This window comes from Phlebotomus papatasi, chromosome 3, assembly GCF_024763615.1.
Source record: "Phlebotomus papatasi isolate M1 chromosome 3, Ppap_2.1, whole genome shotgun sequence".
Lineage (NCBI taxonomy): Eukaryota > Metazoa > Arthropoda > Insecta > Diptera > Psychodidae > Phlebotomus > Phlebotomus papatasi.
In genome coordinates, this window is record NC_077224.1 from 32,327,349 (window position 1) to 32,456,338 (window position 128,990).

Here is a 128,990-nt window from a genome sequence, read left to right on the forward strand (position 1 = left end):
CTGTAAAACATGTCAAAAATGAAAAATTGTAAGACGCGTTTTGGGCCAATCCCTAAAAATGTGATTTTAGATAGGAAAGGGAGACGTGGGGGAAAAATGAAGAGCGTCTTAATCGTCCCGGGGGTTGCCAAACGGACAAATGAACAGATGGCCGAACTGAACACACAGACGAACAAACGGGCACAGATGGACAGACGGACAAACAACGTGACATAATTTCTCAGAAATCGTCTGAAATGCGAAGATATTTTGAGAAAATTGGTCCTCGGAGGTTAAAGGGTGAAAATTTCGGGAGGTGAAAAAAATCGAAAGATTATATCGCTCTTTGGAAATTATAAAAGACTGACTCAGTTTTTTGCGATTTTGAAATTTTAATTCACTTAGAAAGAGAATTTAATTAATTTGCAGATGATAATAAGCAATTTCGTTATTAGAAATACATATTTTTCAAAATTTTACTCTTTTTGATTGCTTGCGTAATTTTGCTTGAAGTTAAGGGGCATGAAATAGATTAATCGTTCAATTTTTTGCGAAATAAGGGATTAAGCAAATTCATGCCTTGTCATTGTTATATCAAGAAAATTTGCCTATCACTTATAATGACAAGGAACCAACTTATTAGAAAAAAACAAATTTTGAACGAAAATAATATGAAAATTTCGATATTTATATTAATGCTCAGTTCGATAAAAAAAAAGAAATAAACTATTTTTGTCCAGTATTTAAATTAAGGTAAATATTTACACCAAATTAAATCTTTCATGTTATCTTTTTATTTAATATAAAAAAAAAACATTTTATTTTTACAATTAACAAATGTGGTGAGACAAATTTTCATTTTAGTAAATTAGAAGTGTATAAATTCTCTATTTCGTATGAGTAAAATTTCTAAACTATGTTTGCACTTTGTCCTGATTCTTCTAGTTTGCTCCTGACACTCATGACAATTTTTGAATATTTTTTATCGCACATAAAACCTGTCGATTGAACAATTTTGAGGCTTCTGAATAATTTTCATCAAAATGAAACATCATGTTAACAAACCACCCCAAACACCATCAATGGTTGATATCGTTGAGATGAACCAGGGCAAAACTAAGGCACAAGAGAGAGGATATGGGAAAATTGTGGAAATGTTCAGAATATATTTTTAATACGTGGAAAATTCAAATCAATGTGTCGACGTCACTACTTCGAGACCAATCAACGAACAGATCCATTCAAAAACAGCGAAAAGGACATGTACTTCCTGCCCCTCCGACACTCTTCGGCTACATCCACGATACCCAGAGTCCCTGAGAGAAGGAAAATCTCTCTCACGTACAAAGAGACGATTTGGCTGAAAACACGAGCGCCTGTTTAGCAGGCAACTCCACAATCAGTTATGTTTCACGTGCAGAGCAGGCAAGACAAGCCTCCGAGGAACACTTTCGAACTATCAAAATCTTCTATTTTTTAATTCTTTTAACAAGATGGGATTCATCATTTAATTGCATAGTGATTGAGATGGCATGTTCTATCAGGTCACTTGTGATAACTCTAATGTGGCAATTATTAAGAGAAAAGTGCCAAATTTATTGCAGTTATTATCCTGTTATCCTTTAAGTTCAGTGATCAGTGCATGAAGATTTGAGAGAACGTCAGGTAATTTAAAAAAAAGAAGTTGCACAATTAATTGTATTGCTCACACCACTTATCATCTTCTGAATAATTAGACGCACTGATTGTAAAAGAGTGTTCAGCAAAAAAAAATCTAAGCAAATTTTCTATTCCATAAATAAATGGCCATCAGCATATATGATACTACATATTGTTGTGCCTATGTTTGCTGGTATACTCTATACAGAACAAGCACTAACTCAGCGACGAGGTCGCAGTGACGTCATTCCCGTTTTATGATCATCCCCATCATGTTCCATTTTTGGGGTAAAACGCTGTATTTAGATTGTCACGATGGTGAAATTGAAATCCAGAAGTGGATTTTTTTTCTTATTTAATTCTCAATAAAAGTTTGACAAAGAGAAAAACAATATTTACATCATAATCATATTTCCTTCACCATTTAGAAATACCCTGAAGTTCAATGAATCTATATCAAATTTTAGGACAAGACACAGCAAAAAAAATGTAACAATTTCATCAATTTGCTCTCATATAGATTTAACAATATTGTTGACATTCAAAATCTCCTACACATTCTCAGTAGGGGAGACCGGGACAGATTAGCCAACAAATGAAATATTTCATTGCGTATAATTTATAAGAAAAATGTTTGTAACAGATGATGAATATTTCAATGAATAGGAAGGGATGTGTTTTCTTCGAATAAAGAGTGATTTCTTCAATATTCCTTCTACGCCAAGCTGTAACATCCCACTGTCTATTACCATGCGTAGCTAATCTGCCTCGGTCTCCCTTATTTCAGATTTTATTTTCACCCAAGTTGGGGGATAACCTTTTTTATGTGAGGTTAAATGACGAATTAGAAGGAATGATTTCATGATGTTCATGGATTTTCGCTGAGTTCTCCATTTAAGAATTCAAAGCTCTTGCTACCGGGCTAAAAGTTTTTGAACTGAAAAAAGAAAAGTTAAGCATTCTAGATGTCAAGGGGTCAAGTAATAGAGTACTTGCTGTACGATGAATGTGTCTCGAGTTCGTATTCTCTTAAGTTCACTATAAATTTTTCTTTCATCGAATATGCTCGACTTTACTGTACCTCACTGCATTTCATTCCACGGGACATTAGACTGATTATCCAATTTATATAAGAAAAAAATAATATGTTGAGAAATTCTCGAATGGAGAAGGTCTCGTTCCTTAAAAGTTAGAATACGATTGAATGAACCATGTGTCTAGTTTTTTTTAGGTTTATACAGTAGACTCTCGCTCAATCGGCTCTTTCTTAATCGGGCGACAAATTTTGTTGACAATTTTCACGTTTAATTATGGAGCTAATTCGATCAAATTCGCTGTAGTTTTTCCTATTTTATCGTGATTCTTTATAATTGAGCGCTTTTTGTGGAATTTATAAAGGCTTTGACGCTCAATTCTATCACTAAACTGGATGATATTTTGCCCCATATTCACGATTGAGAGAGAGTCTACTGTAATAAATTTTATAGTTTGTCAAATTCAACTTATTATTTTTAATAATTACTATCAGCAGATTCTCTTGAAAGCAAAAATATATTAAAAAAAAATAATTTGTTTAAAATCAATATTTTCGTCCATCGCTGTCTTAACGTTATGGCCTCTAGTAGCCATATGCTAGAAATGATCTTTCTTTCGTTATACATGTCATAATTTCAAAACTGACATTTTATTGAAAAGAAAAAAAAAGCTATGTCGCCGTTTAATTGTGAATGATATTTAGGTATCATCACTTACGTATCATGAAGTATCCACAATTGTAATCAGGAGTGGATAGCGTATCAATTATACGACAATTGCCTACCCGGTCAACAGTCCCTACCAGTCCTAATCTTGTATACGATACCAATGGCTGTATAGCCAAAAATCTGAAGTCGCAACTGTAGAAAGTTGTCGGGACTTTTATAGTAATTTAATATATATTAATATAGTAAAATTATGTCATACGTCACTGAATAGACATCTATCACCGTAATTATTTCTGAGTTTGATACACTAAAAAATTAAAGTTGCAAGAGGGATTAGGCGTTTTCATTTGTCGATGCAGAGGTAGGGGGTGAATTGTATGTCGCCATTTTTATACAAATAGTGGAAAACTCTACTTTAATATCTCATCCTATTCTGTCATAAAAAATAGTTGCATAACGGAAGGACTGATATTTTTATCATAATTGCAATTTTTATGATCTAGATTCTAGAAGAATTTAATTGCACTATTCCCTATTGTTCCATGGTCCTATAATGGCATTCATATTTTCTATCAATTTCAATAGATGAGATATAGGAATTTTATCCAAAATATATATTTCTACGCGTGATTATGGAAAACAATGATCTGGTGTACTAGCACTATTTAACAAATTCCCAATAGGCCTAGGCTAATATAAGAATCACAAATTCCATGAAGATTTAAAATACCTCTTGATGGGCTTTCGCATGAATATGAATTGATATTTGGCGCATGGTGAGACAAGAACGCGAGAGAAAAGTATGTAGAGCAATATACACAATGGGGCAGTAACCCGAACGACGTCATACTTGCTCCAACATAACCGCGCATAGGATGCTATATGTCCTCCCAGTGCCCCACTAACCTACAACCTCCCTCCGGCATCACTTCAGTGCCTTTCGCTCTGTCTCACTTCCACCCTCTGAGGTGTTTGTACGCCGAAGTGTATGCAAGTTGAGTGTGAGCAAGACCAAGAGATCAGGCTCTAAAATCGTCACACCGAGGACATCGCTCTATGCTCAAGAACCACCTCCCCCTTACCAACCCGCATCTCAAGCGTTCCAAAAATAGAACATCCCGTCGTTTGTGGAACTCATACATTCAATTATATCGCAAGTACGTGAATCTCTCCCGTGCTCCCTTTTTTCTCTCGCTCGCACCAACAGGAATATCTAGGGATGCGAGAGCCACTTTAGGTTCACTGGGAGCTTTTCGGGAAATGCATGACGTCACTAGTGACGTACATCGGGAAGCTGAAAAAGGGAATAATCGCAAAATCATCATTCATTTAATATTTCATCTTCTGTACACTCAATTTCTAAAATGAGTTCATCAAATTTTTTTTTTTATATGTATAATGATTTCTGTATAATTGATAAATTTTCAAAGTTAATTAAAAATAAATCTGTAAAAGGAAATTTGAGTTGCATCGAGAGTATTAGGAGATAGAATTTCGATTAGACAATTTTCATACTGGTGCCAATACAATTTTTTTTCAAATAAAATAAGAAAAACGACAAAACATCATTCATCAATAAGAATAGAAGAGGATTGAGCAGTTGTAGTTGTATCATTCAGAATTTTCAAACATAAAGAAATTGTTATAATAATTTAATGCACAATGTGATATTTATTTTCAAATAGGCAATACCCATGAGAAAGTAGCTAGTGAGTGAACTTGAATAATACTGTATAAATTATTAACAAATAAAAATCTGAAAAAAATTTCTGATTAATTACATCAGTATATCAGTAGGTACAGAAACGTGCTTTAACTATGTGATAGTTTTTATTTTTTAATAAACTAAATTAAAGAAAAACCTTTGGAAAATCCTAAAACGGAAAAATAAATCATATTGAACAAATCCAAATTATTTCAAAAAACACTCACTGCACTCACTATAGTAGGGTGAAGTGGGGCAGCTTTGAATTGGAGTATCTTTGAAAATTGACTATTTCTCCTATTTTTAAAATGAATTAAGGCTTATCATTGTGTAATTTAGCTTCTCAATGGGTTTTGTAAAGTTTAGTAATATCTCGGTAAGTTCCAGTTCCGTTTAAAAACAGTAGGAGAAAAACCATTTTTAAATTTGCCCTATTTCAAAGATGCCTCTATTCGCTCTCCAACAATTTTGAAAAAAAAATATCTTAAGTGTTTTTTACAAAGAAAATATTTCGAGAAGTTGACTTGAATTTCGATATTTTTGTCATATTCTTTGCTAGGGTCTCTAAGGACTTTAGACATTGAAAGAGGTTCATAAAGACTACCTACAAAAATTGAGTGATCTCATTTATTTTGGAAGAAACGGTATTTTGAAGTTTCCAACTTGTTACATTTTTTAACCCCACATTACCCTACTTTTGAATTTATTCAACTAATTTTAGTGGAATATTTTATAAAGGAGAAAAAATACAATTTTCAAATTTTCCCTATCAAAAATGTTTTAGGAGAAATCGTCTCGCAATGAATTGTCGCCAAAAGGTCTACTTTTTCTTCTTCACTTATTCTAAAAATAGAACTTTCGGCTTTTAGTTTCATTATAATTCTTTCCGCATTCATAAATCCAACGAGATTCACGAGATAAAGAGAGAGTGAGAGAAATTTGCCAAAAAAAATAAGAGCAAAAGGGGAATGATACTGGGGGAGCACGAAAGGACTTGTAGAGGTTTCTTTATTAATGAAAATTCTGAAAAATCTCCCCTATATTGAGAGGAGTAATAGAAATTGATGAGAGAATAAGCTTTTTCAAGAGAGAACCTGAGAGAGATGCTGCAAGAAGATATTTACTAGCGCAGAGAGGATTCGACGTTATGTGTGTGTGTGTGTCATTGATCATCTGAAACTCTTAGCTGTGTTGAATATATATGTTAGTAGGTCACATGGAACCGCCCACATTTATGAATGACTCTAGGAGTCATTCATATCCGCGATATTTCCAACCAGCATCAGAAGATTCCTCACTTTTTCAGGCTATCGCACCAATCTCCCTCCGCATTCACCTTATGCATAAGATTCCATTGAAACTCTGAACTACCATCATAGAGCCAGCTTGAAAATAAATTTATCTTATGTCTCTAATTAGATCACTACTGAAGAAAAATCCGTAATTCAATGGAGAAGCCTGGTGAGGACAACTACCAGGCACCTCCATTTGCACCCCTTACACTTACACCTATAAACTATTAAGATTTTATATGACCGATTCTCAATCGAAAAATATCCATCCCACGCAGATTGTCGCTGAGTTCATCGACTTTCTAGCAGGCAAATATATCATTTGGTAATTGAATACTTCACTTGTGCACCGAGTTAAATGACATTCTTTCTTCCTGGAGGTGAATTTTGGACGAGTTAACTCTAAATGGCTTCCCCATTCGTCTCCAATTTACTTCATCATCTAACAGTAAACGTAATATGCTTATGTAAGATCCTTCGGCAACTAATACGGCTTTATCGTCATGTTCAAATGCAATTACGTTCCCTGCAACTCCAGGTTATTGTACAAATAAAAGTCCTTTGGTCCCTTTGACTTAAGAAGATTTAAACAAATAATTTGTAAAATTGCACTTTCTTATTACATTTTAGATCAATCGTATTGTTCACATATTTATGTGATTTTTAACCTGATATTTTTTTTATTTTAATAAAGACTACAAAAAACTCAAACTTATGGGCTTAATGCTTACGCTTAACCAGGCCTAAGACCATTTTGGTTTTGATATGTACAATTTTTATTAAAAGAAAAATTCCAATAAGGAATTTAACTATTCTACGTATCAAGATTTCTTTGACAATTATGTTCTCAAAACCGGTTCTCTACAGGACACCTCGGAGAACTTACAAATTCGAGTTTGAGCCTTTAGGGACAGAAAATCGCGTCGAGGAATAAAGTAATATCGATGGTAGGAATGGATAAGATGGATTAAACGTATTTTTATCTTCAAAATTCTATTCCCAATAACAAAAAATTAACACTTAGAATATTTTCTAAAAGACATTGTTACGTTATTTCATCATCTTTTAAAATAAGATTTTATTAAAAAAAAATTAAAAACTGAGAAAGGACAAGAGATTTGTACGAATTGTGATAACAACGTAGAGCTCGTAAACTTACCGATTATATCGGCGGATTCATTCAATATTAAGCTATCTGATTCTGCTAATGACGCTTTTTTATTAAAATTTTAATTCAATTCATGTTAATTGTCTCTAGAATGAGTGTTCTAAGGTGTGATTTCTGTCTTTGAATCACTTAATAATATATTTAGAAACTGATCTATTTATGAATAAAATGGTAGACTGCCCAAATACTAGGTTTCCATTGACCTTAAACTTCAACCAACATGGTTTCATATTAAAAACTGAATCGCTTTAATTTTTCGAATTATCACAGTAAAGTTTACTTTAAATTTAAATTACTCCTTAGAACGGTCATCAGAAATTTATTAGACATTTAGTTATTATGTGTGATAATACAGGCAACTCTCTGGAAAATCCATTTGAATTTGGCAAATTCTTATGCGGTCCGTGCTATTTTTTCAATTTTTTTTTATATCTCGTCCAAATTTCAATCAATTGTCAAGGTCAATCCAAGGAATAACATATCTCTCAGATCAGAGTAATAATAAAGTTCCCGATATAGTCTTGGAGCAGTTGCTGCTTCTTTATTTTTAAATAATACATTAATTAAAATGACTATTACCTAGGTCAGGCAATATACAAAAATACTTTTTCAAACTTACTTTTATTATTAAAGCCTCATTCACATGATGAAAAATTGCATAAGAAAAAATACATAAACCGAAATAGAGCAATCTGATTGGCTGAAGCTTACGCACTTTTGCATAGAAATTTTTCATAAAGATAATTTTATTTCTAAATTTAATTCCCAACTATTTCCAATTTCAAATCAAATGCGCACGCGATAAAAATTAACTGTCAAATTTTCGCAGTTAACAAACAGTAAACGTAATTTCTTACTTGTTACAACTGGTGAGAGATTTTCCCCGAGATTCTGCGGCTCACTCCGGATGCGATGCTGACACCACACAAGCTTCCTTCAAAATCAATTCCGGACATTTCAATTCTTGAGTTCTCGTGGAAAAACAGCACTTCTATTGTTGGAGTGGTTCTTCCATGTTTTGGTGATGGTCCTGTCCTGACACATCTCAAACCTGAGTCTTTCTGTACAAATGCACACACATTTCACCAAGATATCACACACGAGGGCAATGCTTGGAATACTCTCTGCCCAAATATTCTGTATTTTTCTCTCCGTGAATTTTTACTCACGAAACAAACAAATTTGCTTCACGCGCACCGCACAATTGATTTGACAGCTGATTTTTGTCGAGCGCGCATTTGATTTGAAATTGGGAACAGTTGTGAATTAAATTGAGAATTACAAAGTAAAATTTCTCATACAAATTTTCATCATGTGAATCCAGCTTACAGTAAAAATGCCGGATAGGGAAGAGTGAGGCAAATTAGGAAACTGATTTTTTTCAATACTTATTTTACTAAACATTTATGAGCTATATTTAGTTTAACGTTCAACAAATTTCTTAAAAGGTTGGGCTTTTACAACCCCTTCAGGGTTACACTCCATCCGATTGATATCCTTTTTTTCACATAGCAATTTCATTACTTTTCTTCATGCAGAACTACAAAAAGTGTAGAATTTCTATACACTCAGATTTTATGATCTCATTTTTTGATCGTGCCGCATTATGCTAAAAAACCATGCGACATGTTTATGGCCGTTTAGCTGAATTACCCAAAAAACTTTTAGCCGGATCGCCTAAATAGGTCAAGCATATTCCAAATGCGGAAGTAGAATTTATATGAAATCTTGAGGGATTTGTGGAAATTATGAAACAGAGAAAAAAGATGTCACATGTTCAATATGATCTGTAAAATAAGATAATACTAATAATAATAATAATAATAATAATGCTAGCACAACATTCCATGAAGATACATGGCCTTCCCGCGAGGGGATTTATAGACATGTATTATTTTTTTTCTTGTACGGGATGAGGTTGTCAGTCCCATGCCCGTGGAATCAAGTGCAGTGAAACTCACTGGATGCAATCCGAACACCTTTAATGCCAGAAAGATTCCTGGTGACCTAAAGGGGATTCGAACCCGGGATACTTTCATCATAGAGCGAGTGCTCTACCACTTGGCCCATTGAGTGCCTTATTCTATATTTTAGATTAATTAAATAAAGAGTTTGATCTATACAGAGAGAAAATAATCGGATACAGAATTATGAAAAATAAGTAAAATAAGATGCGCAGTTATAAAAATGGGAATTGTAGTAAAAGAATTGTTCAGTTAGGTGGAGAAGTTCGGACTGTATAAGTGAAATAGTCTTTAATAAATAAATAAATAAATATAGAAATAAATAAAAATGTGAAATGAAAAGTGGTTAACCTGGTCAACCCTAGTGAAAATGTATTTACTGAAGGATATGTCAAAGTCTCATGATTATTGTGTTCCTGCTGGACTAAAGGTGTTCTCTATAGCCGCCGTGATACTGTAGTGTCGCCGGGTCACAACAGTGCTATTGAAAAATATATACAGTAAACTCTCTCAAATTTGGGCATATAGGACCGAAATGTCAGCCGAATTAGACAGAAATTCGGGCGACAAACTTTTTGAAATGCAACGATTTTTATTCATGTGCATATAGATATTAAGTTTACACACTCATATATAATTCGTAAATTGCATGAAAATCCCTCAATAATGCAAAATCACATCAAAACTAAGACAAACCATGCCAAATTTGAGCATATTTCATTCATTTGATAATCATAATCAAACTTGAAAAATGACAACAAACTTTTTTCAAATGTAACCGCTGCCCGAATTTAAAAGTAGCCCGATCTTAAAAGAGCCGAATTTGCGAGATTCTAGTACAATATAGCTCCCTATCAATCTGACTCGACATTCTTCAACTTTGACTATACTGAATTAGAAAAGTTCATATTTTTATATTTCGGGAAAGACATGAAATCATAATATGCTGCCCCACCCTACCCTATTCACAAATTTGCCTAAAAATTCGCGCACTGCGTCTTGTATTCAGCTCCAAATCAGATTTTTCAATGTTTCGAGGTGATTTCAATAACTCACCTACAATAACCTGATCCAGACATCACCGGCTTCAACTTAAATCGATTGATAAAAGTGAGCAATAAAATCAAAGTACAAAATGGGCTTAGGTCAGGATTCTACCATCTAACTTCAATTACTTTTGCATTCAACGAGTGAGAAATGATACCCCTAAGTTAGGCGCCTTCTTTGAGACAGAAGACTACGAAAGACAATCTGGCACAAGTGTGCAAAAGGGGGCGAGATTTAATATTTGATACGACTAGAAGCCATATAAAAGTACATTCTTTTCCAGACTTAATTTTTTCTCCAAAGTAAACCGAACTGCCACTTAAATTCCATTCTAATTTTCAATTTATGACTTTATTATTATTATTTGGAATATCATTTTTTAAAATCAAGAATAGAATAATCATATAGTTTACTAGTGTTTCTTTTCTAATAATCTTCTTTTCAGTTATTTTAAAAATATTTTTGATAAGTTATGTAAGGCGTTTCGTAAAATTCAGCTTTTCTTGACTTGCGCGAATAAAGATGGCACAATGAGTAAAAAGATGCAAAGGTTACAATTCCAATGAGGACTCCTTTCAAGTGCAAAATACTTCTGTTCGTACATTTTCATTGGCTTCCACAGCCAGAAAAATACATTTTCACTCACTCACTACTCAAAAACCATAATTTTTTAATGTGATAAAATTATTGTTAAGGGTTTTATTGAAGACTTATTTATTTGTCTCATATGTTTCTGATATCTAATAGATCATTATAATAATAACTTTGTAATGTATCGAGACATTTGATGAGTTTTAGGTGGATTTCCTCCTGTGGGAGGAAAACCCTACTCGTAGGGTGCATATTTTGAGGAAGAGAAACAACCATACAAGTATTTAAATCCCATCGATCCTTGCGCACCGTCCACCCAGACAAACGGTGTCTGTCACAGTGTTATAGCAAGTCATATGATACGACGACTTTCAGTAAAGGTAAGAGCCGAAATGTCTTCAATTCTTTAACAATATAGTCGATCTATTTTTTATCTGAAAACCAGAAGTTATACACTATAAAAAATTCTTATATTATTTCTCGTGTTTGCATTTCAATGATAATTTCCTTGTTATGTTTTATTTATTCAATTAAAAAAATAAATTTCGAGAAATAGCCAGCTTATAATTTTTTTGGGTAATTTGTGAAAAATACATGTTATACATGTATAACAGACTGATAAAAATTTTCAATTAATGAGGGGGGAGGTGTTTACTCTAAATAAAGTAGTTTCCTCAATATTTCTTCTAAGGCAAAATATATTATCCCACTACTGGCTAACTCTACCTCTGACTAATTTGACCCCGGTTTCCCCTACAGACCAAATTTGATTTTTAAGGGAAACCGAGGCAGAATTAGTCGGGATTAGACAGCGGAATGTTACAATATCCCTTGGAAAGAATATTAAGCAAACGACTGTTGATTGTGATCTTCACTACTGATCATTTTCTATCAAAAATTTTGATGCAGGCGTCATGCATTCTTAATATGAAACATTAGGGGGAAGTGAGTCACTTAAGAAATTAGTTTTTTTCCTATTTTTAAACTGAACTGGACCTTACCATGATATAATTTAGCTCCACAAACCAATTGCGAATAAGGCTGAACCTCATTTAAAAATAGGTGGAAAAAAGTCCAATTTCAAAAGTGATCCAATTCAAAGGTGCCCTACTTCCTCCTAAGAATAGTTTTCAGATGGCTAACAACTTTCTCAAGCTTAACGTTAGAGTAACACTGAATGTGCTATTTTAATGTATTTTGTAATGAGAAAACAATTGTGGTCAGTTAAATATTCCATTTTGGTTAGTAGAAAACGTCAAATCAATCTGAATTAGCTTTAAACTGTATCTGGGATGTTAAAATGATTAATATATTTTTAATTTTTCCTTTTTACTGTTCGAACTCCAAGGAGAGAGCAGTAATCCCTCGATTTTGAGTTATATATATATATATTTCGACTCCTTACCCCACAAGGGATCGTATTTTGGTAGAATTTTGGAAATCTGAAGTTTCGAGTTTTTTGGCGTCACGCTGTTTGTCCGTCTGTCTGCTGTCCGTCCGGCTATCGCCAGCTCTAGAGGCCAAACGGTTAGAGATAGCGACTTAGGATCTAAGGGACACCCCCCCCCCCCATAAGTCGACCCAAGGATCGTTAACATGCCCATTATTTTCCCCCCGCCCCTTCCCTTCCCCTCCAAACCATGTTTTTTGGAATTGCTCGAATACGCATAGTGGGATTTTTTTCATTTTTGGATATGTTTTGGAGATTACCTAGGCGGACATTTCGTTCTTAGACGAAAATACTGTTGAATCATTCCTATTAACGGTTTTTCAAGGTCATAAGTTAAAAAGACACTGGAGAGCGCATTTTTCAACAGAATGGTATCGTATTTGGGCTCGTTGGAAAGGTCTTGGAATTTCCTATAAAACTAAACCAGTTCTAATCGGTTCTGAACCGGTAATGAACCGATTCCTAGCCGATAACTAATTTTTATCTGAAAATTAATTCTATTACTTTTAAAACTATTCTGGGGATATTTTGAGTGATGAATCGGTTCAAATCAGTTGAAAACCGGTAAATGATGTGAAAATACTCTTGAGGTATAGCATCTAAATCTCGAGTTCGAGCATTTCGCAAAGTCTTTAAAAATTTAAATATTTTATTGTTTACTTTAGATCAATTAAAATATTAAATTTTAATGCATAGTTTATATACTTTTATTTTCTTAGTTAAAGAATTTATGTATTAAAGTTGAATTGATATAAATATTCAAGAAAGATTAATTATTAATATATATATTTTAAAATGGTTTGAAGAAATATTAGAAGAAATCTTTGTTTATTTTTGATCAAAATAATATAATTTACACTATGAATTTAATTATATATATTACTGTTCAAAGTAGTTTTTGGGACTGAAATGTTGATTTACTGATTAAGATGAGCAAAACGCCCAATAGGCTCTCAACTCTTCCAACACCACCCCCTTAAGAGGAACTCTTTAGCACCACTAGCGGGTGGTTTAGTGTCACTTGTCGATGTTCCCATTATAAAAGCCTTCAGCCTGTACTCAATCTTCTCAGTTTCGTTTCTTTTGCTCCCCCTGATGGTTCTGTCGCTCCTAACCACTTTTACCTTATGGACACCCTCCCCCAAAAGTGGAGGGCATAATTTTGAGTCAGGAAATTTGTGATTTCTCACAGTTTAAGTATCCTACCAGTCAATTACGGAAGGGATGTGGCGGAGAATTATTTTTGTGTGCTAGAAAATATTCAAATTGTCACAATGCCTAATGCATAATTTAGAAGAATTGAAAGATAGTCGTGGTGGAACTGTAGAAAACTTTCAAAAAATTGGATCAGCACTATCGGCCACCTTCCAATATTTCCCAGATAGAACTTCTCCAAGTTACAATCATATGTGTGAATTTTTAATGAGACAGTCGTCGTGCTCCAAGAATTGTGTGAGAAATGAAACGATTCACCATATGTGGAGGGTGGCGTGCATTATTCAAAAGCAGACATAGGCAATTAATAATTTAAACATCGCCTCTGCCTTCAACTCCAGTTTTTAGAGGAATATGCAAGAAAATTATGCGTATTCACCACGTGCTACCCAGATTTCCGAGAGGACATTATCTATAACATAATGAAGCTTACTGGCGAAAAGTTCTTAGTAAGTGTTTTGACAATATTGAATAAAATATTATAAGTATGTTGTAGATTTATTTTTGAAACATATAAAATTTTATAAAATCTCTTATTGATCACACAGAGTGAGAGAGAATCTAAATGCTATAAATATCTATTTCTCACCTCCGTTTTATATGAGAAGTAATTTTTATTAATTTAACAATATTCTTCTTATAGATTGAAAATAAACATATAGTTTTTTTTCTTATCACTTTCATGATTTTATTTGTTACACAGTTTTAAGACAATTTTCTTCATAATAGACAAATTTAAGTGTCATAATAATAAATAATATTATCACTATTATTGGGAAAAGGTCCTTATAGCGGCCTTGCACATTATCTTTTCTAATGTAAAGGATTTTTAAGCGTTATGACAAATACCTAATACCCAAGAGAAACTTGCTGAATTCCGCTAGATGAAAAATAGTTCACAAACATTTCCTAAACAGAAACTTTACCTACCTGAGGCACTCCACCCTTTCCTAGAGAAAAATTTATGTTACTATCGGGAAAGATTTGATATATAGCGTAATAACAAGATATATTATTTGTGTTTCTTACATATATTTTAATTCAATTTTGAAAAATATTTTAAAATTTTATAATACAAATAAAATATAAAGGGAAAGTGCCCATGCTTCGTACGATCCTAAGCTTCGTAATGACTAAATTTTTATTTTATTTCATTTTTATTTAATTTTTAAATTTTTAACTAAGCCACAAATTTATAGTTTTCTCTGTATAAAAGTATTCTTCTTAGTAATTCATCCTTTACTTCTATAACTTTTATACTGCAAAGTGAATAATAAAATTAAAAATAAATAAATCTGAGAATGATAAGAAGAAAACAATTTAGGCTACAAAATAATTCTTTACAATAAAGTAGTGGCTAAGTGCAAATTGTTTCACGCTGTGTTTGAGTTATATCCAATTATCATCTGGATGTAAAATTTGAGTGAATACTTAAAGGCAGGACAGTTCCAAGAAATTAAAATTTTCTTTTAATATTCAAATTATGTTAAGTAATTAGCATTTTGGTAAGACCAGCTAGCTTTCCTAAGGTATTAATCGTATTGGCCATTTGAAAATATCAAGGTTAATTTTCATACATACCTGAACGACCCCACCCTCCCCAATAACATTGTTATCTTATAAAGTTAAGCCTCGTACATAAAACTTTGAAAATTTCACCAAGCTTTTTTCCATTGTCACTTTTCTTCTGATCTTCATTTTAAAAAGCTGGCAAAATATCTTAGAATTATTATAATTAGAAGTGGATTTCGCAAAAAAAAGACTGCAGCTAGTGCATACTTTTTCAAAAGAAAACGAATTTTATTAGATATAGATTAATGCATTTGTACGCTTTACGGAGTTATTTTAACACTGACTTTGGAATTAACTAAGTAATAATTAATTAGGATAATAACATGTTTCTTAAATATTTGGAGAGTGGTGGGTGGAAAATAAGTCTTGTGTAATGACTCCATTGTCGACTTAGACGAGGAATTCTTCACAAATCCTTCGTAATATTTTTTAACCGTTCCGCGCCTACCTCTTCATATAACCATGATGGTTGAAAATTTCCTATAAAAAACAAAAAATTAAGGGATTCTTATTTGAAAAAAAAAAGAAACGAAAGATATATCACAATCAAGAAATTTTGTCAGAAACTTTGGTAATCGTCTAATCTAAAATAGATTAATTTTAAATCAAATTGATTGAGCCTTTCATAGTTAAATTTATTTTATTTCTTACGTTTATTTATCTAGCGAATTTTTATTTAATAGTCTTGAAGATCAGAGAACAATTTCTTAAATTGCGTTACCTACATACCTCAAGTCAAATTAAGGTGTATAATATTGAGTATTGTATTTAGGGGCAACTGGCGCACCACCAAACACGGGATACCACCAAACACTAATTTTTATTTCTAAACTACTTGGACTATCTCGACCGTTCCTTCAGTGGACAAGCATCCCTATAGTGCCTATAAATTCCTATCGGTCTTATCCTCTGATATCCAATATCCGATTAAAAAATCGCAGTATATGGTGGTACCACGTGTTTGGTGGTGCCCCAGTTTCCCCTAAATTAAGAATATGATATCTTTCAAGAAAAATCCAAAATTAATTCTCATATTATAACATAGCTTAGATTAGTGTAAATGTAAATTAATAATGCATACATCGTCGATATTCTATTCTATATTTAATACATTTAACTTTCATAATTGCATTTTTTATTTTTCAATTTTTTTTTTATTTGAGGCTTGGATTGGACATAGTCCGAACCATTTAGTTCGGAAATATTGCGAAAGGTTATCTAGTAGGGGAAGATTGTGAAGGTTCGTACTAAAAAAGGAGTCCAAGATTTAATATTTTTTACTGAATGCCACACACACCGAATCAATTATATCACTATATCAAAAAAATCTCTTACTTATTGGGTTCATAATTCTGCCTCACAAAATTTCTGGAAGTCCTTGGATTTTCCTCTACAGGAAAATGAAAATGTAGCTGCATTTTTTACGAATGTGTCCGCTTTAACTCTGCTTCGTACCATATTTTCCAACCTCTGTAGGCCTCATTTTCTCCGGAAACATTACACCGGACACAAAAAATTGGGCATCACTACTTAGATGGAACTTTCATCTACTTGTTTTCACCATTTGTAGGAAGTATCACGCATTAAAAAATGAATTTTAAGCTATTTTTCTAACACATGTTTTTTGACACTCGGAAAACCATTTTTGTGCTTCATTCTGACAGCCAGTTAAGTGTGATTCTCTCATAATCACACCTATTGTAATCCTCGGATTTTCTCTAACACTTCCAATTGGTCTTACGGAACATATTTCGGGCATAACTGATTTCGAAAATTAGCAGCCACCAATTTAAAGTGAAATGTGGGAAATTCCATTTTAAAACAAGGAAATTTGAATAAGAAATGCACAAAATGTACCGAAGTGGTAATTAATGAATCACATCTATCATAAGCATATTTAGGCTTACTGTTTGATATGTCATTGATTGACACATTTGACATTAGCAAAACAAAAAAACATCTTGAAAAGTCCTAATTTTTTGGGAAAGAGTGTGTTTTTCTTGAAAAATGATGAATATTTTACTAATTTTTGTAAATTGTTCTAAGGAATTCTTGGATTGGATGAGTCAAATATCCTAGAGTGGCTTACAGGATTTGAGGTGTGGCTCAAAACATTGTGGTAGCCTCAGCGCCAGAGTCGGTAATCGGAATCTCGCTTATTTCCTCTCGATCCAACATTAGAAACAACTTCTCCTGGGATAAGAGATAATGAGAAAGGACAGAAAAATGAAAGATTGCTGGTAGGAAAAGGGTTTTCTTAAAGGTTTGCAATCCAGCGTGGTGTGTGATCATTGCATTGTGATTCTCAGATTCCATGATCAAAGATAACATCCTGAACTTCAAAGAGCTGTTGTAAACTAAACCCTGAAAGTTAGGAGAAAAATACTGAATTGGAGGAACCAAAAGTATTAATGATTATTGAACCGAAAGTAACCTCGTAGAAGAGATTGAAAATACAGTTGGATAAACTACATTCACGAATCGATCTTTCCCAATGCTTTACATCTAAACTTAACCAACATCCTGAAATCTTCATGAAACATCTTCCTGAACATCATGAAATATTTTCACATAAAAATGATATTCAACATTATTTTTATTGAGAAAAAGTGTTCGCTGTGATAACAATCCATTTTACATCCAATTCTGTAACTCAAAATAAGTAAATACAAACCCAAATTTGAGATAATATTGAATAATATACTTTTACAGCTTGTAAGTATTAGCATCTAGGATATTTTTACTTTGAAATTTCTCCCAGAGGTACTTTACGAGGTCGTCCTCGTTTCTTCTGTGGGACTACTGGCAACTCCGTATCAGGCATAATCGTCCTTTTGACACCTCTTGCAGTGCCTTTTTTCTGAATCTTCTTTTGGTCATTTATTTCCTTCTTTTCGTCCTTGATCCGTTTCCTCATAGCCATCTGCTTCTTTCTTTGAAGTTCCGGTGATCCAGTGGCTATAACAGACTGCATTGTTTTATTACGTGTAGATTGGTTTGACTTGCTGGGAGGGGCTGGAAGTGGCCGGAGCACTTCCAAGCCTCCAAATGTAAGCTCAGAATGTTGAGGAACCACATTTAAATTGGATGATTTAGAAAGATCGAATGGACCATCAGCTATAGGGAAAATCTTCTTAGGACCAACTGTTAGCATTTTACAGTCATATGCTTCTTGGCGTGGAGTAGATAAATCTAGAATTTGATCATCGAATGAGATCGACTCCTGCTGTGACACAAAGCTCTGGACGGGAATCATTTTTTCGTTATGCTCTCTATGATGAGGAGGTTCAGGAAAGACCTCTTCCTGGAAGTCTTGAGGGAATCTATCTTGCTCATTGTACTCTGCATATTCTTCACGATGATGAAATTTAGGAATACTTTCTTCATTAATGATTTCAGGAGGAATTCTTACTTGAGTAGTGGCCTCGTGAGAAAATGCGATTTTTGGAATAATTGCTGTTGAAGCCGTTGAAAATGATGAAGTTGATATATTTCCAAGGTTGTCTCCTGACACGCTGCGACAAACTTCCGTCGACGTGGACTCGTACTTAGTTGGCTCAAAGGATGAAAGCAACTTAGCGCTGTTCAAGGGATAAATTCCACTCTTCAAAAACCCTGCCTTGATATTCTTGGATGTCATGCTTTTTCGGAGTGGTTCTGCAGAGAGTCTGGCAATATTACGTAGATTTACTCGATTGCCACCTCCTGCTGATATCCAAGAATCGAAAGCGCTCGCACAGTAGGCCTTAAATGGGCCGAAGACACTGAGATCTAACGGTTGTGTTCGGTGGCTAGTGTGCGGTGGAAGAGTCAGCATGTGTATCCCACTGTCTCTGCAAAATTTTATTGCATCCAGAGACAAGTGGGATGCATGATTGTCAAGAATAAGCAAGATTTCATTATTTGTCGATGCAAAAGTATGATTTTTGAAATGATCAAGGACTTTAAGAAACGTGGGCGAATCCATATATCCTCTATCATTGTAGAATGCGATAGACCCCTCCAGACTACCTTCCATATACTCTGGATGGGTTTTCTTTCTAGGGAAAAGGTAGACTGGAGGAATACTTTCACCAGCCGCATTAACAAATGCGCAAATTGTTATGGATTCCCCTCGTTCTGTCGTGACGCATTTCCCCACTTGTTTAGCTTTTTTATCTGCCAAAACCTTTGGAGGTTGAAGTACAGTACTGAGTCCTGTTTCATCCATATTAAATATTCTGGCAGGCTCAAATTCGTGTTGCTTCATGATTTCTTCCAGATTTTTAAAGAAAATTTCCACATTCGCTCGTGTAAAGCTCGAGTTCCTTGCAATGGAAGTTGCTTCTGGTTTTCGTAGAGAAATTTCGCTAGAAACAAGAAATTCAAATTTTAAGACGAGAATAATGCATTTAAACAAGTTACTAATTCCACCTGTGTCTCTTCAGAAACCAATAGGCCCATGCCTGTCCAGCCTTCTTGTTTATCTCCCAACTTTCCGGAACCTTCTGACCAACGCTGATTGCATATTGGTATGCCAGCTCTCGGGTTGCTTGTAGTGTAAGCCCAAAATTGAGCTTGCAGGCGGCCAATAGATAAGCCACAAGGTTCTTTTCCTGGGTCATGGTGAAAATTTGCCGTGACGCAAATTTGTTTATCATGTCCTTCTTCTTTAACCCCATCATCAGAGACACCTCCTGCGACTCCGGCAATTGCTTTTTAACTATTTGCAGCCTGGAATACAAGGTGGTCTTTGGGATTCCGAACATCACGGAAGCATCTTTGATTCTCAGCCTGTTTGATACAATCTGCTGTAGAGCAACCTGCATAACTTCCTCATCTCTTTCACCTTTAATTCTGTCGTATTTTGTTCTTGATTTTCCCATATTTTCGAAATCAAAAGATTTTTCACAGACAATTTTTTTCACTAATCCAAAACACAATATCCACTGTCAAAGAAAAAAACAACAACAACAACAAATGTCGTAATGTCAATTTTGACAGATTTTTTTACGAAGCAACAAAATTCAATTTTCTAACCTGCAAAGGTGGTACATTTTGTGAATTTTCCTAAACCTACAAAAACGATCTCCTTCGAGCAAAAGATTTTCACGGTAAATATTAACTCTGATAAACCCTCTACAACGTAGAATAGTTGTTTTTTTGAAAAGACACTTGAAGTATGAAAAAATGCATAAAATATTTGACATCAGAATTACGATTTTAGGCCCATTTTTTACTTTTGCTTCTTGAACCCAGGAAAAAAGTCCTAGGCTCCCAAGTTTGTCAGGAAATGTGAGATGTTGGACTAGCTTTGCGAATATATGACTATGGATGAAAATCATTTAGTAACTTGGAAAAAAATCAACTTTTACGAACCTGCGACGTTACGAAAGTGCAAAACCTTCCCCTACACAGTAAAAAAATTTACAAGGATAATCTCTGGTTTGCTTTTGTACCACGATTATTCTTGTAAAGTTACTCAAATTATGTATCTGAGCAAAACGAGTAATCTGAAAATATGTAATTTAAATTTCGTGTAATCGTAAACTGTGTAACTAATAGGGGAGATCGGGGCAGACTTAGCCAGCAAATGATATTATTGTTTGCGTATAATTTGTTAAAAAAAATGTTTCAATTAGACAGATAAATATTTAATTGAATAATAAGTAAGTTAAATACTCTGAATGAATACATAATAGTTTGTTTAATCTTCATTCTAAGAAAAACTGTAACACTCCACAATCTAATACTATACGTGGCTAATCTGCCCCGGTCTCCCCTAATACAAAAAAGCTTTTTTTTTATTTACTTGTAAACATTACTTTAAAATTAAAGCTTTATGGGCCAAAAGGTAATTCATTTGTAGAACACTTAACCATGATAAAAAAAATCAAGGAGTACCCTACTCAGGGTAGTGAAAGCTCCAAAATTATGACATTTTAGGACCCTAAAAGTACGATTCATGTATGTCTGTTATTTATAATACGGCCAAATAAAAAATGTAAATACGACAAAGATACATTCATTGCTGATTTCAAAACCTTTCCAAAAAATCCAAATTTAATCACATCGGTTGAAAAAATGGCCCTTTGAAGTGGTTAATCTTCTACCTTCAAAGATTCAAGATGGCGATTTTTTTAGGTCATAGGTATTTGTGATTGAAATGTTCAAATACCTATATTTGTGAATCAAATGTTGGGTCGACTTATGGGGGGTACCGTACCCCGAAGACCTGAAGTTTATATATCTTACCGTTTGAGTTCGAGTTAGGCTACAAGTTTACACACAGAAGAATAAGTTTTACGAGTATTTTACCAATCCATTACCGATTGTGACCGATGCATCTGAGTTGGAATCGGAAAAACGGCTCAAATTGATTGAAAAATAAGCCTTCTAGAATCGATAGTTAAACTTTGACTTTCAAAAATTAAAGATGGCAATTTTTATAAGGTCACAGGTATGTTGAGACAAAATGTTCACCTGGACCACCTCCAAAACGGGTCCCGGTCAAAATCTCGAAAACTGAAATCCCGAAAGCCAAAATCCCGAATGGGCCAAAATTCTGAAAGCCAAAATCCCGAATTCTTAAAAGTGTCATAGCTACTCCCACGATTGCACCCGCGCTTGTTGGAGGTAAAGGGAAATTTTCTGTATTTTGGGAAATTATTTTACGCATTATCCTCCATATTTCATCCCTTTAGGGATTTTGAATATTCGGGAATTTGCCTTTCGGTATCTTAGCTTTCGATATTGTGGCTTTCTGGATTTTAGCTGACTCCGATGATATCAAATAACTTGATTTTCTAGAAGATTTTTTAAAATATTTTAAGTCTTGTGGTTTGCAGAGGCTATCAAACTATAAATACTAAATATTTTACAAAAAAATGTATTTTTTTCACAGTTCCAGATGAGCAAGGAGAAGAAAAAGATCAAAAGGAATAGAAACTCTGCACTCATCGAGTTTACGCATCGCGAAAATTTGCATATTTGCAGGGGCTTTCTTTTGAATAAATCGGCCGTAGAACGAATTTCGCGTGGAGTAAAAGTAGTCAGAGCAAACATTAAGCTTTTTAAAAGAAATTCATCAACAAACAGTACTTTTTGGAGAGAGTTCTTCAATAAATTGTTAGAATATTTTAAATTTTCACGTTAATAAAAGAAATTAAAGTTTTATTTTGAAAAAGAAGCACAGTTTTTTCAAATTTTCCACGTCATAATATAATATACATTTAGGCGTATTTTAAAAAAGTTTCATAAATTGACACCTAATGGTAGGCAAATTTGCATAATTGTTTGTGCTTAATTCCGTCAAGTTCATAATCCCGAAGTGCATAATGCCGGGACTTAGTGTACTTCTTCGTGGTCTTTTTGCTATCAAAATTCGATTCTGATAAAAATTACTAAATAGTGAAATCATAGAGAACAATCAGATCAAATCAGACACAGTCTTCTTTTAAAGTATTTTCCTCATTTACCCCACTTTTGTTCATTTCACTTATTTTCCAATTTAAAAATGAATAATTTAATTGGTTTTTACATATTTACATTGAAAACTTTATGTAAATCACAACTATTTTTATTTATTTAATTTATCCACAAATTAATGAAAGTGAATATAATATTTCTTGCAGCTTCTGAGAACCCAATGCAGCTGCTGGCCACTGCACAAGATTAGAACATGAGACTCTTGTGCGTGTGACAGCGGCTATGGTGGGATTATCGCATTCTTCAGATAAAACAGAGATTTTCCATTTTACAGACTGCACAAGAGAAATGAAAAGAAAAGGTAAAGCTTTCAAAGCCGGGAAGGTTGTTATACGGCTCTTTCGAATATTTCTAAATCAAGCTTGTCCTTTTAACCCTTTAAGGACGATTGGAACACCGGTGTCCCGTAAAGAAAATATTTTTTCCTGACTACTTAAAGTTATTTTTTCTTATATTTGTACGTAATTGTAACCCTTTAATTAACCCTTTAATTTTTATTGTTGATTTTCAATCCGTGAAAAGTGTCTCGTCGGTTAAGGGTTACAGTAGACTCTCTCTCAATCGGGAATATGGGGCAAAATGTCATCCGGTTTAGCGATAGAATTGAGCGTCAAAGCCTTTGTAAATTCCACAAAAAGCGCTCAATTATAAAGAATCACGATAAAATAGGAAGAACTACAGCGAATTTGAGCGAATTAGCTTCATAATTAAAAGTGAAAATTGTCAACAATATTTTTCGCCTGATTGATAAAGAGCCAATTGAGTGAGAGTCTACTGTAATTATTTTATACAGATCCACAATTTTTTTATCTATTCAAATATTTATATCTATTATTATATCTTTTTAATACATTCAGTTTTATTTAGAAATATTCGAAAAAATCGTATAACAATATAACCCCACAGCTCAAAGTAGCCTCACCTTCCCCTAATGCAAAAGATGAAAAATGTAAAAGGGTTAATTCGGTAAATTCTTTGCATGACCGTTGAATTTGAAATTCAAAAAATATCGAAAATAATATCGCGATATCAATCGATTTTATTTTGCATTAGTGTGCGTACCAGTGTTGGAATGGAATGGAAAATCCGAAAATAAAGGGATATTTTTGTGAAAATCTGTAAAATAGAGCTGGGAAAATGCTACGGGAAAGTGGTGTACCTGTGTGTCTCCTTGTTCTGAACTTCCTCCTTGTGATATCTGCCACAAATCACTGGTTACTGACGAAGGAGGGCAAAATTCAGGCACAGGTGAGAAGTGAGGTTATGTCTTCTGGCCAAAAAATCCCAATTTCAGAGGTATTTTGCCTTGCAGGTGGATTCTCCATACTTCCTGAGACGTCCCGATGATCTCATAGCCTTCCTCAATCAAAGTAAATATCAACAAATGGTAGACTCGCTGTATGCTGAGCTCCTGCACATAAAGACAGATCTTCGGATGAAGATTAATCATGTGGATTCCTATACTGTGGATTTTATGTATCAGACAAAGTGTATTGTCCAGTACTTTCTGCAGGAGAGTGACCTCATGAACTCTGTGACAACAAAAAGTTATCTCAGTCGGCTGTACAAACCAGATGTCGACTCTTTGACATTTGTCGAGGGAGGAGTGCCAAGATGTGGTGATTTTCTGCAACTTCCCTTCTCTCTCATGTGCTTCGAACACTTGGATGGTATGTATAATCGCAAGAATTTGTCCATGAATGTGGAGCAGACACTGCTACTGCTCGGACTTGAGCTGTCAAATCCTCATTTGGGCAATATGCTAGTGACAAAGCTCAGGCGGGATCCATACGCATGGCGATATCACACCCTGGCTTCACTCTATTGGCGCTCGAAGGGCAATGCCCAGGAGGCCATGGAATGTGCTCGAAGGGGTGTTTACTTGGCTCCTAGACAATTTAAAGACATAGCCCTGTTGAGCATGGGAACCATTCTCCAGCGTTCCCGGAAGCATGCGGATGCCGTGATTGTCCTGTCAGCGGCTGTAGATCATGCATCCAGTGCTGAGAATCACATGGCTCTGGCCAATACTTTGGTATTGGTGTCTGAGTTCAATCGTTCCCTTGTTCACTACGAAGCGGCCAGGGCTCTGGACAATTCCCTGTCGGAGAAGGTGACACACATCAGGAACTCAATGGTGTGCTTCAAGTACATCAAGAAGCGCCTGTTGAAGATAGCAGCCATCCTGGATGAGATGTCTGAGAAGCTGAAGCTCTACGATGAGCGAAAGCGAATGCTGGAGGAATCTGTGGAGAAGCTCCTGTTGGAGCAGACCCCATTGACAGCCAGACGGGAGCAGCAGCATGATGAGGGCAGTGATAGGCACATAAAGGAGCTCCATCAGCGTGGTCAGTACTGTTCCACTCGGTACACAGCCGGCTCTTCGGAGCCCGTGCTGTTTTGTGACTTTGTCTCGGACATCCAGATGAAGCTGGAGACAGGAGATCTCAGTGTGGACCTCATTGTAACGTACCTAGAGCACGCCAATGAGCTCATTCACACACACATGCGTACCATCGGCGTCTTCGAGCAACTCAATGTAGACAACATCGGAGACGATGATATCGAGAGTCTCTTCAATGGCACGGAACTCCTTCCGCCCACGGATTCTCCGGCAGCCACGCCGATCGGGGGTGCCCCCTAAGCACAAACCCTCAAAATGTGCCATTGAGAGCCACCTCGGCGTCTGTACATAAGAATTTTATGCTCATTTGTGAAAGAAACTGTGATGTCTCGCGGATTCACACACATTCTCTATTTAAGTGTCGAGTGATTCCCCAGAGCTGTCATCGCGGAGCCACTGATCAAATTGGGAGCCCCCTGAGAAATTGCCAATTTTAAGAAGGTGTCCACTCAGGTGAGAATCCAAATGGACTGCTAATACGGTGAAAGTAATTAAGCCGTTCATGGTAAAAGACTTTTAATTGCCAATGACAGAGTTGATGCATTCATAGATTATAGATAAGATGTGATATTTTATTTTAATTATTCGATTTATTGCTTTTCCAAATTATGTTTAAATTAACGTTCAAATTTGAAAAAAAATACACTCAGTCCCGGCATTAAGTCCTTCGGGATTATGCACCTGACGGAATTATGCACATACAATTATGCAAGTTTGCCTACCATTGGGAGTCAATTTATGAAATTATTTTTGAAATACGCCTGAATGTATACTATTTTGCAACGCGGGAAATTTGAAAACATTTTGCTACTTTTTCAGAATAAAACTTTAATTTCTTTTATTAAGGTAAATTTTTTAAATATTCTAACCATTTATTGAAGAACTCTGGCCAAAATTACTGTTTGTTAATCTCGTTAATGCATTTTTATTAAACAGTTGAATCTTTTTGTTTGAACTACTTTTACTCCGCGCGAAATTCGTTCTACAGCCGATTTATTCAAAAGAAAGCCCCTGAGGGTATGAAAATTTTCTCGATGCATAATGCCATTTCGCGCGTTTTTTTTCGGTCCCGAAAATGTGCATAATCCCGGGACTGAGTGTATGTTGAGTGTATTTAGGGTAAATGTGCTAATTTAAAACCATTTCCAGACGCTTTAACTTTGACAGAAGGATCAACACATCAAGTTCAATTTTTTTTCTGAAGAAAATTACATAATTTTGCTCCTAGACTCTTCTAGAATGTTACTGTTTAATGAAAATTCTTTAAATATAATTTGAAAACTTCTTTAATACAAGAAGAATACGCGAGTATAATATGCTTCTATTGGAAACAAATTAAGCCAAATGGAGACAAGGGAAAGTTTCTAATTTGAGACAAACAGTGTAAGTGAAACTGCGATGAAAGGCTTCCAAAACCTTGTTGAGTTGCTCTTGAATGCAGGATTTGTTCTTATTCCTGGTCTTTTCTCCTTTCCCATCTAAAACAATAAGAAAACCTCTCCAAAAAAAATCATATTTCCGAGGTTTCCTATTGAATCATTTGCAGACACTTCAGAAAAATCCTTTTTGTTCACGAAATAAGTTACTATTTCATTTGAAAACTTGACGTACCGTTAGCAATAAAGATTAGCACTTAATTTAACTAAAATTAACCATAAATATGACATAAATGTTAAGCAAAACGATTAAACAACAGTCAATTTATTGTGTTTTTCATTGGAAAACATGGTCTATAGTAAAGTGCCAATATTTAAACAAGCAGACTTCAGTGACTTAGACTTTTTATTAACAACTTCTAATGGTGACGATCAGTGTCTAACAGGCACTTCCTCTTTTATTTCGGACTTATATACAAGAATAACCGGAAGTACTATTAGGTTGTCTCTCTCTTATTTGTCAGATGGTACTCTGTACTAAATACACTACATATAAATGAAAAATTCGATAGTGAAAAGGTACACTTTTAATTTTTCTAAGAAATTAACAAATCAAAATTTGTGAATATGAATGGATTTTCGCTTTATTTGTAGCAAAATTAACTAAATAATGAAACTGTGGTATAGAAAATATATAAATATAATAATTTAGTACTGTATTTATCATGAAAACAATGACATTTCCATTTGGAGTAGCGAAAAATTTCAATTTGGAGCAGGTTTTGAATTAGCTTAATTTACCCTAAATTGACGTTCAAATTTGAAAAAAAAGATATGTTGAGTTTATTTAATATCTATACTTTATAGAAGGTCGAAATATAAATAAAGTCTACGCAAAATAAAAAAAACAACGTATACTATATTAATTTACTCATACAAATCGTAAAAAAAGCTAAAAAGGTTAGATTTTTTTGACACTGTACAAATCAGCGGTAATGGCTCAGGCACACCTTTCAAATCAGGGGAAAATTTCATAAAGTCAAAATTCATATCTCCTTCTTCCTTTAAAGTTTTGCATATGTCTGTCTTACTCTCACACTTCTTTTTTTTTACCATTAAGATTTTAAGATTTTTCCAGGGGTCAGTTCTCCATTTCGGATATTCCAATGCATCCAGGCCACCAATTAGGCCCCTTATGCTTCCCCACTCCTATACTATCTTATCCCCAGATACGGGTAGCCGCTTTATATCACAGCTCTGTGAGCAGTCAGTGCCGTTACTATATCACAGCATCCCTTCTCGGTGTGTGTTTGGGATCAGTGACAGCGAATATTTGTATCGACTGAAGTACCACTTTCAAGCCGAAACTCGTTCTCGTACCAGCCTCTATTGTTTAGGCGGTTCACTTTTTTTGCCAATATGCACCATTGACATTACTATTTATTCATTCACTGCACGAATTCAAAGCCGATATGGCATGAGAAATCTTTTTCTGCTGCTGCTCAGCTTTGAACCCTCGCACCCTGAAGACCTCGCACTCATAGAGCTACTACACTATCCACTGACCCACTCGAGGTCCCTACGATCTGCCTTGCTGTTTGCTTATTTTCACTGCTTAGTTTTTTTTTACCCGAATTTTAATTTCTTGAAATTTTACCGATCTAAAAGGTGTATCGGAGCCATAAAAAATAAATTTGAGCAATACTAAATTTAAAACTTCAAAAATTGTGATTCATATTGAAAAAACCCTTGCTAATTGCCCGAAAAAAAACTGCGGAACTCGAGGAACCCAAAAATTGCATCAAAAACCAAAAATCCAAAAAGAAACCAAAAAATTTGTGAGCAAAAATTAAAATGAGTTGCTCCTCGACTTTAGAAGCAGCTTGTAAAACAGTTTTCAATTTTAATTTGCAACTATATTAGATGCTAATAAATCAAAACAAATTTCCACCTAAAATATAATATGTATTTGCTGACAAAATTTATTTTTTTTTACTGCTGATTTGTTTTTGCAGTTTTACTATTGACCACATTGAGGCTGATTCTCTTATTTGTTTAAGAATTATTTTATGATTTTCTGTGTGTCCTAGCTTAAAATATTAGAAATATTACCAGTATATGATTTGAATTTTAGAAAAAAAAAATAACTAAATGGAAGACATATACAACGATATTCTTCCGGGGGTAACTCACATTGAGAGACCCTTGTCCATTATCCGAGAAACGCATCGCGAAGCCTGACAAGCCTAATTTTTGCATCACAAAACCTGTGACCCACTTTTTGCATCGCGAAACCTGAGAAACCCAAAAATTACATCGCGAAATCCGAGAAACCCAAAATTTGTACCGCAATACCTCACTCTTTGCATCGCCCGAATAGGCCAACCCATCGAAACCCGACAAACCCAATTTTTGCATCGCGAGACCCGAGAAACCCAAAATTTGCACCACGAAACTCAAGAACACTAGTCTTTGCATCGCCTAAACACGAGAAACCCACTCTTTGCATACCGAAACCAAAGAAACCAAAAAAATGCATCGCGAAATCTGATAAAATCTATTTTTACATCGCGACACTCGAGAAACTTTCTGTCAGAAAAAATGAGTTACTCCTTGGTTTTCTCTACTTACACATTCGGAGCAATTTTCATGAAAACTTGAAGAATATTGTCTGCAGCGCTGTAGGTTGAAACGTCAAACTTCTGTCAAAAATGGAATTTTTGACAAAAATTACTCCCAATTTGTAGAAGTCTTAAAGCTTAAATTTTTGAGTTTGAAAGTGCAACTAATATATTAAAAATTAGAAATTTAATCGTAACTTTAATTTTTTTTGTTTTGAGTTTACAAGACATGGCTTACGCAGAAAAAGTCTGATAATGCAAAGAAAACATTGGCGAAATTCTGGTATAATAAAAATTCACTAATTATTTTCCTTCCCACTTTTATGGCCTCTACACAATAGAGAAATTTATGTCCATATTGAAGAGTTTTTTCTACACAAACATAGGGAATTTGCTTCAATATGGAAATAAATTTCTCTAGTGTGTAGAGGCCATTAGAGACCGTAGAATTCGCAGAAAACCAATTTAACGACTTAATAAAAAAAAACATCCCAGACTTGGACATTCTTATAGTTTGTTATCATCCACAGAGTCTATTTTTCATCGATTCTAAATAGCCTAAAAAATTATTTTTCGCAGAATATCCATATTTTCATTTGGGTGCAGTTCAAAAAAATGCGAAAGAGCTAGGCAGGGCTACATTTTCCAGTTGTAGCGTGAGCCATCATTAGCGTGAGCCTAATGATGTTTTCTAGTGTTGAATGATATCGACGACTCAGAATATAAATCGAACAACTCGATTTTTTTTTACAAAATTTGTTTTATTCGCTTTTGGATACTTCTTTATACGCTCCACCTTCCCTGCGAATATTATACTTGAAAGATAATTATTTTTAAAGTCATAGAAGTTCAACTCAGCATGTAAAATCTCAGCTTCAAATCGCTCTCCTGTCAAATTTGCCCACTGCGAGTTATTCGTTTCTTATTCTAAGCAATCGATATGCAGGTCAATGATTTTTAAGCTTCAGTCTTTTTTTTTTAAATAAAATTATTGCGATTTATTTTACATTTTTTTAAATTTCGTTCAGCTCGGATTTTAGTTCAGTTAAAAGAAAATACATTTCTGAAAACTTATTATCTTTATCTATCTAAAATTTTGTTAATGATAATCAACTCTGTCGGCAAATCGTTTGATTAATTGCGATTTGTTATTTAAAAAAAAACATTATTTAAAATATTCCAACGTTTGTTTTCACCAATTTCGCTTGACTTTAGGGTCAACGCTTTCGCGGGTGAAGTAGTTTTATGAATAATTGCAATTTCTCAGCCATCATGAAAAATCATTGCTCCCTGAAGGTGAATATCCGGCCAAGCAGCTCTGTCCATTTTTTCATTAATTTTTGCCCATTCATTTATCCCCAAGACAACTGATATTTAATATGAGAGGATTGTTTAGAAATGTTTTAGACGTAATCCACATGTAATAAAGTACAAATATTCTAGCAAATTCAAGTCATTTCTTATTCTTATCTTTTATTCAATCAAATGGTTATCTGTTTCGGTAACTTGCCAGAAGAACGGGCAGAAGTGGCAGTAGCAGTATGATTTGCAGATTGATCGTACTCAATTTGGGGGCAGTGTTGCAGAGGTCTCCCTGGCAGAAGCACATGAAGACTTTCTTGTGATTGTATACTGTGTACGCACAGCGATCTTCTGAATCTGATGGACCTCTCTGAACGCACATCCTCTGCGTGGCGATGTCGTAATCTGTTCAATTATTCACAGATATTTTACATTTGAATGATTCTCAAATGCTAAAGATTGATCTGCTTGGAATAAAATAATTGATTGGATGACTCACCATCATCGCGGAAACTGTTAGCGCCCTCGATCACTTTGCCACACCATCCAGAAGCACAGGGTACAGCTGTGATGCCCCTCTCATCCTCAATTTGGGTGGCATTGAAACGAAAAGGATCTTTACAGCTGCCTAGATCTCCTCGAGATCTACATTGGTAGCAGCGTCGCAGAATTCCTGACCGCGACAACAGCAAAAAAAAAAGAGAAATGTGATCAAATTACAGATGCTGACCTTGCTTCACCCATTCTTAGTCATTTCCCTCCATTTCTGCTCCATTTTCCCAGCAATTTTCCATCACAAATCACCAACTACAATCCACTTGGTGGTATTAGTGACGAAAAATTCAAGAAAACGGTGGGAAAATGCGTGAAAATGGGAACACGACGAAAGACTTCAATGCTCAATTAGAAGACAAACCCAAAATTCTCTTTTAATTAAGAATATCTCACCTTCTGCCACGTGAAAATTGAAAAGAACTATCACAGCACTTGTGGTAAATAAGAAACTGAAGATTTTGCTCCTTGGCATGTCTATAAAATCCTTAAGAAATAAGATAACAAAAATGAAAGTAGAGCCAGAAGCAACTTTGGACTGTCAGTGATTTCACTGAACACTGGAAAATTTCCTCCGTGGTCTCTACCGCTCTAGTCGTTCAGTCAAGTTGGTTTGTCAGTGTCTTCCAGTAACTGCAAGAAAAAAATGTATAGCATTTTGGAGAGAATGACTTTTAAAAAGCGCACATGCCATACTAAAGTGTTACATGTCGAGGTAAGAATAATAAATATTTCAATTAATTAATAAAATATTAAATAATTTTATATTGTTAGATTAGGGACAAAATCAGCATTCCTATGCCATTTTTACACTGTTTTTTCCCAATTTTCCTTTTGCCATTTTATTTTTGATTAAAATTAATATTAAGATGTTGATTTTATAAAGAGCCTTTTCTGTAAAGTGTAAAGTGTGTAGTAAAATAATTTCACAAGACACAGAAAATTTCCTTTTGCCTCCAGCAAACACGGGTGCAATCGTAGGAGTAGCTATATGACATTTTTAAGCATTTGGGATTTTGACTTTCGGGATTATGACTCTCGGGAATTTGACCCATTCGGAATTTAGGCATTCGAGATTTTGGTATTTTTTAACATTTTGACATTTTTAAGAATTTGGGATTTTGGCTTTCAGGATTTTCACCAGGACCCCTTAGGATAGTATTTAAGGAAATTTATTATTTATTTATTATTTCGTTTATTTATTTATTATTTTTATTTATTATTTTTTTTAATTTATTTATTTTTATTTAAAATTAAATTTATTATTAAGGAAAATTATGTGAATAAGTTATGTGAAAATCACAGTGGTTGCTTGATAATTAGAAATTCGAGATCTTCAGGAACTGGGTTTAACTTCTAGTTCAAGTTTGCAGACAACTTTAGTCACTTTTATTCTGTAAAGTGTAAAGCATGTAAGATTTCTCAATTTTATAAAAAAAAAATATGTATATACAAAACCAACGAAATCTAATTTGGTAAGGCAACTATATATCTGTATATATTATTATAACGCGAAATTATAACTTAAAAGATGCCACTGATGCCACCTAAAACTCCTTGGCGGAAAGATGGCTATAAATAAGCCATTTAAGCTTAACGATAAAATTCATGCGAGCAACCGATATATCGGCGGGTGACAATGAAGCGAATTGGAGGCAATAGGCAAATGAACAAGCTGACTTATAGGTCCTATTACCTCACATATTCTCATCCGGCGCTGCTTTAACGTTGAGACCTTTGACTGTCGCACATTTTATCTTTAACCAAGAATCTCCAAATCTAACGAATTTAGACAATTACTATTACACATTATCCTAAACATAATTTCATCCCGTTCAGGACTTTGAACATTCGGGCTTTTGACTTTCGGGATTTTGGCCCTTTCGCGATTTTGGCTGCCTCTGGTCCTAGAGAATGTTAGAAAGAAAATAAAATTTCGTCCGCTCCAGAGTAGACTATCGTAACAGGATTGTAGGGGAAAGTGCCCATGCTTTGCACGGTCCCAAGCTTTACAATGACTAAATTTTTCATATGTTTATGAATAAATACGACTCCGCAATATATTTTAAAAACAGGACACTTTCATCTAGTCTTTAAAATATGAAAGAGATAGTCACATTTATTGAAAAACATACGAAAAATTGAGTCGTTGTAAAGCTTGGGACCGTGTAAAGCATGGGCACTTTCCCCTAAGTCTAAAATTCAATTTTCCAGGAAAGGGTTTTAAAGTTTGATAACTAATATCGATAACTAATTATTTTATTTCACTGCAATTTGTATTACTTTCAATTTTTAAAACTATTTTATCATACTTATGCATTGAATATCTTCGGTTAACACTATTTTTAAACTATATTTACACATTTAAAGTAAAATTGTGGGCAAAAAGTTCGATAATTGTGTTAAGTGATTTTGAGTTTTTATCTCACAACTTTTGCAGGAATAATTTAATAAATGTAAAATTTTTTGGGCATGTTGATTTAACGTTTCTGCATCTAATGAACTATAAGTAGGATAAGTAGACTTACAAGAGTCTTAATCACCAGTCTAAGTACACTTTTGTAAAAGTTCAGCCATCAACTCAATAAGTCAACTATATCTCGAAGTAAGGATTTGCCCGAGGCCATCCACTCCATTCTCTACTAGTAGCCAATCTCTTTGGATTCATCGGATTAACTAAATCTCGCAGGTTGTTCATAATCAGTGGCGCAAGATAAGCGAAGGACTTTCTAAAGGTTTCGCGGATATTCGCGGGTCGCGTATTTTTTCGCGAATTTTCGCAAGGTGCAAATTTTTTCGCGGAATTTCGCGGGTCGCGAATTTTTTCGCTGATTTTTGCGGGGCGCGAATTTTTCGCGGATTATCGCGGGGCGTGAAATTTTTCGCGGATTTTCGCAGGTCGTGTATTTTTTCGCGAATTTACGCGGGTCGCGAATTTTTTCGCTGATTTTTGCGGGGCGCAAATTTTTCGCGGATTATAGCGGGGCGTGTAATTTTTCGTGGAGTTTCGCAGGTCGCGTATTATTTCGCGGGGCGCGAATTTTTTCGCGGATTTTCGCGGGTCGCGAATTTTTTCGCTGATTTTTGCGGGGCGCAAATTTTTCGCGGATTATCGCGGGTCGCATATTTTTTCGCGGGGCGCGAATTTCTCCGCGGATTTTCGCGGAGCGCGAATTTTTTCGCTGATTTTCGCGGGGCGTGAAATTTTTCGCGGATTTTCGCGGGTCGCGTATTTTTCGTAGGTTATGAATATCTTCGCGGATTCTCACGGGTCGGTGACAGAGGTTCTAAACGGACGTAAAGTTTGAGGCCTCTATCTATCATAGTTTCCGAGATAGTCGACTTTAAAGATTTTCAGACACAGTTATGCATTTCTCATTCATTTTTTTTTAAGTGAAATCTTGCACATATCAAGCCTGAAAAAGGCTCTAAAAATGGATGTAAAGTTTGAAGTCTCTATCTCTCATAGTTTCCGAGAAAGTCGACTTTAAAGATTTTTAAACACTTTCATGCATTTCTCATCCAATTTTCCTTATTAATAACGATTAATAATGTTAGATACAGTTTAAAAATTATTAAACGAAATTTGCATTATTTATGTATAAATATCGTTCAAGTTTTCCACAATCCAAATTTGCAATGAAGGAATCGCACCTCTATAAGCTGATCTAGGCTTATCACTGCCTCTTTTTGATTACTGTCCATTCTGCTCTGCTGCATTTTAAACCAGGGCCGCTAGAAATTTATTCGTTAAATTTAGGCTTTTGCAAAATTTTTTCAAGTTGACTAAATCTTTTTAAACCTTTAACGACGAGCCGAAAATCAACAATTTTCACGGACCGAAAATCAACAATAAAAATTTAACCGATAAACAAAATCAATCAAACGTCTAAATCTAAAATCTGACTTTGGAAAATCCAACGGATTCTAATTCGATGTATTTTTTAGCTCTACGAGCGATAGGGACAAAACTAGCCCAAAAATTTAAGTAATTTTTCTGACAATACTAATGAATAATAAATTTTCAATCTAATGAAAAATATTATGTAAGAGTATTGTAGTTTCTTTTTCCAAAACGGTTTTGCTTAAGAAAAATTTGAAAGTATAAAAAATAATTAAAATCATTTTTTCAATATGAGAATTTAAAAATTCGTCATTTTTTAGCATAAAAAATTGCTTTATAGCCAATCGCTGGAGGCTTGCAAAAAATATCCTAGATTCCTCCAACCTTCTACTTTGTAATTACGTACAAACATAATTAAAAAGGAAATTCAGGTCGTCAGGAAAAATTATTTTCTTTATGGGACACCAGTGTTCCAATCGTCCTTAACTCTTTCGCGTCATTAGGGTCATATATGACCCGGGGAAAACACAATTTTTTTCGTCTATTTACATTAACTGAAATCTATCGGTTTGTGCACAACATCATAATAGAAGGATGTAAGATTCTTGGCTAATTTTCTCAAGACTTCAGATATTCAGGAAAAGAAAATATTTGAGATCAAAAATCACTAATTTCGAACTTTGTGAAATGACTTTTCTTTTTCAAAATTTTTTATATTAATTTATTTTTTTTTTCAGCAAAAAGTTCTTTAGAAACACAAAATAGAATATCCAAAGATTGTATATTGCATATTTTGATATAATAAACTACCCTAATTTTCCAGAAAAGCGCGTAGAATTTTCCGGGTCATATATGACCCTATTGTCCCCAAGGGTAACAGTGTTTTCGTCCCAAACCTATAGCGAAATGTAGTTGGGACATTGTTTTTCTTTGTGAAATGCAGGTGGGACATCTTGCTCCTGGACATTTCATCTTTATATCTGAAGAATTATAACATATTTTGCAATATTTTAGAGTATTCTGCAAGCGTCTCATATTGTGCAATTGTATTGTGTGTGAATAAATATGTGGATAAGTTTATTTTTGCCAAATACCACTCAAAATATTGTGACAGTGACTGTTCAAGGGATTACCAGGAAGATTTCTTGAACACCAGGAGTACAGTGTTCATCAAGACAATCCAATTTGCCTTGGTTTTGGCTAAATTAGTAACTTCAAGCAAAAATAAACTCTTAAAAAGCCCGTGATATAGATTTTGAAAATGGTATGTACGTACACTTCCCTTGAGGACAATAGGGTCATATATGACCCGGGGTTTTTCCGAGATTTCAGGCAATGGATTTTTTTTTCCTCTCAGAACTATTATATTTGATCATAAAGCATTAGGAAATACTCAATTTTACATGAATTCACTTGCTGAATAAAAGTGTGATGCGAAAGAGTTAAAGGGTTAAAAAACATTGAACATCCAAATAAAACCAACAAAAGTATGCCTAATCGAATGAGAAAAAAATATTTATTTGCAATCAAAGTTAAAGGAATAACATCTCCAGCTAAAAGGAGAGAGAAAAAATTAATATCTGGAAGATCCCTGTCCAGACTTCATGCGCTTACGAAGAGTCATGCAAGAGGGGCAGACAAATTCGCCTGGTCTGTAGTCAGCCGTGTCATATGCCTGATCGTGACAGATGACGTGGAAGAGATTAGTGCAGAAGTTGCAGGACTTGAGCTGATGCTCCCCTGGTCTGCAGCAGATGACACATGTGGGCGTCGAAGGAGTCGAATCCACTGGGGATGATGTGGAAGAGCGACTCTGTGGTGTAGACGTCACTGATGCCTTCTCCTCATTGCTCAGTCTCTGTGCCTTCCAGTTCAATTGTCGCCTCCCACGGACACTGCCTGTCTTCATGGTCACTAGATCATGGTAGTCATAGTGAAAGTCTGTCCGTGCGGTGCTCTGAACATTTCTCTTACGACGCTCAGGACGGCGATTCTTCAGGATCTCATTGTAGGAGTGCGTGTAGAGGCCAAAGAAGCGCAGGAAGGATTCCTGATTGTATGAATCTGGCTCTGGTGGTTCTGGTGGCAGGCATACATTTGGCATTATGACGTGGTCCTCTTCGGATGGAGCTGCTGAGGATTGGGAATTACTGGGAGAAGATTCAGAGTCACTGTCATTCTTAATGCCTCTCGGAGGCGTCATGTGTTTATCCCTCATGCTCTTGGCATTTTTCAGTGCTGCCAAGAGCTTCATTCGACTCCTCTTGACAGCATTTCCACCCCGGAAGTATTGATTTTTATTGCGTTTTATTTTCTTCCGTTTCACCTTCATCTGAAATGTTTTAACATTTTTATTGAAAAGTTCAAATGAAAGAAGATAGAATTCCAATGAAAACCTACATGAGGAGGACGAGTTCCTCGTGAAGTGCCACTGCTAAAGGACATTCTCTCACTTTTGGGCTTCAACAGAGAAATCTGCATCTTCTGAGGGGACGGAGGAATCGATGAAGAATTCTCCAGTCCATACTTCCTGATCAATTCGCCATCCGTGAACCGCCTCTGGACATTAACGGGCTCAATTGTATTGTAAGTGCTCTCAAAGTGATAATAAAGAATTTTTGAGAGATAAGCATTGTAGAGATTTGTGTCCAAGGGAGTATCACTCATTTCACTAGTTGAATGGTGTTTCTCAATATCCTTCCTTAGGCGCCCAATCAGCTTCCTTTGATCCTTCATCAAATCCCGGATATCATTCTCTAACTGCTTCAGAATCGAAAGACTGCTCCTGCTCTGTTTACGTGGACAAAGAAGTCGTTTTAAATCCCATTCCATCAGTTAATTATTAATATTTTTTCAAAAATATATCTCACCATGGCATTTTTAACCAAACGAATAGCGCAAATCTGAAAGAATCAAATAAAAATTGCAAAATTATCCAGGAAAAAACAAACATTCACAAGAACACTTACCTGATGCACTTTTATATAGCTCCTCAGGACTTTCTGGCAGTACACAATATCATCTTTGAGATCATTGGAGATCTTGAACTCATTCACCACGTCTCTTTCGTAATCCGAAGCCTCTGCAGTAGACATTTTCACTCGGAAATGAAAACCTTGAAGAGATCTCTCTTTCGAGGCTAAAAACACCCTCAATGGCGCTCAAAATGACAGCCCTCCCAATTTATCTTCCCGGTTGCAGGAAGATTGCCAGAAATGTCCTACGACTTGTCAGACTCTTCTGATGTTTTCTCCTTTTCCTCGCCGCTGAAAAATTCAGTTTGGGCAAGCAAGAAAAAAATCATCTTCGCGACTACAGAGACCCCTGCCAGTTCAACAGATAGTGAGCCCCTAAAATTTTTCTAAAGGTGCGGATTTTCTCAAAATAAACCACAAAAAGTGAGTAAATAATATATAAATTACTCTTAAAATGCTTCATCTGTGTATAATCTGCAATGAAACAGAATAATCCTGCTTTCCCACCCATTATTTTACCCAGGAATTAGCAATTTCTCCCACCTAACCTCAAAATAGTTACATAATTCTCCTGTTTTATCCAAACTCACAAAAATTCTGGAATTTGCAGACAATGCCACTGTTTTTGAGAGGTACCCGCATGTTGGCCACCCGAGGGGCCCGCTTCCTGCAATCCCGTGGCTATGCGGATGAGATGAAACTCACATTCGCAGCTGCCAATCAAGTGTTCTACGATGAGCTGGAGGTCCGGCAAATAGATGTTCCCACCTTCAGTGGTCACTTTGGTATTCTGCCCAAGCATGTGCCCACTCTGGCTGTTCTCCAACCAGGAGTGGTGCAGGTTTATGAGAAGGACGGTGCATCGAAAAAATTCTTCGTGTCGAGTGGTACTGTGACTGTGAATAACGATTCCTCCGTGCAAGTTCTCGCCGAAGAGGCTCATCCCGTGGAGAGTCTCGATGCCAGTGCCTGCCGGGAAGTCCTTCAGTCATCCCAGCAGCAATTGGCATCTGCTCAAAATGATGTGGTAATGTTTAGAGCTAACCAAAATGCCCTTCTGTTCCCGGATTGAATTTAAAAAAAAAATATATTTTTCCAGGCGAGGGCGGAAGCCGGAATTGCTGTGGAAGTTGCCGAAGCTCTCGTTAAGGCGGTTCAGTAAATAATTCATCAGGATTGGGAATGACATCTTCTCAGCATGAATAGATTGTGAAAATTATGTAAAGAAAATTGATAAAGTGAAAATCCCAAAAAATTTGTTTTTATTCCCAACAAAATTGAAATAACGCCGAAAGCTAGGCAAAACGTTTTTTGCAAAAAAAGATGCGTAACAGATATTAAATTTTTTATCCCTCGACAAAATTTCTCCAGTTCAGCGGAAAGAGAGATTAGGGATTAAAAACCAGTGAAAATTGTGTGAATAAAAATAATAAATTTGCAAAAAAAAATGTCCCCAGCGATTTCACAGATCGCATAATCATGAATTTCCTTTTTTTTGTGCAAAGGAGAAATGTGTTATATGGAATGGAAGATAAGCAAGAAAGATGCAAAACGGCCCCCGGAAGATGTTTAACCTTTGAAGATTGCTTCATCTTATTCTTCTCTCAGAGAAATTTGGGAGTTTTTTCATTGATGCATTGATCATTGATGCCTTTTGGAGGCATTGCTCCCATAGTTAGTTACAGGCTGCTATGGAAATTGGAAAATCTTGTTTTTTCTTATTGCACGAACCGACTCGAACTCCCCAGAGAGAATCCCTGGATTTTTTCACTTCACAAAATTTTCACCCCCGGGACTAAATTTCTCACCAAATCTTCGCGTTTCCAACGATTTCTGAGAAATGATGACGCCGTTTGTCCGTCTGTCCCGTCTGATGGTTACCACGCCTAGAGGCCAAACAGTTGGAGATAGAGACTTGGGATTTTCGGGGACCCCCCATAAATCAACCCAAAGATTGTTAACACCCATTATTTACCCACCCCCCCATTCTTCCCATTCTCCTCCAAAACCATTTTTTTTTTAAATTACTCGAAAATGCGTTGTACGATTTCTTTTTCATTTTTCTTGTAGAAGTTGCCCTTTCGCCCTTTTCGTGCTTATACAAAAATAGAGAAAATACCATAGAATCATTTTTAGTAACGGCTTTTCCAGGACAAATGTTAAAAAAGGCTCTACACTTAGTCCCGGCATTAAGTCTTTCGGGATTATGCGCACCTGACGGAATTATGCACATACATACAACTACGTAAATTTGCCTACCATTGGGAGTCAATTTATGAAATCATTTTTGAAATACGCCTGAATATATACTATGATGCGATGCGACGCGGAATATTGAAAACATTTTGCTACTTTTTCAGAATAAAACTTTAATTTCTTTTATTAAGGTAAAAATTTTAAATATTATGATAATGTTTGTTCGCAAAACATATGGCACTTTGCCATCCCTTTTCTCAATGAATTTTAGAAAATAAATATTCGAAAAATATTTCTATATACTAAATTTTATTCCTAGTTCCTAGACTAAAACTTCTAGTATTTTAAACTTTTTTTTAGATCAGCTTTATAAATCAGATTTATAAAATTAAAATATCTATTATCACCGGATCTCAGTAGGATGTCAATGGGATTACTGTTAGCTGAAAAAGAAGCGTTTTCTGTATATTTTGATAATTATAATGCCTCATCGCGAATGTCATTTTAAGGCTAGCAGAATTCAGCTGAAAATACACATTAGCTGAATTGAAATCGGTTAGCATTTTATCCTTGCTGGGGATAGACAAGATCGTTGCCTCACTTGACTTACGTTGTACAACTCAACGTCTAAAAAAAATCCTTACACTTGTGATAAATCGTATTAAAAATGCGCAGCCTCTACCAAAAAACTCCAGAAGTACGGAGGAACCGGAGGAACCACCCAGCGGGGAAGGCATTCCTGGGTGGTCTACGATGAACTTGTCAGATTCTTTCGTTATAGATGACGCGATCGCGATCATCAAGACAAATTCAAATTAGATTTGAGTTTGTTTGAAAATTCTGATTTCGCGAAATTTTACTAGGGTAAATGTCCTAATTCAAAACCATTTCCAGATACTTTAACTTTGACAGAAGATTCAACACATTAAGTTCATATTTTTTTCTAAAGAAAACTACATAAATTTGCTCCTTGACTCTTCTAGAATGTTAAACTGTTTAGTGAAAATTCTTTAGATATAATTTGAAAACTTCTTAAATACAAGAAAAATACGCGAATGTAAAATGCTTCTATTGGAAACGAATTAATCCAAATGGAGACAAGGGAAAGTTTCTAATTGGAGACAAACAGTGTAACTGAAATCGCGACGAAAGGCTTCCAAAACCTTGTTGAGTTGCTCTTGAGTGCAGGTTTTGTTCTTATTCCTGGTCTTTTCTCCTTTCCCATCTAAAACAATAAGAAAATCTCTCCAAAAAAATCATATTTCCGGGGTTTCCTATTGAAGCATTTGCAGACACTTCAGAAAAACCCTTTTTGTTCACAAAATAGGTAATTATTTCATTTGAAAACTTCACGTATCATTAACAATAAAGATTAGCACTTAATTTAACTAAAATTAGTCAGAAATATGACATAAATGTTAAACAAAACGAATAAACAACAGTCACCTTTTTGTGTTTTTTATTGAAAAACATGGTCGATATATGAAAAATCAATGGTGAAAGGATACACTTTTAATTTTTCTGAGAAATTAACAAATTAAAATTTGTGAATATGAATAGATTTTCGCTTTATTTGGAGCAAAATTAACTAAATAATGAAACTGTGGTATAGAAAATATATAAATATAATAATTTAGTACTGTATTTATCATGAAAACAGTGACGTTTCCATTTGGAGTAGCGAAAAATTTCCATTTGAAGCAGGTTTTAAATTAGCTTAATTTACCCTAACAAAAGGTGTGAGAGAAGTATTAATTTTGAATATTAATTTTGATATTTTTAGGACTCCCTGTACAATGAAAACTGCATATATTGATTTGAAATAATAAGTAATCAACTGATTTTGAATACAAAAAAATCAATAATTCTTCTTTTGAACATCACACCAAATTAAATTTAGTTCAGTCCAATTTTGAGACTGAAAGAGTGGGAAAGTACTGAAAGTTTTGACTAATTTTGAGAAAAACCGAAAAAAACATGGTTTTTAGAGGATGTTAATTATAGGGGATGTCAAATTAGTCAAAAGTCGGTACTTGGTTCATTACCGATGAAGACCAATGCAGCTGCATTCAAATCAGTTGACAAATAGGCCATCCAAAGTAGTTGACCTTCCATAATTCAAAATGGCGAATTTTCCGATCATGGGTATGTTGGAAGAAATGTTCGCCTAGGCTACCTCTAAAATATATCCCAAAATCATTAAAAAAGCTTGGGCCAATTTTGAGAAAAACAAAAAAAACATGGTTTTGATGGAGTTAGTGGGGGGCTGAGGGAAAAAAACGTTTAGAGATATTGTTTTTTTATTAGGGGTCATCGAAGACTGGAAGTCGATATCTCTTACCGTTTAAGTTCCAGAACGGTGACAAGATGAAAAAAAGACGATTAATATAACTGCTTTCTTTTTGAGTTCGAGCAGCAAAAATGGGAATATAAAAGAATTATAAAAAATCATCAATGCGGTAATTTGAAAATTCGTCACTTTTGAGCACTATATAGTAAATAGTTGGAGATTTGCAAAAAATATTCTAGATTCCTATAACCTTCTACTTTACAATTACATAAAAACATTAGAAAGAAATAACTTTAAGTAATCAGGAAAACTTATTTTCTCTATGGGTCTCGGGTAACCTAATTGTCCTTAAAGGGTTAACTTATCTAATTTTTTAGGAGTAATTCAAGGTATATTAAAAAATCTATGAATAATTAAAGGTAAATGATCCATTAAACTCTGAAAAACCAATAAAATTGGTTGGTATTTACGATTTTGAGACGAACAGAAACTGGAGTAAACCTTTAGTCTGAAGAGTGCTTCAGATTCGATCTTTAAGTTCCTAAATCTAAATAGACGTATACCAATCCCTGAAAATATTTATCTCATAAAATTTGGCAGTAAAGGATGATATAGAGGAAACTAGATGAAATACTCTCGAGGATCAGCCGGGGTCTATTTAGGGCTCAGGGATCAAAAGGGTCTCCACTTCACAAAGCTCACACCTTGAGCATTAAGACACTAACATTATTACACTTGCACATTAAAATTTTAATGTAATTCACATTAATTGTCGCTTGTGAGCGTCCAAATATGTTATTTGTGTCTTTGAGTGACTTAATATTTGGGGTTTTTCTATTTATTGATAAAGAAGTGGACTTGCTCTACAAAAATAAGTTTAAATTTACCTAAAGCATAAATATTTTTCACATTAAAAAATTAAAGAGAAAATCGCATTAATTTTTCGCATTAATGCTATAAATCAATTTATATCAAATTTTGCGGGCCAACTCTACCTTTTTATCAACAAATAGATCAAATTTTGAATATAAAATGTTTCAAACACACAAATTTCACATTTGGACTCTCACCAGCGACAATTAATGTGAATCATATTAAAATTTTAATGTGCAAGTGTGATAACACAGTAACACCCTCTTCTCTTAAATATTGAAAATATTTTTCTTTAATTTATCCATTGACATAAGGAGCGTGACCTAAAATTACATATGAACACAGAGCTGACTCGGAAGGTGAAATGGAGTCAAATAAACTTTTCTATGCTATAAAAAAAGATTTAAAAACTTCCATATTCCTCGATCTACACAATTTTTGCATGCGACGGTAACTTTTATACGTTGAACTTCGAATATGCTTCTTGCATAACTGTCGAAAAGTTTATGCTCAAGAAGATTGCCAAACACAAATGCATGATGGAATTTATGAATTTATCATGTTTCAGATGTATGCCCACATAAGAACACAATGTTTTACCTTTTATTAGAATACACCGCAAAAATCATCGAGATGTTATATAAAGAAGAAAAAAAAAGAAAGTATTGAATTTATTGTTGATGATCCTTTTGTCTGTGGGAGAAGTCATAATATTTTGAGCATATACAAACATGAGAAAAGCGCACAATTAATAATATTTATTTGAATATCTAATGTCAAATTTGTACAAATCGTCGATCACTGATCAATTTTTCTCTAAACACTATTTTTTTTCAAAGTTTGTTCTTATTACACAATTTTATCTCAACAGACAAGAGTGTTATGCATTAGTAAAAATATACATACACAATGTTTTGAAAGAAGCCTAAAACCTGAAATTATATGCAAATAGTTTCGTAATATTTTGGGAGGAAGGCTTATATTTTGAAGCTGGCAAAGAGAGGATGTAATTTAAAAGTCCATGGTTTTGGTGAAAAGAAGACAGTGGCAGAAAAAACTAATTTACTCTTTACGTTAATTTCAATTTTTGCTTACTTTTTCCTTTCGCTCCGAAGGAAAAATCTCCGAATTTTGTAAATCTCACCAATAAATATGCTGTTTGTGAGTGAAAATACTTGAAATATGCCCACTTTTTCACTTCCGAAAGTCAACCACTTGAGCATTCACATTTGTCTACGCAATTGAAGTTATATTGTGCGGACTTTTTTTGTCATCTTCCACTGCGCTCTTGTAAAAATCACAATCCGGAAGATGGTCCAGCTTGTTGAGTGTTTTTGCTTGTACACCGGCTTCAGTGGGCTTCTTCAGCCTACAGCACATTGGGATGATCACCAAAATTTACATTGTTCAATCATACATGCGTACTGTTAAAAAAAAACTAAATGAAAAACACTGAGACTCTTCATCAACGGTCTTTATGAAAACTATGAATGCCAACGCGGATTGCCTCGAAGGTTGTGTTAAAAAGAGGCATAGCGCTTATTAAAATGTTGTTACATTCCTATAAGGAAAAAAACACTAAATGAGCTAACTAGGAAAAGATGGTATTAATATTTCTATACTTTATTGCATCTCTTACTGAAATTTACTTTTTGTATACAGCAGTATTGAATCACTTAAACAGACTCCGCCTAAAATATTTTTAAGCCACGCCTCTACATAGCTTATAATTTGAAATAAACGAGATTTTTTTCTTTTTTTATGCTCAAGTTTACTTGAGAGTTGATTATTTTTAAAGCTAACTGTGAGAAAATAACGCCCACAATTACAGACGTGTGATCAGAAACCGAAATGCTCCCCTTACAATTACTATACTACGCCCTTTGTAGCACTTGCTTCAAAAAAAGATCAGTCAAGTGAAAACCTTTTTGAAGATTGATCGATCTGCTAGCTTTCCGTTAAATAAAGTTGTGTAACATGAAGAAGTCCACAAGGAGAGAGATTAACTCAGTCGCATCTCGCATAATGCTTTCTACTTAATTAGGGAAACTGTGCCAAATATCGGCCAGTTTGCAATTTCGGCCAATTCTTTTGTTCTTCAAATTTGCACACTCTAAGGATTATTCAATGCAAAAAAATATCACGAAATATCGCTCTGACGAACAAGATGATGTGAAAAAGACTTTGGAAGAATTCCGGAAGGGCAAGGAACTATGAGAATCAACGTGGCCAAAATATTACCTAAAGCTATATATGTATATATTTTTTTCATTTTAAAATGTATTAAGAATGATTTTAGAGAAAAGAATACGATAAAATATCTACAAATTTCCAAGAAACACTCCTTAAAATAGTAACAAAAAATCTATTTGATATTACTTAATAGCATGTGTTAAAATAGTGTTAATCGTCGTTTTAATGTTTATAAAATATTTACAATTGATAATTTTAGTTGACTTAAGAGTTACGAGTTATTAAAAATGAATTACTCAAAATTTAAAAACTGTTAATTTAATAAAAGTCATCACTTTGCAACAAATTCGTACGAAATCTTTATCACATAACACGGTAATTACTTTTGAAAGTACCAGTTTCATTCCTAGTGATCCATTTTCTTAACGAATTGATATACATATAGTGGCTCATTTACATCGTAATGGTTTTTATTGTTATGCTAATTATCCTAATTATCCTGATTGTAAGCCCTGATGGGGCTCACTGAAATTATAAAACTTATTAAGGGAAAATGGGGAACTCAAGGTGCCACCCATCTTTCAACTTCCTTGGAGTGAACCGTCCACGGCGACTGATGCTCACTCACTGAAGTGCAGGGACAGCTGACATGAACAAAAGCCCCAGCAACCTTCAGCACCCGCCTAGGGATGTTGGGTGGGGTGTGTCATAGGAATGAAGGATTGGGATTGGTGGGTTTGGCCGTCGACTGGGTTAACAATTGTCGAATGGGCCATACTCTCTACATGATGTCCTTTATTTCCATTACTTGAAGTCTTTCGAGCTCTATCAATCACAAATTCTGTTTATCAAATAAAATGTTTCAGTTTTTGAGATCTGTGATTTTAAGTAAGAACTGAACGTTTTAAAATGAATAATAATAATTTCTTATAGGAGATCAGTTCTAGGAACAATAAAAAATTAAAAAAAACAGCTATTTGAATTTCGTTCACCGTGTGTAACAAAATATTTTAAAAAAATGATATAATAAATGAACTTTGTAAGACTTTCTAAAAGATAAACTCATTTTTTAATTAGTTGTTTTTCTTAATTAAAATTCCTATAAAATTACAGTTTATACTTAATAATATAATAATAATAATAATAATTTTATTCTACTTCGAATAACCTGCTCCTAATAAAGTTTTGGTCCTAAACCTAATAAAGTTTTGGTGAAGAGCTTCCAGAGCTAAACGGCGTTTATATTTTTTACTGACTATAATCATTAATTTTGGAAATCCAAAATATTTTATTTTAAAATTGAATAAAAATTAAAGTTTATTGATAACATTTAACACATTTGTTTAACATATAAATAAAAGATTAAAACTTTCTATGTTTTGAACGTGAAAGAAAGAAAATAAAAATTCTTTAAAATTGAAATATATAAAATAATTAATTTTAATTTGAAAACTGAAGTATTATACATATTTTCCATAAAAAATAATTAAATTGATTACTTAAAATTGAAAATCCCGAAAGAAGAGGGCTACAGAGCCTTTTTGTAATAATTTTATATTAGGGGAGACTGGGGCAAAAAGTCACAAATCGAAAATTTTAAAATTCAATATCTTCCAAGATAAATAAGATAGCGGCTTAAATTTTTTTTCCATAGATAACCCCCATAGGTCTTCTTCAATGTCGTATACGATTCGAACAGGCAATTTAGGAAATAAAAAATATCGACATTTTTAGCCTTATTTTGAAAATATTTTCCGTGGAGAAGATATCAATTATTAGCTACTTATTTTAAATTTGATGCACTGGTGAATATTTCCCAAATTATCTATCTGGATATTCTTTGAATAGGAAACCGCTATCTATTTTAAAATTTTACAAAGATTCTGTTCTCCAGAAATCCTTTTATTAAAAACGACCACTTGGGGTAAAAAGTAACAAAAGGTATGGAGCAAAAAGTAACAATAACCGAAACAATTTCTGATGTCCCACGGTGAAAAGAAACGTCAATGCTATGTGTCGCCGCTTTTTGTTTGCATTGGTCAAACGATTTGCAGTCTTTTGAGTATTTTTTTGTAAAATAGCTTAAAATGCGCTTTTCTCGCTCAGATAGAGAAACGGTGTTTTACAAAAGTGTAGAAGAATAAATTTCCTATGAAAATATGTAATCTCGATATTTTACTTAAATTTACGGAATCCCGTAATAAAACGAATCAAAATGTGATAATATCTTATGCCTGATACTATTTGCCCCAGCATTTTTGAGAATGATCACAAAATTACCCTTTAGAAAACGGCTCGATAAATATATTTGCTTACAAAATAGAGGAAAATGACTTTCCCAGAGTTGTAGAGTGGTAAATTTCCTATAAAACTGTGCTAATTATAAATTTTGGAAGTGCTCGAGTAGCTTATAAAAACATAAAATATCCATTTTGTGACTTTTTGCCCCAGTCTCCCCTATCGATTAACGATTGTATCATAACATCATGTAAAATTTTTCTTTTATAAATGTCTTTAAAAAAAATTGAAAATCTAAATAACTCCGTACCAATTACTATTCAAATAATATTTCTTCCTAAAACAAATCAAGCAAAAATGTATAAAAAAACAAATAAATTGAAATTCTATCAAAATAAATTTTTAAAATAGCAAGACGTTAAACTTGTTTTCTAAGGTAGGCATTTTCGATATTAGCTAACTGACCTGACCAACAACATGAAGATTTTCGTCAAGATATCGCATCAATAAAAAAAAACACATGGACTTGCGCGCTCCCTCTTTGAATCTCCTCTTTTATTGTTTCGCCAATTGCTCTATGAAGTGAATTTCTTATTCACAAAAAAAGCTCTAGCAATTATGGTCACTATTGCTTGTCCACGGTGTGTGATAATGATGTCCAAAGCTGAATGGCATTGGCATTCAAAAAATAAAAGAAATTAAACCGACGAGAAATTGATGGACGTTATATGAGGATGAGATCAAATAAGTGAGTTCCAAGTTGTTTGTCCAGTGCATCGGATCATCAATCACTTACCATCTGTGTGTAATGTGCCAATAATGTCAATAAACTTTTGCATCCAAAAAGCACCAAGTTTTGGTGAAAAATGAAAGTGTGAGATAATAAGCGAATGGTCTAACAGAAAATTCCAACAAATGCATAAAAATGCTAAATTTGACTGCAACTAAGATAGAAGACTTATTGATATAATTTACATATATTTCGTGTTTTAGCAATAAAAATTACTATCTCGAAGTTTTATTATATCAACTTTTTCCAATACATACAAGAAACATTTTTTGCGGCATATATTCAGCAAAAATATGCACAAATATCTAATATTTTCTGCATTCATGTAAATTTAGGGAATAAACAAATTTCTTCACCATATTGTATAAAAATATTTTTGAAAGGTCTCGCTCCAAGGAACTTGTGCTAATTCATAATAAATAACTTCTTGTATTAACTGACGTTGAAATTTGTTGAATTTGGCTGTGATTTATCTTGTTTGAATATAATGATGTATTAATTTTGAAATAAGATTGAATATTAAATGAGCTACATGCTCAATTAATATGTTCATCTTAATCAACATGATAAAAGTCATCAATTTTATTAACACATGTGATAATTAATAGTTCAATTTGCTTATAGTCTCAAAAAATTTGAAAAATGGCATTAAAAAGCAGTAAAATGAGAATGATCCACTCTTGATTTTTTTTCTTATTCTCGTAATCTTTTGCAATATTGGTCTTGTACACAAACTGTTGAAATTAAATTTTTAATCTTATTTTCATCCAAGACGATTTTTTTTAACGACAACCCGTATAAAATAGGCAAGGATTTTTTCTCATGATCCGAGAAACCAAGGTATTTCATCTCATCTTAAAATCATTTACGAAGAAGTAGTAATAAATTGTTTAAATATATCTTGGTAATATTTTTTTTTGGTTCCACCGTCAAACGCTGTGTGAAAATGCAAGAGAAGGCCCTTGAATTCTTTTTTACCATTTTGTACACTCGCTATATTACCAAATTCTTTGTCTAACACTAACAAGTAACGTCAAGCTCGTTAGTGATGTTCATTAGAAATTAATTCATCAAGAGAGTTGATATAGCACGTGTGCCAAATATATTGATTTAAAAAAAAAAACGTGATTGCAAAAAAATAACCAGAAATATGCCTATCTATTGAGATATGGCAATGAGAATAGCGAATATTTGACTTGAGGATATATTGTATATATATAAGCAGTTAACATAAAAATTGTTTTATTATTGTATTAAATCTGAAGTACAGAGTAACAATAATCTAAAAGGGACAGATAATCCTAACCGGCTTATGTAGGTGAGATTCTTAACGTGAGCTAACTCGGAGTGCATGCAAATTCGATTTAGAGCTGAAGTTGGGAGACGCCATTCAGTTATCTTGAATCAAATTCGTGAAATTATGCAAATTTTGTATTTAAACCAAAATATCAAGGATTTGGATGAACTGGCACAAAAGTGATATATGGGTGAAATATAGACCGGAATGTTCTCTATAATTTTCCCATAGAACATGATCTCATCGATTACTCAGAAGCCAAGATAAGCGAGGTTTTTTTGTTTCTGAACTTGTTTTTTCATCCAGAGTGCCCCAAGTAGTCATTTGTTGAACTTCAACTATATCAAAGAATTGTTGTATTTTGTGGTAGGGGAAATGCTTCTAATTTTGTCCAGTTTCTTATTTTGGACACTTTGAGGATAACATTGGACACTAAAAATAAATTGATTAAAATGATGGATTTTTATTCCAATATTTGATGAATAATGAATTCTATCTAAATATTTGTTCTTTTTGGAAGATTTAGACACTAAATACGTTAAATTTTGAATATGATTTGAGTTGAAATTGCTTTGTTGAAAATTCAGTGTGAGCAATTGCTTACGAGAAATATGACAGAACTTCGTGGCTTACTTCAGTCTTATTTAGTTTTGGTGAAGTACTAACAAAGTTTGTTCGCTGTTTTTGAGTGATATTATTGAATATTCATTGAATATTGTGTTGATTCACGTTAGTGGTGATTTGTACATTTGACCTTAAGTGAGATTTGCCTTGTGAATTATATTTTTCGTGTGAAAAATGGGAATTTTTTTAAGACATTCACCAGTGAGGTGATGATTCTTATTTTGGACAGGTGTTTTTCTCACGAAATTTCGTGAAGTTTTAGCTTTTGTGATGACTAGGTTGGACAAATGCCTGGAGAAATGAAGGAGCATCATCTCTACGAAAGAGATGCAGTGAGAAATGCCTTGAAAGGCTCCCGGAAAGGGCAGGGAATGAGCGAATCCGCACGTACTTGGAGTACCGAAGTCAACTCACTTTAATGAATGATATGGAAAGTTTCTGGGCTTCTTGTGACATTCCACGTTTCCCTTACATGACCAGGAAGAGGACTTGATAAGATTGGTTCATAAACTGAAGAACAATGGGCATCCTATTGAGGCGGATTATCTGTCCAAATTTACAGACAAGTTGTAAAAATTAATAACCAAGTTGTCCAAAATAAGAGTCAAATTCACCTCTACATATCAATTCATTTTTAAACGTATTAAAACTAATTTTAGTAAAAAATGAGATGATAAATAGCTTGCCAAGTTTCTAAGCAATCCTTCTGAAAAGAGAGTAACAAGAAAAGTCAATTAGTATTGAAAATATGGCACTTCAAACTTAGGATATCGATGCTTATATGCAGACTGTCCAAAATTATAAGCACTTCCCCTACTTTCCATTTAAAACCATATTTTAAGTGTCTTTGTGGAGTAGAGGCAGACAAATTGGCATCTGAGTGATTTCAAAGCGTTATTATGGGAAAAATCAATTTTTTCACACTTAAACGGCAAAATCGGAGTGATAGCGTAGTCTGAGCGGAAAATGATGTATGGAAGAAATGTAGAGACAAATGTCCTCTACAATTATGTCGAAGTAATCATCAAAATCGGTTCAGCGACAGTCGAGATAATTGAGGTTATGTGATATTGAAATTGGTTTTTCGACTGTGGCGCCCCTGGTGTTGGTCCCACGAAGTTCAAATATTCTAGAAAGTTGTAGCATTTGGTGAGATCTTTCGTTTAAGCCCTCATTCATCAAAATCGGTCACATAGAACCGGAGATATGATTTTTTGAATTTCGTGAACTTTGACCCCTCATATCTCCGGTTCTGTTTTAACCACAGCGCACATACGCACCATTTTGGAAACGTCCTAGACTGGACTACAACATACTAAAATTTCATTAACTTGCACAATGCCGTTTTTGAAAAAAGTGACTTTGAATTTCGATGAATTTTGACGCTATCACAGCGCCACCTGTGGTGACTTTTTGAACTTCCATCTGAAAGTGCTCATCGAGACGAAACCAAAAAGATAAAATTTAGGTAGCTATGTTAGTTAGAACCGGAGATAGAGGCCGGTCAATGTTCGAACTTTGACCCCTTATAGCTCGGGTCAGGGGTTTTAGATCGACTTAAGGTTTTTTTTGTTTGATAGGTATAATCAACGGCTACAACATACTAAAATTTCAGCCCGATGCACAAAGGAATTTTTGAGTTATTTAACTTTTAAGATTTAAAAATTTTCTTTTTAATAATAGCGCCCCTAGCGGTGGTTTTATGAACTTGCGATGTTAGAAGGGGAAGTGGCATTTCACGAGAGCTTTCCAAAAAGCCCTCACTTTTTAAATTCTGATAATTAGAACCGGAGTTATGGCCATTTTAAGAAATTTTTTTTGGACCCTTATAGCTCGGGTCAGGGGGGTCGGGGGACCTTAAGTTTGGTATTGATGGAAAGCTCTAAGGCCCAGCTATAACATACTAAAATTTGAGCCCACTCGATGCCATAGGGGCGGAGCTATTGAGAAAACAAAAAAAGAGGGGTCTTCAAAATGGCGGAAGGAGGGGCGGGGGGTGGGGGGTCAATGCACCAAGTTGCAATTTTCACCCGATATATAACCTTTGCCGAAAACCGCAAGTCGATATCTTTTTTAGTTTAGGAGCTATTAAGCTCCAAAGAGCGGCCGGCCGGCAGGCCGGCCGGCCAGCCGGCCGGCCGGCCGGGAACGTAAAATAGCCACATACATATTCGTGATCAGGAAGTGGCGAAACACATTTTGGCCAAGTTTGAGGTCGATCGGACGACATGAAATTTTGTTAGGATTATAGTAGGTGAGATTGTTAAGAATCTCACCTAATAGATCTAAAATAATCTCAAAGAGAATAGGTTACATTTAATGATTTTTTTTAGTTATCTAAACCCTGAACACCATAGACTAATGTTTTTGTATTACTTTGCAAATTTTAATTATTTTCCAAAACTTTTAATGTTACTTATAAACAAAAGCAATATTAAAATATTCACCATTTTTTAAATTAACACAAATTGTTTAAATATTCTCTAAAATTGGATAATAAAAATAGTAGATGAAATTATGAAATTGGAAACCCGTTTTGACTGTATGACAAAGAATAATCGCTGTAAAATCTAATTTTCGGTTGAAAAATAAACTCTTTGGTGCGCATAATTGTTGTAAATATATCAGGGGAGGATTGGGTAATTTCATGCACGCGTTACTTTCGAAAATAAATATTTTAAGACGAAAAATAATAATTTAGCAAGTGTTCTGCATATTTTCAGATAGTCAAAATTCAATATGTATATATAATGATATATATGGAAAATACTATAAATAGGTACGAAAGTATACTGGCTTTGCATTTTGTACCGTAACTATGGGAATCTATAAGCCCTTCTCTCTTCTAAATTGGATGATGTCCTAAAGACTGTCATAATATATTCCTGATAAATATTCCAATCCAAAAAAAATGTTTCTAATTTTATCCGAATTCTGTAATAGACAATTGAAAATCTAAAACGTATCCAGTTTTTCGAAAAGGTTCTCAAACCATTTTCTTAAAGATGATTTCACAAACTATTCAAAAAAGCTTCGAGAAATATTAACAGACGTCTGGGTAATTTTACGCCCTGATTTTTTGCAAACATTTTTTTCTATCTTAACAAAAAAAGTATTTTTTAAATCATTTTTCGAAAATTGCTTTTGAGAAATAAATCTTCGAGATTAAAGTTTATGGAGAACTCTGTTATACACATATTATGGTTAAGGAATGCAAATTATGCAGCAAGCATTAACTAATGCAAATTTAATAGGGGAGATCTTGCATGTTTAAGACACTTTTTTATGTTTTGACTTAAAGCATTATTTCCAAAACCCACAAAATTATCTTGATATTTTGTATAACACTTAATTCGTATACTAAAGGTATAGACTTTATCTAACTTTTTATAACTGTATATGACTTGATATAACTCGATTAGTGTTTCTGTTACATTTGTTCAAACAATCAAAGAATAATACCCGTGTCTCAAACATGCAAGCTGTCCCCTATGATTTTTATAGTATGTCTTACTCTTATCTCTTAAATATGTTAGAAAGGGTTATGACAAAAATTTAAAGCTTCGATTTCTTTTCAAAGATATGGAATTTTTAAACTTTTAGCTTATTGCATCTGCCCCGGATTTCCCTAATCATTTAATTTATTAGTAAACGTAAATTTATTGTAAAGAAGCTCAACTAAAATTGCTAAAATTTTCCATAACCCCGCATCTTCAATCTCCAGTTAGTCCTTCAATTAAAAAAAAAATTTTTGATTTAAATATGTCATAAATTTTATTTTTTTATCCTTGGAATACCCTCTTGGCCCTTAAAAATTGGTATCAGTGAGAAAATCATATTTATTGCTTTTTTTAATTTTCTAATAAAGTACTCCCACATTAATCATTAGGCCATCAAATTGAATTACCTTATGCAACCAAAATAAGAAGTGAATTTCATATTCATCGTTTACATACATAACAGAAAAGCTTCTTGCTGAGACCGCGAGGAAGGAAAAAAATGAATGTCTCTAATAGTAAACAATCAAATAATAGAAGCTCCGTAAAATTTATCGATGATCTCTCGTGTGGAGGATGACTTTTGACTTTATTTTTCTTAATGCTGTTTGCGTGTGAATTTCTTTGGCGCACTTTCAATTTTTCAACAACTTTTTGGGGGTCATCGTTCCTATAAACAATTTTCATTATGTTCAACATCTCGAATATTCAATAGACTGCATATAAGTGTGTGAATAGAGGACATGAGGAAAAATTGTGAAAAATTGAAATTTTAACTAAAGAAAAAACACTGCTTTCGTTTATTTTGAAAGTATACTTGAAGCGTTTGTATGTGAATTAATTTGGACTTATTTCATTAAATCACTGATTATAATTATTAGGCAGCGCTTCTTTTGTTCACCTTTCTGATTTTTATATCTGTGGTTAATGTCGTAAATACATGTTAGAGGAATATTCCATCAAATTTATTATAAACGGGATTTAAAACCAACAAGCTGTTTCTGAAATAGTTGCTACTAATTAGTTACTAATTTCAAAAAAAAATCTTATGCACAAAGACAATTATTACTTGTAAGAACAATGAAAATATAAATTATGTGAGATGAATCAGATAAAAGATGGGAAGAGATTTCACAAGTCCAGAACACGCCAAGTGATTGATTCAAAACACAACAACTAAAGTATTTTGCAAGTTTACCTTTTTTTGGCCAGAGATAGTCTGTCGGTTGCTCATTGCGAAAACGCCGAATTTAATAATACATGAATTAAGTGTGTTTTTATATCAAAATGTAAAAGAAACAGACACTAAAGTGATCTTGTTTTCTGACATGGGCCAATTTCGATGAATTTTTGCTACCCCATTCACTTTACAACTCTACATTTCAATCAACATTAATTAACTCCGCTCTCCTGGTGCTTAGCAAGTTTCTTCTCCAGTCCAAGACCTAAGAGCCACATGACCTTATAAATTGTTGCAACATTTTTCGAATGCAAGAACATCGTTCTTCTTTTGCGCGCGCACTTATTTTTTCAAAATAATATAAAAAAAAAACAGTGTGATTTTTTTCCATAAATTAAATTTGATACACTTCTTGTGGTTCATTCTCTTGCACTGCTTATTGGCTCTTTTCGCAAGGAAAAGATGACACAAAAATTAATAAATGCCAGCTTATCTGTATGACTCTTCATTCAAAAGCCACCAATTAGGAAGGCGACAATACCCTCGTAGATGACTTTATGAAAGCTCTTCCATTAATTCTCATTTATCTAAAAAATATGTTACCTAACAAAAGAAAACAAAACATAACAGCGAAGAGAAAAATACTTAACCGCATGCTCGAATTCGAGAGCTCGGATCGGAACTTCTATGTAATAAAAGTTATGGCTGCATAACATTGGGCAGGATATTTTCTTATTTTAAAATTTTTTATCTTTTTGTTTCAAATTTTGCCAAAAATCTAAATTTCATAAAAAAACGTAGGGGAAAGTGACCATACTTGATACTGTAAAATGATGTCCAAGGTTTGTGATTTTTTTCTGATTAACACACAAACCGAAGCGATTCCTCCACTATGACAAAAAAATGTCTCACTTATTAGGTTCATAATCCAACCTCAAAAAGTTCCTGGAAATCCTTAGATTTTCCGCAAGAAGAAAATGAAAATTCAGTGACGATTTTTATACAAGTTGGATCCGGGGCCTTCCTGTATAATAATTGATTCGACAAATCGGAGGCCTATTTTCACTGCAAAAATTTCACTGGATACAAAAAATTGCACATCAATATTTAGACGGAACTCTAATCTATCTGCTTAAATCGTTTGTACGACTGGTTATTAGTTTTAAAATCACTTTTATGTAATTTTTCTAAGCCGTGTTTTTATGACATTAGGACACTAGCGAAAACCATTTTTTCACTTTGAGTCCATGAAAATGTCACTCTGCAACCTTAAAATTCAGGCAACAGGGTTGAAGGCTATGTAAATTGTCGATAAAATTGGCGGATTATAATAGGTGTAATTATGAAAGAATTACATCTAATGATAGAGTTGCCACAATTAAATTATCATTCATGGACCCTTTTTAAAATATAGGATGGACACAGGTAGAATTTATGAATTTGTCACCACTCACAAAAACAGTGTCCCCAAGTAAAAATATTTTTACGTAAATATTAATACTGATGAACCCTCTATGTGCCTATGATAATAGTTTTACTGAACAGCGACATTAATTAATAAATACTTATAAAATATCATGTATCAAAATTACAGTTTTGGACCTATTTTTGATTTTTGCTTCGTGAAACTAGGAAAAAAGAGCTAGGATCCTAATTTTTTTAGGAAATGTGAGGCTTAGCACCAGCTATTGAAATATATTGCGATAAGTCATAACTATTGATTAACATAGAAAATAAATAGTTATTATCAAGCTTGGATCGTATCAAGCACGGTCACTTTCCCCTACCATTCAAGTACGAGTTTAACTCATCAGATAAGAGGATCTTTTTAGTTTTTGGATGTCAGATGAATAGAACCTGAGAAATATTGTCCACCGAAAAGTATGTTTTTTTTCCAAAACCGTCTCCAAAAAAATCAGGTCCCTACGGCACAATCTTTTTTTAATTTTGAAATCAAAATTTCAGATAATATAGTTAAAATGCTTAATATATGCTTAATATATATGCTTAAGAGCCCGATTAAATATTTTTCTTATTATGTTTAATAAAGATGTTAAGGAAATATATCGTTTTTTTTTCAATATGTGTGACCCACGTAACCCCTTAATACTTAAAAAGCGTGAAATATTCTTTGTAAAGAAAAAAATTCAAAAGTTTCTCCTTGGCAACTCAAATACGGTTTTAAGTGATTAATGATAAATTTTTATCATTTAATTAAGAAATAGAATTTTTACTGACCAATATATTTCTTCACTCTTTAATTTTAGTTGTGACGCTTTTAAAAAATATACAAGTTCCAAAAACTTATAAAAATATTTTTTTATCTTTTCTTTAGATTTTTTTTTGCTTTATCTGTAATTGGATTAGTTTAGTAAAATATATTTTCTGTACTTCTGGTTATTCATTTGCAGCGAGGGCTGGCATGTTTGAGAGACTTTTATATGTTTTCACTTTAAGGCATTTTTTCCAAAATTCAGAAAATTATCTTGAAATTTTAGCGCTTAGTATACTAATTTCACTAATATACACATTATTAAAACAACTATAGTGTTTTTATCACATTTATTTAAATAATCAAAGAATAATTCACCGCGTTTAAAACTAACTTACATCTCAAACATACAGACTCTCCCCTATTTTGTTAATTTTCTTATAGGGCCTTATAGATAGGAATGAAACTTCTACCGCTATTTCTACTTTTTGAGGATATTTGATATTTTCTGACGATTTATCGGAGTATTTAATTTAAGAAGTTTAGGAAGTGATTGTCTTAATGAAACCTATCTAATTGGATTTTTTTAAATTATCCAGTATCCATACTATTAAAACCAAGTCATGTGAGTTTCAAGATGATTTAATTCTCAGAGATTAGACACTTTCATATCCACTAGTTTTCATCAATACAAATGTGAATTTTGGATTTTTATTTTAACTGCTCGAACTCCACGAGAGAGCAGTTTTCAGATTTTTTTTACTTCTAATTTTCAATTTTTATATTGAAGATATAGGGGAAACTGGGGAAAACTTGTCAAAATGCATATTTAATTCTTTCACGAGCTCTGAGAAAACTTAAACGTTTTGTAATGAGAATTTTCTTATAGGAAATTTTCTAAAAATCGATTTTGTGGAGATTCTCAAAATTGCTGGGGCAAATTTGGTCAGTCTTCGGATAATTTGTGACATTTTAATCTCGCAAACGTTAAAAATATCAAATAGACATATTTTTATAGGAAATTTATTCCTCTACAACTTTGTCGAAGATAATTTTTCTCTATCTTATGGCGTCTACACACTAGAGCAATTTCTGTCCATATTGAAGCAAATTCCCTGTACTTGTGTAGGAAAAACTCTTCAATATGGACATATTTTGCTCTAGTGTGTAGAGGTCATTAACGAGAAATGTGCTTAAATTGAGCTAATCAGTATTGATATTTTCTGTAAGCCAAATATTCCAAAAATAGGGCCCAAAATTTCACTTTTTTATTTTACATAATCCTTCCTCGAATCCCTTGAAACTTTGTAAGTTTAAGAAGGTCCATGAAGGCTATCTATTATAAAAATTTCAAGCCTCGGTCTCTTTTATTTTAGAAAATAGTGAAAATTGAAATTTTCATTTTGACAAATTTTGCCCCAGTCTCCCCTATGGCATTCTCTTATGGTCTTTTCTTTTCATTTTGGTCCAAAAGCTTTTTTTCTAACTGTTTAAAATATTCAGGACTATAAAATATTTGCGTCCAATCGCTTTTTTCTAATTTGGCGAGAGCTTAAACGCAACAAAAACGCTCGAAGCACTAACTAATCAGAGAACGTTATGGAAATAATATATTTTATGGGATAAAATATTTAATTAAGCAGAAGTGGTCTGTCTTTGCATACGGGAGCCTTTGAATGTTTCAATTTTTCTCTTATTTTCCAAAACTAAAATTCCATTTTGTTAATCGAAGTTGATAGAAAATAGTTAATATTAACTATAGTTCACAAAATAGAAATTTTGCTTTGAGAAATAAGAGAAAAACTGTAACATTCAAAGGCTGCCGCATCAAAGGCAGACCACTTTCCTCTTTATAAGCAATGCTTAACCTAAAGTCGAGGATTAATATATTAATATTGCTCTTCCTTCGAATTCGAGCAATAATAGTGATTTTAGTAGAGCAAGAGAGAGATCAATAACATTTAAAAATGAACACGAGGAGAACTTAATGGAAATGTACCGATAAATATTTTGCCGCAAAAGATATCGCTAAGATGCAGATGTTGTGAAATAAAGCTATGAAAGATTGTTTAAAAATTTAATTAAATGAAAGAGATGATCACCTGCCAAACAATCCTATGCATCCATGTGGACGTCCCTGGCCAACAGAGGTGCGTTTAAAATAATCACGAAAAGTGTATAAATTGACTGTTTTCATCAATCTTCCGTACCATGCTCTATAGATAGATTCTCCCTCAACGGTAATTAGTATATAAGAGGTACGAACTAATTGGCAATCAAATAAAATGTGTACAGAAGAGCACTTGCTAGAGATTTATTCAAAGACATAAAATTTACCAGTGTAAGGAATGGCAATGTTTTTTTCAAGAGCGAATAAATAAAAATTATCATAGTTCACAAAATCACGAATTAAGATGAAGATGAAGGCTTCCGTCTTGAAATTCAAAATCTCAGTAAAACTAGGAAACATTAAGGATTATATACTATACTTTATTGATGTAAATCCGTGTTGTCAATCAAGATTTTTGGAGATTGAAAAATGTTTTTGTGAACCTTGAGATTTTCCATGTCTTGCATTGTAGAGGAACATCATCAGAAAAAAGCCCAGATCTTCATACAAATTCAATAAATCTTCAAAAGTCGAATATACACGCAATCAATCAGGTATTTATGTCCCCATAAATAGCACGAAATCAACTGATTTGTCTATTTGTCCTCTCTTTGTCACAGTTTCTAGGCTTATTGCAAAACCTCAAGATACAGTCTTGTAAATACTTAACAAAAAAAAGTGTCGGGCCGTATCTCGAGGAAAAACTACTAGTTAATGAATCATGTTTCCATATTAGCATAACATAGTTAAAAATGATAAAACATAATCATAACTCACTGGATTCTATGAGTGAGCATGAATGAGATGAGCGTGAAACAGGTGGGCAATTCATTGAAGAAATTCCGTCAATTCTTTACCTCTTTCAGCACATACTCAAAGTCATCATCTTCACTGATTTTAAGTGATGAGTCTTCGCATTATAATGCGTCCACATAGACCTTGGTATATTTTAATTGCTGACTTTTTTGCAATTCCAATTGTTATTTTGCCAGGAGGAAAAGTAGCAATATGAGAAACAATCAGATTCTTAATCTATCTCAGATTGTGGCAACTGATGGCAATTGGGGAGGACCTTGATTATTTGACTCCATGATGGAGTTTTAGAGTGGATATGAGGCAAATTCTTCAAAATAAATTACACTCAACCATTATTGTTTTGTAAAGCAATGTTAAAAGTATCTAACAATCTTGAGAGTTCAAGACTTGGAGGTGTCACAATATCCATCTATTAAATAAATCGCGAGCAATTTTTCAAAATATACGATAATTACAATAATTATGGAACTTCCATAATAAATTTTGTGCACAAAAACATGAACTTTATGACAAAATTGAAACATTTTTGTACAATAATTACCATTTTTTCTTATACCATTTTGATCTTTCTTGTGATTAGCACTATAAAGTGAACGGGGGAGCTTTTACTTATGCACTATTTTTTTTCTATTTCATGCTTTATTTCAAAATGAATCCGAAAAAATGTACCAATTTTTTTTGTGACAAGCGAAAATGTCTTGATGATAAATTCATTCAGAAAATGGAGCTTCATGAAATTTTTATGAAATTTATAAGGCCTACAATATTTGTAATAAAACTTTTTGCCTAAATGAAAAATTATAGTTTCGTGAAATAAAATTTCACAGACATCACTGAAAGAAAAGAAATCTGTTTTTGTTTTTTCAGAGAAAAAATAATTTATATTTCTTATCCATATCGTCTAGTACTATTGTAAATGATTTAGCAATATGGTCCTATGACCTAAACAATAAGAAGATGGATAAACATAAAATGGGCATGTGATAAGGGTGTTGAATATTAAAATTCAGTTTTGAAAATTCTTACCAAAAAAAATACTGAATACTCATATAAGTTTTCCGGGGAACGGTTTTGAATTCGTAGAATCCATGCAAAACCCGTGTAATTTAAAGCCTCTACACATTGAAATCAGTTGCATTTTTGACGAGAATTTTAACGTTTGCACCTAGAGTACTTCTGTCAATTTCCTTAAAAAACCAATTTTTGGAAAATATTGTTCCCAATGTGTAGACGTCTTTACAGAATACCAGAGTACGTTTATAGGATCGCTCGCTCTTTAATTATACAGCAATTGTGTCCAATTTCATTCAGTTTGCAATATCGGACATCCCTTAGGTTTCTCAAAATCCCATAATTTTATTTTTATTTTATTTTTTTTTATATCTACAGATTGTATAATACCAAAAATAGGAAAGAATGTTTCCTGTATGACCTCGATCCTGTGGAAAAATCTTTAAAACACTACCGAGAGGACAAGGGACCCCAAGAAACTTGGTGCACATAAAGCAATATCAATTTTTTTCAAATTAATTTTTAAATATATTATAACAAAAATATTTTAGAGAAAAAATAACGAAGTATATTCTTTAAGGGTCCAAACCGTCCAAACTATATTCCTGAAACAGAGTAACAAAAAAAATCATTAAAAAGTAATTTTAAAAGCATTTAAAGTGCTCAAGGCTCTACCTAAAAAGAGAACGTGATGACACTTATGGAACTTATGGGATTTAAGATTTAATTTCTTACATGCAAGTAATGCTTTAATTTCAAAAATTGAACATTCTAAAATACATATCGGGGAGCCAATGTTAAATACTATTTATTTTTGGATACTTTATTTTATTTTTGTCGTAAATAGAAGAAGTTTTTGGTTCAATTGCAGAAATTTTATTGCAGTAATAAATGTTGTGAGATTATGATCGTATGTGACAGTCAATTGTTCTTTAAAATAAGAAAGTAAGACTTTTAATAATATTTTTATGGAAATCTTGAAAAGATCATTTTGTAAGCCCTGATGGGGCTCACTTAAATAAAATTACAAACTTATTGAGGGAAATTGGAGAATTGTAGATGCCACCCATTTTTTACTTTCATGAGAGTGAATCATCCACGGCGACTGATGTTCATTCACTGAAGGCTGAGGATATTTACCTAACAGTAATACGGGCTTCAGAAGGCTTAACTTCTCTAATTTCTTGTCAGTCGAAATTTTTTGGAAAATTTTGGCTTAGACATGGACTATTAAGGGGAATTAATCTATTTGAATCAGAAGAACAAATTAAATTGGTTGTTATTTAGGATTTTGAGACCTTCGGAAACTAATCTAAACCTCTAGTCTGAACACGGTCTAAGAGCCCCATAGCAACCTTTCAGCGCCCATAAGGATGGATGGGGTTAGGCGTGTCAAAGAAATAAATAATCAGGATTGGTGGGCTACAGCCGTCGACTTGGGTTGACATGTATCGAATAGGCGGTACGCTCTACAATTTATACAGTAAATAAGATATTAGACAATCTAGACTTTCAGATTCACAAAATTTGCTTGACACAGACATTGAGAATATTTAATTTTAATCTGATAATAATATGAAAATTTCCAATCACATACAAGCTACAAGTGACTAAAAGTACTTACTCCACTCAATATTTTGATAAAAGCATAAATTTATCACAAAAAAAATGAGCGGTGAAAAGTTTAATTCAGTCAGCAAAAAAATAAAATGGATAATGAGATGGGGTAATTCGGAATCGTCTGTTTTGGAATTTTAAGATTTTCTTACTGTTTCAGATGGTCAAGGATAAAAAGAAAACTACGAAGAAATACAAGACTTTACATTCAAGACTTATTCATTATTTTTCCTTATTACCATCCTTGCCATCTAAAACTGTAAGGAAATCTCAAAGTTCCCAATTAAACAAACATGATTCCAAATAACCCCATCTTTTACCCTAAAAGATGAACTTTGATACACTGAAAAAAAATGTGGTGTGATTAACTTTTTTTCCTCATAATTTTAACACTTTTCAGGTGTAAAAATATATCAACACATTTTAATGTTAATTTTACACCTTTCTAATTGTAAAATTAACATGAAAAAGGGTAAATTTAACCCCTAATACACCTAAAAAGATAAATATTTACACCAATTTCGGATCAATAATGCAGGGTAAAATTAACATTTCGGGAATGTTATTTTAACTTTTTCGGATTTCTCTCAGTGTAGGAAAAATATTAGATTTTAGTCATTAGAAAAACCTATTTTTTTCGTAAAAATGGGTTGTTTAATTTATATGATTAACATATAAGATGCTTGAAGCTAAAATGATAACATTTTTTCCTTACCAAAACATACGTAGAAATTTAAAATTTTTAAGTATTAGATTGAAGTATTATTCTAATTTTATTTTTTGCTGTGTAAATTTAATTTTTTACTGCTCACTTATAGGGTAAAATTTGGAAAATCGGACACGAAACAACTCATTTTCATATATGTATGTTTGTGTGTGTTAAAACCGTTTTGCATAGTCTGACTTTTAGTGTGTCCGACTTTTAACGCTGTCCGACTTTTAGTAAATTAACCTACAATTCCTTTATTTATGCAAGAAAAATTATTTTTACCCTTATGATTTAGATCTCTCTTTAAGGTATCCTACACGTTTGGAGTATTTTCGTCAAAAATTGTGTTTTATATAGAATTTTGACATTTTCCCTCTTACAGCCAGCAGCATATGGGCATATGTTATTTTCTTCAAAAAATCGTATTTCGGGGAAATCAAAAAATATGATCTACTTTCATTTCACATCATTTTACTGTTGAAAAGTAAAATTACTGAAATATTTGAATTTTAATAGTATTTCACGAAGTAATTTTGTTAGACAAGCCTAACTCTAACCATTTCAGTGGGAACTTTAAATCATTGTTGCACTGTTTAGCCATTCCTTTGCGCTACATTTCAGGAAAAAAAATAACTAATTCATTGCATTAATTCAACTTATTTATATGTGTGATTTTTACTATATTTCACATAAAAAAAAGAATATCTCACAATTAATTTATCCATTTTGGAATGAGAAATGGTTCCACTATTTCCGAATTATAAGTAAAGAAGGGAGAGTAAAAACTTTTCCGTTGTTCAACTAATCATTCTCAATTTATGCCAAAGAATCACTCGGCGGGTGAATATGAACTTGTGAAATATTGATATTTCCACAATACTAAATTATTAGAAAGAGAAGAGGTTGTTGGTAAAAAGTGGCGTTAGTTATCGCATTGGTCTATGCGTTGATGAATGAAAAAAAAATAAATACACATATTATGATTCACCGGTCATCCTTGATGAATGCTGTACGATTGCAGAGATGATTGAAGAATGGAACCCAACTGTTTGGGCCAATTGAAAGCAAAAGTACGAAATTTTTCGTCCATCAGCATAGTGACCGCTAAATGCCAGTGGCATGGAATAAAAACTTTTATAATTTATGCACCATCAAATATCCGACGAAAAATATTCTTTATACACTATAATGCTCAAGTATGTGCTTTACTCCCTCTTTTGTTCATCACAAAATTTTTCTTGGGTGTATAACACCTATGAGAGATGCCACAAGATGATGCCGCAAAAAAAACCGTAGAATTCAACATGATGTCCGAGTGCCAAAGACCCCACCACCAATTTCACTTTCAATTCACTGGGTGAACAACGTCTTGAGGCTTTGATATAAAAATGGGACTCCGACACGGATCAGGCATCAGTTGTTCCTCTCCCAGTAAGGCAACTAGAAGTATGAAGGTACGAACATTTTCGCTGACCAATTTGTGGATTATCATCTTATATTAGTGCCCAAAAGTGTTTAATGAACTGTGTTTGGTGGAAGGATGTGCTGTTAAATCTCTGAACTTGATTTCAGGTCTTTGTGTGCCTATTTGCGCTTGTCGCAGCCGCCAATGCTGGCTTCCTAGGAGGTCTAGGAGGTCTAGGAGGTGGTGGCGGTGGAGGCCATGGGGGAGGAGGATGGTCCGGTGGCGGCGGTGGAGGACATGGTGGATGGTCCGGCGGCGGCGGCGGAGGACACGGTGGATGGTCTAGTGGAGGAGGTGGAGGAGGTTGGAAATCCGTTGGAAGCTTCGGCGGTGGTGGTCACGGAGGTGGCCATGGGGGTGGATTTGGCGGTGGCCATGGAGGTGGTGGATATGGCGGCGGTGGTCACGGAGGAGGTAAGATAATTACAGATCTTCATCTTCAAATATCCCCAAATTAGCGCATTTAACACTTGAAGAATTTTTCAAAAATTAAACTCTATTTTCTTAAAATTTATAAAATTATAATCTTAATTTTCGGTTGTAAAATTTAACTATCCAACACTGAGAAAAAAAAGAGGGTGCGATTAACTTTTTTTCCTCGTAATATATCAACATTTTTTAATGTTAATTTCACACCTTTTTAAGGGTAAAATTAACATGAAAAATGGTAAATTTAACACCTAATACACCTAAAAAGGGTAATATTTACACCGATTTCGGATCAATAATGCAGGGTAAAATTAACATTTCCGGAATATTATTTTAACTTTTTCGGATCTCAGTGAAGGATACTATTGCAGAACTCTCCAAAGACTAAACCTAAATTTTACTTTGTCTTTCAGGCCATGGTGGTGGCGGAAAAGTAATCAAAGTCATCAAGATCATCTCTTCCGGAGGTGGTGGACATGGAGGTGGTGGACACGGAGGTGGCGGATATGGAGGTGGAGGACACGGAGGATGGTCCGGCGGTGGTGGTGGCGGACACGGAGGATGGTCTTCCGGTGGTGGTGGAGGACATGGTGGATGGTCTTCCGGTGGCGGTGGAGGCCATGGTGGATGGTCCAGCGGAGGAGGAGGCAGCGGTTGGTCATCTGGCGGAGGTGGTGGTGGATGGTGGTAAATAAACACCAAAATCCAAACCTTGTGATCACCACATCGTAATTCAAAACAAGACACACCACTGCCAAATTCTCATAAGACACACAGTTACCACCCCTCTCAAACTTCAGCAGAAATCTTCATAATTTATTGTTTAACGAGATTTTGTAAATTGTACATATAAAAAAAAAACTGAGTGCGTTTGTGAGCTTTACTTTTGTATGAAAAAAAAGATGTATAAAGATAAAACCAAAAATTTCTCTGTGTCTTCTTTCCCACATTACCCAGCATCTTTGACCATAATTTCTCATAAGCTTAATTTACACTAGTCATTTGTATTTAAAGGCAAAAAAAATGAATCAAACGATTTGCAATTCAAAAGCATATTAGGAATTAAAAAAAAGTTGTGAAAGTGAAGTGAATAAAAAAAACAATAATTTCACTATACACAATACATAATACAATTGCAATTAGCGAAAATTATGCTCAAATTAGAAGATATTATTGGATTACCGGAATTCATCAGATGTTTCCTAAAACACGCATTCAAGAAAATTATGATGATTCACTAAGAGTTACTACTTTAAAACCTTTCGGTGGTGATTGAGATAGATGACCGGCAACATTGATCTTATGAAAGATTATTTTTTAAACAACCTGGAACAGTTCTGAAAGATTGTTTTTTGAAGAAGTTCCACAAATTATCGATAATTTTGCCCATCAGAAAAGGGAATCAGGAATGAAAACTTAGAATTAAAATGAAGTTTCCACTGTACTACCCTCGAGTCATGACTCTTTCTCGTGGTCCTCCCTATCCTTCTTATCTCCTGACTTTAATAATAATAATAATAATAATAATAATAATAATAATAAAGCTGGTACAACATTCAGCACTAGGCCTTGCCGCAAGGGGATTTCTAGAGACGCATTATTATTTTTTCTTATGGCCTCTACACATTGGGAGGATTTTTTGTCAAAAATAGCTTTTTTGAAGGAAATTCCCTGCAGCGTTGTGGGGGGAAACGTCAAATTTCTGTCAAAAACGCAATTTTTGACAAAAATTGCTCCCAATGTGTAGACGCCTTTATACGGGATGAGATTGTCAGTCCCATGCCCGTGAAATCAAGTGCAGCGAAGCTCACTGGATGCAATTCGAACAACTTTAACGTCAAAAAAATTCCTGGTGACCCAAAGGGGATTCGAACCCGGAACACTTGCATCAGTAAAATTGTTTTTTTTTATTTCTAAAGAAAAAAAAATTTACTGAACAAATTTAATATTTTACTACTCATTTGATTTTTTATATTTATAAATGTTTGAGAAGAACCATCCGCGGTTTTGGAAATTCGGGTACAATAGCGCGACTGGTTTTGGCCAAACAAGGATTCTCTTGTTAAGGTTGGTACTCACAGCTTAAGATCAACTGTCTGTTTGTGAGAGCGGTATGTCAAAGAAAGACATGAGTGCTCTCTATCCAAAAACTTATGTCCATTGGGAGGCGAGCTCACTATATGGCGATAAAGATGCACATCCTTTACCTCCTACTCAGAGGGCTAACCCTAAGGACAAGGCACATTGTGTACCCAATCAGTTTTTGGGGATTCAACTAACGGCTGGGCCTTTAGTCGCGGAACCGACACACGTTTTACAAATATGAGTTTTTTTCTTAAATAAATGGGTAACTATTTGACTTTAATTGGATCACTAATACCAATTAGCATACACAAAAATACCAAATAGTGTTTTGGGGTTTATATTTTCAACTAGGGTGAGAGGAACGTCTATTGACACTTTAAGAACTCGTGTCAGCACCTATTGACACCCTACTCTGTACCATTTGGGATATGAAATTTTAACATCTGTGTTTATAGTAAAAGGTGTATTACAGAAAAAACGTTATATTACTTATATTTTACTAGATACATTAAATAATTTTCAACATTTTGACAAAAGTGTCAATAGGGGTTCCCTGTCGAACAGACGTTCCTCCGACCCTAAGTATAAAGTACAATTTCTCTCAATATGCCGATCCATAGTGCTCTCCCCTTATCTCGTTATCCGAAAATCGGATGATCTTAAAACTAATATTACTTATATTGTTCAAAAGTTTAAGAAATAATTGCTCATACTTATATCGATCCTTGATGTAAATGTAAAGCTATACTAAATTGGCGTAGAATATAGTTAAATGGTTGAATGGAAGCCTCAATATACGATTTCGTATAGAAACACCCAACATGATGTTATATTCATACTTTCCTGTCCTTGAAACAATATGTTTGAAGGACATTTCAAGGACGATGATGATCCAGAGAAAGCTATTACATGTTTCTGATTTTCGGATGTCTTATAGGACTTAAATAGGAAGTTCAACGTTTCTATTATTACAACGTACACAAAGTTTAAATATTTTATTCAAATATTGACAGAATTTACCATAGTAAATATTTGCAATCTTATGTTGTCATGCTGATCATTAATTTGTATACACAGTAATATGACAAAAAATGAATTAATGATTTAGATTGAGTAAATCAATGGTTATGCAACAGATCTAGAGGATAGATAAAAGTGAAAAGACGGATGTGCTTCGTTTTAAACACTCAGCAAAAGAAAAAATAAATTTGGAAACTGAATGCCAAAATATTGCCAAAATTTGGCATAATGATTTTCGAAAAAAAATCAAGAAATTAATTTGGCAAATTATCATACATATTTATTATGAGATTATCACATTTTAAAAGCGAGAAATTATTCTTTATTGATATTTTTGTGGTAGAAAATTGATAATTTAATAAGATTGGTAACTTTTAAACTTCACGACGATAGTCTCATTAGAAAACAACAATGAGAGATAAAATTAATAGGAAAATACATATTTAATTGTGTTTATCTACTGTTAATATAGCATTATGACATACATATTTCTTTTGCCTATATTTTTCGATTTTAATAAAATTTACGTTTTAACAGGGCCCCTAAGAAACATATAATTGATCATCCTTCCTTAAATGTAATTTTCTTTAAAATACACGTGATATTAGACATGAAACCGTGTGCATTTTATCGTAATTTTCAATTACAGGAGATTCTCGCTAATTCGGCTCTTTTAAGATCGGGCAACTTTTTAATTCGAGCAGCAGTTAAAATTGAAAAAAGTTTGTTGGCATTTTTCAAATTTGATTATGATTATCGAATGAAGCAAATATACTCAAATTTGCCATGCTTTATCTCAGTTGTGATGTTATTTTGCATTATTAAGGGGTTTTCATTAAATTTACAGTTATATGAGCATGTAAACTTAATATAAGTATGCAGATAAACAAAAAATCGTTGCATTTCACACAATTTGATCCCAGAATTCTCTCTAATTCTGGTGCTCGACTTTGAGAGAGTCTACTGTAGTTTTAAATTGATGTTTTTAATGAAACAAGTATGATTCTTATCTGCAATCCTGTTGCTAAAATGTTCTGAATTTGTCAACAATGTGGAAGATAGAATCACGTCGAAGTGAATGAAGAAGATGAAAAACAAAATTGTGGTTTTTAACTTCTTTTTCGATTTATACAAAAATATCATAATCATCCTTTCACGTAAGTTGTACAATAATACAATTATTCTCATTTTTAGATTATGTTTGAACAAATAAAAGATAAGATACCACAATACCACATGAATCTGAAATAGACTTTCTTTCGATAAGATGCCTCATTCAATTAAACTTACTAGAAATGTAACTCATAGATAGGGAAGAACGGGAACTTTTGGGTGAAATATTTTTGGTAAGCAAATTAGCAAATTTGGTTAGGGGAAACTGGGGCACCACCAAACACGGGGTACTACCAAACAGTAATTTTTATTTCTAAACTACTTGGACTATCTCGACCATTGCTTCAGTGGACAAGCATCCCTATAGTGCCTATAAATTCCTATCGGTCTTATACTCTGATATCCAATATCCGATTAAAAAATCGCAGTGTTTGGTGGTACCCCGTGTTTGGTGGTGCCCCAGTTTCCCCTAGTAAATTTTGTAATTAAAAAATTCAATTTTACTAAGTAAAAAATCCATTTTAGTAAATTAACATATGAAAATGATTCATTAAACTTCTTAATTTTTCCTTTTCAAATAATATTTGATTACTTAGGGGAAACTGGGGCACCACCAAGCACGGGGTAGCACCAAACACTAAGTTTTATTACTAAACTACTTGGACTATTTCGATCATTTCTTTATTGGACAAGCATCCCTATAATGCCTGTAAATTTCTATAAGTCTTGTCCTTTGAAGTGGAATATCCGATTAAAAATTCGCAGTGTTTGGTGGTGCCCCAGTTTCCCCTATACGACTTCTCATTTTTTACATTGTCATTTATTTTGTACTTACCATTTTTACCAAAATATTTATCAATTTACTGCAGCTGGAACCTTTTCAAAACCCAAGGAATTAAAATTCATCATATTACAAAATAAGGGAAAATATATTTTTGGTTAAATAAAAAATGAATTATTAAGTACAAAATCAAATTGGTCAGCAAATAATTCAAAATGGCCAGTTAAAAATAAAATTTTGATAAGAAAATAATTCTTCTATAATAATAATTCTATAATTCTTCTATTCTATAAATTATACTCGAAACACTAAAACACAAACGTTGGAAAACAAGTTTTTGAAAATCACTATGTTAAGTTGGCCTTAGACTCAGAGGTTTAGCCCATAGTAATCAATTTTCTTGGTTTTTCAGAATCTAATAAATTTGCTTTTAACAATCTCTAAAGTCAAATTAAAAAAAAATCTTCACTGAAAAGAAATTAGAGAAGGTAAGCCGTATGGTTAACCCTTTAATGACGAGACACTTTTTACGGACTGAAAATCAACAATAAAAATTAAACTGAGAAATAATCAATGATAAGTCTTACATCTAACCTTGGAAAGTCCAACAGAGTCTGATTCGGTGTATTTTGTGCTTCTATGAACGATAGGGACAAAAATAGCCCAAAAATTTAAGTAATTTTTATGACAATACCAATGAATAATATTTTTCGCTTTAATGAAAAATATTACGTATGAATATTGTAGTTTTTATTTCCAAAAGGGTTTTACTTAAAAAAAATTGTAAGTATAAAAAATAAATAAAATCAATTTTCAATATGGGAATTTAAAAATTCGCCATTTTTAAGCTTAAATATTTATTACATAGCAAATAGCTAGAGACTTGCAAAAACTATTCTAGATTCCTTCGACCTCCTAATTTACAATTATGTACAGACATAAGAAAAAAATTACTTTAGGTAGTCAAAAACAATTATTTTCTGTATGGAACACCGGTTCCAATCGTCCTTAAAGGGTTAAGCCTTTTCAGTCTAAAGCTCGTGTTATATGGCTTCCAGGCCTAAAATTTAGTCATATGACTTATATCTTCAAATTTCTTATCAAGTCAGATTTTAAGCGAATTGTCGGAATTGTGATTTAAAATTGAACATTTAGGATAAATGACTCATTAAATTTTCAAAAATTAGATAAATTCTTTTTTAATTAGAATTTAGGGCCCTCAGAATTTAGACTAAACCTCCAGTCTGACACCCGTGTTACGGTAAGGAAATGTACTTTACTGCTCAAATCCGAAGAAAGAACAGTAAAATTACCCATTTAATGTCATACCCCATTTGATACCACTCTTAATAACTTTAAGTATCTTTTACTGCTCGAACTTTACAGAGAAATCAGTATATTTCCTCGACTTTTTCACGCCCTAAAATGTCCATCTTCCACCCACCCCGGGACACCAGTTTTCTCAACAAATTTTCTTGTTTAAGACAAGGGCGTCACACTATTTGTTCGTCTGATCGTTCGGCTTTCGCCAGCTCTAAACGCAAATGGTAAGTGATAGTGACTTGGGACCTTCGGGGGACCCCGCCCCCATTAACCGAGTCAAAGGTCGTTTATATGCCACTCATTTTCTCCCCACTTCTCCCGTTTCCCACCATAAACACGTTTTTTTTTTAGGAATGAGTCAAGCCATTTTTTGTATGCGTTTTAGAGATAATCCAGGCGGACATTTCATCCTGATACGAAAATACCATTGAATCATTTCTAATAACGGTTTTTAAGGTCAAAGGATAAAAAAGCTCTAGAAGCGCATCTCATCTGAATGGTATCATGTTTTGAAATTCCTGGCAAGCTTGAGCCAATTTCAATCGGTTTTGTATCGGTTTTTAACCGATAATTATTTTTTATCCGAAATTCAATTATATTACGTCTAAGGTATATTGGGCAATGTTTTGAGTGATATATAAATCGGTTCAAATCGGGTGTGAATCGGGAAATGGTTAATGATGCGAAAGCACTTCTGAGGTATAGCATCTAAGTCTGGGTATAGTATCTGGGACGCTTTGCCACTCTTTAATTTTCTAATAGCAAGTCAACCAATCTTCAGGGTTAGATTTTCAACGGAATTGTTTAACTCTTTCGTCACTTTTGGGACTCTGAGTACCCAAAGCAGCATATGAATGTTCTGTGAAAAACAATGTTTTTTAATTATTCAGAAATGATAAAAATCCGATTCTTGTAGATGATTACAAACTATAAGAATGTCCAAATGTAAGATATTTTTTGTAGGACCTCAATTAATTCCTGAGCTTAGATATTTTTGTTTAAAAAATGGTGAAATTGGCTTGCAGCATTATGCTGCGATCCGGAAAGAGTTAATCGTGCATTCGATTATGGATCGGTATATGTGGAGCTCAGAGCAAAAATGGCACATATCCTATGGCTAAAGCATACACTGAGAAAAAAAGAGGGTGCGATTAACATTTTTTCCTCATAATTTTAACACTTTTTAGGTGTCAAAATATATCAACATTTTTTAATGTTAATTTTACACCTTATTAAGGGTAAAATGAACATGAAAAAGGGTAACTTTAACCCCTAATACACCTAAAAAGCATAATATTTACACAGATTTCGGATCAATACTGCAGTCTAAAATTAACATTTCCGGAATGTTATTTAAACTTTTTCGGATTTCTCTCAGTGTACGATATGTACCATTTTCGCTCTGACCTCCACATAATACTAACGAAAATTAATTTGTTTTTTTTTAGCATTGTTTTTTTTTCTTTGAATTTTCAATTTTTCAAATCTATAATTTAAGAGTAAGAGGTATCGACTTCCGGTTTTCTATGACTCTCTTTCAATTGATACTGTTTAGAATTTTTTTCTTTCGTTTTTATTAAAGGACTCAAAATTTGAAATGCTTAATTTCTGATATTCCTTGCTCAAATTGCTTTTAAACTTTTGAAGATTTTATAAGTGCGATTAGAGTTAACGATACTTCCAACTGCTTTCATTAATATTTAAATCTATCGATTGAAGTGGCTGTAGGAAAGTTCAATAATTCCTATTATCAGTACATCAACCCAAATGATAAGGATATAATTCACGACCTTGCTACAATGTAATAAGCTTTTGTCTTACCTTTTAATCACTTCAGTGATCTGAAAGCCATGAAATTTCACAAAGAAAACCACAAAAGTGAATGAAAGTCGAGATAAAGCAATTGAGATTGGGCTGAGTTGAGTAATGGAAAAGAACTTAAAATAAAATTGCAAATGAATTGTATTCATTTTATAAAAATGTACAGTCTTTGTTGTGACATTCTTACAAAACTTATTTGTTCCAAAAGAATCCCAGTATCAATACTCAAGTAAAACCACATTCAAGAGTATCATATCAGAGGCACTAGATCCTCATTTATGGCATCTCTGGCGGATTTTTCACATTTTTCTCCTCTTGTGGCAGAGTCTCTTGAGAATCTTCTATACTCAAATCTGCGGTTTCCTTCTCCTCGATCAATTCCCTTCTGCCACGGTTCAATCTGCAAATTCAGGATAGTGTTAGGAAAAAAAAGTTCGTGGATCTAATTTAGCATGCAAACCAGTCACCTTTCCTTAATTTTGAGTATCAGGAATAGCGCAAAGAGTGGTATAGGTGTCATGATAGCCACAGAAACTGGAACTACCGTTGTGAGATCACCTTCTGGCTGTGGAAGAGTGAATCGCAGAAGAAAGATGGAAATTCCTGTATTCTGTATTCCTGTCTCAACAGCAATAGCAAGGGCATCTGGATTGGCTTGCTTAAACACTTTAGCCAGAATCCATCCAATAAGGAATCCCAGCCATGGAAGTCCCATTCCAGCCACAAAAATTTGCCATGAGAACAACTCAAATAGATAGAGATTTGTCACAATGGCAAATATCACGATGAAAAGGATGAGAAGAGCTGATACAGGCTTGAGAACAAGTACCAAAATCCTCGTGACACGTGGTAAATATCGTTGAATTAGGAGACCCACAAAGAGCGGTATGACCAAACAAATGGCAAACGTTCCCACCCTTTCATAGGGAACAGCAAGATTTCCTTGATCAAAAATAACTTTACCAAGAGTAAAAATCCACATGGGCATCAAGCCAAAGGCAGCAATTGTACTTATTGTAGTCATAAGAACTGACATGTTGATGTTACCATTGAGAACGGCTGTCCACACATTGGAAGCTCCACCAGCCGGAGAGATTCCTGTGAAGAACATTCCCAATTGCATGGCATGAGAGTCGGGAAATAGAAGACGTCCCAGACCAAAACTCAGCAATGGCATCACGACAAACTGCCCAAAAACCCCAATAGCCGGTCCAACGGGGCACAGGACAATCGTTTTGAGTAATTTGAGATCCAGGGCAGCTCCGAAATTGATATAGAGAATTGAGACGAGAATAGCTACGGTATAAGTGAAGACGTGATCAACTACACGATCCTCCCGTATCACTGTAACACTCAATTTCTCATCAGAAGTCTCCTTCTGATTGTTCCCCATCGTAATCTCCACAAAGAGATCAGTTTTACCCAGGAACACTGCTGTCACATTAAAATATCCACTCCATGATCCCCCATTGATCTCACGTCCCGGAATAACTTTGTGCACTTCAGCAACATGATCCGCTGCAACTTTTACCGCAATTTCTGCCACTTCACCATCCTGCAAGCCCGTGAGATCGAGCTTAATCTCCTCCTCACGATGCATCTCAATGGTGACATGGTCAGGTGTAAAAACAGCATTCCAGGAAGCAGCATGGGCAAATAGGAAAATAGGTGCCGCAAAAAGGGCCAGGAGTAGAAAATACTTCATGGGACACATGATGTCTCCACTTTACTGATTTTTAACCTGGTGGAAGTCACACAGTTACTTTGGGTTAGATACGAAAGAGAGCTTATCACACCCGGTACACTACAACGACTTTGCACCGGAGACCTCGAGAGATCACCGACAAGATAGGTAGACAATCAAATACTTTTTTTTAAACTTCTTTTTCTCACTCTGAGAAAGAAATTGCCGAATCAAGTGTGGCTCCTCGGTATATCTCCATCAAAATGATAGAATTTCACAAGTGAGTGGCAATTTTATCCCAACCATCTCCAATACAATTTAATATTAGACAGGAAAAATTCAATAGATGCTCAAATGTCTTTTGATAAGTTTTCTTGAAGTCATTATGCGATAGCAACCAGCATATAATATAAACTAGATTTAATCAGTTACATAAGCCACTATATAATGATATTTTCGTTTAATCACTGTTGTATCCCACGATTTTTTTAATATTCCAGTAAATGTTTATAATCGCCCACTCAAGGTATTGCAAATACTTAGAAAAGTAAGTAAGTATCAAAATGATAAGCATAATTTTAATAAAACATGAAGCATTTATCATTCAAACTATTAAAATTATCGTATTTCTAAATTTTTGTACCCAGATATTTTTTTGATTCTTATTTCAATTAAAATTGTGCTTTTCTATTGATTGAGGTATTTTTTTTTAATTTAAATGTATAATATTTCAAGAAATAAAATTGGGTTCTTGGGTATGATGCGTAAGGGGTAACTCATTGTACTAAAATTACCGTTTAGTTAAGGATTACTTATAGAGAAACGAAAACGCTTCCAAGTAAAACGAAATTATTTTCTATAAAGGCAGTTTGGTAAAGTAGGCGAAAGTGGGTTACCTTTGAAAGTGGGTTACTTTTGAAATTGGGATTTATAAATAAAATTGAGCCTTATCGTAATATAAATTAGTTGCAGAAACAGATTGAGAAACTAAATTACATTATGATATGGCTCAGTTACACTTAAACATAGGAGAGAAATCCCAATTTCAAAAGTGCCCCACTTTCAAAGGTGCCCCACTTTCTCCTACTCTCCCTTCGAACGTTTATACCTTCGAATAATGTGCATTTCTGTTACGTTTCCTAAGAGATTTCCACATGATTGTCACATAATTAACAATAATCAATGACAAGCTAACTAAATTAATAGAAATGTGTAAGTACTTAGGAAAAATATTATTCGGAGGCATGAACGTTGAAAGGGAGAGTACTTTCCCCTAACGTAAAAATATTTCTATAATCACGGAAACGCACACAAGAAAAACATGGTGTTTCTAGAAGCATAGAAACGACTCAAAGAAACACTAAAATATTTCTTCGAAATAGCTTCCAAGAAGCAGAAAAACGTTCCTGGAATCGCGGAAATACATTCAATAAACACAAAAACGTTTCTAGAGTTGTGAAAACGCATACAAAAAAATTGGAATATACTTCTAAAACACAAAAAGGGACAGATAATCCTAACCGGCTTATGTAGGTGAGATTCTTAACGTGAGCTAACTCGGAGTGCATGCAAATTCGATTTGGAGCTGAAGTTGGGAGACGCCATTCAGTTATCTTGAATCAAATTCGTGAAATTATACAAATTTTGTATTTAAACCAAAATATCAAGGATTGGGATGAACTGGCACAAAAGTGATATATGGGTGAAATGTAGACCAGAATATACTCTATAATTTTCCTATAGAACATAATCTCATCGATTACTCAGAAGCCAAGATAAGCGAGGTTTTTTGTTTCTTAACTTGTTTTTTTATCCAGAGTGCCCCAAGTAGTCATTTGTTGAACTTCAACTATATCAAAGAATTGTTGTATTTTATGGGACTTTCCATTTAAACCCCTATTTTAAGTGTCTTGGTGGAGTAGAGGCAGTCAAATTGGCATCTGAGTGGTTTCAAAGCGTTATTATGGGAAAAATCAATTTTTTCACACTTAAACGGCAAAATCGGAGTGATAGCGTAGTCTGAGCGGAAAATGATGTATGGACAAAATGTAGAGACAAATGTGCTCTACAATTATGTCGAAGTAATCATCAAAATCGGTTCAGCGACAGTCGAGATAATTGAGGTTATGTGATATTGAAATTGGTTTTTCGACTGTGGCGCCCCTGGTGTTGGTCCCACGAAGTTCAAATATTCTAGAAAGTTGTAGCATTTGGTGAGATCTTTCGTTTAAGCCCTCATTCATAAAAATCGGTCACATAGAACCGGAGATATGATTTTTTGAATTTTGTGAACTTTGACCCCTCATATCTCCGGTTCTATTGAAACCACAGCGCACTTACGCACCATTTTGGAAACGTCCTAGACTGGGCTACAACATACTAAAATTTCATTAACTTGCACAAAGGAATTTTTGAGAAATATGATTTTGAATTTCGATGAATTTTGACGCTATCGCAGCGCCACCTATGGGGACTTTTTGAACTTCCATCTGAAAGTGCTCATCGATACGAAACCAAAAAGGTAAAATTTAGGTCGCTATGTTAATTAGAACCGGAGATAGAGGCCGGTCAATATTCGAACTTTGACCCCTTATAGCTCGAGTCAGGGGTTATGGATCGACTTAAGGTTTTTTTTTGTTTGATAGGTATAATCAACGGCTACAACATATTAAAATTTCAGCCCGATTGCATAAGGAATTTTTGAGTTATTTAACTTTTAAGATTTAAAAATTTTCTTTTTAATAATAGCGCCCCTAGCGGTAGTTTTACGAACTTGCGATGTTAGAAGGGGAAGTGGCATTTCACGAGAGCTTTCCAAAAAGCCCTCACTTTTTAAATTCTGACAATTAGAACCGGAGTTATGGCCATTTTAAGAATTTTTTTTTGGACCCTTATAGCTCGGGTCAGGGGGGTCGGGGGACTTTAAGTTTGGTATTGATGGAAAGCTCTAAGGCCCAGCTATAACATACTAAAATTGAGCCCGCTCGATGCCATAGGGGCGGAGCTATTGAGAAAACAAAAAAAGGGGGGTCTTCAAAATGGCGGAAGGAGGGGTGGGGGGTGGGGGGTCAATGCACCAAGTTGCAATTTTCACCCGATATATAACCTTTGCCGAAAACCGCAAGTCGATATCTTTTTTAGTTTAGGAGCTATTAAGCTCCAAAGAGCGGCCGGCCGGCCGGCCGGCCGGGAACGTAAAATAGCCACATATATATTCGTGATCAGGAAGTGTCAAAACACATTCTGGCAAAGTTTGGGGCCAATCGGAGGACATGAGATTTTGTTAGGATTATAGTAGGTGAGATTGTTAAGAATCTCACCTAATACGTTTATACTACTTCGGAAATGCATCCAAGATATATAGAAACGCTAGAAACGTTTCAAAAATCGTGAAAACGCAAGAAAACTCGAATCATCTCTAAAAAAGTAAAAGCGCATAGAGGAAAAAACTTTTTTTTCAATTTGAAAAAACACTAAAGGTTTCCTTGATTCTAAAAAGCATAAAAACGTTTCTAGCGTCGGAAAAATGTTTCCGGAAGTGCATTCAAGGAACACGGAAACGTTTCGAACGAATATTGTGGAGATGGATCCAAGAAAGACGGAATTATTTCTAGGAACATGAAATTCTTTAACAAAACACGAAAACCTTTCTATAAACTCGGAAACGTTTACAAGGAACATGAAAATATTTCAAGAAATGCGGAAACAAATCGAAGATGAAAGTTACATAAATGCTTCTAAAATCGAACCCACCATACAAGAAAAACGCAAATGCTTCCACAAATGCAAAAACGTTTTTAAGAAACACGAAAAACGATTCTAGAAACTTGAGTAAGGTTTCTAGAATCTTAAGAGCCAAAATAGACTCAGGCTGACCCTCGGGAATATAGCCTCTAAAATTTAGCAGTAAAGAATTAGGTACAGGAAATTTGTGTAAAGGATCTCTAATTAAAGATCATGTTTCTTGTATTTCCACAAACGGGAATCAAATCTTATTTCCAGTGTGAGTTACTTCTCTATGCTGCACAATTTATAAGCCCTTTATTTAATTAAAATCAATTAAAGTTAATATTTTTAGTATTTCCAACTCCAACAATGTAATCTTTGTAATACAAGGGTTCCCGGAATTATGCACTTTGGAATTATAGGGGAAGGTTTTGAAGGTTCGTATTAAAAAAGAATCCAAGATTTAAGATTTTTTACTGAATGCCACACACACCGAATCTATTATATCACTATATCAAAAAAAATCTCTTACTTATTGGGTTCATAATTCTGCCTCACAAATTTCCTGGAAGTCTTTGGATTTTCCTCTACAGGAAAATGAAAACGCAGCGGCATTTTTTCACGAAGGTACTCTGGTTAACTCAGCTTCGTATCACTTTTTTCCACCTCTGTAGGCCTCATTTTCCCCGAAAACATTACACCGGACACAAAAATTTGGGCATCACTACTTAGATGGAACGTTCATCTACTTGTTTTCACCATTTGTAGGAGGTATCCCGCATTAAATATCAATTTTAAGCTATTTTTCTAACACAGGTTTTTTGACACTCGGAAAACCAATTTTCCCTACATTCTGAGTCAGTTAAGAGCTTGGTTAGATATGATTCTCTCATAATCACAGCTATTGTAATCCTCGGATTTTCTCTAAGACCTCCAATGGGTCTCACAGAACATATTTCGGACGTAACTTTTTTCAAAAATGACCAGCCACCAATTTAAAGTGAAATGTGGGAAGTTCCACTTTAAAACAAGGAAAATTGAATGAGAAATATTCAAAATACATCGAAGTGGCAATTAAAGAATCACATCTACAGTCTAGTTTCATCACTGCACAAATCAGAAAATAGTAATCATATCTATTGTAATCCTTGTGTTTTCTTTAACGCCTCGAATCTGTCTTACAGAACATTTATTGAACATCAGTGATTATTAGAATTACCAGTGATTAATTTAAAGTAAAATGTAAAAAAATCCGCTGGAAAACAAAGCAAATTGGATGAAAAATTCTCAAAACGTACCGCATGGGCAATGAAAGAATCACACCTACCATAAGCAGATTCAGGCTTAATGTTTAATTTGACAGAAGTGAAATAAAAACATCAGATAAAGTCTCATTTTGATGGGGAAGTGCGTGTTTTCCTTCGAGATTTTCATGAAAATTGTTTAAAATTCCAATTTTCTTGTGAATTTATTCAGTTGAATCTCTGATGAGTCAAATATTCCGAGCAACCTGCACAGTGAGGAATTCTCAAATTCGGTGGTCAGTAATTTTGACAGATGTTTTTACGAAGCTGCAAAATTAAATTTTCCTAAGCTGCAAGGGTGGTAATATTTATGAATTTTCCTCCACCCACAAAAACGACCCTCTTCAAGCAAAAGATTTTCACGGTAAATATTAACCCTAATAAACCCTCTATAACTTGGAATAGTTGCTTTTTCGAAAAGACACTTGCAGTGTGCAAAAATGCATAAAATATTACACATCAGAATTACGATTTTAGGCCCATTTTTTATTTTTGCCTTTTGGATCCAGGAAAAACGCCTAGGCTTCCAAGTTTGTCAGGAAATATGAGATATAGGACTAGCTTTTAGAATATACATCCATGGATAAAATTTATTTAGTAACTTGGAAAAAAAATCAACTTTTACGAAGCTGCAACATTACGAAGGTGCAAAACCTTCCCCTACACTTGACGAGATCATGCGCTCATTATTATGTATGTTCGCCTACATTTGAAAACTAATTTGAAAAATAATTATAATAAAATAATAATTTCTGTAATTTCTCATGCATGTTCGCAAATTATCTACATGCATAAAACCACTTTGTTTATTATTTTTTAGACCCGAAAATGAATCCCGAAAATCTTATATTATTTAAATATTAAAATTTTACTATTGCGACCTTGGTTTTTTATAATTGCAATATTTTTAACCCATATTTTTTAGGAAAAAAAATAAAGAATACAAATGGTAAATTGAGCCATTTACGTGTGACAGGCTATGATCTGACGATCTTTACGCAAAAATCCGAGCGATCTCATATGTTTGTGAAAACATATACTCGCGATCTTCGGTTCTTAAATGCCTATTTTGCCACTAACAAATTACAGTAGACTCTCGCTAATTCGGTTCTTTAAGATCGGGCTACTTTTTAATTCGGGTAGCAGTTAAATTCGAAAAAAGTTTGTTGATATTTTTCAAGTTTGATTATGATTATCAAATGAAGCAAATATGCTCAAATTTGCCATGCTTTACCTCAGTTGTGATGTTATTTTGCATTATTAAGTGATTTTCATGAAATTCACAGTAAGGGAAAGTTCCCATGCTTGATACCATTGGAAGCTTCGTAATGACTAAATTTTTCCTATGTTTCTCAATAAACGTGACTCCGCAATATATTTTAAAACTGGACACTTTCCCATAGTTTCTAAAATTGCGTTGCAATGAGTCACATATATATTGTGAAACATAGAAAATTTAGTCATTACGAAGCTTCCAATGGTATCAAGCATGGGCACTTTCCCCTAGGTAAACTCAATATGTGTATGCAGATGAATAAAAAATCGTTGCATTTCAAATAAATTGACGCCCGAATTTTACTCTAATTCGGGTGACATATCGATCCCAAATGCACGAATTTGAGAGAGTCTACTGTACTCGAAACTCGAAACTTTATCACCCCTTGTAATAAACGTTTCCAATCAAAATCAAGTAGGGTGGATACCCTAAATGATGTCATTCCATTTTTTGATGCCACCTTGAATAAATGGGTATTTCTTCATTACGATAATTTCCAGTTATGAAATATATGGAACAATCACTATTGCACAATTAAATATCTTATGAAATTATAGTGTCGACTTATATTTTGATAAAATAGAAATAATAATGTTGGGAAGAAAATTTTTCATTTTTTAACTCTTAATTTAAGAGATTCTCCCGTTCTTTTAATTATCAATACGCCGCTGTTTTTGCAATCGCCTTGTAGGCTCACACCTCTTACTTAATATACTTTGCCTGTCTTTTCTTTATCAAATTTCTAATTATTGTTTGATTTAACTCCATAATCACCTCTGCCAGTTATCTCTCGAAAGTCTTAGAATTATCATAAATGGGACAATTCCTGTAATCCCAGTAGCAATATTGAATTAATTGGGGCAATCGAATGAAGGTCACTCACCTGTTGCAATTGCACAGTAGAAAGTATTTATTATTTGGGCACAATCTAAACAAATATAAAGCTACTTTATCACTTTTCGGCACTTTTTAAATAAATACAAGCTCAAAGAAATTATTGTATAAGCCTCAAAAGCACTTTAAAATGCGAAAAAGAAGGGAAGAAATGAGAATGTGTTTTTGTCGCAAAAAAGCGACGAGTTCTAAAAGTGACACTGGGAACCTAGATGTCATCGTGTTTGTTTTGAAAAGTGCATTTTAGGTGAACGCGGAGAATTATATGCGCATTTTCTGTGCAATATCATGAACATTTTAATCAGAACTCATCCCAAGACTGTTGTCAGCAATTGTCCAGGTGAGAATAAATTTGAGAAATATTTTTTCTGGTTCTTAGTAGGTGTTTAAAAGTAAAATACTTGTTTTATAGGTTATGTGAGGGTCTTTTCCTCGTCAATAAAGCATGAATTTGCTAAGAATACCCAGGAATCTCCTGTTAGAATTGGTCAGCCAACTGGACATACACACCCTCACCTGCTGAAGACTTCGGAGGTGGTCGTGGGAATAACGAAAGATGAACTGAAGCTTAGGAGGAAAAAACTCTTGGAGGATATTGCCAAAAGTTCAGTGAAATTCAACACAAATCCTCGAGATCACATTGTTATTGTTCCATCGGCTGGAAAGAAGTACATCAGCGATAAAATCCCATATGTTTTTCGACAGCATTCAGACTTCCGCTACCTGTCCGGATGCCTAGAGCCGGACAGTGTGCTGCTGTTGCATTTGGACAGCAGCGGGAGGGACAAAAGTGTGCTGTTCTTGAGGCCAAAGGATAGGCATGCTGAGATGTGGGATGGCACAAGAACTGGCCCAGAATTGGCAGTGGATATTTTTGGAGTGGATGAATCCCATGAATTAAAGCAATTTTCAGATTATTTGGATAAATTTTCCAAAGAATCGCAGTCGACTGTGCTCTGGGCCGATCATGCCGCCCTGCAAGAGCAACCGGAAGTTTTTAAGAAAGTTTCAGAGTTTTCTGGGAAAATTGCCAAACCCTTTGAGCCGGTAACTTCATTGATTCATAGATTGCGTGTCATAAAGTCTTCCGCGGAAGTTGAGCTTATGAGGAGAACTTGTGAAATTGCCTCTCAGGTAGGATTTTGGAATATTGGGAATTTTTGACGGATGCTCATTTTCTCTTTTTTCCCAGGCAATTAACCGGACGATAAGTGAGTCTCGGGAGGGAGATTCTGAGCATCATCTCTTTGCCAGGGTTGACTACAATTGTCGTATGGGTAATGCTGACTTCCTGGCGTACCCACCGGTTGTGGCTTCAGGGAATAATGCCACAACCATCCATTACATTGAGAACAGCCAGGTGATAGAGGCAGGTAAGTTGGTACTGATGGATGCAGGTTGTGAGTATGGTGGTTATACGAGTGACATTACGAGAACGTGGCCTATCAGTGGAACTTTCACGGGACCCCAGAAAATTCTCTATGACGTGATATTGACGCTGCAGAAGGATCTTTTGGCCACACTCCTGAATTCCGGAGGTACCTGCCTAGATGACCTTTTCGACACAATGTGCGTGAAATTAGGGATGTATCTGCAGGAAGTTGGTTTGGTGAACAAAAGTCTGTCTGGAGTGAGTCTGGCCAGAGCTGCATACTCCTTCTGCCCCCATCATGTATCCCATTACCTCGGAATGGACGTTCATGATACTCCAACTGTCCCACGTACTTCCACTCTCCAACCCGGAATGGTTTTCACCGTGGAACCTGGGATTTACATCTCAGAGAATCGACGGGATGTCCCTGTGGAGTTTAGAGGACTTGGAATTCGCATTGAGGATGACTGTGTGATCACACCATCTGCCACAATTGAAATCCTGACGTCTCAGTGTGCGAAGGAAATTAAACAACTCGAGAATTTGGTGAAATTGTGATAGTCAATTGTTAAATAAATATTATAATTTCTTATTATAAAGAGGATGCCTCTTTGGGAATAGAGACCCTAGAGTACCCGATAGATTTTATAGACAACAAAGGACGTCAACACGAAGACCACAATCAATTTCAGGAGACAAAAGAGTCAGGGTGTCTTGAGGTCTGTCAGTGGAACGTACATCACTCCCATCAATCTCGTACTGGTGACTGTTCCAGTGGCATCCTTGTCGTATTGTTCCAAATATTGACTACCTAGGGCTGGTCCAACTGGCACCACCAGGCGCCCGCCCTTGTTCAGCTGCGTAATCAATTCCGTTGGGGTTTCTGGAGCAGCAGCTCCCACGTGAATCGCATCATAAGGAGCGTGCTCAGAACAACCCAAACGTCCGTCGCCCTGGACAATTTTTATGGTGCCCGATTCTAGGAGATTCGGATCATCGCTTCGGATATTTTTCTGCGACAGCTCCACCAGTTTGGGCTGATGTTCAATTCCCACGACCAAACCCGTTCCTTGGTCGCCCACAGCTTTCATGTAGCGTGCAAAGCAGGCGGTCAAGTAGCCCGATCCCGATCCTACATCCAGGACCCTTCCGCCTGGACGTATGTGGTCTTTTAGTAGTTCAAGGGCATACGCATGCTACGCAAAAAAAACCAAAGACGAAAAAAATTGTTTGATCGATAGAGTCTAATCTAAGGATTAGAAGAACTCACCATATGAGGAGCAGAAATTGTCACTCCACAGCCTATCCCTTGAGGTCTGCAACCAAGAGCAATCCGCAATTAGAAAATAAGGAAATACCATTTTTTCGCATAATCTTACGCATCCATGTAGGGATTGTTGGGACAATAGAACTTCCTGTCTGTGTCCACCATGGCCTTCTCCACCAAATCCCCAGATATGATATTGAATTCTAAAGACGAAGAAAGTAGGGGCTCAAAAACCTTCCATTGTTCTGCCTCGAAATGGGTCACTTTACCTCTCAATTTTCTCACCAAATCTGCATTGTCCTTCCCTATTGAGCGCCAAGCCATGTCTTGGAGGTGGCTTTCTGCTTAATCACAATTACAATCACTTGATTTTCTACCTGAAAATCCAGCAAAATTAATCCAAATTTTACAAAACAAACTGCGAGTTTTCTGACAATTTTTATTGGATTGAGGTGACAAGTCTCTGACAACTCTCTGGAACTTAGATTCAAACTGACCGTTATTACACAATTCCAATTCGCATTAATTTATTTTTTGGTTTGAGATATTTTCTTTTCAATTTTTATAAGAAGGAGTATGAAATTAAAAATATCGCAATGAACAAAAACTATTTTTAGAAAGTTTTTTGTTTCAAAAATAGAAAAAAAAATACTTTTCTGACAGGGCCCGTATCCTCCACTTTGTGAGAGAATATTTGACGCGAGCTTCTCTCCGTGACATTTTCTCCTATTTTTCCCACCTGCCTGCTCTCCGTATCCACGAAAATCGAAGAGAATCAGGTGAGATTTTCGTGTGGAAATCGTTTTTTGACATTCCGCGCGCTGTTTTTGGTCGCAAAAACACTGAATACTGAAGTAATTATAAATTAAATGAATGAATAAACAATTAAATAACATTGTTACAAGCTTTTATTTATTCATCGCGACTCTTCTTAACACTTAAATGACAGCAAAGACATTTCATGCCAAATTTCTCTTTTTAATATTTTACTACAGTAAAAAAAACTTTAAAAAAAACCCTTTGCATTTGTACTAATTCAATTATAAATACGTATTTATACGTATAAAGATTTTCTCATTTTCTTGTGGTTTTGTATAAATTTTCTGAAAATTGTCAAATAATGCTAAAGTGAATTATCAGACATTTTTGTAACAAAAAACTAATTTCGATTGAATTTTTCTTTTTTTTTTAGCAATTTGACAAGGATTATTGGATTCATATCAATATATATTTTCCTGTAAAATTTAAAAACTCTCATATATATTTTACGCTTTCTTTGAAAATAATAAGTAAAATTCCAACAGAAATTCGGAAAAGAAAAAAAGTGTAAAGAAAGGTGTAAAGTTAATTTTCACCCTATTTTTCTCTGCAGTATTATTCGGGCATAATTTTTATTATTTATTTTTTCAATATTTTCACATTTTATGTATTTTTTGTGATTTTTCGAACCAATTTTCAAGCGATCAGGCATATTAAATGTTAAGAGGTTACGAGTTTTCGCAAAGAAACGTTTTCTTAGTCGCTAATTTGGTATTGTTTTCGGATTTGACGAGTATTCTTGCAATACTTGAGAACCTCGACAAATATTCATGATATTTTCGCAATGTCTGATAAACAATTCACACTTCCGCTATTTTAATGGCAGTTTCAGGATTTTTCGATTATTAGAATTTTATTCCCTTTCAAAATCCGGTTTTATCTCTACTCTACAAGAACACATAAACGAACTATAGTCAATTTAAGAAAAATACAAATATCATTGAAAATTTTAAATTTAGAAGGTACTGATATCTTACATACAATCACTCAAGAGTAAAATTCAAAATTGATATGTTTTTCTCAGAAAATTCTAGACATTATCCGTTTTCTTTTCTATTTTACGTGGAGTATTTGAAGGAATTTTCTCAAATAGAGACTTCATTAACCTAAAGAAAAGCGTTTCAAACATTGTAAATAGTTTTTCATTAGAGAAGTTACAATTTTTTTTAGATTGTATGTCGAATAAAAAAGGATAAAATAGATGTGAATATCAAGAATCTCACTCAATAATTTTTTTTCTAATTTAAGGAAGAACATGTAACTACGCGATTTTTAAATATTTGTTCAATTATTATCCATTTATTAATTTTATAATAAGTGGTATTATTTCACTGCTTAAAATATTCGTTTTGTTGGTTCTTGAGGTCTAACAATTTCAACTTACTAAAGAAGAACCTTTCCCGATAAAATCCCTATAAATTATGCGATCTTTTTTCTCCGATTTTAGTTAAAACAAAAATTAAGAGTTTTAAAGAGTTCACGACAAAGTAAACTGCTAAAAATCTGTTCAATTTCGTATTTATTAGGAATATAAATAGGTTAATCAACGATCTAATCATTAAATGGCCACAATCGTTTTCTTATTCACGAGAGCTGAAACAAAATAATATTAAAATAATAAACAATATAGAAAATGATTGGTATCAAAATCAAACAATTAGAAGAATAATAAAGAGATAATAAGAAAAAGGTACGAAATTCCTGCAGTTATTATTATTATTATTAAGTGAAATAATCATTAAAAATCATTTAAAACTTTAAAAAAACGCGATATTTTAATTTATTTGCTTATTTTCTATGTAAATTAATCAAACTCTCACCGGGAATACCACTGGAGAATTCTCTCCGGTTTTTCATGAGAAAATTTCCAATCGAAAATTTCGTGGATTACCAAGTAGGCGAGTTCCACACGAAGAGTTGGCTTTCCAACAAAATCAAACTCTCACAAACAAAATGTTTAGAATTTTGAAGTTTAGAATTGATTTTTTCAGTGTATTGAGAACAGTCTTCAAACTGTTCCCATTGTTTTTGCCAAAAAGGCATTAAAAAAACATAGCGTCAAACGATTTTATTTTTCACATTTTTGTGTGAATTATTGTAAAAATCTATGTGAAATTGTAGTTAGTGAAGAGATTTGGTGCGGTAGTTTAACTTTCGAGGCATCAGTTAAGCGTACAACTGTCCAGGAACGGCAGGAAAAGTGTGTACATCCCGGAGGGCAATCAAAAGGAGCATTTTTTAAGTTTTCTCTCTTTTTCAGGATGTCTGTGGTCATTGAGACAACTTTGGGTGACTTAACGGTGGACTTATTTATCCGGGAGCGTCCTCTAACTTGCCTGAACTTCTTGAAGCTCTGTAAATTAAAATTCTACAACTATAACCTCTTCCACTCCATTCAGCATGGTTTTATTGCCCAAACTGGCGACCCAACGGGTTCAGGGCACAGCGGCACTTCTGTCTGGGGTGTCATTGAGGGTCCCCATAAGCGTTACTTCGAGGGAGAGACATTACCCAAGATTCGCCATACAGAACTGGGGTTACTGTCGATGGTGAGCTCTGGAGGAAATATGATTGGATCACAGTTCTTCTTCACTCTTGGGCAGGATCTAACATCCCTCGATGGTCTTCACTGTGTCATTGGAGAAGTGGTTGAGGGACATGATGTCCTCAGACAGCTCAGTGAAGTGATTTGTGATGAAAAATATCGTCCTTATAAGGATGTCCGGATCACTCATACTGTAGTACTTGAAGATCCATTTGACGACCCGCGTGGATTCCGGGAACCCACAAGATCACCATCACCAACACCACAGAGACTTCAAGGTGGCAGAATAGCGGCCGATGAAGAAATTGATGACACTGAAGGGAAGACTGAGCAGGAGATTTCAGAGATGCTGCAGGAGCAGGAAGCAAAGGCTAGAGCTACAATTCTGGAGATTGTCGGAGATCTCCCAGATGCAGATATTGCTCCTCCTGAAAATGTCCTTTTCGTCTGTAAACTCAATCCAGTAACGACTGATGATGACCTGGAGCTGATATTCAGTCGATTTGGGAGGATTAAGGGCTGCGAGGTCATCCGAGATGCCTCTACTGGAGCATCTCTCCAATATGCTTTTGTGGAATTTGAAGAACAAAAGTCCTGCGAGGATGCATACTTCAAAATGAACAATGTCTTGATAGATGACAGGAGGATTCATGTGGACTTCTCGCAATCCGTGTCCAAAGTAAAGTGGCGTGGAAAGGGCCGTGGAGTGTATCACATGAAGGAAGAGAAGAAAAATGGAAAGTCGGGTGAGAAGAGAAGCGAGAGGGATTACCCTGAGGATCGCAATCGGAGGCATCAAGATGATCGTCGAAGGAGTCGAGAAAGGAGAAGAGATTACTCTCCTGTGCCGCGGAGAAGTGAATCCTCAAGGTATGTTGAAATTCTTCAAATTTATCTTGTATATTTATTTATTTTTATTTGAGTTAAAACTTTGCCTTGGAACGTTTATCTAGAAGGAAAAGTGACACTAAAAAATACAGGGACTTCCGTTTTCAAAGAAATTTTTGGGGCTGAAAAAAAACCGCGAATTCATTCCAGTGACACAGAAAAATTGAATAACTACAGGAGAGGTCTTTGGAAAAAGTAACGAAAACTCCGTTATGTATGCAAATTATTTTCGGCGCCAATTCTTCAGCCTCTTTTCAGCGCCAACTGATGTTTTTTTTCAAATTTTCTGCGTGAAAAATATTTGCATAGGGGCATTTCAAAAATTATTTAAAAATAAGTTTCACTTAAGCCGAAGCTCCCTGAAGATGAGTTAAATTTTTACTAATGTCACCTATTACAATCTTGATAAAAATTTCATATGCTCTGATCGGGCTAAAACTTTTCCAAAGTGTGTTTCGCCGCTCTCTGATTGCCAATATATGGGGGATTAGAAACTTTCCCAACCGCCTGGCTGGGTCATCTAGCCACAATACTGGAAGATTTTGTGCATTTTTGGATGCTATACCTCTAAAATACTTTCACATCATTTACCGTTCAGTTTACGTTTGAATGAGAATTTAAAGCCCATACAAACAAACGATTGAACAGAATCAAACAAACATTTTGAACAGACTAATAAATCGCTCAAAAGATTGCTCAAATTTAGATAATAAGTAATCATTTATCGGTTCGTAACCGGTTCATTATTGATTTACAACCCGTTTGAACGGATTTATAAATTACTCAATAGATTTCCCATAATACATTATAAGTAATACAATTGATTTTGAGAGAAAAATTATTTATCGGTTCATATCGGAATCATTATCGTTTCATAACCGATTAGAATTGATTCAGAATTGTAAGGAATTCCAGACCTTTCCAACGAGCCCAAACATGATATCATTCAGTTGAGAACACTTTGTTCTGGAGCCTTTTTAGCTTTTGGCCTTGAAAAATTGTAATTTGGTATTCCAAATTACAATTTTTCATTATTCAACAGTATTTTCATATATGAACTAAATATTCGCTTAGAAAACCCATGGACCTATGGTCGACTTATGGAAGGGTGGGGTTCTTCGAAGCTAGGAACAGCCGGGAGTGTAACGTCCAGACGAACAGACGGGCGTTACCCAAATAAATAACTCAACTTCTGGTTAATTGAATTTTAATGATTATAAAAGATCATTTTGTTCAAATTACGCCATTTGTACGATTTTGTCGTTTACGAAAACAAAAATATTAGGGAAGGGCGCGCTACCTTCGGACGGTTTATGCTTCGCACAAAACATTATTTTCATTGTGTTATAAATGAATTTGGCCCATTATAATATTATATTTTAATAGCTAGTCCAATGCCTCAAATTTCCAGAAAAGTGCTATAGGTGAAATCCATAAGGAATATAGAGAAAAAATTGTATTGTCTGAAGCTTGAGTCGTCCGAAGGTAGCGCGCTTTCTCCTATACGAAATTTACATTTATTCATATACAATTGACTCAATATTACAAAAATGTAATGTGCCACAATTTCAGCTCTTAACCCTTTAAGGACGATTGGGACACCGGTGTCCCATAAAGAAAATAATTTTTCCAGACTACCTAAAGTTATTTTTTTCTTATGTTTGTACGTAATTGCAAAGCAGAAGGTTGAACGGATCTAGGATGTTTTTGCCAGTCTCCATCTATTTACTATATGCCAAATATTTAAGCTTAAAAATTACTAATTTTTAAATTCTCATATTGAAAAATGATTTTAATTATTTTTTATACTTCCAAATTTTTTTTAAGCAAAACCCTTTTAGGAATAAAAACTACATTACTCATACGTAATATTTTTCATTAGACTGAAAATTATTATTCACTGAGAAAAAAACGGGGGTGCGATTAACCCTCTAACGGGTAAGACAGCCTCCAGGCGGTATTCACAAAAATCACATTTACAGCGACAATAAAGGTTTTATTTATTTAAAAGTGCTATAGTGTCCTCGGTAATAGTCTTATAAACATCTCTTGAAAGTTTGAACTCATTTTGACTCTTCGTTTTGTTGCTATTCCCAGTTTTGTGTGACAGATCAGATTAAAAGCAACAAAAAATATTTGTGCAAAAAAACTCATTTCCAATTTCCATAAAAATACCGATTTAAAGTTATCTGACTAAAATAAATTTATTTTTTACTGAAAGATAGGGGAAAGGCTCATAATTTTGTCCACTTTCTTATTTTGGACACTTTGAGGATAACATTGGACACTAAAAATAAATTGATTAAAATGATGGATTTTTATTCCAATATTTGATGAATAATGAATTCTATCTAAATATTTGTTCTTTTTGGAAGATTTTGACACTAAATACGTTAAATTTTGAATATGATTTGAGTTGAAATTGATTTGTTGAAAATTCAGTGTGAGCAATTGCTTACGAGAAATATGACAGAACTCGTGTTTACTTCAGTTCTTATTTAGCTGTAGTGAAGTACTAACAATGTTTCTTCGGTTTTTTTGAGTGATATTATTGAATACTCATTGAATATTGTGTTGATTCTCGTTACTGGTGATTTGTACATTTGATCTGAAGTGAGATTTGCCTTGTGAATTAGATTTTTCGTGTGAAAAATGGGAAATGTTTTAAGACATTTACCAGTGAGGTGATGGCTCTTATTTTGGACAGGTGTTTTTCTCACGAAATTTCGTGAAGTTTTAGCTTTTGTGATGACTAGGTTGGACAAATGCCTGGAGAAACAAAGGAGCATCATCTCTACGAAAGAGATGTAGCGAGAAATGCCTTGAAAAGTTCCCGGAAAGGCTAGAGAATGAGCGAATCCGCACGTACTTGGAGTATCGAAGTCAACTCACTTTAATTAATGATATGGAAAGTTTCTGGGCTTCTGTGACATTCTACGTTTCCCTTACATGAACAGGAAGAGGACTTGGTAAGATTGGTTCATGAAATAAAGAACAATGGGCATCCTATTGAGGCGGATTAGCTGTCCAAATTTACAGTCAAGTTGGCCAAATTAATAAACAAGTTGTCCAAAATAAGAGCCAAAGTCACCTCTACATATCAATTCATTTTTAAACGTATTAAAACTAATTTTAATAAAAATAAGACGATAAATAGCTTGCTATGTTTCTAAACAACCCTTCTGAAAAGCGAGTATCAAAAAAAATCGATTAGTATTGAAAATATCGCACTTCAAACTTGGGATATCGATGCTTATATGCAGACTGTCCAAAATTATGAGCACTTCCCCTATGTCATTCCACTTTGTATATTTTATTTAAAAAATTTGAAAAAATTAAAAATGTGAATTTTAGAAGCGAAAAGATTTTCAAATTTTTTTTTTATATTTTCTCACCTAGCGCCTAAACTAAAAGAGATAATGAAGAATGGATGGTTTTTTCGACTTTATTGGATCATAATTATCCTGGAAAACATTGTTTTAGAACTTTTTTTCGCATATTAAAGAAAACACCGTTAGAGGGTTAACTTTTTTTCCTCGTAAATTTAACACTTTTTAGGTGTAAAAACATCGTCGGTTGCGGCTACCTCTATCGTATCTGCATTTGGTTTGTATCTGCATTCGGAGCAACTGCAATACAGACGTCCCCTTTTGCGTGAAATGCTGACACAAAAGAAATGCAGATACGATAGAGGTAGCCGCAACCGATATATCAACATTTTTTAATATTCATTTTACACCTTTTTAAGGGTAAAATTAACATGAAAAAGGGTAACTTTAATCCCTAATACACTTAAAAAGCATAATATTTACACCGATTTCGGATCAATACTGCAGGGTAAAATAAACATTTCCGGAATGTTATTTTAACTTTTTCGGATTTCTCTCAGTCAGTGTTCATTGTTATTGTCAGAAAAATTACTTAAGGTTTCGTGTTATTTTTGTCCCTATTGCACGTAGAGGTAAAAATGCACCGAATTAGACTCTGTTGAACTTTCCAAAGTTAGATGTAAAACGTTTCACAAATTTTGTTTAACGGTTTAATTTTTATTGTTCATTTTTGGTCCGTAAAAAGTGTCTCGTCGTTAAAGGATTAATCGAATTTGCATGCTTTAGTTAGCTTACATTAAGAACATTAAGAATCTCAACTATTTTTAATTTTTTTTAATTTTTGCGGCTATTAAAAGGTAGCCGGACTTTCCGGTTTCTTTGGGCCCGGTTGCCAAATATTCATTTTCGTAGGGAGCGGCTGGGGATTCTGAGCGTGGATCTTCCATCACGCTGCTCGTTCGCCTTACCCCCTAAGGATTGAGGCTTGGGGTTTGTCTGATGACTGTCCCCCATTGACTACACCCGCCTCTAGGTTTTCTTTTTCTGAAGGTCAGAAGAACACACTATAAATACACAAATAAATAAATAAATAAATAAATAACATTGAAACATTACAAAATATTTCTTAGATGTTATCACAGATTTTTGTATCACAGATGATTTACGGATTTCCGTGTTTTTTTTTTTTGTCCTTTTGTTTAAATCGGGGACGACACACGAATAAGTTAAATAAAACAGTCCATAAAAAGTCAGGACTGACATTTAACACTCATGGGACGTTACAGTGTGTTTGGGGATCACTAACCCCAACGTCTGACCTCAACCGCCCTCCATAGTCCATGAATTCGTTATAAATAACGATTGATGAGCGGAGGGCGGTAATCGAAACGGTGGTTGTAAACCTTTTGGTGTTTATTTTAAGGCGTTTTAAACCCTCCACCGTTTCTAGGGGTACTGCACCCCTTGTGCCCACTACAATGGGCACCACCGAGGCAGAGGTTGTGTTGTACAGCCTCTGTACTACGGGAAGAAGGGTATTATATTTCTCAACCTTGTCCCTGAACCCTTGGGCAAGCCCGTCCCCATCCTCGTGGCGGACTGTGACATCCACCACAAAGACCCCATCCTGGTTCTTTGCCACCAGATCGGGGCGGAGACGGTTGCCGTCGGGGAGGGAGAAGGTTTGCTCTTTACTGAGCACTACCCCCGGATCCTTCCTCGCCATTTCCTCCGTGATCATGTCTCTGATCATATCGTGGCGCCGGATCCTTCTGTTTTTGGTGTGGGTACAGAGACCCAAAATGTGACCGAGCGTCTCGGGTAGAGCGCCACATCTCCTGCAGTTTATTGACTGGTGATCCAAATATCTGGCCGTGGCGACCTTGTTGCCAAGATTATTTGTTCGCGCACGAAGTGCCGTGAGATATTTGGCTGGCTTCAATAGCTCTGGCCGAAAGAGCCATTGATTGCTCTCTCGAGAGTTCCTGAAAGCATGAACAGCGCTCCCCTGCGTTCGGCTCACAGCCCATGACTCCAGCATGCTTCGCCGCTCTCGAGCCTTGTAGTTCTCGACGGCCCGGGTTGTTGTCACTGGCCATTCAATGGCCGCGGCCCTTGCGAGACTTTCTAGCTTTTTCAGGGCTTCCGGGGCCTCGCCCAGCTGGCGCATGATTGGGTCGTCAGACTGAGCAAACTTGAGGCCCAGCTTAAGAGCAGTCGAGGTCGTTAGCACCTCAAGCCTGGGAACTCAAAGTCCCCCGTCTTTATTCCCGCAGTACAACAACGATAGGTGGCTAGAAGTTGGTGATGTCAGACCCCGTCCCCCTTCCCCCAAATTTTGATTTCTAAATAACTCAGTCCCTATGGCAACGATCGATCTTACATTTTTATGTTATTGCTGGACCTAAGAAATTTTCATAAAAAAAATTAAGTCTTCCTGACCCCCTTGACCCGAGCTAGAACGAGCTAAAAATTCAATTTTCAAATGGCTATATCTCCTGTTCTAATTATCAGAATTTGAAAAATTTTGGTGTTTTGGAAAGCTCTCGTAGAGCGCTACAACACTTATTCGAAATTTTGATTTTGAATATTTCTTAAAGTAGACGATGCCTTTTCTTTAAATTTGAGTATGTTGTAGCTGAGGTCGATTTCCAATGATGGGTCGTACTCCTCCCTCGATGTTCCCTGACCCGAGCTATAATCAAAAATGTCTTGACATGACTGCATTTTCGATGTTTATGAAGCGATTTCTATGAAATTCTAGCATATATTTTATCTGAGATCGAGATTTTTCTAACGATTTACCACTCAGACTATTTAAAATAGAAAATGACCAGTGATAAGCCCAGATAAGCTTATGGCAGCTGAGATTCTTTACAGGTGACCTCGAAATGCGTGCAACTCGGGGTGCTTGCAACTCGGAATGCGTGAAAATTCGATTGTGAGTTGAATTTTGGGGGTAAAGAATCGCGTCGAGCCAATTTTATCCATTTCGACCGACTAGAACAGTTTACTCGATGCGATTCTTTACCCCCAAAATTCGAGGTCACCTGTAGAGAATCTCAGCTACCATAATCTTATCTGAGCTTATCACTGGTTTTAGTCTTAAATTCTTCATGTTTATTATGATTTTAAGATGTGTCGAATTCTAATATAATTCATTAATTTCATTTATTCTGCCCGTTTATTCTTAATGGTATAGCAGCCTTGTGATATATCTACGCCTTTTCTTCTCAACCTCGAGGCATTCGTGGTCGATTTCAATACGTTCCTGGGCAAGATTCTGAATTTTATCCCAACCACTTTATCCTATAGGTTTGTTCCGAAGAAGATTCGAGGAAATTTTCGAACATAAAACTTTTAAAACCACAGTTCAAATTGGCCTGGGATCAGGCTCAATTTTGCCAGGTCAATTTTTTTTTTAACAAATTATAGAAATACAGTGCTCGCTTTGTAAACCGGATGATTGGGAGACAATATGACGGATGTCCGCTTCGTAATCCGGATGGATTTTTTGAATTTGTTCAACGTCTCGAAAATATAATACAAGTTTTTTTGTTCTAGAATTAGAATAAAAGTTTTAAAGAAGCTTAAAAAGACATAATTAGACAATTCTACGCTATTATACATAATTTTTTTTTATATAAAAACATCACAGGATAATTCATTTTCATTGCTGAACACACATGCATACATGACCTCAAAATGATTTTAAATGCGACCGTCGATAACTCGTCCGGATTACGGCGATCTGGATTAGAGAGCAGAGATGCAAACCGTCGGTAGTGACGGCGGCGGCGTCTCGATTTCGGAAAAGCCGTGACGGCGGCGGCTTGATATCTGTCATTTTTTCCAAGCCGGTGGCGGCGGCGGCTCGGTTTTCCGAGTCTGTCGGGGACGGCGGCTCGGTATTTGCCATTTTTTCCGAGCCGATGGCGGCGGCGGCTCGACTTTTCGAGCCCATAGGTGACGGCGGCTCGGTATTTGCCATTTTTTCAGAGACGATAGCGGCGGCGGCTCGGTGTTTTCCATTTTTCCTGAGCCGATGGCGGCGGCGGCTCATCTATTCGACTCTGTCAGCGGCGGTAGCTCAAAATTTGAACTGATCAACGGTAGAGAAAAATTTTTACTGCTGCTGCACCAAATTAAATTTAACAGTGCTACTGCAGCGTGCAAATCTTGTGAAAAATGCTCAAGCAAACCACTCAAGAAATTATTTTCTCTTGAGATGGTAAAGCGTTGCAAAAATAGTTGGTAATCTAATCTGTTCTACCATATATTGATCAAAATAGTTGATTAGGCAGAAAATTAATCAATGTTTATGAAACTATTTATTGATAGTATAGGGAAGGTCTCGAACCGTGCGGAGCCCGGTCCTTATAAGACTTTGCATTTTAAGCTAATTGGGGCACGACAAATTCAATGGTGATAGTCACTAATTTCGGAATTCATGGGGTCACCCGTTACAGGGGGGTATTGCGGGGGTGGTAAATCTTTATTTTGGCTCTAGAAGCCAGATGGTTGGAAATATCGACTTGGGGTCTTCGGGTGACCCCCCTATAAGTTGACCTTAGGAATCTAAATATGACCTTCATTTTCCCCCCACCCTCCCCTTCTCTTAAAAAACATGTTTTTTGGGATATCTCGAAAACTACTCGTCCGATAGTTTTCATTGTCAAATATGTTGTAGATGCTATCCGGGCGGATATTTCGCCCATACATACCAATGATCTTGAAGCATTCCTTCATGACATTTCTCAAGGTCAAATGTTTTTAAAGCTTAAAAAATTACTTTTTCCGACAAATTTTATCAAAGTAATATTTTTGAATTACACTAATCGTTTATTTAATGATTATAAACCAATGTAAGCCACTTTAACGCCATAAATACGTTTTTGACATTTATATATACTACAAATCCAAATGTGATTTTAAAAACACGTTGTGTTTACCAACTTCTAATATTGGTCGTTGACTGTTTTCTTGAAGTAAGACATTATGGTAAAGAAATTTTCAGGAAATTTATGAAATTTATGAAATTTTATGAAATTTACGAAATTTTATGAAATTTATGAAAATTTAGTGTATATTGTTGTATTGTCCATCGATCAATATTTTTCAAAATATAAAACAATGCTAAATTTATTAGGGCAATAATGTATCAAAACTCAATTGTATTCCAAATTGTATGTAAACGTGCTTAAAAAGTTGCCACTTTTTGGTAGCAATTTTTAATTAATAATAATTAATAGTGATTTATTTTCTGACCTTTGATATTAAAATGTTTTTCGATCATCAGGTGTCTATGAGAGAAATATCCACCTTGATAAATTCTACAATTTATTCCAAAAAGAAAAAAAAAATATCTAGAAGCTCTTTTCGAAATAAACCAGAAAACATGATTAGGAATGGAAAGATGGCTGGGTGAGGGGAAAATACAAAGCTGAACACAGCACAATAACAAAACGGTAAAAGCGCTCAAAATCACGCACAAATCACTCATAAAACGGTTAATGCACCCAAAATCACGCACGGCTCAATCCTGAAACGGCGGAAGCGCTCAAAGTGACGCACAGCTCAATCATAAAACGGTGAAGGCGCTCAGAATCACGCACAGATCAATCAAAAAACGGTGAAAGACCTAAAACCCCCACAGATCAATCATAAAACGGTTAACGCGCTCAATATCACGCACAGCCCAATCATAAAACGGAGAAAAGCGCTTAAAATCAAGCACAAATCAATCATAAAACAGTTAATGCGCTTAAAATCACGCACAGCACAATGACAAAACGGAGAAAGCGAATAAAAACACGCACAACTCAATCATAAAACGGTGAAAGCGCTTAAAATCACGCACAGCTGAATAATAAAACGGAGAAAAGCGCTTAAAAACACGCACAACTCAATCACGAAGCGGTGAAAGAGCTTAAAAACACGCACAACTCAATCCTAAAACGGTGAAAGCGCTTAAAATCACGCACAGCTGAATCATAAAATGGAGAAAAGCGCTTAAAAACAAGCACAGCTGAATCATAAAACGGCGAAAGCGCTTAAAATCACGCACAGCTCAATCATAAAATGGAGAAAAGCGCTTAAAAACAAGCACAGCTGAATCATAAAACGGTGAAAGCGCTTAAAATCACGCACAGCTCAATCATATAACGTTGAAAGCGCCTAAAATCACGCACAGCTGCATAAAACGGAGAAAAGCGCTTAAAAACACGAACACCTCAATCATAGAACGGTGTAAGAGCTTAAAATCACGCACAGCTCAATCAAAAAACGGTGAAAGCGCTTAAAATCACGCACAAATCAATCATAAAACGGTGAAAGAGCTTAAAATCATACACAGCTCAATCGTAAAACGGTGGAAGCGCTTAATATCACATATAAATCCATAATTAAACGGTGAAAACGCTTAAAAAACGCACAGCACAATAACAAAACGGTAAAAACGCTTAAAATCACGCACAAATCAATCATAAAACGGTTAATGCGCTCAAAATCACGCACAGCTCAATCATAAAACGGTGAAGGCGCTTAACATGAAACACAGCTCAATCATAAATCGGTGAAAGCGCTCAAAATCACGCACAAATCAATCATAAAACGCAGAGAAGAGCTTAAACTCACGCAAAGCTCAATCATAAAACGGTGAAAGCGCTTAATATCACGCACATCTCAATCATAAAACGGAGAAAACCGCTTAAAAACACGTACACCTCAATCATAAAACGGTGTAAGAGCTTAAAATCACGCACAGCTCAATCCTAAACGGTGGAAGCGCTCAAAATGACGCACAGCTAAATCATAAAACGGTGGAAGCGCTTAAAATCACGCACAGCTCAATCAAAAAACGGTGAAAGACCTAACAACCCACACAGATCAATCATAAAACGGTTAAAGCGCTCAACCACGCACTCACGCACAGCCCAATCATAAAACGGTGAAAGAGCTTAAAATCACGCACAGATCAATCATAAAACAGCTAAAGCGCTCAAAATCACGCACCGATCAATTATAAAACTGTGTAAGCGCTCAAAATCACGCACAGATCAATCATAAAACGGTGGAAGCGCTCAAAATCACGCACAAATCAATCATAAAACGGTGAAGGCGCTTAACATGACACACAGCTCAATCATAAATCGGTGAAAGCGCTCAAAATCACGCACAAATCAATCATAAAACGCAGAGAAGAGCTTAAACTCACGCAAACTCAATCATAAAACGGTGAAAGCGCTTAATATCACGCACATCTCAATCATAAAACGGAGAAAACCGCTTAAAAACACGTACACCTCAATCATAAAACGGTGTAAGAGCTTAAAATCACGCACAGCTCAATCAAAAAACGGTGAAAGCGCTTAAAATCACGCACAAATCAATCATAAAACGGTGAAAGAGCTTAAAATCATACACAGCTCAATCGTAAAACGGTGGAAGCGCTTAATATCACATATAAATCCATAATTAAACGGTGAAAACGCTTAAAAAACGCACAGCACAATAACAAAACGGTAAAAACGCTTAAAATCACGCACAAATCAATCATAAAACGGTTAATGCGCTCAAAATCACGCACAGCTCAATCATAAAACGGTGAAGGCGCTTAACATGAAACACAGCTCAATCATAAATCGGTGAAAGCGCTCAAAATCACGCACAAATCAATCATAAAACGCAGAGAAGAGCTTAAACTCACGCAAAGCTCAATCATAAAACGGTGAAAGCGCTTAATATCACGCACATCTCAATCATAAAACGGAGAAAACCGCTTAAAAACACGTACACCTCAATCATAAAACGGAGTAAGAGCTTAAAATCACGCACAGCTCAATCCTAAAACGGTGAAAGCGTACACCTCAATCATAAAACGGTGTAAGAGCTTAAAATCACGCACAGCTCAATCCTAAACGGTGGAAGCGCTCAAAATGACGCACAGCTAAATCATAAAACGGTGGAAGCGCTTAAAATCACGCACAGCTCAATCAAAAAACGGTGAAAGACCTAACAACCCACACAGATCAATCATAAAACGGTTAAAGCGCTCAACCACGCACTCACGCACAGCCCAATCATAAAACGGTGAAAGAGCTTAAAATCACGCACAGATCAATCATAAAACAGCTAAAGCGCTCAAAATCACGCACCGATCAATTATAAAACTGTGTAAGCGCTCAAAATCACGCACAGATCAATCATAAAACGGTGGAAGCGCTCAAAATCACGCACAGATCAAACATAAAACGATGGAAGCGCATAAAATTACGCACAGCTCAATAATAAAACGGATAATGCGCTCAAAATCACGCACAGATCAATCACCAAACGGTAAATGCGCTCATGATCACGCCTAGATCAATCATAAAACGATGAAAGCGTTTAAAATCTCGAACCGATCAATCATAAAATGGTTAATGTGCTTAAAATCACGCACCGATCAATCGTAAAGCGGTGAATGCGCTCAAAATCACGCACAGATCAATCATAAAACGGAGTAAGCGCTCAAGATCACGCACAGATCAATCATAAAACGGTTAACGCGCTCAAAATCACGCACAATTCAGTCATAAAACGGTAAAAGTGCGCTCAAAATCACGCACAGCTGAGTCAATCATAAAATAAAACGGAAAAAAGCGCTGCACAACTCAATGAAAAACGCGCTCAAAATCACGCACAGCTCAATCATAAAACGGTGGAAGCGCTCAAAATCACGCAAAGAAAGACCTACCAACCCACACAGATCAATCATAAAACGGTTAACGCGCTCAATATCACGCACATCCCAATCATAAAACGGTGAAAGAGCTTAAAATAGCGCACAGATCAATCATAAAACAGCTAAAGCGCTCAAAATCACGCACCGATCAATCATAAAACGCTGTAAGCGCTCAAAATCACGCACAGATCAATCGTAAAACGGTGAATGCGCTCAAAATCACGCACAGATCAATCATAAAATGTTTAATGCGCTGAAAATCACAGTTCAATTATAAAGCGGCTAATGCGCTCAAAATCACGCACAGCTCAATCATAAAAAGATTAAGATTCCACTGTTTTGTGCGCAATCCTATGCGTTTTATGATTGATCAGTGTGTGACTTCAAGCGCATTAATTGTTTTATGATTGAGCTGTGCGTGATTTTATGTGCTTTTACTGTTTTGTGATTAGGCTGTGCGTGATCTGCCGTTTTATGATTGATCTGTGCGTAAGATTAAGCGCAAACTTAAGCGATTTATGTTTGATCTGTGCGTGATTTTAAACGCATTTACAGTTTCATGATTGAGCGGTGCGTGATTTTAAACGCATTCACCGTTTTATGATTCATCTGTGCGTGATTTTAAGCGCATTTTCCGTTTTGTGATTGAGAAGCGCGTGATTTTGAGCGCATTAACCGTTTTACGATTGATCCGTGCGTGATTTTAAGCTCTTTCATTGTTTTATGATTGATCTGTGTGTGATTTTAGGCACAATAACAATTTTATGATTGAGCTGTGCATGATATTAAGCGCTTTTACCAATTTATGATTGAGTTGTGCATGATTTTAAGCGCCTCCACCGTTTTATGATTGAGCTGTGCGTGATTTTGAGAGCTTCTACCGTTTTATAATTGATCTGTGCATGATTTTAGGCACACTAGCCATTTTATGATTGAGCTGTGCGTGACTTTAAAGCCAGTCACCGTTTCATGATTGAGCTGTGCAGAATTATAAGCTATTTCACCTCTTCGTGATTGAGCTGTGCGCGATTTTGAACGCATTGGCCGCTTTATGATTGAACTGTGATTTTCAGCGCATTAACCATTTTATGATTGATCTGTGCGTGATTTTGAGCGCTTGCTCCGTTTTATGATTGATCTGTGTGGGTTGTTAGGTCTTTCACCGTTTTTTGATTGAGCTGTGCGTGATTTTGAGCGCTTCCACCGTTTTATGATTGAGGTTTGTGTGATTTTAAGGGCTTCCTCCGTTTTATGATTGATCTGTGCTTGATTTTAAGCGCTTCCACCGTTTTATGATTGGGCTGTGCGTCATTTTGAGCGCTTCCACCGTTTAGGATTGAGCTGTGCGTGATTTTAAGCTCTTACACCGTTTTATGATTGAGGTGTACGTGTTTTTAAAACAATTAATGCGCTTGAAGTCACACACAGATCAATCATAAAACGCATAGGATTGCGCACAAAACAGTGGAATCTTAATCTTTTTATGATTGACATGTGCGTGACTTCGAGCGCATTAACCATTTTATGATTGATTTTTGCGTGATTTTAAGCGCAATCTAAACCGTTTTATGATTGTGCTGTGCATGATTTAAGCGCTTTCGCCGTTTTATGATTGATCTGTGCGTGATTTTGAGCGCATTAACCGTTTTACGATTAATTTGTTCCTGATTTTTTTCCTGTGCGTGATTTAAAGCGAATTAACCGTTTTGCAACTGATCTGTGCGTGATTTTAATCGCTTTCGTCGTTTTGTGATTGATCTGTGCGTGATCTGGAGCGCATTTACCGTTTTGTGATTGAGGTGTGCAAGATTTTGAGCGCATTAACCGTTTTATGATTCAGCTGTGCGTGATTTTAAGCGCATTAACCGTTTTACAATTGATCTGTGCGTGATTTTAAACGCTTTCACCGTTTTATGATTGATCTAGGCGTGATCAGGAGCGCATTTACCGTTTTGTGATTGAGGTGTGCGTGATTTTGAGCGCATTAACCGTCTTATTATTGAGCTGTGCGTAATTTTATGCGCTTCTACCGTTTTCTGTTTAATCTGTGCGTGATTTTGAGCACTTTCACAGTTTTATGATTCAGCTGTTCGTGATTTTAAACGCATTCACTGTTTTGTGATTGAGCTGTGCGTGATTTTGAGCGCATTTACTGTTTTACGATTGATCTGTGCATGATTTAGAGCGCATTTATTGTTTTATGAGTAAGCTGTGCGTGATTTTAGGCACATTGACCATTTTGTAATTGAGCTGTGCGTGGTTTTAAACACTTTCACCTTTTTATGATTGATCTGTGCGTGATCTTGAGCGCGTTAACCGTTTTATGATTGATCTGTGCGTGATTCTAAGCGCATTTACCGTTTTGTGATTGAGGTGTGCGTGATTTTGAGCGCCTTAACCGTTTTATTATTGAGCTGTGCGTGATTTTATGCGCTTCCACCGTTTTATGTTTGATCTATGCGTGATTTTGAGCGCTTCCACCGTTTTATGATTGAGCTGTGTATGATTTTAAGCTCTTTAAGCGTTTTATGATTGATTTGTGCGTGATTTTAAACGCCTCCACCGTTTTATGATTGAGTTGTGCGTGATTTTGAGCGCTTTCACCGTTTTATGATTGTGCTGTGCGTGATCTTGAGCGCGTTATCCGTTTTATGGTTGAGCTGTGCGTGATTTTAAGCTCTTTCAACGCTTTGTGATTGATCTGTGCGTGATTTTGAGCGCCTTGACCCTTTTTATGATTGAACTGTGCGTGATTTTAGGCACATTGACCATTTTGTGATTCAGCTGTGCGTGATTTTAAGCGCATTTACCGTTTTATGTTTCAGTCAATGACAATGGCAAAAGTTGGAAAATTTCGCTGGGACAAGATGGACAGGCAATTTTTTCTTGATAAATAGTACTAAATTTTAATTAGTATATTTTTCTATGTTATAGTTTGATTATTTGGTTCCTTATGCTGCAAATAAAGTGAAAATCCATTCATATGAATAAGATTTAACGTATAAAATTCTCATCTCAATTGACAGTGTAACTTTTCACCGTCGAAAAAATACATCGATCGTCCATTTTTTCCTAATAAAAACACAAGAAGAGTGACTTTGGTTTTTCGGTTCTGTTGACATTTCTCAATATTTCTGGCAAATTTTAGTGGAATAAAGTGTTTAATCTCGATAGTTAACGGTACGTAATGGTTTTATTTGATATAATTACTAACTGTATGAAGAAAAAGTGCTTATTTGAAGCGTGAGCAAAAGTGACAAGTTGGACATCCGGAGATACGATTGTATTGCAGGGGTTTTCTTTTTATTTCAGATGGGTAAAAAGGCAAATAAATTGAAAAAGTACAAATCCTATACTCAAGACCAAGTGAACAAAGCACTGGAAGCTTTTCGTCAAGGAAATTCACTAAGTCAGGTGTCAGTATTATTTGGGGTGTCAAGAACAGCACTTTTTAATAAGCTGACCGGGAAATGTCCGGAAGAATGCTCTGGGGGAAGGCCTCCTACGCTGCCGAAAGATATAGAAGATGAGCTCGTTGAATGGATTTTAGGATGCAGTGACAAGTGGCATCCTATAACAAAAGATCAAGTCCTCAACACTGTGCAAATTATTTGTAAGAAGTTCAAGATTGTCAACGAGTTCACCGATGGAAGGCCAGGATACTCTTGGTTCAAGAGCTTTTTGAACAGATACCCAGAATTGAGACTTCGTACACCAGAAGCATACACAACCCAAAGAGCTGGCATTACCACTGAGTGGTTTGAGAAAACTCATGAATATTTAAAATCCAAAGATCTTCTGGAACTTCCTCCTGATCGCGTCTTTAATCTTGACGAAACGGGTGTAATGCTTTCTCCCAAAGGTGGACAGGTATCTATTATTATTCTATGGAGTTTTTAAATTCATGTTTGAAGTTCTTTGTGACAATTCGTATGATTAAAGAAAACTAAAAGAGGCTATGCAAGAAAAAAAAAAGAATTAGACTTCAGAAACAGGAAGAAAGGTTCAAAATAAAAGAAGAAAAGGAGCAAAGCAAGAAAATTAAAATATCCAAGAAAAAGATTTAATAAATAATATATATCTAAGCCTTAATGTTTTTTACTTTTTAATTATACACCTTACCCTAGTGGTACAATTGATTCAGTGTGTATGGCATTCAGTAAAAAATCTTGAAACTTGCACAACCTTCCCCTACGCATTGTCCAAATTCCCACGTCCAACTTGTCCCACCCTGTCCAAATTATATTGTTTTGCACTCACGTATTTTTCTTGTATTTAAGAACTTTTCAAACTGTTTTTCAAGAATTTCCATGAAACGGTAATATTCTAGAAGAATCAAGGAGCAAATTTATGTATGTCATCAGGGAAAAATGTATTTATAATGTCTTTAATCTTGTATCAAAGTTCGAGCCTCTGGAAATTGTTCCAATTTATGCAACTTACCCTATATAATTTTTCAAATTAAGTCTTCCAGAAAGTAGCATATTTTTTGTTCATGGTTGCATATAGATCTTTATATACTTGAAATTCAATATATTATTGTCGTAATGGAAGTTGGTTTTCTCCTAATATGTCCCATTTTCATTTCATTTACAAATGATAATCCTTGTTATAAATTTAAAATTATTAATCAGTACTCGGTAAAACATTATCCAGTAAATTCTCATAAATTTCATGAAATTTCATAAATTTCATAAATTTCTTGAAAATTTCTTTACCATAATGTCTTACTTCAAGAAAACAGTCAACGACCAATATTAGAAGTTGGTAAACACAACGTGTTTTTAAAATCACATTTGGATTTGTAGTATATATAAATGTCAAAAACGTATTTATGGCGTTAAAGTGGCTTACATTGGTTTATAATCATTAAATAAACGATTAGTGTAATTCAAAAATATTACTTTGATAAAATTTGTCGGAAAAAGTAATTTTTTAAGCTTTAAAAACATTTGACCTTGAGAAATGTCATGAAGCAATGCTTCAAGGTCATTGGTATGTATGGGCGAAATATCCGCCCGGATAGTATTTACAACATATTTGACAATGAAAACTATCGGACGAGTAGTTTTCGAGATATCCCAAAAAACATGTTTTTTAAGAGAAGGGGAGGGGTGGGGGGAAAATGAAGGTCATATTTAGATTCCTAAGGTCAACTTATAGGGGGGTCACCCGAAGACCCCAAGTCGATATTTCCAACCATCTGGCTTCTAGAGCCAAAATAAAGATTTACCACCCCCGCAATACCCCCCTGTAACGGGTGACCCCATGAATTCCGAAATTAGTGACTATCACCATTGAATTTGTCGTGCCCCAATTAGCTTAAAATGCAAAGTCTTATAAGGGCCGGGCTCCGCACGGTTCGAGACCTTCCAGTGATGGCTTGGGACGATGATGGTTCGATTTTAAAGAAGCCGTGGCGACGGCGGATCGACTTTGAAGAAGCCGTGGTGACAGCGGCTTCTCGCATGCAATTTCATTCGAAGTGTTAGTGGCGGCGGCTCGAATAGTCGAACCAGTCGGCGGCGGCGGTTTGAAATATAGAACCAAGTCGGCGGCGGCGGCTCGAAAATTGGAAATAGTCGGCGGCGGCGGCTGGGTTCGCGTTCGTAATATTATATTTTTCGGCGGCGGCGGCGCGTAAAAATGGCTCGGCTCGGCTCGGCGGCGGCTTGAATCCACGGCGGTTTGCATCTCTGTTAGAGAGCGGGCACTGTAATTCTAGGTCTACACATTTTAACTCATAGGGGACGGTGGAGCATTTTCATGATACGACTTTCAAGGAGTAACATAATATAATTGAATTTCGAATAAAAATTAGTTATCGGTTATGAACCGGTTCAGAACCGATTGAAACTGGTTCAGTTTTGTCGGAAATTCCAAGATCCGTCTAACGAGTCCAAACAAATACCATTCGGTTACGAAATGCGCTCTCTAAAGTTTCTCAAACTTTGATATTGAAGAACCGTTATTAGAAATTATTCAGTGGTATTTTCGTGTATGAATGAAAGGGAAGAAATGTCCTAGGTAATCTCTGAAACATATTTAAAAATGAAAAAGAAATCGCACGACGCGTTTTTGAACAATCTCAAAAACATGGTTTTGGAGAATTGGAGGAATGGGAGGAAAATGAGAGACATGTTAATGGTCCCAGTCCCAAGGTCACTTATGGGGGGGCGGGGGTCACTCGAAGGTCCCATGTCTCTATCTCTAACAACGAACAGACCAATAGATGGACAAACAGCATGACATAAAAAAAATTCGAAAATTTAGATTTTCGAAATTCTACCACGAAAAGACGACCTTCGGAGGGATATTCATCTCTCTGCGGAGTTCGATCATCTAATATTAAAGTAAAAATCATCTATTAATCTGCAAGGAATTAATTCCAAATTGTAAACATTCTACCTCAAGGATTTCTAATGCATTGAGTGAATGGGACAAAAATCTCAACTACAATGAACGGATTTGGGCTTATCACTAGCACTGAGAGAAATCCGTAAAAGTTAAAATAACATTCCGGAAATGTTAATTTTACCCTGCAGTATTGATCCAAAATCGGTATAAATATTACCCTTTTTAGGTGTATTATTAGGGGTTAAAGGTACCCTCTTTCATGTTAATTTTACCCTTAATAAGGTGTAAAATTAACATTAAAAAATGTTGATATATTTTTACACCTGAAAAGTGTTAAATTTCTGAGGAAAAAATGTTAATCGCACCCTCTTTTTTTTTCTCAGTGAGTGAATAACAGGATGTTTTGCCTAATTTTAGATTAAAAAGAACATTTCTTGAAACTAATGGTCTCTGTGAGATATTTTCGTTAAAATTTACGTGCACATATCCAAGCAATTTACTTTTTTTTGTTCATTATGCCGCCCTACTTTTGCATTCAAAAGGATGTTGGCTGAGTATTTTAACAATCTTGCTCTAGAAACGAATATCTCGGAATTTAGGAAGACCCAATTTATTTCATTGCCAATTTCTTAAGCTGGCTATACATTAAGCTGGCTATACATTAGACATAATTTATTGAAATATTTCTTTTCAATGCCAAATATTGACAAGGATTGCCTCCACATTGCAAAGATTTATTGACATAAATGTTTCAATATTGAAGAAAATTGTCCAGTGTGTAGGCAAATATTGAAATATTTGTTTCAATATGGAACATTTTATTCAATATTTTATTTCACTATTTTGAATGGCTACAAACTAGGCAAAATCATTTCAATAAAAAATTTCAAAGTCACATTGAAATAAAATTTCAAAGAAATTCTAAATATCAAATTGAGTTGATATTTCTTTCAATATTTTTTAATGGTCAGGAATCCTCGTCCTTCAGAAAATCACAGAACTGCTGGATTTTCCTTGATCATGAATGAAAACACATCCAAGATAAAAATACAAGTCAAGACACATCTCTCCTGCTTCCCCCAGAAAATCCCAGATTCTTGGAATTTGGTTATATATTTTGTTCAATCTCCTCAAGAACCCAACTCGGTCAGCACTAATCACATGCTTCCTCCAGAAAATCTCAGACCTTCTGGGATTTTCTTGAATATTATGCCCAAAGCACTTCAGATACATTCTGTGGTCAGAGGATTCCTGCAGCTTCCTCCAGAAATCCCACTTCATAATTTTATGATACAAATTGGAATCCTACAGAAGGAACGAAGGCTTGTGGTTGTAGCCACACGGTATGATACGAAGCATGATCCTGAAAGTTTGTGAGAATTCAAGTTATTAATTCAATTTGGCTTTTGTTTCCAATCTGAAGTGTTTTTGACATAATATACAAGAAAATCCCAGAAGATCTGGAGTTTCCTGGAGGAAGCTCTAGGGATCCTCTGACCACAGACTGTATCTGACTGGTTTTTGACAAAATATTCACAAAAAAAATCGCAGAAGATCTGGGATTTCTTGGAGGAAGCTCCACGAATCCTCTGACCACAGAAAGCATCTGAAGTGTTTTTGACATAATATACAAGAAAATCCCAGAAGATCTGGGATTTCTGGAGGAAGCTCCAGAAATCCTCTGACCACAGAATGTATCTGAAGTGCTTTGGGCATAATGAACAAGAAAATCTCAGAAGTTCTGGGATTTCTGGAGAAAGCTCCAGAAATCCTCTGACCACAGAATGTATGTGAAGTGCTTTGGGCATAATGAACAAGAAAATCCCAGAAGTTCTGGGATTTCCTGGAGGAAGCTCCAGAAATCCTCTGACCAACTTGATTATTTTTGAGTGTTCTTGACAAAATACGAAAGAAATCCCAGAAGATATGTGAATCCCTGACTAGGCTGGTGTTTTTAATATTGAAGTTTTAATATTGAAGTCAATTTGTTCAGTGTGTAGGCAATTATTGAAATATCGATTTCAATATTCGCTTCAATATTGAAGTTACTTTTCAATGTCACTTTGAAATGCTATTATTTCAATAATTTGTCTAATGTGTAGACAGCTTTGGACTGAAAATTTCTGCGAACTAACTCAGTTTAGCTTGAGTCTTAATTGGTTAAGATTCTCTTTTACTATAAAGTGATCTTGGTTTATCATGGCCTTTCAGGTACCATAACGATAGAGATTACTATTCGAGATCAATGGCCAGGAGAAGATCTCGGAGTGTTGAGAGAAGTCGATCGAGACGGTCGAGATCACGATCTCCGGGAGTTGCCCACTCATCCCGGAATACAGATTGGCATCGGAGGGTGTCACAGTCCAATGGACGGGACAGCAGGAGACGCCCCAATCATATAGAATCATCCAGCAGTGAGCGAGAGAAGGAGGAGAAGCGCAAGAAGCAAAAGAGGAATAAAACAAAGAAATCAAAGAAGTCACGCACGAGCTCAGATGACAGCTCGTCCAGTGATTCTCAGGACTACCGGAAATCCAATAAGAAGAAAAAGAAGAAGCATAAGAAGGACCGATAGGAAACTATGGCGGAAGTGGATGTAAAAAAAGAAAGTGTTGCAAATTAAAATTACACAACATCGCATTCTCTCTGTCTTTTTGAAACTCACGGAACTTCTCAAATGTCCCTCCATCACCTCATCTCTTTGAGTGCCCAGACCTTGTGTTGGTGAATTTCATGCTTTACGGTCTTATAACTTTTACTCTGTAGCGATTTATGATCATGGCAGAGCGCTCCCTCTCGGCAATATATGATGAACCACACGTACAAAAAAAATTGATAATTAGGAAGCGATGAATCATAATTTCGCAGCAAAAATACCATTAATTGGCATCAAACAAAACTACTTACCGTTGCTCCTGTTGGGTTTGTTTATTGAAAAGAACATCAAGAGTGTTGTGTAGAATGACTGAGAGAGAGGAGGAAAGCCAGAGAATGGAACAATGAACTCCGTAGAATTTTAATTATATAGGCACTTCTTTTTTTATTTACATTTGCTTCTTTGTACCTCATTAAGTTCTTCCTGGTATCAAGAGTGAATTACTGAAAATCGTTCTTGAGCGGAAGATGTTTAAATTTCATCAATATTAATCTGGGAAGTGGGGGAAAGTTATAATGGGTTTATAGAAATTTACACAAAAAAATTCAATAATCTTTAAATTATTTACTTACACCGGATGCAATTTAATGAATTCTAAAGCTCAAGTAACCATTTGTCTTAAATAGCTTAAATATTGAAATTTGTTAAAATGTACTGCAGGATTTCTCGGAAAAACAATTATTTTTCATAAAAAATAAATAAATAAATTGCCTTAGTTGTCATGTCACTATAATTTAGGAGGAAGATTTAGGGGAGACTGGGGCAGTAGTAAACATAGGGTAGCACGAAACTTTGATGTTTTTTTTGTCTACAGCACTTTCGACAATTTCTTCAGTAAGGATCCCTATACACTCAGTCCCGGGATCATGCACATTTTCGGGACCGAAAAAAACGCGTGAAATGGCTTTATGCATCGACAAAATTTGCATACCCGCAGGCGATTTATTTTGAATGAATCGGCGGTAGAAGAAATTTCGAACGGAATTAAAAGTAGTCAGAGCAAAAAGATTGAACTGTTTAAAAGAAATTTATCAAACAAACAGTACTCTTTGGCAAGAGTTCTTTAATAAATTGTTAGAATATTTAACATTTTTATCTTAATGGCTCCGGCACACCTTTTAGATCAGAGGGGCAATTCACGAAATAACCAGTCAAAAGTGACTGGATGGCGAATATGGCGGAGACACAATTGGTGTGGCGAAAAGTGAAATAACCCTAATAAATGCATTTTTCAGTCTGTCTTTATTCGCCGAAAGACAAAATGAAATTGGCAGGTAATTTAAGGCGCGTATTTTAAATTGGGGGTCGTTATAATATTTTAAGAATTTGAAGAAGAATTGTAATTCTAATTCAAATACCAATATAATTTATATTTTGGCGTAGTTTGTTGAAGATTGAATGGTGTACTTATATTGCTTCATATCCTTCATATCAAATAAAATAAATATCGCAATATTGGTTTAGTGCAAATATAAATGTTTATATTTTAATCCATTTTTTCCAAAATTACTTTAAGTTCGTTTTAAATTCTAAATACAATTTAAACTTTAAATTGTACAATGTTAAAAAATTATTTGGGTACTGAAAATGTCGTCACATAATATTTTCTAAGAGTTATGATAAATGTTGTAAGTCTGTAAAGACCAATTACCTCTCGAGAGTCAGGAGTAGCATCGGAAAATTTGTATTTATTCTGATTAATAAAACTTTTATTCATTTTGTACTTAAACGTGATAAATGGTACTTCAACAGTTGCAAATATAATATATTTGATGCGTGCATTTATTGCCACGTATAGTGGTCTTGAGAAGGTTAATTTGATATCACAATTTTTTTTTAATGTCATTGTAGAAGTCTTACCTTGGTGAAATATTGTATGTAAAATTTAACAATAAACAATCTGAGACCTAGAAAATTCCTAAATGGTAATTCCTTTAATCCCTGAATTTTCCCAAAACCTATTTTTCAGAACGCATAAACTATTTAAACGTTTATAAAATTTTAAAATCCAATATTTTCTTATTATTGTTGTGACTGGGTATCTTTACTTAAATGAAATAATGCAAATAAATAACTTTTTCATAAGATATTTGTAAAAAAAAATCGTACCCTCCGGTCTCGAGCTGGCGGGTGAAATTGTCTGGGTACATCCAGAAATTCCAGCAGATACAAGACCCAAAACCTTGTAGGGGGAAGCGCGCTACCTTCGCACACTACAAGCTTCGGATAATTCAATTTTTTCTCTATGTTCCTTATGGATTTCGCCCATAGATTTTTTCAGAAAATTTGAGGCATTGGACTATCTCTTGAAATATAATATTATAGTGGGCCACATTCATTTATAACACATTGAAAAAAATGATTTGTGCGAAACATAAATCGTACGAAGGTAGCGCGCTTTCCTCTACACTCTCCATTTTTAGCAAGAAGAGGCACCTTTTCGCAGAATGGCGAAATTCGCCTCACAGAAAACATGCAATAACCAGTCAAAATTTTGTCTGGTTAATTTCGTGAAGTGCCCCTCAGGAAAATTTCATGAAGTCGAAATTCCAATCCTTTTCTTTTTCACGTGCTTTGCATATGTCTATCTCATTCCCTCGCACTCCTCTTCTTCTTTTAAACATCACTCCAAATTTAATTTAGCTCAATCGAATTTGGCATGCGAAAGAATGAGATAGTCATATGCAAAATACGTGAGAATGAAAGGGATTCGAATTTTGATTTCATGAAATTTTCCTGATCTAAAAGGTGTGCCAAAGCCATAATAAAAGAAATTAATGTTTTAATTTGAAAAATAAGCATATTGTCTTCAAATTTCCCGCGTCACACAATTGTATAAATTCAGGCGTATTTCAAAAATGATTTGATAAATTAACTCACAAAAGTAGGCAAACTTGCATAATTGTATGTGCATAAACTCGTCAGCTGCATAATCCCAAAGTGCATAATGGTGCTATTCCAATGAAAAAGTAACCATGTTTTTTTTTAGCACATTACTGTTCTCAAGTACTAAAAAAGACCACGTCTGTTCCCATACGTCATTTCAAGAAAAATAACGAGTAGAGAATATTAATGCTGCTCGCCGACTTTTCACCACTGAGAACTCACGGGAAAATCATGGAAAACCTGGGAAAATCCAAAGTTGAGGCTAAAGTTGTCAACTTCCGTCTATCCAACTGCATCACGCCACCAAGCTGATATGACGTTACTCCCACACTGACTGAATGTCAGATGGCATTGTGATCGAGTGAAAGCTTGCTCAGAGCGAATATTCGAATTCGGATTTTGGTTAAACTTTTCTTTTGTGTCGGTTTCTGTCATGACTATTTGGTGATTTTGAAACTGGGGAAAATATGAAGTTTTTGTGTAGAGAGAAGAACTTTACATCTTGTCAATCATGATAAAGAAAATGTAGAAAATACTAATAAAGTGAAAACATTAAATTAATCTTGTCGATTTCCCAACCGACATTAATTGAACTAACATGTGAGAACAGTCATGGTCTTTTTAGTACTTGAGAACAGTAATGTGTTAAAAAACATGCTCATTTTTCCACTGGAATAGCACCATAATGCCGGGATTGAGTGTACATATCTATTAAATCATATAGGTCTTGCCCTCTGAAGTTTAATACCCAATTGAAAAAATTGCAGTACCCCGTGTTTACTACTACCCCATTTTCCCCTACCCTTTTCCCACCTTTTCCGGAAATGTTGTACAGAAATCTTTCTTTTTGAACATTTTTTAGTACATGACTGTTATTAAGTGTTTCTACATAATCGACTTTCCTTTGTCTAGGTTCCTGTCACGATAGTTTGGTGGCTTTGGAACACGACGAGGACTGGAGCAGTCGAGAGGGGCCCAACACAAAAAAATCGATAATGTAGATTATGGCTTGCGAACATTCTTTTTTGTAACACTTTAACTGTTCTCAAGTGCTTCTGCATTTATCAACTTTGTGTTAGTGCCTGTCTTGATTGTTTTTTTCCCAATTATAGCTGTATTCTAAAACGTGATGTAATCGTGACAGATACCTATAAAAATGAACATGTTTTTTTTTAGTGCATGACAATTCTCAAATGCTTCTGCATTATCGACTTTTCCTTGTATTGGTTCCTGACTTGACTGTTTTCTCCAGTCCTCATCGTGTTCTAAAACCACCAAATCGTCATGACAGGAACCAATTAAAAGAAAACTTGATTATTAGAAGCACTTGAGAACAGTAAAGTAGGGGAGACCGTGAAGATTTGGGACAGGGATAGTGTGGGACAAGGCGATTTTTCATTATTTTTTTTTTCTAAATAAATGGGATTTAACCACTACTCAATCGTAGGCAATATTAAGATGTACATTGACTAAAAGAATGGATATCCTCAGTTTTATTGTTTTAATTCTATGAACACTTTTTTTTTTAAATTGATAAGAATTGTATATTTTGACGTCTCAGTTTTCCTTTTTGTATTTTATATCAGCGATATATTCAAAACTTTTTTATCTCATTAGGTAGTAGTGTAATCTGGGAACATATTTTTTTTATAAAAGTTTCAGAAATTACGCTCTTGTTTTTTAAATAAAGGTTTTAAATACCAAAACTACACACGGGGATGTTTGGGACACCTGAAAGAGGATGAATGGGACGTTGATTTTCGACAATATTGTAGGTGATGTGAAATTGTTTATTGTCAAAATTGTCCCAGTTTCTCCTGAAAATCTTCCTCTTGTGCAAAGTTTATCAGTGGAGCAGATTTCTCTAACTGCAGAGACAATTAAACCATCAATGTCTTGGGGTCAATAATTTCATCTCAGAGGATATTTGATCTTTGCCCAATCTCGTTAAAAACTATTTTCTCGAAAACTTCTCGAACAATATCCTCTACAATTTTCACAAGTTGTCCAGAAAAGGTAATGTGAGAGCTAATAATTCTGAGAAATAAGGAAAAAACAGGTACCATGCAGTATTCGTAAAATCAAACAGGAATCCGCCAATAAGTTCAAAACTAAAAGTGTTAAGAGAATCTACTCGCCTGAGGAATTTGATGGTCATAATTGCAAAATGCAGAATAAAAAAAGCAAAGAAAGGTAGATGGAAATAAATAAGAAAATACTTTAAATAATTGATTGACAATAAATGACTCTACTGTACAAATAAAATTGATATTAATTTCTAAGTATGTAATGAAAGATAAAACATTTTTATTTCAATCAGAAATATTTATAATCTAGTATTTAAAATTAATTAACGTGCTCCAATAATTCAAATTATGCGAGAAAAAATGCGTCCCAAACATCTCCTTTTGCGTCCCATACTGCCCCATATCGGGGAGGTTTGGGACAAAGCGTCGAGTTAAGAGTATAATAAAGCCAGAAAATGGCGGCTCCATACAAAAACCCAAAATTAAAAGTGTATCAAGTCTTACAATTTTTGAGATATTTCTTTGAAAATTTAACTGAGGGTAGTTTTTTATATTATCTTTTAATTCTATGTTTTAATTTTTTGAAAAACGGTTTTCCTTTCGTAATATAATTTTCCAAACATTCGTATACTCCTAAAACATGCCACAAAGAGGCTGCATTATCTCCTAGAATATGAAAGATAGAGAGGTATATTTTTTTTTAATTTTGTTCGTAAAGACATGCTCTATAAAATGCCTGTTTCACTTCTTTCACTTTTCATACAAATTTTCCAAGTATTTTTCAATTGAAAATTGTCCAAAAAATGACAGTTTTCATTGCATCTTTGTACCGAGAATATAATTTTTTCCGAATAAATAATTATTTTTGTGCCAATCTACATTTCATTAGCTTTCAAATGGTACATTAGAATTGGAAAAACTCCTAACAGTTTTTTTGCAATTAAATTTTAAACAACATGCTGCAAATTGGAAATTTTCATGAGCTTTTGATAGCTTTCCGAGCTTCCGAGAAATTCTACTCAAAACTGTTCAGCAATTCGCCACAAGATAACGCGTGGATTTTTGGTCGCATTTTTCACCATGTCTTTCCTTTTCTCTCTGACCTTCAGCACGCCTGCAGTTTTTTTCGATCAGGCGGAGGAGAAAAAAAAATGCAAAACAACAAAACTCATCCACTGTGTGAGAAATCTTATGAATTACAGCTGAGCCAATTTTTATGATTTTCACGATCAGTTTTGTTCTTTCAAAAAATTGTAGAAAATCGTAAAAATTATGAATCGTCAATCATCATGGGCATTTCACAAAACCAGCTAATATCGGTGACTACAAAATATGCGGATATAATTTTTCTCGGAGAAGAAACAAAGTCAGTGATAAGCCTAAATGGGCTTATGCTATGTGTGATTCTTTCATTGCAAATTCGAATTGGGGGCAAAATCGAAGTCCAGTCCAGATGACCTGATGCTAGCTGAGATTCATTACAGGAAACCTCGAAATGCGTGCAACTCGAGGTCGTTGAAAATTGAAGAGTGCAAATTCGATTGTCAGAAATGTACAAAAATACATGTAAAACTTTAATGCCAAAATGGGTCAGAAACTATTCCGCAATCCGCGAAAAAATCCACAGCCCAGGAAAATCCACAATAAATTCTGCCGGCTGCGTAAATCCGTGAGAAATTCTTCGGTCCGCAAAAGATTCCGCAATCCGCGAGAAATTTCGCGGTTCGCGAAAATTCGTGAACGATTCCGCGATCCGAAAAAACCCGGGAGAAACACCGCGATCCACGAAAATACACGAAAAATTCCGCGGCCCACTAAAATCCACGAACACACCGCGATCCGCGAAGTTACAAAATAAACATAAAAGGAGCGAAAAAGCATAATAGTATTTCGAGATAATTCAGAAAAAACTGAGTTTTTACACATTTTTCAAAATATCTCAGGAACCGCCGATTTCTAAAAATTCGGTTGCTCATTTGCGGCATCAGGGTTTGCTCCAAATATATACTCTTTATTAGTAGGTGCGATTATGAAAGAATCGCACCTAAAAGTATAGTGTTCACGAGTTTGACGATTTCGGGAAGTTTCTTCCCCGGAAAAAAATCGACACATATAATCATTCGAGGAGAGATGGAACAGTGAGAGAGATGGACCACTTCGCCTCCTGCCTACACCTTATTCACAATCTCCACCTCATTTGGTCTATTTGTGCCCTTCAACATTCTACTGGAAACCCCCAAGTTACAGCTTTCTACCTTTAAAATTGTAGGGTGGATTCACCAGTTCTCGCCAGTGACCCACTTGTCGCCACCTATATTAAATTCACTATTTTTTCATTATTTATGAAATAAATGACCTACAAAGTCATTTGTATTTCTACTGTTGCTACTTATGAAAGCGAAAAATATGTTTATTTGTTTTGTACTTAAGAATTTGGGCGTTTTTTGAAACAATATTTTAATCCAGTGCATAGAATTCAATATTTCTTAATAAATATACTTAGTGTCATCGAATTTTTATCCAACAAAATGTATGTTTTTGGAAAACTAATTTGTCTATTGACTATAAAAGTACATTTGTAGAATAAGTAAAATTTGTGTTTATGTACTAAATATTTTATTTTATATAATTATTAAGTAAAATTGAAGCATGGCGGAAGGTGGTAATGTTCTGAAATTGATTTTACCAACTGTCGCCATGCTTTTAAAGAAGCGGAGCTATATTCATTGCATAGATTCTCAGTTGTCAAATTCGCATTGTTTATTTTCGGGAGTAGTGTAATTAATTGAGTTTTCAAATAAAAAAGGAGAAAAAAACATATTAAGGTGAGTAATAAAAAGGTGAACAGAAGGAAAAAGTAACGATGAATATATTCTTTCAATAATATTGTTCAAAATAATCGAATTTCTCTTGGAGAGACAGTTTTTTATCTTTCTAACCTTACTTTTCTGTTTTCCTTGTCTGCTACAAAATGTTCATCTCAATGTTTCCTTACTGAAATAATCCTTATTTAATATTAAAACAGATTTTACTAACATGAGTTATATTACATTACCAACAGTTCTTTTTATAGTTTTGTTATTTTAATGTACTTAGGATTCAGCATTGATGCAAAATGGGGCGCAATAAACTTAAAAAAAAAGCAAACCTATTCACCACACACAGTACTGCGAGCTATACAAGCAGTTCGAAATGGAATGTCAATCAACAGAGCTTCTCATCTATACAAAATCCCGAGAACTTCTCTACGAGACAAATTAAGTGGGCGAAGTGCTATTGATAATTGTGGTCGTTCAGGAATACACAGTGGTCTCGGAAAGGAGATTGAGAAGAGAATTGTTGATTGGGTGATCACTTCGGCCGACTGTGGATTCCCTGTAACCAAAGAGGGCCTTCTTTCCACGGCGGAAAAAATAATCTCCAATCTTCCACAACGCCAACGATCAGGTTTCAAAAGAAACAGGCCAAGCAACAAATGGTACTATGGCTTCTTGAAGAGAAATCCGCAAATTTCACAGAAAAAGGCTGAGTATGTTAACAGAGCGAGAGGTAGTGTAACGGAGGAAAAAATAAGAGCATGGTTTCAGGACGTCGTGGAACAGCTAGGAGACAATATTGGAATTCTAAATGAGCCGAAACGCGTATTTAACATGGATGAGACTGGATTCAATCTTGCCCCAAGAGGAGAATTGGTTCTTGGGAGAAAGAATCACCATGTCTATGTGGAATCCGGTAACTCGGACAAGGAAAATATTACCACTCTCTTTGCAGTAAATGCAATTGGCACTTTTGCTCCTCCTCTCACCCTATATAAATATGAGCGGATGCCTATTTCTGCTGTCCAGTCTGCTCCTCCAAATTGGGGAATTGGTAAGACTGAATCAGGATGGATGACTGGAGCAGCGTTCTTCGAGTATATAGCAAATGTTTTCTTGGAATTCCTCGTTCAACAAAACATTCAGAGACCAGTGATTGTTTTCATTGATGGTCATAGCTCACATCTTACTCTCCACTTAAGCAAGTTTTGTAGAGAAAACGGAATTGTACTGGTAGCATTGTATCCCAATTCTACCCACATTTTGCAACCTTTGGATGTGGCTGTTTTTAAGCCACTAAAAACAAAATGGAACTTAATTAAGAGGGAATGGAGGATTGAGAATGATGGAAGAGAGATTCGCAAATTTGATATTCCGACAGCTCTACAAAAAATCATATCACAAGATAACATGTCCAAAAATGTGGTCTCAGGCTTTCGCGCAACTGGATTGTACCCATTTAATGCAGACGCAGTTGATTACTCGAAAATCATTCAGAGAACAGGACTGAAAGATACAACTTCAGACCAGAACATTGACTCAGATATTGCAGATCAGGGAAATAAGGAGAACTTTGTTCATTATTTTGAGTCGAAAATTGAAGAAAAGCTTCTAAGTAAATTTAGGATTCAGAAAGAAGAAGGAGGTGACTGGTCGGGCGATATTAAGGCTGAAAAGCTTTATCAGGTCTGGAGAGCCATATTGCGTGATTTCGACGAAGCAGAATCCTTGAATAATATGATTGAAAATTCTGGGGACGGAATTCAAGAGGCTGAAGCTGTAAAGACTGAGCTTCATCCTCAAATTGAAGTGAATCCGCCACTGGAATGTGTGATGAAAGGAGCATTTCAACAGATAAAGAGATGGCCAGAAAGTAAGAGAACGCGAAGGAGCAAACAAGATACCCCCACAGTAATAACTACGGAAAAGTGGGTAAACTTTTTTGAGAAAAAAAAAAGAAGACAAGTTAAAACTGATTAAAGAAAAGGAGCAGAAGAAACTATTGAGAGACAAAAAAGCCATGGAGAAAAAGGAAATGTTGATTAAAAAGAAGATGACTAAAAGGCAAAAAAAAAATGAATAAATGAAAAATACATTCAAAAAATATATTTTTTTATTATTCTTGTAAGTAATTCAAGTATATTTGCTTCTAAATTCCTTTTGAAACAATTGGCGAGAAGTGGTTAAAAAGATGGCGAAAAGTGGTAAAAAGTGGCGACGAAGTGGTTAATTTTGCATTATTAAGAAAAGTCATTTTTTTAAATACCTTAGGATTATTTTCGAGGATTACTGGTTTAACGAATCTGTAGTCAATACATCTGAGTAACTTTGGGTAAAATTTGAGTTACTTTGCAAAAAGGGTTTAAAAGATATAATTTAATTAATTACATTTTTTCCTAAAAGTGGCGATAACTGGTTATTCCACCCTACGAAAAAATTAAAATTGAATTTTTTTGGATGTCTGAAAAATGGCCAAAAATATTTATTTCGTCATAAGAATACGTGTATTTGGGGGTTGAGGAGAGATGGAACTTAATAGTTTTGGCAACACTTCCGGTGTGAATTTTGATCAATGTTCTTCAAAATCTTTTCAAGTAAATCTTAGATATTATTTTCCCAAAATTTATGGTAAGATTGATTTGATACACTCAACGAAATTGCCATCGAAGTAATATGAGCCACATATTCCACAAAATAAATCATTTATACTGAAAAAATATAATAAACCCCAATAAATTCAATGAAATAGTGTTCATGTCTAAAATCACTATTCTAAATTAATAAAATAAACTAGAAATGTTTTGCTAAAATTAGGGGTGTTCCATCTCACGCGCACTTTTTTTGAGTGCCTCAAAATGCAACTTCTTTTAAATACTATTTTTCGAAGTGACTTTTTTCGTCTAAGCTTTTCTAATATTGATATTTGAAATTTAGAGTCTTCAAATGATAAACCAGTGAGATTCGTCTTTGTCTCGCATTCAAAACGCATCCGCAATATTGAATATAAAAAAGGTGTTCCATCTCTCCTCGAATTAAATCTGTATAAAAACTTGTAAAATGAAAAATGTACAAAATGGCGAAGAAAAACCGGTACATCAAAATAAATAAATAATAAAATAATGTTCCAAAAATTAGCTCGTCCACGGACACAGAAGTTTTTGGAAAAAATTTGTGCTTTCTACGAGACTCAATAAGATACCTAATATGAAAACGAATTTTTTCCGCAACGTGGCTCATCCATGAACACTGAAAATTTTCGGAACAAATTTGTACCCTCCAGGAGTGACGAAAAGATACTCAATATTAGTAACTAATTTGTTCCGAAAGTCACCATCGCAGCGAGGAAGACGTTAAATTTGTGGCATTTTTCAAGCTATAATATTTACGGTTTCACTTTTTTTAATTTGAGATTCCCGAGATTTCTTCCCCTCCTGCTACCAGCACTCGCATGTGATTTTGTAATGCACAAGTCTGTATAAAACACTGTTAAGCTGAATTTTATTTGATGTTCCTTATGAACTTTCGCCATCGAAATCCATTTCGACTGAAGTACAGACCTTAACTGTTAGACGAAACGGACGAGATCTTTTAAATTGCATTAATTTGTTCCCGATAATTGGAACTAAATGTCTATATTTGGTTCCGACTTTTAGCAACAAATTTGTACTTCTTAAGAGAGACAAAAGGATTCCCCATATTATTAACGATCTTTGTTCCAAAAATTAAATCGTCCACGGACACCGAAAATTTTTGAAACGAATATGTTACAAATGTAGGGATAGTATTTTTATGAAAAAAATCTACAAATTTGTTCCTGACAGTGGGAACAAAACAGTAGAGCGCAACAAAATTCTATTCCAACTCACAGATCAAATTTGTATAAAACGAAATCTACTGAAATTTGTAGGTATTCCACGGTATCGAAACGGTTCTAAAAGAAAACTTACCCAATTGTCACTATTCTTAACAAAACCGTGAGGAAAAATATTGGAACGAATAAATACCTTTTCTAGGTACATATTTGTCCTGTAACAAATTGTTCTAAAGAAAATTTTTACCAATATTTTGGTCAGTGTCCAAAAGTTTTTACTGTGATTGTGCAATTTGCTAACAATACTACAATTGGACTTCAGATAAAAATTAGTTATAGTTTCATAACTGGTTTATTATATGGATTCATAATCAATTATACCCTTTTCAGAATTGTAAGAAATTGCATGACCTTTGGAACTATACCAAATGTCACCCTATTCGGTTTATAAAAATACGCTCTCTAGAGCATTTTTAACCTTTGACCTTGAAAAATCTTTAATTCAACAGTATTTTCTTATATGAAATTATCACCGAGTCGGCCTCTAAAACATATTTAAAAAAAAAAAAATCGCAGGATGCGTTTTTAAAGATTCCCAAGAAGAACACGGTTTTTGGAAAGAATGAAGGAAAAATAAAGGTCATGTTAATTATTTATTAGTTTGACCTGCCAATATTATAAAGTTTTTAAATTTCGAATCGTAAGGGATAGGGGAAAGAACTCTCCTTTCGAACGTTCATGCCTTCGAATACCGTGATTTTTCTTTTATTTTTCCTAAGAGACTTATAAATAATTATCACATAATCATAAATATTGATGATAAGCTAACTAATATTTAATAGAAATGTGTAAGTCTCTTACGAAAAATAAAAGAAAATTCACATTATTCGAAGGCATGAACATTCGAAAGGAGAGTACTTTCCCCTACCAAAAAAGGCCAAAAAATAAACCTGTTTCCCCCTATCTTTTAAATGTGTCAAATGCAATTTGTCCTTTGAAGAAATAGAAATTTTGGACTATGAAGAAAATAAAAAAAGAAATTTTGTCACTTGAAAATTTAATTTTTTTTATCAATTTTTAGAGACAAAGATATACGTAAAACATGTATGTCTCATTTTTGTCTCCTTCACAAAATCTCATAATGCATCCCAAGGCTAAAATCCGCCTTTGGGTTTTCAACCTTTTTCAATGAGTTTTTTGTGTGCTCTGGGGAGCGCTTCGCAGAAGGGTAGACAGACAGACGATGAGCGTGAACAAAAAACAGTAGAAAAAACGAGACAACTGATGGCGCGTGATGCCTCTTTTCACCACCAGGGGACATCACGGATGCTTTGAGTAGCTCCGCGAGAGCTTGAATCTGGAGCTTTTTTTTCCTTGACGATGCTCTTAAAGTTATGAGGAAAAAGAGTTAATCGCACCCTTTTTTTCTCAGTGTGTGTCTTTTTGATATATTTTTACTGTTATAGAGCCTTGTTAGAAATCCTATATTCTTCATTTGAAATTAAAATGACACAAAGGATAGGAATTTTTTTATTAATTTGTGTCAGTTCTTTTGCAAACGTGTATCACTAATTTATTTTTGTTGTCTTAGACATTGTGTCACGAAATGCTCATCTCTACATTTTTGCTCAAAAGCATGATAGATTACATTTGATAGAAGTGTGACTGAATTATAGACTTGTGAAACATTAAGAACTGTTATCGAGTAAATATTTAACAAAAGAAAAAACTCATAACTCGTGTAAATTTTATTTCAAAACCATTTTTTATATTTATGATATACATAATGTAATTCTACGAGAACAATGATGGCAAATAAAAATTCGCTGAATGCTCGAAAAATTATATATACTCTCTCTGTGGAGTTCGAGTAGTAAAAATATAAATATCGCTAAATTTCGTTCGTATATTTTGTTTATGGTGTGTGTGTACTAATAGCCGAATTAAAACAGGCCATAAACTGTCTCAAGTAAATTTTATTTAAGAAAAATATAATTGTTTTTCAGTTGATTTAATTGTCTTTGAATTTGTTTAACGAAATTTAAAATTGTTAGTGAATCCATGATTATTTAATTTTCATTGAATTATATTGGTTCGAGTGAGTAAAAGTTTTCGGAATTAGGGTATTATCTTTTTATTTGCGAGATACGATAACAATTTGTCAGTGAAGAAACTTCCAGAGTAATACTACGGAGAGGACGTGCTAGAACATTTTTTAAGGAGAAAGTGATACGACCTCAAAAATTGAAATGTAATCGAGTTTCCTCAATGCATGTGTTTTTTATATATTCTCCAAAGTGCAAATGAAATTTTGTGAACAGTTCTTAAGGGTAGGATGCCCTTTTTGGCCAAGAACTGGAGTAATAGTGTTTAGTGATGATAAAATAAATTTCCATGATCAGGGAAAAGCTCGAATCTGAAGTTCATTCAGTGAGTACATCTTGAATTTTCTTTTTAGATGTCCAACCACCGAGGGCCGCTATAAAAAAAAAGACTTCCACGAAAGGAAGAGAATATCTTTCGATTTTTTGGTGGAGTCAACGCAATTGGACATCAATTTGATAACGAGTTATCAATTAAAAAAAGCATGAAGTGATTGAATTCGTTATAAAGGTTATAAATGCGCCCGAGAAACCAGTGCCGGTTACACTAATTTTATTCAATTTGAGAAAATTATTTTATATGAAAGCACAGATTTTTTATTCGAATGTCCTCTCTCTGTAGTATTACTCTGAGGAAAAAACCCTTTCATCTTATATCTTATAGGTATAGGTAAATATTTAGACTTTAGACGATGAGGGATACATTTAGTAAAAGAAATTAAATACAATAGGTATACACACTGAGAGAAATCCGAAAAAGTTAAAATAACATTCCGGAAATGTTAATTTTACCCTGCACTATTGATCCTAAATCGGTGTAAATAATACTCTTTTTAGGTGTATTAGGGGTTAAAGTTACCCTTTTTCATGTTGATTTTACCCTTAAAAAAGGTGTAAAATTAACATTAAAAAATTTTGATATATTTTTACACTCAAAAAGTGTTAAAGTTATGACGAAAAAAGTTAATCGCAGTCTCTTTTTTTCTCAGTGCAGCACGAATCCAGTTGTGTAATTAGGTAAAAATTTCATATTTTATTAAAAATATTAAAAATATTATTGGAAAAAGCTAATCTTTTAAAATAGTTTCATTGACTCTTAAGGGGAAGCCTGAAGGGGCCAAAAATTAGCTGTTTAGGTTAAATGTCGAGTAGAAGTTGGTGATGTCAGGTCCACCCTCCCTCATCACCACCTTTACGCCATTTTGGAATGCCCTAAATTTTGTTTTCTCAATAACTCAGCCACTATGGCATGAATCGATCTTAAATTTTAGTATGTTTTAGATAGACCTAAGAGCTTTCGATTTAAATTTAAAAAAAAAAAAAAACTTAAGCCTCCCGACTCTCGTAATTCGAGTATAAGGGGTCAGAAATTTGATTTTAAAATGGCCATATCTCCGGTTCAAATTATCAGAACCGGAAGCCTTAATTCATTTTGTCGGTCTATAAGTTTTTTGCTATCTTATACTGCTAATTTGACAAAATTGTAAAAATGAGCAGTGGAAAAAGTGCACCTCAAAATTTTGGATGTTTGATTCAATGCTTATAAATCTTATCAATGCTTCATTGCTTTCGTCCATGTATCTTTAAAAAGAATTTGAACTGGCTTTTGAAATTTTTCGGTATGTTTTAAGATCGTTCATTCATCGATTTAGACAATTAAAATTGTAATTTAAGCTCCCCCTCTAAGCTTTCCCCTTAACAAACTTTTTAAGTGATTATTACAACTAAAGACTAAGAATGCACTAAGATGCACTAAAGACAAATTAACTAATTTCGTCTTGCGAAGTAATAATTATATTAAAATAAAATCTTAATAGTTAAACTTAGAATATATTAGTAATTACCATCATAATAATTGAAGTAATTAGTGTCTTTTTTTGCAAAGTTTGAGCAAGAAAAGGCAATGCACCTGCCTTGATTAAACCAACAATTAGCACAAAATACAAAATGATAAGGAGAAAACTGGAAAATTGTGCAATAATTTCCCAATGTCTTATCATAGAATACAGTGAAAAAAATTGTACAACAGTGAGAATATTTCAGCATTCGAAGCATAATTGCCAATTTGGAATGGGAATGGGAAAAACGTGTATACAAATTACTTTTGGGACAAAATGAAAATTACACATAATTGGGCAGAAAAGTCACCTTTAAAGCAAATAATAGAAAAAAAATAAATCCAGAAGAACAATCTAAAACATGAGAGTATTTTGTGACAAAATTTTCAAATGAGTATTTCACGATGAAAATAAAAACTTCGACCTTCGAGTTGCTCTTTGAGTTTCTTTAAAATAAAGACCTCTTCTCTGGTGCGAAACATGAAGAAGGTCACGCTACAGGAGAATTTAAAGTTTTCGCGATGGAGACACAGACAGCAAAAATTGTAATATTCACGCTGAATGACTCATAAATTGGCTATTTTTGTTCTCTATCTCCATCATCAATTTTTTTATCTCTTTTTTCGCGCTCATTTACTCAATCAATCTGTTGTACACATTTATTTTTCAAAAATTATTCTTCATTGAAAGACAGAGAATCACTATGTAATACTTTAAGCAATAGGAAAACTTGTCCCAATAGTCGAGAAATTTTCTTTAATACTTTTATCTAACCAGTTAAATAAACTCCCTGTAGCATGTTCTATCGCTAAAGGCGGCGTATGAGTGAATAAAATCGGCGGTATCGACATAAATAAATAATTACATAGAGAATTTATGTGTGTGTAATGAGAATTACTGTGTTAAGAGAACGTAGTTGGAAAAAATAATATGTACATGAAGGAGACGATGGAGGTCAGGGTGGGATTTGATCGCGTGCTATATCCAATTTTTTTTTTAGAAATAAACTATATATGAAATTGGGGACTAAATTTAGAGCCTATCCCAAGCCCAAGTACAACACTGACACCCTGCCACCTTTTTCCCTCCTCCATCTGCTGCTGTTCCAGGTGAACTACAATCAAATGCATATGCTCGCGGTGTACGCTCACGTATGTTCGTATATATGTTGTATTGCACGACAGTCAAGGGGTTAGCAAAAGCATTAAATTAATTCTATCAATGCAAAACAAAATTATGCCAGTGCAAATTAAAAAAATGCTCGTGAATCATTTAGCTTAAACCAGGGGGGTGACATTAGCTCTGAAAAATGTGACCGGTTTTAGTGAAAATTTTTCCCCGTTTTCGTACACTTTTCACGATATATTTTCAAAACTACGTAGGTTGCCAATTTGGGGTTTTTGGTTGTCTATTCTATATTAAATTGGCTTTTATTGCGTATTTGTATTTTTTGTTAATTCATTCTACAATGACAGAAAACAGCTAATAAACTCAAAAGTTTTTTCGGCTCGCTAGAAACATATGGGAAACATAGGAAACGCCATGCCCCTGGCTTAAACAATTAGAAGAACTGTACTAAATTTCAATTAATTTGCGATCTCAGCCATTTCCTTTGTTTTATAAATCTTCTAAATTTTAAGTGATCGAACTCCAAGAGAGAGCAGTTTTAACAATCGTGTTTTTTTTCAACTTCTCTTCATCCTGGCTGCCAAACGGTACGAGATATTGACTTCCGGTCTTCGGTGACCCCTCCCCCCACAAGTCTACATTCTCTATCGAACTAACTTACCCAAATTACCCCCCACCCCTTTTGTCCCCTCCAAAAACATGTTTTTTTTTTGACTTTACAAAAAATTGGCCCTGGCGATTTCTTTCATTTTTGGATATGTTTTGGAGGTAGTCCAGCTGAACATTTCGTCCTTAGACACCTATCACTGGAAAAATCGCCATCTTGAATTATTGAAGGTCAAAGGTCAACCAGCCTGGAGAGCCTAATTTTCAACGGATTTCGTTAAATTTGGACTTTTTTGAAAGCTCTTGTAATTCTGAACCCGACTGCATCGGTCATAATCGGTGATGGATCGGAAATGTAACGGTAATAGCTCTATTTTAAAAATACTTATGTAAGACTTACGAATATTTCGTAAGTCCCCAGTAGGAATTTACAAATATTTACGAACAATTTTACGAAATACTGTTTCGAAGTATTGTTCGTAAAATTATACATGAATTTTGTTGATTACAAACTTTGTTTGCAAATGCTCGTATATGGTGAAATTTGGAAAGCGGGACACTTAAGAAACAGCTCAATTTTACATGTATTTGTGCCTTTAAGCCTCTTTTCGTAGTCTGACATCCGGTGTGTTCGATTTTTAAAAAATACCCTATAAAGTAAAATTTCTCGAAATTTTGATATATATGAACGCGAAACGAATCCTGGAAATTTATTGAACTTTGTAAGGAAGATCACAGAGCAGTAAAGTTTCGAGATCTGTTCCTTTAAAATTATTATTATTATTATTTTGAACATTTTTGGAGTGGCGTTGGACGGGTAGACTAAGGGGATTAAAAGAGCCTAGGTGTCTAACTCACCCACTAATTCATGTAACACCATTTGCAATCTGCTTATTGAAATTTAACGATTTTAACATAGGTCCATATAGTGAAGTAAAATAACCCACTTCACTACAGCAGAAATTTTTATATATTACATTGTTTAAAGGATTCTTTTTTCAAGGATAAGAACCATCCAGGTCTCAAATTCGATAATAAGAAACCGATGCATTCTTCAAAAATCAATGACGATTTGGATAAGGATGGAAGCTTATTAGGAGTGGTGTCCTGAAGAACAGTTGCATATATATTTTGTATAACAACGTTAACAAATGAACTAGACCACAGTTGTAGAATTCCGATTACCTTTTTCTGGATTGTGAAATATTCAGCGAAAAAATTGGACAATCATTTCATCAGAATTACCTTAGTTCAGGAATTAATCGGGTTCCTAAAGAATATCCTAAATTTGGGTATCTTTACAATTTGCAAACATCTTAATAAATTTTCTAAATAGTCCAATTCATATTTTCTTTGAG

The 128,990-nt window shown here is 34.7% G+C and overlaps 10 protein-coding genes across 11 annotated transcripts; 5 read left to right on the plus strand and 5 right to left on the minus strand.

The window, feature by feature from the left end:
- Window positions 1-18,085: 18,085 nt before the first annotated feature.
- On the minus strand, window positions 18,086-20,304 carry LOC129805249 (uncharacterized). The gene is made up of 2 exons (XM_055853029.1): window positions 19,759-20,304; window positions 18,086-19,694 (listed from the first exon to the last, which is right to left on the minus strand). The coding sequence occupies exons 1-2, from the start codon at window positions 20,208-20,210 to the stop codon at window positions 18,086-18,088; spliced, it is 2,061 nt and encodes a 686-aa protein (XP_055709004.1). The 5' UTR covers window positions 20,211-20,304.
- A 3,554-nt stretch (window positions 20,305-23,858) lies between these two features.
- On the plus strand, window positions 23,859-30,665 carry LOC129805308 (tetratricopeptide repeat protein 17). 2 transcript variants are annotated; one of them, XR_008752083.1, is made up of 3 exons: window positions 23,859-24,060; window positions 24,125-25,669; window positions 30,429-30,665. XR_008752083.1 is itself a non-coding variant. In XM_055853132.1 (2 exons), the coding sequence occupies exons 1-2, from the start codon at window positions 23,950-23,952 to the stop codon at window positions 25,454-25,456; spliced, it is 1,443 nt and encodes a 480-aa protein (XP_055709107.1). In that variant the 5' UTR covers window positions 23,859-23,949; the 3' UTR covers window positions 25,457-30,665. The 2 variants fall into 2 exon arrangements, 1 of the variants encoding a protein (XP_055709107.1); XM_055853132.1 differs by having other exon boundaries at window positions 24,125-30,665.
- On the minus strand, window positions 28,537-31,692 carry LOC129805324 (protein quiver). Its single transcript, XM_055853162.1, has 3 exons — window positions 31,464-31,692; window positions 31,015-31,188; window positions 28,537-30,920 (listed from the first exon to the last, which is right to left on the minus strand). The coding sequence occupies exons 1-3, from the start codon at window positions 31,540-31,542 to the stop codon at window positions 30,703-30,705; spliced, it is 471 nt and encodes a 156-aa protein (XP_055709137.1). The 5' UTR covers window positions 31,543-31,692; the 3' UTR covers window positions 28,537-30,702.
- Window positions 31,693-36,399: 4,707 nt separating this feature from the next.
- Window positions 36,400-38,092, minus strand: LOC129805310 (uncharacterized). Its single transcript, XM_055853135.1, has 4 exons — window positions 37,881-38,092; window positions 37,782-37,814; window positions 37,312-37,701; window positions 36,400-37,243 (listed from the first exon to the last, which is right to left on the minus strand). Exons 1-4 carry the CDS (start codon window positions 38,004-38,006, stop codon window positions 36,485-36,487), a joined length of 1,308 nt encoding a protein of 435 aa, XP_055709110.1. The 5' UTR covers window positions 38,007-38,092; the 3' UTR covers window positions 36,400-36,484.
- Window positions 38,093-38,217: 125 nt separating this feature from the next.
- LOC129805322 (ATP synthase subunit delta, mitochondrial) lies at window positions 38,218-39,159 on the plus strand. The gene is made up of 3 exons (XM_055853159.1): window positions 38,218-38,309; window positions 38,497-38,913; window positions 38,986-39,159. The coding sequence occupies exons 2-3, from the start codon at window positions 38,500-38,502 to the stop codon at window positions 39,046-39,048; spliced, it is 477 nt and encodes a 158-aa protein (XP_055709134.1). The 5' UTR covers window positions 38,218-38,309; window positions 38,497-38,499; the 3' UTR covers window positions 39,049-39,159.
- Window positions 39,160-64,579: 25,420 nt separating this feature from the next.
- Window positions 64,580-66,358, plus strand: LOC129805318 (acanthoscurrin-2-like). Its single transcript, XM_055853155.1, has 3 exons — window positions 64,580-64,993; window positions 65,112-65,418; window positions 65,847-66,358. Exons 1-3 carry the CDS (start codon window positions 64,928-64,930, stop codon window positions 66,122-66,124), a joined length of 651 nt encoding a protein of 216 aa, XP_055709130.1. The 5' UTR covers window positions 64,580-64,927; the 3' UTR covers window positions 66,125-66,358.
- A 7,341-nt stretch (window positions 66,359-73,699) lies between these two features.
- On the minus strand, window positions 73,700-82,513 carry LOC129805309 (ileal sodium/bile acid cotransporter-like). The gene is made up of 3 exons (XM_055853134.1): window positions 82,450-82,513; window positions 74,044-75,317; window positions 73,700-73,976 (listed from the first exon to the last, which is right to left on the minus strand). Exons 2-3 carry the CDS (start codon window positions 75,288-75,290, stop codon window positions 73,853-73,855), a joined length of 1,371 nt encoding a protein of 456 aa, XP_055709109.1. The 5' UTR covers window positions 75,291-75,317; window positions 82,450-82,513; the 3' UTR covers window positions 73,700-73,852.
- Window positions 82,514-82,646: 133 nt separating this feature from the next.
- Window positions 82,647-84,431, plus strand: LOC129805307 (xaa-Pro aminopeptidase 3). Its single transcript, XM_055853131.1, has 3 exons — window positions 82,647-82,800; window positions 82,873-83,594; window positions 83,653-84,431. The coding sequence occupies exons 1-3, from the start codon at window positions 82,749-82,751 to the stop codon at window positions 84,388-84,390; spliced, it is 1,512 nt and encodes a 503-aa protein (XP_055709106.1). The 5' UTR covers window positions 82,647-82,748; the 3' UTR covers window positions 84,391-84,431.
- LOC129805317 (protein-L-isoaspartate(D-aspartate) O-methyltransferase) lies at window positions 84,375-85,565 on the minus strand. Its single transcript, XM_055853154.1, has 4 exons — window positions 85,369-85,565; window positions 85,212-85,302; window positions 85,103-85,148; window positions 84,375-85,028 (listed from the first exon to the last, which is right to left on the minus strand). Exons 1-4 carry the CDS (start codon window positions 85,421-85,423, stop codon window positions 84,537-84,539), a joined length of 684 nt encoding a protein of 227 aa, XP_055709129.1. The 5' UTR covers window positions 85,424-85,565; the 3' UTR covers window positions 84,375-84,536.
- Window positions 85,566-87,913: 2,348 nt separating this feature from the next.
- On the plus strand, window positions 87,914-110,402 carry LOC129805306 (peptidyl-prolyl cis-trans isomerase sig-7). The gene is made up of 3 exons (XM_055853130.1): window positions 87,914-88,118; window positions 88,179-89,333; window positions 109,974-110,402. The coding sequence occupies exons 2-3, from the start codon at window positions 88,180-88,182 to the stop codon at window positions 110,335-110,337; spliced, it is 1,518 nt and encodes a 505-aa protein (XP_055709105.1). The 5' UTR covers window positions 87,914-88,118; window position 88,179; the 3' UTR covers window positions 110,338-110,402.
- The last annotated feature ends 18,588 nt before the right edge of the window (window positions 110,403-128,990 follow it).

Bases quoted from the DNA above. Each gene is read 5' to 3' on its own strand.
- LOC129805249 (XM_055853029.1), bottom strand. From the start codon at position 20,210: ATGGGAAAATCAAGAACAAAATACGACAGAATTAAAGGTGAAAGAGAT. The intron at 19,695-19,758 runs GTGGAATTAGTA...TCTTGTTTCTAG, and splicing joins TGGTTTCTGAAGAGACACAG to CGAAATTTCTCTACGAAAAC.
- LOC129805308 (XM_055853132.1), top strand. From the start codon at position 23,950: ATGCTACGGGAAAGTGGTGTACCTGTGTGTCTCCTTGTTCTGAACTTC. The intron at 24,061-24,124 runs GTGAGAAGTGAG...TTTGCCTTGCAG, and splicing joins AGGGCAAAATTCAGGCACAG to GTGGATTCTCCATACTTCCT.
- LOC129805324 (XM_055853162.1), bottom strand. From the start codon at position 31,542: ATGCCAAGGAGCAAAATCTTCAGTTTCTTATTTACCACAAGTGCTGTG. The intron at 31,189-31,463 runs GTGAGATATTCT...TGTCGCGGTCAG, and splicing joins CAATTTTCACGTGGCAGAAG to GAATTCTGCGACGCTGCTAC. The intron at 30,921-31,014 runs GTGAGTCATCCA...ATAATTGAACAG, and splicing joins TAACAGTTTCCGCGATGATG to ATTACGACATCGCCACGCAG.
- LOC129805310 (XM_055853135.1), bottom strand. From the start codon at position 38,006: ATGTCTACTGCAGAGGCTTCGGATTACGAAAGAGACGTGGTGAATGAG. The intron at 37,702-37,781 runs GTGAGATATATT...CCACGTAAACAG, and splicing joins GTTTGGTTAAAAATGCCATG to AGCAGGAGCAGTCTTTCGAT. The intron at 37,244-37,311 runs GTAGGTTTTCAT...AAAACATTTCAG, and splicing joins GAGGAACTCGTCCTCCTCAT to ATGAAGGTGAAACGGAAGAA.
- LOC129805322 (XM_055853159.1), top strand. From the start codon at position 38,500: ATGCCACTGTTTTTGAGAGGTACCCGCATGTTGGCCACCCGAGGGGCC. The intron at 38,914-38,985 runs GTAATGTTTAGA...ATATTTTTCCAG, and splicing joins CATCTGCTCAAAATGATGTG to GCGAGGGCGGAAGCCGGAAT.
- LOC129805318 (XM_055853155.1), top strand. From the start codon at position 64,928: ATGGGACTCCGACACGGATCAGGCATCAGTTGTTCCTCTCCCAGTAAG. The intron at 64,994-65,111 runs GTACGAACATTT...ACTTGATTTCAG, and splicing joins AGGCAACTAGAAGTATGAAG to GTCTTTGTGTGCCTATTTGC. The intron at 65,419-65,846 runs GTAAGATAATTA...TTTGTCTTTCAG, and splicing joins CGGCGGTGGTCACGGAGGAG to GCCATGGTGGTGGCGGAAAA.
- LOC129805309 (XM_055853134.1), bottom strand. From the start codon at position 75,290: ATGTGTCCCATGAAGTATTTTCTACTCCTGGCCCTTTTTGCGGCACCT. The intron at 73,977-74,043 runs GTGACTGGTTTG...CTGAATTTGCAG, and splicing joins ATACTCAAAATTAAGGAAAG to ATTGAACCGTGGCAGAAGGG.
- LOC129805307 (XM_055853131.1), top strand. From the start codon at position 82,749: ATGAACATTTTAATCAGAACTCATCCCAAGACTGTTGTCAGCAATTGT. The intron at 82,801-82,872 runs GTGAGAATAAAT...CTTGTTTTATAG, and splicing joins TGTTGTCAGCAATTGTCCAG to GTTATGTGAGGGTCTTTTCC. The intron at 83,595-83,652 runs GTAGGATTTTGG...CTTTTTTCCCAG, and splicing joins CTTGTGAAATTGCCTCTCAG to GCAATTAACCGGACGATAAG.
- LOC129805317 (XM_055853154.1), bottom strand. From the start codon at position 85,423: ATGGCTTGGCGCTCAATAGGGAAGGACAATGCAGATTTGGTGAGAAAA. The intron at 85,303-85,368 runs GTAAAGTGACCC...CTTCGTCTTTAG, and splicing joins TTTGGTGAGAAAATTGAGAG to AATTCAATATCATATCTGGG. The intron at 85,029-85,102 runs GTGAGTTCTTCT...TTTTTTGCGTAG, and splicing joins CAATTTCTGCTCCTCATATG to CATGCGTATGCCCTTGAACT.
- LOC129805306 (XM_055853130.1), top strand. From the start codon at position 88,180: ATGTCTGTGGTCATTGAGACAACTTTGGGTGACTTAACGGTGGACTTA. The intron at 89,334-109,973 runs GTATGTTGAAAT...ATGGCCTTTCAG, and splicing joins CGGAGAAGTGAATCCTCAAG to GTACCATAACGATAGAGATT.